The sequence below is a fragment of the Mustela lutreola genome, chromosome 14 (assembly GCF_030435805.1).
Source record: "Mustela lutreola isolate mMusLut2 chromosome 14, mMusLut2.pri, whole genome shotgun sequence".
Taxonomy (NCBI): domain Eukaryota; kingdom Metazoa; phylum Chordata; class Mammalia; order Carnivora; family Mustelidae; genus Mustela; species Mustela lutreola.
In genome coordinates this window covers 38,111,272-38,237,022 of record NC_081303.1, presented here as the reverse complement: position 1 = coordinate 38,237,022, position 125,751 = coordinate 38,111,272, and the positions used below count along the sequence as shown (strand labels likewise).

At 53.2% G+C, this 125,751-nt stretch overlaps 2 protein-coding genes and 1 long non-coding RNA gene across 6 annotated transcripts; 1 reads left to right on the top strand and 2 right to left on the bottom strand.

Moving 5' to 3' along the window:
- Nucleotides 1-7,347: 7,347 nt before the first annotated feature.
- On the bottom strand, nt 7,348-12,261 carry LOC131814740 (uncharacterized). The gene is made up of 3 exons (XR_009347430.1): nt 11,857-12,261; nt 8,033-8,229; nt 7,348-7,925 (listed from the first exon to the last, which is right to left on the bottom strand). It is a non-coding gene; the product is annotated as an uncharacterized LOC131814740 (long non-coding RNA).
- Nucleotides 12,262-12,340: 79 nt separating this feature from the next.
- On the top strand, nt 12,341-53,161 carry CAPN2 (calpain 2). Of its 2 annotated transcripts, XM_059145984.1 has the most exons (21): nt 12,341-12,705; nt 16,969-17,038; nt 34,309-34,427; nt 35,530-35,663; nt 36,563-36,731; nt 37,913-37,996; nt 39,195-39,280; nt 39,830-39,904; nt 40,364-40,524; nt 41,890-42,059; nt 43,336-43,347; nt 43,916-44,127; nt 44,862-44,898; nt 45,629-45,694; nt 46,619-46,676; nt 48,180-48,244; nt 48,874-48,942; nt 49,588-49,666; nt 50,610-50,726; nt 50,957-51,015; nt 52,311-53,161. In XM_059145984.1, the coding sequence occupies exons 1-21, from the start codon at nt 12,469-12,471 to the stop codon at nt 52,332-52,334; spliced, it is 2,103 nt and encodes a 700-aa protein (XP_059001967.1). In that variant the 5' UTR covers nt 12,341-12,468; the 3' UTR covers nt 52,335-53,161. The 2 variants fall into 2 exon arrangements, with proteins under 2 accessions (XP_059001967.1, XP_059001966.1); XM_059145983.1 differs by lacking the exon at nt 43,336-43,347 and having other exon boundaries at nt 12,345-12,705.
- Nucleotides 53,162-56,907: 3,746 nt separating this feature from the next.
- TP53BP2 (tumor protein p53 binding protein 2) lies at nt 56,908-112,374 on the bottom strand. 3 transcript variants are annotated; one of them, XM_059145980.1, is made up of 18 exons: nt 112,155-112,374; nt 89,558-89,705; nt 83,891-84,004; nt 80,424-80,506; nt 77,433-77,534; nt 75,335-75,509; nt 74,363-74,544; nt 73,855-74,019; nt 73,417-73,645; nt 71,901-72,005; nt 71,272-71,420; nt 70,126-70,585; nt 68,039-68,814; nt 65,406-65,543; nt 64,620-64,753; nt 62,707-62,873; nt 59,563-59,762; nt 56,908-57,713 (listed from the first exon to the last, which is right to left on the bottom strand). In XM_059145980.1, exons 1-18 carry the CDS (start codon nt 112,179-112,181, stop codon nt 57,672-57,674), a joined length of 3,396 nt encoding a protein of 1,131 aa, XP_059001963.1. In that variant the 5' UTR covers nt 112,182-112,374; the 3' UTR covers nt 56,908-57,671. The 3 variants fall into 3 exon arrangements, with proteins under 3 accessions (XP_059001963.1, XP_059001962.1, XP_059001964.1); XM_059145979.1 differs by lacking the exon at nt 112,155-112,374 and adding an exon at nt 90,417-90,630; XM_059145981.1 differs by lacking the exon at nt 89,558-89,705.
- Nucleotides 112,375-125,751: the final 13,377 nt, after the last annotated feature.

Below are 125,751 nucleotides of genomic sequence, written 5' to 3'. Positions count from 1 at the left end.
TAAAATGCACTTCCTAGAGTAGCGACTATCATGGGTAATCACGGTTACTGTTTACATACCTAAATCCTCTGTGAGCATTGTCCTGTGCCTGGTTCACCGCTAAAGCCCAGCGCGATTCTTGTCCACAAATTACACTGATGGTGGACGAATGGACAAATCAACTAATTACTAAACAGGTGCTAGGTGTGGGTGGGACAGATAGGAGAGAGAGGGGGGGAGATGGTAGATGGTGGGTGGATGGATGGATGGATGGATGGATGGGTGGATGGATGGATGGGTGGGTAGATGGGTAGATAGATGGATAGATGAGAGAAGAGATAAAGAGATGGGTCAGTATCAACACCGGAGGGCTTTGGAGCCTGGAGCTGTGGCCGCCGGAGAGCCCCCTCAACACACTTTGCCAATTCTAGTTGTTAATGCTGAAAAGCATCAAAGGCCTGTTGAGGCAGAGATTTCCTTTTCCGCAGCCAAGCTGAGGTTTTTCTTGCTTTGAAATAGCAACGCAGTGTTTTGCCGCGTGGTGGAGCCAACACAGCATGGAAGAGGCCTCCGGACGCCAGGGCTCCAAGTCCGGAAGCAGGTCGCACCCTGCTGGTTCACAAAGGAGAGCAGAATGGGGTGGATACTCAGCTCAGGAACACTTGTGGTTTCGGGAAGTCTCCGAAGTCTTTAGAAACCCCACCCCCACCAGACCCCAAGACTCAGACCAATCATCCGGCTCCACAAAAGCCTGGAGAGGGGTGTTTTTGCCCCAGGTGGGCCTATGGCCTGCATTCCACTGGTAGGACAACTGGAGGAACCATGGGGTCTTCCGTGGTCTTCTGTGGTCTTCCGCCAACCTGTTTTTTCCCAGCGGGACCCAAGGAAGAGGGGCTGGGAGGGGTGGGGCAGTCCTGGCCAAGAGTTCTCTGCCAGAAAGAGACCCTCAGTGTGCCATTCCTGCCAGCCCCAGGCCCTCTCGACACAGCCCAGTCAGCCAGGACCCTTGGGTGACTCCCTCACTGCCCTATGAGGCCTTGCAGGACCAAGCCCTCCCTACCTCCTGGCCTCACCACTGCCAACCCCTAACATGACCACCACCAGCCCTACCCCATCCCCAACCCCTCTCACAAATTTTCAAGAGGCCAAGAGGGTTTCCCGGGTACTTTGACAGCTTGGAAATGCCGCTGGGGCGGACATGGGGTGAGGCTGGGCTGTGTGTCCCAAGCAGACTCCCCAGAAATTTCCTGAACTCCTCACCCCTGCCCCAGCACCCATGGAAGCCTGAACAACGGACCCAACCTGCCAGGGTGAGGAAAGAGGAAGGTGGCAGGAAATGCTGGCTCAGCCTTGTCTCACCTTTCTCTGGAGTAAAGGCCATGAGCACCCCACCCTCAGGGAGGGATCTTCTGGTTCTCCTGGAAAGAGAGCTTGTCCACCCTGCCCGCTCTAAACACAGAGCTCTGAAACACTCTCTGTAGTTACTAAACAAGAGCTCCTTCAAACTCCCCATCCTGGGCAGCTGGGGGCCTCAGTCGGTTAAGCATCTGCCTTCAGCTGGGGTCATGATCTCAGGGTCCTGGGAAAGAGTCCTGCATCAGGCTCCTTGCTCAGGGGGCAGGCTGCTTCTCCCTCTGCCTGCTGCTCCCCCTGCTTATGCTCTCTCTTTGACAAATAAATAAAATCTTTAAAAAAAAAAAAAACTCTCTATCAGGAGACCCCTTTAACAGGACACAGGGCCCCCAGCTGCACTCCCCAACCTGTGCTCTCCATTCCAGTGCTCAAGTTCCCAGCAGCCTTTGCCTCGGGTAAGCTTGGAGCCTGTGATCCTTCCATGAATAACCTTTCCCACAGACCCATCATGTGCCAAGTACCATGCCAGCAGGATCGGCAGGCGAATAAGAAAGTCCGTACATTTCCGGCACTGATGGGCCAGCAGGGAATGGGACATGTGAATGTTTGTGTCCTGGCAAAAGTATAGAGTTCTGTGAACTAAGTTACAGCTCTGTTCGGTCATGGCTGTGTTGTTTGATTTATATTCAAATCCACATCACAAAACAGGAAGCAATCCTGTCTTGACGTGACTTGCATTTTTGATAAGTCCCTGGACTGCTGGGGTGGAAAGAAATCCCTCCAGGACACTCCCTGCTGAGTGTGAGTCAGGGGTGTCCCCAGCATAACCGGGTCACAGTCAGAAGGGAGAGGCCAGGCACTGGCTGAGCAGCGGGCGGCAGGTGGACGGCCTAGAACCCGACCTGGTCCCGGGCATCCCCCATGGCTGCTGGACCCCCATCTGCAGCACTCAGACAAGGAGACAGTCCAGCCCTCCTCCTCTGCCTCTGAGCTGCTGCCTTTGCCATTCTCACTCTTGCCTTCCGAGCTGGAGAAGCTCTGAGTCAGACACTGTGTGGCCACGTTGCTCAGCGCTGACTCACATGTAGACTCAGCTCACGGCTCAGACGCCCCTTCGGTGGTATTCCCTTATTTGGCTCCAGGCAGGGGCTTGTATTCTCTCTGGAGAGCTGCCCAGTCAGAGCCTCTCTCTGGGCCCAGGAAGAGCCTCAGTGCCCAAGACTCACACAGACAGCGACAGCCTGGCGTGTCGGCAGCTGAACACGGCTTCCCGGGAACAGAAGGATACAAAGGAACGGCATATGGGGAATGACCTGGGCACTGCTAGCCATGCCTGGAAACCTACCTTAATATGCTAAAAAATAAATCTCTGGGTCTCCCAAGAAGTCTTCTGTGTGTGTGTGTGTATTTAGAGTGTCAGAGGTGGGCGGGGAGATACTCTGTCCCAGAGGCCCGGGGAATCACTGATCTTCTGTCCCAAGCACTGGCTGCGTTTACCCAGGGCCCCTGAGATGGGAGCTGGGAGCAGAGGAGGTGCTGGGCCAGGCAGGTCTTGAGGCAGAAGAAGCCTGCCCCACACACAAGGCTCAGACCGAGAGGAGCCAGTGAAGGGTGGTGAGGAGAACCGCCAAGGAGCTGGCCACAAGGGTTTGCGGCGGGGGGTCAGGGGGTCTAAGAGTCAGAGTGTTCTTTTCCCACTAGGCCGGCAATCCCCACGGCCCCAGGTCCAGGGCCGAGCTTCCCAAAAGCAGCCTTGTTCTCAAGCTGCGGCTCCATTGCTCACCGCCGGCCAGATGACCCCAGCCATGTCACCACAATGCTCGTGCCTCAGTTTCTTCATCAGTAAACGTGGAAAACATAGCAAGACCTATCTCATTGGGTTGTTGTGAGGGTTTATCTGGGGAGGAAAATGAAGACCCTCACTCAAAAAGAACCCTTGTTCGCAACAGTGTCACTTATGACAGCCTCGGGGAGGGAGCGGCTCACGTGTCCATCCGCAGAGAACTGATGACGTGGGGCGTGTCTGTCAGCCAGCCCTCGTGCTCGGCTAAAGACCCCTTGTCACTTAAAACCAGGAAAAGACGAGGGGCACCTGGGTGGCTCAGTTGGCCCGACACTTGATCTCAGCTTGAGACTGATCTTGATCTCAGGGTCATGAGTTCAATCCCAGAGTTGGTTCACGCTGGGTGTGGAGCCTACTTAAAATTTAAAAACAAAAAAAAAATTAGAAATAAAACCCCACACAAGTAGACAAGACTGCTTTAACTCGTGCTTACTTCTTAATCCAACTTTCTGAAGGCATCATGAAGATGTTTTGCAATGACCAGAACATTCCAGAACAGAAAAGCCCTGATAGCAACGGAATGCCTAGAAGACCACACCCGGCACAGCCCCTCACCTGCTGGTGACCCTGGGCTGAACGCACACTCACCCCCACCCATGATCGCACGCTCTCCCCCTGCTCCCCTGCAGGCACCCCCATCCCCAGATCCCCTTATAAAGCTCATGTGAGAGGAGAGGCTGGTTGTTGTATGTATGTGTGTATTTGAGAAGTTTGTTGTCAAGGCTTGACTCTGCCACCTCCCCTATCTGCCAGCACCGGAAATACATTTCTCCCTTTCTTTTCCAAACCCTCATCTCTTGAGTTACTGGCTTCTCCCACCATGAGTTCATCCAAGTTCTCTCAGCAACAGTGTTGGTAAACCCAACCCAGAGCCATGTTTCCGATTTATGCAACCCCCTCGGATGCCTCAGGATTCCCTGGGACAGAGCAGGTGGCTGGAGTCTTACTCACTCATTTCCTGAGTCAGTGGCTAGGATGGACCCGTGGGTACTATACACATGGTGAAATATTACTCAGCCATTAAAAAGAAGGAAATCTTGTCACTAGCAACATCCTGGATGAAACTGGAAGGCATCACACCAAGTGAAAGAAGTGAGAGAAAGACAAATACTGTGTGATCTCACTTACAGGTAGAGTCAAAACAAGTCCTAGATACAGAGACCAGATAGGAGGTTGCCAGAGGTAGGGGTTAGGGGAAGGTGAGCAGAGTGGGTGAAGGGGGGTCAGAAGAGATAAGCTTCCAGTTACAGAATAAATGAGTCACAGAGTGTAACACACAGGGTGGTGCATATTCAGAAGTTGTAAGAGAGTAGATCTGAAAAGATGGCACAAGGAAAAAATGTCTGTGACTATGTATAGCCATGAATGTTAACTATTTGGTGCAGAGATCACTTTGCAATACAAACATTGAATTATGATGCTGTCCACTTGAAATTAACATAATAATATGTCAACTCTACCAGAATTTTAAAAAATGGAAAAAAATGAATAAATATTTGCAGAACACCCAAGATGAGGACAGGCTCTCCTCAGGTGCTCCAGCCGGTGACACAGCAGAGGCCCTGGGACCACTGCTTCTACCCTGTTCAGACCGCTAATGGGCCAGCTCTGCTGAGGACACCCCACAGAGTTGGCTGAGACCTTCTCAGGGCAGCACTGGGGATCCTTCTACCCCATGGGCTTTCTGTCTCTCTTCCCTGGTATCAGACTTGTATGGTGATCTGAAACTTCTGCCACCTCCTCTGCACCCCCTCCCCTTTATCTTCCCCAGGCAGGACCCCCAATAAATCTCTTGCATTCCTAACTTTGTGTTGGCATTTGCTTCCTGGAGGATGCAAAAATGACAGACTAGGTTAAATAGAAACCTTCGCTGCAGGACTTGTCAGAGCCTTTGACATAATAATACACACTAGGATTCATTAAGAGGGAACATACTATGAATTGTGTCCCAAACACACTTTTTAGTTTATTGACTAAACATCCACATGCTCACACCTATATACACAGCACAGAACATCCATTAACATCATGTGGAATTTATAATTTGCTGAATAAAGTTTGGTAAAAACTGAACTAGAAGACTCTAAATTTCCAGCAATGCTGGGATTCTGTCATACAGACCTCAAAATGTGCCTGCAGGGCCTCATGGTACAGAAGGAAAGCCCCAGAGCCTCACCCGGTTTATATCAACAGCCCACTCCGTGTTTATTGTTAGGTCCCCCAATAATGGGTCCGTGATTAAAGGAGCGAGACTGATATAAAGCGAAGGTCAAGCAAAGCTTTATTCCGCGCCAAGCATCAAGAATCAAATCAAACGTTCTGGGCCGTACCTCTTACAGAGAGGGCGACCTCTCTCTGCTTCACAGACTAGCTTTTAAGGGCAAAGGCCATGTGGTTGGGCCTTGCAACACACAGGCGGCCAATGAAATTGTAACACACAGAGAAAGCTGCACAGTCTTGTTAGGTCATACATAAGTGACCAATTGAATTACAATTTATTCTAGAAGATATTTGAACTAGCCTATCACCTTGGTCAGAATTGGTGCCCAAAAGGCTCCCAAAGGGCGGGGCCCATACTCCTTGGTAACTAGGGAGACAGTATGTTGGGGGGGGGCCTCCCTCCCCCCCCCCCCCCCACTAATCAGATGTCTCCACCTGGCCTGACCCACCCTTGTATTTGGGCTTTGTTACCTGGGACTGGTTTCTGGGACTGGTTTCTGAGTAAGTCCCCTGGGGGAAGGGGGGCAGGGGCAGTTTAAGGGTTAAACAACAAGGTTATTGTTTAGCCTGGATGGAAGTGTTCTGGCTAAAATAGGTCCTTACATTCATAAGCCTCCACCCATCAGAATTACAGGGCACATGGGGACACACTGATGTCATTAGCCCTATTTACAGAGGGAAAGACTGAGGCACAGGAAGGTTAAGACACGAGCCCCAGATCCCCCCCTCAGGTTCCTGGTGCTGCCACTGAGTCACGGTCTGTTTGACCTATTCCAACAACAGAGGACTAAGGGGCTGCAACAGTGGCGAGGGAAACCCAGGGGGTCCCTGGGATCTCAGCCCCGGGGAAGGGGGATCCCAGCAATAACAAGATTCCTGGGGGGCTGAGCCCTGTGTCTGGAAGGAGGGAGGGGGTAAAGAGCCACGTAAAAAATACACCTGATCCAGGTGGATACCGCAGCGGACAGAGGCGAGTAAGTACTGAAACGGGTCTAAACTCCCAAGACCCAGTGTAGCAGAGGCCAAGGATGTGTGGAGGCCCAAAGTGACTTGGAGACAGGGCCAGTACCGCAGGGCTGGCAGCTGACTGCCCCTCCCTGCCCCAGCCCCCTTGACTCAGTATGTCTGCTCTGCTCCTCCCCCACCCCAGGAGGCTGTTTCGGCTTTTTGGTGCTCTTTCCAGTCTTCCCCTCTGCAGCCTGCAGCACCTCCCCGTCTTACGACACCAGGAGCAGTGCCCTCGGACCCACTCCTCTCGGGCCCTTGGACACGCACTGGAACACGACCCCCCGACCCCCCCTACCCCACACCCGGTGGCTCCAGCGGGCCTCTCCAACCCCCAGCTGCAGTCACAAGGAAGCAACAAGCCTTTTAGCCGCTCCAAGAGGGAGGGGTAACCACACAGGATTCCTCACGGGCCGGAGAGGGGGAGGGGGAAGGGAATCCACTTTTCTGGGGCCTCCTCCCTGGGGAGAAAACGGCCCCCTGCTGGCCGCACAGCCCTCCTGGGCCAGAGGAGACCTGACAGGCTCCCGTCTGGGGGCTCAGAGCACCCCTTCGTGGCCGCTCCATAAGGCCTCTGTTTCCTCTTCTGTAAAACAAGCCAAGAAACCAAGAAGGTTTTCCTTGACTGACTGTGAAGATTTAGTGTGCATCAAGCATGGACCTCGGGGCCACAGCTGTGTGGTCGGGATGTTTTATTCTCTTTATGACTGTCTCATTTTATTCTCTTTGTGACGCTGTCTCACACACACACACACACACACACAAACACACACAGGCTGGGCCCCACCCACACAGGCTGGGCTCCTGGCTCTGACTCAGCCTCTGAGCTCTGGGCTGGGTGGGGTGACTCACTGCAGGAAGGTTCCCCAGGGCGAGGCCTGGAGTGCAGGGCTGTGGGCGCCTGGGTGAACCCAGCGGAAAAGACTGGCCAGTGGGACAGCATCCTGTGAGAGGCTCCAGAAGTATCAAGAACACTTTATTCAGGTTTTAAAAACCATTCCATGTCCTTGGTAATCACTGCGAGCATTTGAAAACAAATTCGAGTCCTTCGGGACAGCAAAGGTCCTCTGTGAGTGGAGTCCTGTGTGCCCAGGCCCTGGGAGGCTGGTGGGCAGTGGCTGGGGCGGCAGGAAGTTGCCTGTGGGGCTGGTCTGTCCCTTCCTATGTTGCATAGTGGACCTGGGACCAGTGTCAGCCACATGTGGGTGGGCAGGTACAGGGCACGTCCTTCAGGGCCAAGTTGGCCTCCAGGAGACTGGCCAGAGATGTGTGAGCTCCATCACACTGGTCAGGTGGACACATTTTCCCAAAAATACTTAAGGCCCAGAAGAAATCCGGTGGGCGCCATGGACATCAGACAGTGAAACCAGTTAACAGGTCCCAAGAAGAACGGTCTCTTCACTCTGTTCTCAGTTATGGCAGTTTCAGAAAACCCATGAGCTAGAAGCCAATGTCAATGTCTCCCATTTCATCCAAGGCTGCAAAAGCAGAACAGGTGGGCAGGGGTGGTACTTGCAAAGAGGACCTGGAGATTTCAGATGAAAGCACATCCGGACTTAGGTAAGACTCGAATCGGAGAGAAAGACTATTGCAATAGCAAGACGTTTCCAATGTCAGAAACATGCATCTCACCAGCATACAGAGAGGGCTTGTCTCTTACAGGGTACAGGATGAGCAGACAGAGAGAAGCAGAATCTTTGCAGGGGAAGCCAAATGAACAAGATAAATGAGCAGTGGATCTGACCGGAAGTCCCAGGAGACGCTGGTAAAGGGGGGTCACGTTCCACTCCGTGTCTTCTCAGGTTTTCAGGCAAGCAGAGGTCAGACACCTGTAAAAGAGAGACAAAGCTGAATACAGTTTGGGCAAGCAGGACAGAGAATAAGAAATGAACAACTGAGCACTTGGTCAAGGACAAGAATCAATGGTGGAGGGGACAGTATTGGTGACTTCAAACCCAAACCCCAAAGTAGGGTGATTCCATAGAAATGGGGTGCATGGCAACGCTACTCCCGGAGCACGTGGTACAAAGGGATCAGTTCTCTGTTTTTTTAAGTCATCGCCACACCCAACATGGGACTCGAACTCAGGACCCCGAGATCAGGAGTCTCACACCACGGATGGAGCCAGCCGGGTGCCCCAAGGGCTCAGTTTTGTTTTGGTGTGTGTGTGTGTGTGTGTGTGTGTGTTTTAAAGATTTTATTCATTTGACAGAGAGAGGGCGAGAGATCACAAGTAGGCAGAGCATCAGGCAGAGAGAAGGGGGAAGCAGACTCCCTGCTGAGCAGAGAACCCCCCCCCCCGCCCCTTCCCTGCCCAATGGGGAGCTCAATCCCAGGATCCTGAGATCATGACCTGAGCCAAAGGCAGAGGCTTAACCCACTAAGCCACCCAGGTGCCCCAAGGGTTCAGTTCTTGAATCTGAATAAATACTCACAGTGGCAGAATGCAGTTTGTGAATCCTAAGCTCCTTCCTCCTCTTTGGGAAATGTAGAAAAGGGGGAAATCACAGGTTGTCTCCAAGAGATTTTGAGGGGCAGAGAAATAGTGCCTTCAAAATGCAGCCGCCCCTTGCAAAAGTTCCCTCAGGAACAAGGCCAATGCAGACTTTCAAGTTGGTAACTCTTAAGCCGGAGATGCTGGAAGAACACCTCCAGCGTGGGTCCTACCACCGGCCAGGGAGCCCTCAGGTCATGGGGCGTTCAGAGGAAACCAGCCCCCAGCAGCAGGACCCCATCCGGCCGGGAGGGAGAATTCTTCCCCTCTGCCCTCCAGGTCCTCAATAGGACTAAAAATTCAATGGACACTGAGCCGCTTAACAGGACAAAGACCCAAAGCTGTATTCCATGCTCACAGAAGCCTGGTAATGAAATTGGGACCCAAAGAAAGGACCGAGACAGGCAGTTTGTATTCACTTTAGTCAAAGAGATGATATACATTTGTGAGGAATCGACGGGATAAGGAAAACCCATGATTGTGAGCTTGAATCAGTAAGGAATTCTCAGGGGTTCTGGTGCTAGGCCAAGGCCAAGCTGGGGAAGGCCTGAGCTCAGGAGCTCACCGCAGGGCTCTACCCTTCCACGAGGCGCAGCGAGGCTGGCGTGCAAGCATTCTTTGTTAAATTAAACCCAGGACCCATGAAGCCCATAGGTGGTCCCTGTCTCCTCTCTGGAGCAACACAGAACAAAAACACACCCTAGGCTCCATGACAACGCGGAAAACACAGGAAGTTAGTCTCTGGGCCGGTGCATAAAAGTGTGCCAAAAGATAATTCCCCGAAAGAGTATAATAATGACTTTCAAAGAGAAGATGAACCTAGGTCCAAGATTTTACTTCACTCATCAGTGAAGAAGGGAACCAGTAAGTGTTGAAAAAAAAAAAGAAAAAGTTCAAAGAAGAATCTAAAAGAGCAGCGGGTTGGGCACCGCAGAACTGAGATCTGTTCATAGATACAGAACAGCTGTAGGGAGGCTGTGGGGTCGAGCTTCCCTCCAGGAAACCCTATTTGCAGTAACATAGACAAGAGTTATTTGCATTACTGTCAGTTTCCTAAAACTTACAGGGTTGTGAAATAGCCTGCACACGGGGAAAGGCACAGACAGGAGCTCATGGGACTCCCCACAAGTCTGCTTCATGAGAAAGCCTGCGACCGGGAGGTGAGGGGAACACTGTTACGGTTTCTGAACCAGCTGGGTGGGTTCCCACCCAAAGCTCTACTAAAGGTGACTACAGCCACCCCCAGTGGGGACATCCTGGACCCACACAACTCCGCTCAGGCAGTCTGGACCCAAAGCTGGAATTCCCCATGTCCAGGGAGGAGGTCCGGGCCAGAATCCTACAGATCCGCTCGCACAAGATGAACGTCAGTCCTGATGTGAACCCCAAGGAGCTGGCCCACTACGCGGAAGACTTCAGTCGGGCCCTGTGCGAGGCCACGTGCGAAGGCGGGTGTGATCGCACTGCGTAGGCTCCGGATGAACTCACACAGGAGGACTCCACAGAGGGCGTCCTGGAGGTGCCTGCCAAGAAGAAAGCAAACCCCCAGGACTACACCTGCTCCCTGGTCTGGCGCTGGTTAGAGTCATAATAAAAGAAAAGAAAAGGAAAACAAAACAAAACAAACAAACAAACAAAACTAGCATTGCAGAGAACACCCAGAATATCTTTCTTCCTTTTTAATTTCAAAGATTTTTAAGTGTTCCCTGACAGGTTATCGTCTTGCGGACAAATTCTAAATACTCGAATCTCAAACTATGCTTCAAGATGGACTTCCTATTCTTCAAGTCTTCCTGTTCTTCAAGCTGAAAGATAATTTTTTTAAAAGATTTTATTTATTGATTTTACAGAGAGAGAGAGAGTGCAAGCAGGGGGAGCAGCAGCAGGAGAGGGAGAAGCAGGCTCCCCACTGAGCAAAGAGCACGATTTGGGACTCCATCCCACAACCCTGGGATCATGACCTGAGCCGAAGGCAGACACTTCACTGACAGAGCCACCCAGGCGCCCCTAAAAGATAATTTTTTAAAAAAAGTTAAATCATGACTGATTCTCATCTAGCTATAAAATGAACACATGTTAAAGATTTCATTTACCTCATTAATTAATTGAGGCTAGTAAGCAGATGCTACATCTGGTTCAAAGGGAAAGTGCAAGAAGCACTGGTTTATATGAAATGAAGAAAATTGAAATGACTGTGCAACCGGCCTCAGCAGATCCCCGCAGGGTGGGGAGACCCCTACACTGGCAGGATTCATGTGCGTCTCTACACACTGGGTGGCCACCATTATCTACAACTCAAGAGTCAAAATAACTCATGCACACTGAAAGACTACCATCGGGTGGCTGGAAAGAGGTGCTCTAACCAGAGGTTCAGATCACTTTGCCGTGGGGAGCTGTCCTAGGGAAGTGTAAGAAGTTGAGCAGTGTATCCCTGGCTTCTACCCCATAGAAGCCAGTGCCCAGCCCACCCTCAGTCCTGACAATAAAAAATGTCTTCCAGCAAGGCCAAGTGTCCCACTGGGGTAAGGTGGGGAGGCCAAAGTCGCCCCCAGCTTCCCACTGAAACACAAATGCTTGCTCCTTAATGTGGGGAGTGGGAGGACAGCAGAACTGGGTGTACCAATGCCTCCCTGGTTGAGCTGAGAAGCTTGCTCCCCCACAACCCAGTACCCCCCTACGGGGGGGTGGGGGGGAGCAGTCACCCTTTATGGCTCTCCAAACAACCCACCAGTATTGACACCGGCCTCCCGTTCAAGGTAAGCGTCAGATAAACAATACCTGTTTTTGGTAATCACTACACACGGGGCTGGAACTCAGGACCCCAAGATCAAGATCGCATGCTTCACTGACTGAGCCAGCCAGGCGCCCCACGAGTACCTTTTTAGTATAAGTATGCCCCTGCACTGTCTGGGACATACTTACACTGAGGAAATACTGGTGCTAACCTGGAATTCGCATTTACCTGCGAGGATGTATTTTCAATCGCAAGCCCCGACCCCCTGTGTGTGATGTGCAGCGTGCGCGATTACAACCGGTCCTGAGGCCTGGGACTCCCGGAGTTGTCCGCGACCGCTGGTGCGACACTGGGTCACCCAACCTCTCCTTTCCGAGGCCCGCTGTTCGCCTCGGTAGGATGGGAACCCCAGCGGGGGACACCCCTCTCCCGCGGTTGCTGCGAGCCTTGAATGAGACCGTCAGCACAGCCGCCAGCGGTGTTGGGCACAAAGTCGGGGCCCACGTGGGGGCCGCTGATTCAGTCGCGTACCCGCTTCGTACTCTGGGCGGGGAGTTGGTGGCTGTCCTCGCCGCAGGTGGCACCCCGCCCCGCGGCGCCGAGGCCACACCTCCGCCGGGAAGCCACACCTCCTCCCGGCGCCGAGGCCGTAGCCCCCGGACTCCGAGGCCACACCCCGCGGACGCCAAGGCCACACCCCGCCGGGCGGGGGCGCCTGCTGCCGGGGGAGGCGCCGCCTGCAGCGCCGCTGACTGCAGTCCAGCCGCAGCGCGACCGACCAGGCCGCGCCCCTGCCGATACCCGTCGCTGCTCGCCGCGCCCCTGCCGAGACCCCGCGCCATGGCCGGCATCGCAGCCAAGCTGGTGAAGGACCGAGAGACGGCCGAGGGGCTGGGCTCGCACGAGAAGTCCATCAAGTACCTCAACCAGGACTACGAGGCGCTGCGGGACGAGTGCCTGGAGGCCGGGACGCTCTTCCAGGACCCCTCCTTCCCGGCCATCCCTTCTTCCCTGGGCTTCAAGGAACTGGGGCCTTACTCCAGCAAGACGCAGGGCATCGAGTGGAAGCGGCCCACGGTAGGGCGCGGAGCACGGGGCGGCGGGGAGAATGGGCCAGGGTGGGCGGAGAGCGGCAGGGGACGGCGGGGGCGCGGCGCCCGGAGTGGGTGAGGGACGCAGGGTGCGGGGCCTAGGCCTCGCCGCTGGGAGGAGGTGGCCGGCCGCGGCAGCGGGGTCGTGGAGGGCCTGCGCCCGCCGCCGAAAGCGCACCAGGAGCGCACCGCGCGCGCCCCTCCCCGTTACTCGATGCGGGCGCGTCCGCTGCGCGGGCCTGGCTTTTGTCCACCCCGGCACTTCCCGGGCCGGGTCTGGCGCGCCCTGCCCAGCGGTGCAGTTAGCAGGCGACGGGAGCCGCCTTGGACTCTGCCAGATGTCGGGTGACATAGGGAACCTGGGGCAAACTTTGCTTGGACTCCCGCGGGGAGGTGGTGGAAGGAGAGTCTGCGGGCAAAGGAGCGTGGGAGGCAGTATCTCTGACCAGGGAAAGTCAGGCTCTAACTCAGCTTGTGTCTGCGTCGGGGGGGGGGGGGGGGGGGCGGGCAGGGAAATCCGAGCCTGTTCCTTTTTGTGAGTAAGGACTCTCTCATGCAGTCGTGGTTAGATTTATCCAATCAGAGTTTCGTGTTTGTTTTTCCAATTGGGAGCTGGTGAGACCTCCGCATAACATTTACCCTGATGGTTAACGATAGACAGACAGGGATAGACGGGGTAATCCAGCAGGGAGCCAGTGCTCCTCCTCATTGCACAGGCCCAGTCTTTCCCGGGGAACCTCGGGTTGGGGGGGGCGCCCTCTAAGCTCCCTTGTCCCATCCCCACCCTTCCCTGGCAGGTCTTGGGACAGCTTGTCCTCTCCTGTGGTTGTGCTGGGGACCCCAGCACATGGGATGTGCTGGCTCCACCTGCCATGGGACACTGCCTGGCCTTCCCCCACCAAACCTGAACAAGGCTCCTTGGGAACCCAGGCTCTAGATTCCTGACTTGAGAGTAAGGTTGCTGCCCTGCGTCTACTTCTCTGGACCTCCCAGGTTTCTTGTTACCCAAAACCCAGCCTGTAGGCAGCAAGCGCAAGATGCCCTAGATGGGGTCCCTAGGACTCGAGTTCATTTCTTGCTCACCTTCTGGGTGACCCTGCCTGCATCTTTTAGCCTCTTTACTTGCATTTCTTCATCTAGAAGGAGAGGTGTTGCCTAAGTATTTTCCTCTTTATTGATTTATTATTCTTTATCTTTTATTGTTCCTCACAGAGCCCTGCTAACATTGCTCCGGTGTTTTTGTAGTTTACAGATGTAATTATGTATTATCTGCCCTTCACACTAAACTGCAGAGACCCCATGTGTGTTGGTCACCAGTGTGTCCCCAGAAATCTGTGCCTCCTCATCCAGCGGCCTAAGCACCTGTTCCCATGCCAGGCACTGTCTTCGATGCTGGGGATACACCTGTGAAGAGAAAGACAGTGATTCTTCAGGGAGTCAGGGAATGAATGAAGGCAGGATTGTAGAGAGCCTTGACTGAAGTTCCAGTCATGAAAGTGACAAATGAGAGTATGTATTCATCTGACACTAACATAGCACCTCACTCACAGTTTACAGAGTGAATTTGCACATGCCTTCACTTGTTCTTTTGTTCACTAAAGCATTTACGGAGCACCTACTACATGCCAGGGACGGTGCATCTAGTTTCTGCCTCCTTAGACTTCAGGGGCTGGTGAGGGAAGGCAGGTCACCCAGCAGGTAGACATGCCGGTAGTGCTTCCAGATGGGAGAGAGGTCTGGGGCCATCTCAGGACCCCTGCTCAGGATGAGACAGGCTGGGAGCTGCACAAGTTGGGGGCAGGGGAGGCAGGGAGGTTGTTATGTTCCCATTCAGCAGTTGGAGAACTGGAGGCTTGCAGAAGTTAAATATTTGCTCACGCAGGTGTCTGGGCGGGGGCTGGGACGCTGTCCAGCCCATGGGTGTGCAGACCCCACAGCTCACAGCTGCCCTCTGCCTCTGTCCTGCCTTCTGGAACTCTGCTATGGTGGGGGTCAGGCAAGAAAAACAAAATGTCTCCTGGATTTGGACACCAGCGAGTCATTGGTGACTTTGGCAGAGGAGCTGCGGTGGGAAGGTGATGTGGAGCCAGACACCAGGGTGCTGTAGACGGTCAGGGACCCAAAGGGAAAACCATTGTTGGGCTTCTTTCAGAAGGGTGTCTGAAAAGCAGCAGGGGAGTGGTGGGTAGGGCAGGCAGTGGGGTTTTAGAGGCTGTGGGATGTGTCATGTGTTGAGTCACCAAGGGAGGAAGGAGTGAGAGACGGGCAGACAGGAGGAGCTTGTGACACAGGGTCCCAAGGAAGGGAGAGCAGGGAGCAGGCAGGCCTTGCGCTGCCCCTCCCCAGGGAGCGCTTTCCTGACCTCCCACTGACTGTGCAGCCACTGGAGAGGGGTAGTCAGGTGAGAGTTGGGGGGGCCAAGTCCCCTGTGCCCCGAGAGTACACACTTCTGTGGTGACTCGCTTATTCACCCTCCAGCCCGAATCTCCAGCCCCTGGGATAGGGGACTGTCATCCCCTTGTTCTTCACTGGTAATAACAATAGCTGACTTCTGCGGAGGGCTTACCAAGGACACTTGGTGACCCCCGCCAGAACACCCTGTGGGAGGTACACTCGTCAAATAGTTCCCATTCTACAAATGAGGAAACCAAAGCCAAAGGAGGTGGAGGACCTTGCCGGGGACTTAGGACCCATCAAAATGGCAGAGCCAGGGTTCAGACCCCCCCCCCCCCCCGTCTGGACCCAGAGCCCAAGCCCTCAACCCCGTCCCCAGGACTGTTGCATCCATGTTTAATCCAGTACCGCACTTTCCTGTGGCACCTCCAAGGGCCACCCTGAGCTTTGCCTTCTTTGGAGACGCTGCCGAGGTGTGGGAAAGTTTCTGCAACAGTGGAAAAATCCTGCTGGGGGAAGAGCCTGGCGCACAGAAGAATGGCGGTGTGAATCTTGGGTTCTCGGCATCAAGCCCAGTGTGTCCTTCGATGAGCTGCATAAGTGCTGGGCTGGCAGGTTCCGTTCAGCAGAAACACACTCGCATTGTCCTCTCATCCCCCGAGCAGACCGACCGAGCAGGGAGGGGACCATGGCGAGGCGTGAAAGGAATCTGTTCTCCTGTGGACTGAGGTGCTGGGACAGGGGACTGGGGACATTGGGCCGGATCCAGGCCCCACCCAGGAAGGGCTTGTGCTGGACCCAGAGGGACACACCAGGGGCACAGTACGGGGTGTAGGGTGGAGTGCCTGCACACAGAGGTCGTGGAAGCCGACAAAAGCCCAGATTTATGCTGGCTTCCTCTGTGGCTTTGGGGTGGAGCGTTTCAGAATCAGGAAATGGACAGGGTGGCGGAGGGGCTAGAATTGTTCAAAACTGGCCTCCATGCAGCTGAGGGGGAATCATCCTGAGTTGTGTTACTGATCAGTGAGGTTGTAACACCCTCAAGAGCTGTGTTACTAATCAGTTAGAGGGAGTGCCACCCCCTGCCCCAGATCCGGAGCAGGGAGCAGGAAGCGTAGGAGCTCTCTATGGCTGTGGTCGCAAATTCCAGAGCTCTCTGTAACTTAGACACATTGTTTACATGTTCTATCTCCGTGGCCTGTTTCTTCCTGTTTCTTCGCCTGCCCATCTGAGTCCCTGAGGGGCCCCATGACATGAAGCACCAGGCACAGGCCCACTCTGTAGCAGCGTCCCTGACACATGGACGCCACCCATGTCCCGGCCCCATGGGCGAATTCAGGAGACTAGCTCCGATCCCCGGCACACACCCACTGGACGGTGCACAGCTAAATACCAGACCACAGAGTACTAGTGCTCGGGGTCTCAGAGTCCCAGAGATGAGCAAGGGCTGGATTGTGAAGGAGGGCTTCATGGAGGAGGTGGCAGTGAGGCTTGAAATACGGTAGGAGATGAAACAGGAGAGCACAGGGTGGGAAAGGAATCCCATGAAGACCATACAGCTGATGTGCGGGAACAGAGGAGAGAGGCTGGCGGGATGTCCCCATAGTATCAAGGGACCCACAGGTGGTGGAGGGGAAGTAGCGAGATGAAGTGAGTTGCCGGCAGTGCGAGGTGCTGGGCTTCCACGCCTTCCATGGGCAGCAGTACGAGAAGGAGCCCATGGCAGTCTGTTTCTAACTTGCCCTGGGTGGGGAGGGGGAGAAGGTGTCTGGTGCACCCACCAGGAACGGGGATGTCCTGACCCTGGAAGCAGGAGCCTGGTGGCCTGACAGCACTCTGCGGGTCTCGTTTGCAGGAGATCTGCGATGACCCAAAGTTTATTATTGGAGGGGCCACTCGCACAGACATCTGCCAAGGAGCCCTGGGTAAGTGACGGCGTCTGAAGCGGGCTGTGGGGTCTCGTCTGCAAGGCTGTGCCTTCCCTCCCTTGGCAGCCTGGGGTTTCCATTTCCAGAAGCTTCTTGGAATTCTTGCTCCCCTGAGGGGCCCATCCTGAGGCACACATGAGGCCTCCTGGGTCCCCTGCTCTGGGCTGGTTGTTGAGGTTACAGAGATGCTCCCACTGGAGGGTGCAGGGGCTTCTGGATTTCACTGCCTTGTGCTTGGAGCCCCCGTCCCACGGGGGCAGATTGGCTAGCGGCCTATGACGCAGTCAGGCTGTGGGCTGAGGGCCAGGTGGAAGGACTCCCCAGGCCAGTCACAGCCCTGACACCTCTGTTCTCGGGCAGCTGCAGGGCCAGGTATGGTGACTCAGTGTGCGGGAAGAGGAAAGCCTGCACTCACCGCTGAAGGGAAGTCAGAGCACCAGGGCGTTCTTGGGGTTTGTAAGATGGGCTCACCATGGGATCGTAAGAGCAGGAAGCAACGCTTCTCCCTGCAAAGGGGGTGGCAATGTTCATTTAAATGAACACGGGGCAAGGGGGGCTGAACTGGGAGCATCTGAGGGTCCGAGGCCGAGCCCCTGGCCGCAGCGTCTCTGACAAGATTGATCATTCGGAATTGTAGCTCCTTTCCTGGCCCACCTGGCACAGGTTCCAATACTCAGAGTCATACCCACTCGTGTTTATGGAGTGAACGCTCTGCCCCAGACACTAAGCTGTGATGACAGAATCCCGGCAGTGCTGTGATTATTCCTATCGATGAGGACACTGAGGTCCCAGAAGTGACATCGGAACTGGGGGTCAGGCACACAGACATGCACAGCCGGACTCCGGGGCCTGTGTCCTCAGCCCCTGGGCTATGATTGCAGAAGGGGCTGGAGAATCTTGGTCGCCAAGGGACGTCAGGGCAGCTGTGTGACTGTGGGACTCTAGGAGCCCCACAGGAAATGCCTCTCAGGGAACATGACCGCTGGCCTGAGCCCAGCCTCTGTGTGTGGATTCCTGAGATTCTGGAGTACATTCTTACCTGCAGAGAACACCCTCCTGCACACCCTGTTTCCTTCCCTCTACTCCCCAAACAATAGACTAGATGCCCAGGGGTCCTTGGGAACTGACAGAGGCCTGGGCCAGCCCCGGGGACTTGGAGGATCTGTTATACCTGGACTGGACCCTGCACGTGGCCCAAACATCTGCTTCCAAGGGTTATGACATCTCAAGAGTCAGGTAGCATAAGTAGCAAGTGGAGTGTTTAAGCCCTCTTGAGGCCTCTCTGAGAGGAGAGGAGACGGGTGGGCCTTACATTCCAGGGGCACAATTCCCGAGATCTGCCCTGGGTCAGATAGAAACAAGGTCAAGTGTGATCAGCTCTTGTAGAATTAATTCCTCCGTTTTTGGTCTCTAACGCCTAAGGCCGCTTGCCCTCTTTGGCCTTTCCTTTCCGAGTCTCCTGATTCAATGGCCATCTGGGAAACATGATTATCTGAACTCTCACCCTGACTCTGGCCTTTGGGCGTGGGGTGGTGACTGTCGCCAGTCCCAGCAGGCTCAGAAGCATTACAGCGCCTGGCCACAGGAGCAGAGTGGCAACGTGGGCTCAGCTCCTAGACTGTGGGCAAGTCATCGATCAGACGAGGCATTTGGCTGTTCTAGAGTTGTTCCTCCGGCCTGCCATGGAGCCCAGGCCATGTGCTCCAGCATGGAATGTGGCCCGATGGTCTGCAGCGGTGACAGTCCACTGTCACACCCACTTCTGTGTGTCCTGCTGCAGGCGGTCACCCCAGCTCTGCTGTAAACCCCTTCACCCCCACGCAGACCAGAAGACAGCCTCAGCAGTGCGGCTGCGGATATAGAGACCGCCGCACAGCTGAAACGCACTAAGGAGGGAAGTGGATCCAGTTATAGGTCTTTCTGCCCTCCTCCAAGCTGTCCTGATGCTGTGACTCTGTCACGGGGACCGGGAGGTGACGTTCTCAGAGCAGAATTCACTCTTTGCCCAGACACACGCTTGACTCAGCAGGGACCCCGGAGGGTGCCATCCGTGGACTTCTACGTTTCCGGGAGTCTGCCACCCCCATGGGGCTGCCCAGCAGTAGGCCATCCCCAAACCATTCCCCTCTTCCAGGGCTGCAGCCAAAAACCCCAGCAAGGTCGTTCATGCGGGTCTTGCAGAATTGCCCCTACAGTGAGCAGCTAAGTAGGCTCTGGTCTCACTGGCAGTAACCTGCTCTTCCTAGGCACAACCGCCCCCCAGGGGCCCAGGAAGTCCAGGAGCTGAACTCCTCTACCGAGTTTTCTCCAGTGCTCCCAGAGTCCCCACAGCCCCCCCAATGCCCCCCACAGCTCTCTCCCCTCTCCCCTGGCTCTCCGTCTCCCCATCCTAGGCCCCCAGGGAAGGGTTCAAAGCTGCCAGCAGCTGTCATAGCCCTTGAAAGGCACCACCCCATGTCACTGTCATCTGGAGCATGTCCTCGAGGCCCTCTCGTGGGGTCCACCCCCAAAAGGCACCTAGGTTCCCAGAGCACCTAATGGGGGGTGATGGCTATAGGTGTGCTTTCCACAGCCCAGCCCAGTAGAGAAGCACCTGCTCCCTCCACTGCTTACTAGCCTGGGGGACCTTGGGCAGGTTACCCAAGCTGTCTGAGACTCAGTTTCCCCTTCCATAAATGGGAATAATGACAATATAGTTGACCCTGGAGCCGCAAGGGGGTCGGGGGTGCTGATGCCCTGCACAGCTGAAAGTCCGCATGTAAGTTGACTCCCCCAAAACTTAACTACTAATAAGTGTTTTAAATAATTTTTATATATTTTTATATTTTTTTAAAGATTTATTAGAGAGTGCGCACACACACACACAAGCAGGGGAGGGGGCAGAGGGAGAGGGAGAATCCCCAGCAGACTCCGCACTGAGTGTGGAGCCCCCCACGGGGCTCAGTCACGCGACCCTGAGATCACAACGTGAACCAAAACCAAGAGTCAGGGACACTTAGCCAACTGAGCCACATAGGCACCCCTGTGAATAATTTTGGGATGATTTACAGTGTAATTTTTTAAGAGGTCATTTTTATAGTAGGTGCCTTTTGCAAATGTTAACAGCCTTTGTTTTGTGGTACGGTCTCAGATTTATGGAAGGACGGACAGGATGGTTCAGAGACCCCCCAACCACCCCACACCCAGATCTCCCGTCTCGCCGAGCTTGGGGGCTTGTTCCCATTCATGACCCGGCACCCTCGGGGTTTCCTCAGCGGTTACTGGTGTCTTGGCGCTGCTCCAGGACCCCCATCAGGAACCACGTTATGTCTGGCTGTTGCATCTGCCTGGGCCCTGCTGGACTGTGGCAGTTTCCCACGCCCCCTTGCATGTTATGGTTCTTGTAGGATGCCCCTCTGTTCGGGAATATGCGAGTTGTGACTAAAAATGAAGTGTCTGCTGGTTTGGTGGAGAAAGTAAATACATTCTCTTCTCTTGGCAACCGTCGCCTCGCGGCCAGCCCCATCATCAGCGCCCCACCGGGGCCTCTCCGGGTCCTGGAGCAGATGGGTGGTGGCTGTGACTCATTTCCTCCCAGCCTCCCTTCCAGTTCGAAATACTCCTCCACGGCTTTGCTCCCCCAAGGCTGCCACCGCGCTCCCTGCTCCCGTCCTGTTGTCCCTAAGACAGTGGCAGAAGCTGGGACGGCTGGAGCGCTGACGCTGCTGTGTTCCCCCAGGCCCCTGTTCCTGCCCCGGCTGGCCCTGGCCTTGGCCGGTATACAGCAGTGTTCCTGACCTCCCGACCCCAGAGAGCAGAGGCAGCAGGAATTCCCCCCCAAAAGAAGCCCCCCATCATTGCATACATCTGCAGCTGAAGCCCCCGGGGTGCCCAGGAGTTTATGGGGGCCCCCCGCTCCCCACCGGCCTCTGATCCCCTTGTGACTTTCGCTTCTCAGGTGCTCCCTGAGCCAAGAGCCAGGCCTCAACCCTCTGGACTCTGCTGTCTGCCTCTGACATGAGAGTTGGATCAGTTTCCTAAGGTCCCACTACTTCTGACATTTTGTGAGTCCAAAATATGGTTCTCTCTGCTGGCAGACCCCCACAGTCCTCCTGTACCCCCCACCCACCCCCCAAGGGGGTCAACTTATGTCCCTGCTCCAAGGTCTGGGTAGCCCTGCTCAGATTACCCCCCAGCAGTTTCAGCCACAGGGGGGCCTGGCGAGGCACTGGCCTGCAGCAGTGTGGGGGGGTGGAGCCCCGGAAGGAGGGTGGTTCACACCACGAGCCGGGCCAGCAGCTGTGCAGTTAACCAGAACGGAAGTGGTCTGTGCCAGCCACATGCGCATATGGGCACCGCGGGGGTGGCGCTGCAGACCACGGCTCACCGGGCTCCAACCTCCCGTCCCTCACTCTCTGCGGTTAGATGGTCCCTGCAGGCCTGTGTGTCTCCCCCGAAGCCAGGCTGGGCACATGTGTCCATGAGCACCTGTGAACGTCAGGGTCCAGAGTGAGGACGTGGGGGTCCATCAGGCAGAGCGTGGCCATGGCTCTGCAGTGCGTGGCTCTTCGCTTTGGGTGGATCACCGTCCTCCCAAGGCTCTAGTTCCCTCATCCTCGAACTGGGGAGAAGAGGCACCAGGGCTGAGGCTGATTGCACGCACCTGCGCAGCTCCGGGCGCGTGGGAGGGGCTTGGTAGCTGCAGGTTGGCGGCTCCCTTCCTGCGGGCGGGTCAGATGGGTTCTGGGGAGGCCAGTGGCATGGGCGTCGGCGAGGTGCCAGCCTTCATACCTGCCCGGCTGGGCTCTGGGCTTTGCCCTCTGCAGCCCCCAAGGTTGTGGAGAGGTACAGGAGGTGGTGTTCAGAGAAGAGCTCAGGGGGCACCGGCCTGTCTTCCATGCCCCGTCCACGGGGCGCACGCTCTGCCTATAGTGCGCCTTCAGCCGGAGCTCCCCCCTACCCCCCGCTCCTGGGCTGTGGGAGCAAAGGTGAGGCTTGTGTCCTCCCTTTCCCAGTGGGGTGGGGAACTTCATGACTCGATTTGTCTGTCTCTGAGTCTGGATTAGAGTCAAGAACTCATTCTTGTTGGGACACTTTGTCCTGGGGTCTCCTGTACCTGGCTGCCCCCCCGCCCCAATCAGCAGGGTTTTGTCCACAGTTCAACCCTGGGGGTGCCTCCAGGGACTCAGGAGTTTGGGGACTCCTCCTGGAGGGTGGATGAAGGGAGCAGGGGTCGGGGCAGAAAGGATGTGGGTTGGACTAAGCCCCAGTCCCGGAAGCTGAAACCAGCTGAAACCAGCATCAGGTGGCTTCCTCCTGGGTCTGGGCCCCAGGCACCCCAGTCTCAGCAGTGGGACAGGGACTCCCTTCCCAGCATCCATTGTTCCAGGCAAGTTCAGAGTCAGGGCAGGAACCACATGGCTCACATTTTCAGCTCCCTACTTCCTTGTAGGGCCCTCTCCGACAGGGGACAGGGGACGGGAGGGGCAGGGACATGTGATCTGGATTATTCGATGCCGCTGTATCCTGGAAGGAGGCTTGTGTTTGCCAGGGAGGGGTTGGGCCCATCCCACACAGTCAACAATGTAAATGAGCAGTGACTGGGTGTAGGGGCATTCTGGTTTGGGGGTACCCTCCTCTGGGCTGGTGCTACAGGGCATGAAAGGGTCATGGAGGGACACCCACTGGGACTCCCCAGCCACCATCTCCCAGGCCTGGCCCCCTGGCAGGCTGTGCATGTCCTTTGGGGAAGCCCCTCCTCAGCAGCTCCCACGGGTGGCCCCAGGTTGGCCCGTCGGGGCTTCTGTCCCCTCCCTTCCAAAACCAGGGTCAGATGTGGCCAAAACCAGCCTTAGCATCTGGTCTCTTTGGAACTTATGTAGCTTCATGAAGACATAAGACCGGGCCAGCGGGACTGGACATAGGACAGGGCCTCCTACCCTCCGTGCTGTAGAACAGGCTGGGCTTTCCTGGCCCCTGGCCACTACATGCACCAGCTCCACCCAGACCCGACCATCAGAAATGTCTCCAGACACTGCCAGAATGCCCTGGGATGGGGGAATTGGTGGCAAAGTGCCCTAGGTGGGAAACCAGGGACCATCCCATCTGGGTGCCTTGGGGAGGGTGGGGACGTCAGAGGGAGCCTGGAGGAGGGAGCCGTGGTGGTAAATGATGGGCAGGTTGACAAGGCTCCTGACTGCCCCCCACAACAGTTGGGAGGAACCACGACATTGCTGGGATGTTTGAACCTGTGGGAGGGGCTCAGCCCTTCCCCTCCCCCAGAGGTGTTGCAGCCGAAGAGTGGCTGCCCCTGCTTCTTGGAGGGTGCTCCCCTCCTGGGGCTGCCGTGTGGACTGCGTCTGAGGGCCTGAGGTTCCCCAGCGACGGCAGTGTGACTGGGCACCTTGGGCACGGTCCCCACACTGCCATCTCCGTGCTGGCCGCCGTCTTGCTGGCACCTGCTCCCCACAAAAGCGGGTCAGGCCATCACGGTCATCAGGCAGGTATTCCTGGCCAGATCTCAGGACAGCGGATTCCCGGAAGTTCCCTATCTCACTACCCCTTTATCTAGCGTCGTAACCCACCCCCAACATGAGTGACTCGAAACAACAGGATTTTCCTGTTCATTTTCATGGGTTTGAAGGATGACCGGGGTTAGCCCTGTGATTCAGGGCCCCTCCTGCACTTTCAGCCACTGGGCTGGGGTCACCGGAAGACCCCTCGCCCACATGCTTGGCACCTGGGCTGGAGGCTGGGTCAGCGGGGCCTCCGGGGTTCCTGTGCCTCTCACGTGGTCTCTTCCACAGAGGCCTCAAGTAAGCCGACCTTCTGGGCGCTCGTCCCGAGAGAGACCCCAGGAAGCTGCCTCATCTTTTATGACCTAGCTTCAGGGGTCACGCGGCACCCCTTCTGCTGAACCCTATCCACTAAGATGCTCAGAGGCCAGCCCCGGTTTCTGAAGAGCACATGACCCCAGAAATACTGTGGCTGCCATTTCTGGAAGATAATGACTTTGAAATAATGACTTTGTCCTTCACCAGTGCAGATCCAAGGCTTCTCGGACACTAGACTGTCATGGTTAGGTGCCTGGGTTCTCCGGGAACCCCAGTATGCAGGCTAGCCAGGCACTGAGCTGGCCGGGCTCATTGGTGCAGTCTAGGGACAGGGCAGGGGGAAGGCAAAGGGTTAAGAGGGACCCACCCCCCAAAGGCTGGGACTGAGTCCCCGATGCTGACGAAGGAAGGAGGTGGAGGGCAAGTTGCCCAGCCAGGGTTGGCACTTTCCCATGGGAAGTGGCCCCTTCTGGAAAGTGTAAGCATATTATTTGGCCTGGAGGGTCTGGTGCAAAAAGGGAGAGGCTGAGACAGCACCCTCCCTGAACTGGGAGAGTCTGGTCCAATCTACTCTTCACCTCACCTTCCCCTCACTCGGAGCCCTGTCCCACCTGTGTCTGCTCCCTGCTTCTCTGGGACTGAGCCGCCCCTGCACTGCGCAAGTGCCCCCACCCACCCTTCCTTAGCCCTGCAAGGGCGCCTCCCCACCACCTGCTCCTCAGAACCAGTTCAAGCCCACCTCCCCCTAGCCCCCCCTCTCTTACCACCCCACTCCTGCAGCTCCCCTCCCTGTTCAGACTTGAAGCCTAGGACTCACCGCCACCTGTGATCATGGTTCCCTACCTGTCCCCACACTGTCGTACATGTGCCTGAGAGCAAGAGCCAGTTTCATCTGGAGCCCGCGCACCAGGTATGGGGACGGGGGCAGCAAACGAGGCAGGAGAGAGCGGAGGAGAGGAAGAGATGGTGTCCCTGCCCGCCAGAGTCCTGCAAGGAGGGGATGCTCAGAGGCTCTCAGAAATACTGTGGGGGACAGGGGCATGTCAGGCCGAAGGCCCCAAGAGAAGCAACAATGGGGGGTGCCAAAGCTCAGAGGGCTTCCAGGAGGCGGCAGGGCCAGCCTTGGGCAGTGTGTTGTCTGCACTTCTTCAGCGTGTGTGTTTGAAGTGTGTGCACGCTGTGTGTGCCTCGAGTCAGGGACATGTGCTCCGCAGTGACACGGGCCCTGCCCTGACGGATCTTGTGTTCTGGGACCCGCCGCAGGCAGCCGCACTGTCCTTGGGGGAGACGGAAGCCCAGCGTCTCCTGGATTCTCCGCCTCACTTTCCTATTGGTAGAAGGAACCCCTGACGGCGGGAGCAAGCACACAGCAGCTATCACTGTGCTCCCTGTTTGGATAAACCCCAGCGGCCACAAATATTAGGAAACCCGCCCTGTCCCTCTCCCTGCCGTGGCCCCAGGTGACCCCGCCCCCTGCACAGACATGACCTTCAGGGCACACACAGAGGCCAGGAACACAGCCCTGGAAATTTACTGACATGGCTCCGTTGGAATTCGCCTTTTCAGAAGAGGGCTCTGGGCCTTCAAGGAGGCATTCATCAGGTTACCCGGGAGTGCTGTGCGGGGAAGGTGTGTGTGCCCCGTGTGCTCCAGGTCAGCTGGAGCCAAGAGGGGTGAGTCTAGCCGGAGACACTCAAACCTTTGTCAGGGTAGTCCAGAGGGCAAGGTGTCTGTGCCTGATGACCCCAAAATGCAGCCCAATCCCCCTTTTCCCAAACAAGTCAGAAGAGGGGGCAGGTCTGGACTCGGAGTGGATTCCCTGGGGCCCGTGAGCACAAGAGGTGCCTGGCTGGGCAGGTGGGGGCCAAGAGAGTGTCACTCCGTAGTCGTCGGATAAATGAATAAATTAATACGTGAACTCTCTCTGCCTTAGACACAAGATTCATAGGTAAAAATTCCGTGCAGAAACCCACAGTGAGACACACAGGGAGAAGGTGGTCATCCCCCTGCAGGGGGCACGCCGGGTGCTTATGCCCTCAAAGAACCCTCTTGCCTTTGTGTTCTGTGAGGGCCCGCGGCACCCTGCCCTCCCCTGGGCGTCTCCCCTCCTTACATGTCCCCCTTTTCAGCTCTCTTCCCTTTGGGGGACCCCACACTGTGGCCCGAGACCTCACCTGTCCTGGGTCCCAGCTTTGTCCCAACTCCTTCCCTAGAAAAACACATACGTTCACCTTCACGCAGAGTTTGGACAGAAGGTTCCACATCTCTGAAGCCCATCCAGGGAACTAGTTTCCCTTTTGCATCAGATCCTAACAGCCTTCTGATGCGCCCCCCCCCCCCGCCCCCGCCTTCGACAGCTGAGCAAACATGCAGTCAGAGCAGTTCAGAAACCTGTCCACGCTCACACAGCACCAGCAGGATCAGGATCCAAAACCCAGGTCTTAGCACCCGGCCTGTGCTGCTTCCTGTGCTCGCAGCTCCGTGCTGGCAGAGAGGGCGTCTGGGACAGTGTGGCCCCGGGGAGGCAGATGTGCAGGAAGGGCGTCCCTAGGGGCTGGGCTGGAAAGCTGAACCCAGTCAAAGTGGACAAAGTGGGCAGCCAGGAGCCCAGAACCGGACATGAACCAGAGAGGATGGAGTCTCCACAAGTGTGTCCAGGCGTGCGGGAGGGAGAGGGCAGGGCTTCCGAGCAGGCTGTGGGCCCAGGGAGGGCAGTTCTTGGAAGAAACAGGCACGCACATAGCCTCCAGTGGGCACGTCCCTTGCATGGATCCTGAGATCTCCACTCCAGGGGAACGGGGTCTCCATGCCAACCTAAGTGAAAGCTAAGGCCAGTTGGTCTTGGCCCTGGACCCCCACCCCTGGGCAGTGTCTAGAATGCGGGCCTCCTAGCTGCCCCCGACTCCGGGTTCAGGTTCTCAGAAGCTCTCCAGAGTTTCCACTCCATGTCTGGTCTCAGTGTGCAGTGACAACTCTGTGTTCTGCTCTGGGAATTAAGTCAAGATGCAGTGTGGAGTTTCAGAAAAAGGGGGATCCAAGCTCCCCTAGGCAGCTCCTGCTTGACTGAGCATGTGGCTGTTGGGGTACCCGGGTGGGCTTTCAGGATAGGAAGCAGGGCAGAAAATCACCCCCCACCCCACCCCCAGCCTCTCAGGCCTGTACCAGTTGAGTGTCTTCCAGAACAGACTGGAGGGGCAGGAGTTCAGCGGGAGGTGTGGTGGGCAGGAGCCCGGATATGGGACCAGCCAGTCTGGAGCCTGTAGTCAGACATTCAGTGGGTGTTTCAGGAACCCCTGGTCTGCTCCTGTAATGATGGGCATGACCAGCAGCCCAGGCGCTCAAGGACCTATAGTGACCCAGCTCCGACCCTTGTCCCTGCCTGAGTCTGGGGTGCTGGACAGGGGAGTCAGCTTTGGGCAAAGTAGACAGAATGTGCTAAAATTTACTGTGTCTCACCTCAGTGGGGCTGACCCCCCTCCCCCAGTGCATCCAATAAAACCATGTCTTGTAGAGAAAACTATAGGTTCTAAAGAAAACACAATCCAGAAAGAAAAGGGTCTCAGAATTTAGGGACAGGAAGAGGCACAGATGGTGTCAGAAGGCCCTCGGCTGCCAGAGAAGGTCCCTGCATTTAGGGCCAAGGCTAGATGGCCAGAGAGGAGCCTCACTCATCTCCCGGGGAAGATCTGGTTCTGAGCAGCCCAGCTGCAGGAGACCCTGCCCCGGGGGGTGGGGGGGCAGCCCCAGGTGCACCCTCCCCAAGTATGTGGAAGGTTCCAGCGTCCAGTAAGTGGAAAGTGTGCACATTGTGCCGCTCTCCGCACAAAGCAATCACAGATCCTTGCTGGGAAGCCTGCGCTCTTGACCTGCATAGCTTTGCATTCCCGAGGACAATCCCTTGACCAGAGAAACCACTTCTCAAGGAGTAGCTGTTAACTTCTCGAGGAGCTCGTTTCTACAGAACACACGCTGGAAGTCAGAGGAGCGACTGAGTCGATGCGCTGTTCTTACTGGCAATAGACCGATTCTGATGGGCACCGTACGTAAAATAAAGATGTTCACTTAGAATAACTAATATTAAGCTATTTTTCTTACCATAAGTAAGGGCGTAACCAAGGAACCTGGGGAGGCCAGTAATCTAGGGTTGGTGGTAATAAAACCATAGTCAAAAGATAACCACATAAAAAATTATCCATAAGAGCTTCAGTGGATGAAGACAGGAGTCAAAAAAGGGCCACTACCATGCTCCCCCCAAGTTTTCTCCCATTTTTGTTTTCCTTTCGGCATACCCTATGTACTCTTGTGTGCCGTGCTCCGTTTCTCTGAGCACCGCTTGGCAGTCAGGCTGGGTCGGCAGGGAGCATCTTCGCTCCGTTCTTTGGCTGCCGTAGTCTCGTCGGGGAGATGCCCCTGATTTGTTCCCCCGGTTACCTGTGGATGGACACTTAGCTACAACGGGGCTCCAGGAAATAACCATGTCATCCCTCTGTTGCTCTCGTGAATGCATCTGTAGGGCCGACTCCCGGCACCAGCATCTTGGGGGCGCGTGCGCTCCCTGTTGCCTCTCGGTGCTCATGGACAGGCGTGAGAGTGGGTCTCCCACAGCCGCTCTGGGGACCCCACATCTCGTTTTTTGCCATCTGAAAGGTAGAAATGGTGCAGCGTAGTTCCACTTTGTTTTCTCTTATGATGAGTGAGGGTGAGTATCTTTGGAAGTTTGGGGTTTAAAAAAATTTTTTAAGAATTCTCTACCCCCAACTTGGGGCTCAGACTCACAACCCTAAGATTGAAAGCCGTGTGCTCCTGACTGAGCAGGGGCCCCTTAATGTGCTTAAGGCATTGGTTTTTCCCTTTTTCACGAGCTGCTTATATCTTTGTCCGTTTTTCTATGGAGCTGTCATTTATTTACTAGAGAAGTTTATACATGATGTTTAGGATCTGAGTATTTTTCCTTATTATTTTTTGTTTGATTTTGTTAATCGTGATTTTTTTTAGCATATAAACTTTTTTTTCCTTTAATGTAACTAAGTTTATTATTCAAATGTTTATGGCTTCTGGATTACAATTCAATAGCCTGTCTCCAGTCACATTATATTGGAATTCTCCATTGTCTTTTGCAGAATGTCTGTGGGTGTATAAAAATACTGTATTTATAATGTTATCATAATGTTAACATATTAAGATACCATTAAGATATATGGCATAAATAGGCAATCAAAATAAAAATAAAACAAATGGCTAGATTTACCATATTTATGTAAGATTATATAAATAATATATTAGAGTATATACTTAAGGAATATAATGTTAAATGCTTAATTACAAACATTATTCCATTTAGAATTTATCCCTGTGACAAGAGGAGCTAGAACTTGATTTTTTTCTAGATGGCCCTTCCACTGTTCCAATCCTACATATGAATATTGTATCTGCACTAAATTCCTACATTTAGAATGATTCCTGAACTTTCTGTTCTGTGTCACGTATCTGTATTCTTGCGCACAAGTTCTGTACTGTTTTAATTATTGTGGCTTTATGCCTGTTTTAATACCTAATAGAGGTAGACTTCCTTCCCTTCTAGACTTTCTTTTATGCTTGATGTTTAATTTTTCCTTATAAACTTTGCATAAGCTAAGTTCCAAATTTAAAAGATCATTTTACCATTTTTGTTGGGAGTACCTAAAGTTTACAGACTGACTTAAGAGGAAGTGGCAGTTTTACGAGGATGACTTTTTCTAGCCAAGAATCTGAGCCCAGTTTTAAATGGGGTAAATGATTATCCGAGCCTCTCCATGCAGAGTGTTGCCCTTGGAGTTAGCTAAGGGGGCGCAGCTGTTGAGGGATAGACCGCAGTCAGCCAAGCCTCCAACACTGCTGGCCATACACACCGTGTGTTCGAAGCCCTCTGTGACCCAGTGAGGAAGTATCACCCGATCCCTGGTAGGAAAGGCCCTGATTTAGGAGGTGGTGCTGCTGTCAGGACTCAAGAGCTGAGCGTAAATGGGTCATGCCCAGATGCCACCTCGAGGGAGCAGTGCCCGGGGTCAAGGGGCACAGCTCAAGCCAAGTCCAGGAGGAAATACTCTCACCGCACCCTCCTCCCTTCCTGTGCTCCCCAGGGCCCCCGCTGGCCGAACCCCCCAGCAGCCAGAGGCGCTGGGAGCCCACAGTTTGGTCCAGGGAGGCCAGCTCCGGGACAGAGGGCAGGATGAAGATTGTGCACTGCACGTGGGGAGGCATGCAGGTCCCCACGACCGTCGTCTCTGCTCTGAGACAAATGGACTTAAGTGAAGATGAGGTCATCCGCGGTGACTGAGTGTAAGCAGACTCTGCACCCGCAGGGGCTCTGTGGTGTGTCGCTCAGGGACAGTCCCTCGTGGTCTGGATGGCCGCCCACCCTCACCTCTCTCTTGCAGTCAGGTAATTTAAAAACCTATGGAAATACACACCTGCATCTTTCCAAGCCTGTCTGTGTGGCGGCTTTGCCGGACAGTCCTTGTCACTAAAAGACAGACTTATGGGCTTTTCTGAGGCTTAACCAGTAGAGCGGCGGCCGGGTGCGTTGCTGTCTCCCCTGTCCCGAACCAGTCAGCTGGTTGTACACAGATCCTGATGCCGCTGACCCAAACAGCCTCTGCTGGGGGAGGCTCCACCCATGTCCCTTTGGAACCGTCCAGAGGAGAAGGGCGGTTGTGAGTCATTTGGGGGAAGGGAGAGGCTGACCATGATGGGGAGGACGGAGGATCCAAGACTGCAGCAGGAGGTTGTGGGACGGGTTTCCGGGAGGTGTCGGGGCAGTGGCATGCAGACATGGCATCCAGGCGGCAAGCAGGGTGCTCGTGAGCCACCGTGCAGTCAGACACAGAAACAATCAGGTCCCCTCCCAAGGACAGAAGTCCCCCCAACAACATCCTGTGAATTAGGTGCCTTGGAAATGGGCACCTGTTTGCAAAGGAGACCATGTAGGTCACACATGAAAAGCTTTGCTCAGACCCCATGATGGTGGCTCGTTACAGGGACTTCGGGAGGCCACCAGCCTCCCTAGGCCCCCTGTGCTCTGCTGTGACCACGGCCGACAGCACCTGGCTGCTCTGTGACGAAACGGGAGGATGACGTGGGGGGCCTGACACATCATGAATCCCCACGATGTCACTGTTCTAGTCCCTGATACCAAGAAAACTCCCGTGCGCGGGGAAGTAAGGAAAAGAGATGTACCCTCGGAGGCAGACAGTTAGGAATTTGAGCATAAAACAGGGTTCCCGACACTTTCAGCTTATCAGACAACTGCACACTCTTCCAGAGGCCTCTAAGCCTTCAGGTAGGACTTCAGCAAGCTGCCGGCACATCACCGCTCACTTTTAAACTTGGATTGCACTAGGTTAGTCCTAGTGGGGTCTCTGCTTTGTCGAAGGAATCAGACGCTCCTTGACCAAAAGAAATCTCTAGCAAGGTTCGGTTTTTAAACAAAGCCCAGGCTTTGATTTAGAGGATTTGCTTGTGAGACCGGGTCACCACTGGTCTGCGTGCTCTCCGAGCTTCCATTTCTTCCCCACAGAAAGGTAATGACAGCAAGGGTGATCATGTCGTAAGGTTTGCAGAGAACCGGGCAGCGTGCTCTTTGCACACTGCTGAGCGGTATCCCGCACGCTGGCTGCCTGCTGCCACCGAGGGCAGACCCAGGTTCTGCCCCTGCGCAGCTCCTCACAGGACACGTGACCTCAAGCAGGTGACTCGACCTCTTAAAGCCACCGTGCTGTCACCTAGAAGGCACTCTAGGATGACGTGCCCTTTTGGAGGACACCTGTTAGGTTGGGATAGCTCTGCATGAGGCAGGAGGTGCAGGGGCCTTGTTCCCCCCAGCTGGCCAGGGGGTACTGGAAGAAAGAAAACCAGGAGGCATGGAACACGGCCCCTGATTGCCAGGCGAGACCCTCCGGGCCTGGTGGGGAGCAGTCATCTGAGCTTGGTGTGGAGCCAGCGCTGACCTAGATGGATGGCCCAGGATAAACAAGAAGCCGGTCCCTCCTGCACTTGGGCCCATCCAGGAACTTCCGTAATGTCTGAGGCCACAGAGCCAGACACACGTGTGTCATGTCAAAGCATGGGCTCCTGGGACCCGGGGAGACCAAACTAGGAGGAGTTGGAGGGACCTGCTGCAGCCGCTCTTCCCAGGGGCTGCATGACAGGGGTGGGGTTCTGGCTTCAGGACTCTGCCTCTGGGGTCCTATGCTTGACCCACTCTGTCCGCAAGCCTGTCGTCCTCCACTTGTTGACAGGCCCAAAGGGCCCAGAAAAATCTCAAGTCTACTCAAGAAGAGTAAGAATCACAAACACCTCCAGGCTTCCGGAGAAGGACTGAAGCCATGGGAGGAGCTGAGGTCAGGGGACAAGGAGAGGACTGGAAAAGGGATCTCATGAGCCCAGAACAGTGGACACATGGTGGGTTTGTGCTTCAGGTGGGGACAGTGTGACACGGTCCACATGGGAGAGCACAATGCTCAGAAATGGCCAAAGCTTGCTTTACTGACCAGGCAGCAGTGTGGGCTCAGCACGGGGAAGCCCCTCTGGGAAGACTTCCATGCCCCCAGTGGGGGCTGCTTGCCTCCTGCCCCGTGAGAACTAAAGACTCCCACCACCAGATTTCTCTGCAAGCTCCATACTCTGAACACGCCAGGGGTCTCCAGTTTGGTTCATGTCAAGGCCTACTTGACCCAAAAGGTTGTCTCCGAGATCTGACGGACTGAAACACCACACCTTTTAAAGTCTCAGTTATAATTCTTTAATCGTTGGCAGCACATTTAACCTCCCCAGCCATGTCCTGCTCCACTCTGACGCAGACACGTTCATGTTCCTCACGGAGCACTGGGAGGAAGAGATGAGGTAATGACTGGAAGCTCCCAGGAGAGTAGCCCGCACATCTGAGGGTCTCCGCCAGTGAGGACTACTGCCCATGTGCCCTGGACCTCAGGAAGACTGAGGTCATTGCATCACATGGCCAAGAGTCCAAGGCAGATCAGGCTGCAGGTGTGGCTTGATTCAAGGTCTCCAGCGATGCCTGCAAGACCTGGTTTCTAAACCCCTTCCATCTCCCAGCCCCTCTTCCTCCGAGGTGTGCCCTTTCCCAGGCAGGTTGCCCCTCCCCAGCAGTAGAGCACCTGTTCACTCCTGCCAAAGCCCCCATATAGCTCTCGTGGCACCTCACGTTCTGTGGCCACAGAACCTTCTCCAGGCTGACCACAACAGGCTGGGAAATGTGATACTTGGGAAACCACAGGCCCACGTCTGAAACTGGGGCAGAGTCTGCGCCACTGAAGCCTCATGGACGGAGCGTTCAGAGCGGCGAGAGTCTCAGAGCCACACGGGGGTTCCCGGAGGCGAGCCGGAAAGCCACACCTGCATGCACAGCACCATTGCGCCCACCCGATGAGGGAGCCAGGGAATTGGTTTGCCTGTGTTGGGTTCCAGATTGGGAGAGCAGAGCTGCCCGGCCCAGGCCTCCGAGAGCCGCACACACACCACCCGTCAGGACACAAAGTAGTCGACCGGAATCCAGAAGAGCTCAGTGACCTTCAGTAGCACCTTCCCGAGCCCCGTCCTTAGGAAGCACGAAGCCAGTGATGTACATTAGCTCCTCCAAGGCCACATCCTGTTACTGCGGTGGGAAGTGACAGGAACGCGCACACTTGTTCAGACCGAACTCAAGGTCCTCAGCTTGCCCAGGGGTCCTGCGGTGGGCCTCGGCCTTTGGAGGTGAACATGAGCCCCTGCGATGTGCCGTTGCTGCCCACGGTTCACTGCCGAGCACTGAAGACAGTCACGGTGCTTGCGTGCAGAGCACCTCCCGTGGGCGTGTGAGTGCTTTACCCACTTCACACACGTGCTCCCGCGACAGCTGGGCCGTCCCTGAGCCGCAGGGGGCACGGCGGCTCGAGGAGGGGCCTATCCGACTGTCCTGGTCCTTGTGCCCCAGCACGGTGCCCTCCCACCCCCTAGAAGTGACTGTCCACGTGCCCTCGCCCCTGGAGGGCAGTCTGGCCATGAGCCTTTTCTGACCCATGCGGGATGCTCAGGACAGCCTGTGTGGGACCTGCTGGTGGTGGCCTCTGTGCCCTCCTGCCCACCAACCATGTCCCATCCGCGCCACTGCATGTCCCGCCTCCAGCTCACCTGAGCTCACCTGTATGCCCTGTGCCCCCAGAAGTGTGGGTACCCCATCATTCCACGGCTCCTGCTGTGTCCTCCGTGGGCCAGGCAGGTGGCTGGCTCGTGTCTTCCCACGAGTGAGTCCTCTGCCTCCGTCCAGGTCACCTCCGCACTAAGGATGTCACCCAGCCCTACAACCTGCCCATCACGCAGGGGCTCTGGGTTCACCTGCGTTCACCCCCTCCTCAGCTTCAAGCTCCCAGGGCTGGACAGGGTGAGGCCCCTGCTTGGAGCTGTGTGCTGTGTTCACAGGTGACTGCTGGCTCCTGGCAGCCATTGCCTCCCTCACCTTGAATGAAGAGGTCCTGGCTCGCGTTGTGCCTCTAAACCAGAGCTTCCAGGAGAGCTATGCGGGGATTTTCCACTTCCAGGTGACTTGATTTTCGTGCAGGCTTCTCCCCAGTGGGTCCTGGGGGGCTACAGACAGGTCCTGGGGGGCCAGGGGTAGGACCGGGCGTGGGGGAAGGACAGGTCTTAGGGGACAAGGGCAGGACCTGGAGGGCTGTGGACGGCTCTTGGGGGTAAGGACAGCACCTGGGAACCCGAGGACAGGACCAGAGGGCTAGAGGAGTTCCTAGGGGGTGGGAAGGACAGGTCCTAAGTGGGAGTGCTAAGGGCAGTTCCTGGAGACTAGAACAGGTCCTGGGAGCTAGGACATATCCTGGGGGCTAAGGACAGGATCTGGGGGGTAAAAACAGGCCCTAAAGACCAGAACAGGTCCTGGGAGTAAAGACAGGTCCTGGAGACCAAGGACAGGTCCTCAGGGGTAAGAACAGGACCTGGGGACTAGAAGAGTTCCTTGGGGATGGGGGGTAAGGACAGGTCTTGGGGGGTGGCTAAGGGCAGTTCCTGGGAGCTAGAACAGGTCCTGGTGGGCTAAGGACAGCACCCGGGAGGGTAAGGACAGGTCCTCGGGGGTAAGGACCTGGGGGCTAGAAGAGTTCCTTCTTCCTCCCTCTGGGGGCTAGAGCAGGTCCCAGAGGCTGGAATAGGTTCCCTTGCTCAGCCAAGTGCATCAGACCCTTAGGACCGTGCTGTTCTGTAGAAGGACTTGGAGAGGCTGCCTCAGGCTCCCTGGCCTGCTCCTGACAGGGGGCCCTGCCAGGATAGCAGTAGGAAGCCTCTCAGAACAGGCAAGGAGGTAGAGCAGGCACTCGGGAGGTCATTCCCAAGTTTAGAAAAGCCTGTTTTGGGACATCTGAGACAAAATAGTGAGCTATTGCTCGCTGCCTCCTTTTATGCTGGTAAATGAGAAGTAGCATCCTTGAGAGAGCAGGAGACTCGGGGCACAGTCCGAGACGTGGGTCTGGGCTTGGAGGGAAGGACAGGTGCCTTTGCCCTCAGCTGCTCAGTGAGGCTGTGCCAGGCGGAGGAAGGGCAGCATCTCCTCCCAGGACGGGCTTGCGGAGGCCAGGGGTCCCCATGTGGCTGCTGGCTCCTCCCCCAGCCCGTCCCGTGTGCCCTGCCCCCTAGTTCTGGCAGTACGGCGAGTGGGTGGACGTGGTCGTGGACGACAGGCTGCCCACCAAGAACGGGGAGCTGCTGTTCGTGCACTCGGCAGAGGGCAGTGAATTCTGGAGCGCGCTGCTGGAGAAGGCCTACGCCAAGTGAGTGATGCGGCCCCCCCTCGGACAGAGTGATGCGGCACCCCCTCGGACAGCCTGGTCCTAGAAGTGGCAGGTGGGAGTCAAGGGCGACTTTGGCCAGAGGTGGGGTCTCAGTGCAAGGAGTGCTTGCCTGGCCACGTCGCGCCTGATCAGTGACCGTGCTCACCACGTCGCGGCCACGCTAGCCACCCTTCCCACACAGGAATGGGTGTGGCACAGACTGCTGACCTTGAGGATGACCTCCACCTCCCAGACAGGTTGGGGACGTCTTTGTCAGATAAAGACAGTGGAGTTTTGCCAGTGGCTGTTCCTGGCCCCTGCAGAGGGATGGAAAGCTCGGGAACTGGTGCAGAACGTATGGTGTGCCATTAGCAGTGGTTTGACCCGCCCCCAGCCCGCAGCCTGTCCTCCGCCAGCCCCGTGGCAGCGCCCCCCGCAGGCGCCTCCCACCCTGGCCGCCCGGGCTCTCCGGTGTCCAGAGATGGCTGTCCCTGGCAGCTGCTGCCAGGGAGGAGGGCCAGGCTCCCCGTGGCCGGGGGTCAGCGTCTGGGGTCTGGGAGCCACGTCTCTGTCACGCGCCCCGTCGCACAGCTAGAAGCCACAGGTTGTGCTGTGCGTAGACCCTTTTTCATTAGCGAGTTGGTGTGTTCTAAGCAGCCAAGGAGCCGGTTGGCCCTTCTGGGGACACAGAACAGTCAGTACGGGAGGTCAGACCTGATGACTGCCGGGATCTCCCCCCATCGAGCTGCAGATTTGCTGGAGCCCAAGTCCCGGGGAACCTGAGCGGAGGGTCTCTGGAGCCCCCAGCCAGGAAGGCATGGGGTTGGGGTCGGGGTCAGGGCGGGAGGTCGGATGGGGGGGCACTTTGAGAAGCAGCAGCGGCATCTGTCCCCCCTCAGGGTCAACGGCTGTTATGAAGCACTGTCGGGGGGCGCCACCACTGAGGGCTTCGAGGACTTCACGGGGGGCATTGCCGAGTGGTACGAGCTCAGGAAGGCCCCTCCCAACCTGTTCAGGATCATCCAGAAGGCCCTGCAGAAGGGCTCCCTCCTTGGCTGCTCCATCGATGTGAGTGCAGGCCCCTCTCCCAGCTCTGGTGGGCAAGAGCCCATCCCTGTCCACCAGGAGGGGTGTCATCTGGAACCCAGGGGTGGCCAGCAGCAGCCAGGCCATGTGGGGGACAGCTGGTGGGGCAAGGGCACCTCTGGGCACCGCCAGCTTGGACCACGGGTTCTGCAAGTCCCCTACCCTCTGCTGGTCCCTGGGGAAGGACCCAGTGCAGACACCTGCCCCTGGGGAGAGGCCCTGCATGGCCTGGAGCCTGGCACCCTTGCCCTTCCCAACTGCAGGGTCTACAGGCCTGTGGGAGGCTCGGGAGGGGCTGTTTCCTCATGGTGGCCTGCCTGGCTAGGCCTCACAAGGTGGTGAGCACCCCCTCATGTCCCCAGGCATCCTCTGGATAGGGGCTGAGTCCACTCTCCACCCCTGTGCCACTGGGAACACGTTCCCCATGGGGATAGAAAGAGAAACCCCTGCTCTTGGGGCCAGAGTCTCTGTCTGATGTGCTAAAAAACCAAATTCAACCTAGTAAACTTGAAGAAATAATTGACTTTATTAAGTGTTCCCTGGGGGAGAGTCTTAGACTGCAGATGACCCCGTCTCCGGGGGTGGAGACTGGCAGTCAAGACTGCGTTTCTGGGGGTGCTGAAACTGTATCGGGATTGCGTGGCTGGCCCCGGCTGGGGCTCCGCCCATCGTCTTCTCTCTGCCAGACTGCAGGCAGGGATTCTGGCTTGTTCTGCAGACCCTGCTCTCAGCCCTTCTTCCCATTGACCGAGACAGACACACCAGCCTCCCTTCCTCCCCATAGTTGGGGGGAACGGGGGGCCCCAAGAAAGTTCCGATAGAACAGGAGCAAACCCCACAGATAGCCACATACACAGAAGTGTCCTCGGGGAACTCCGCAGTGGGGCCAGGCCAGACCACAGGATTCGGGGCCACCTGATCCCGTCTTGGGTCTGTCCCGAGCCCGGGGCCACCGGCCCCACTCCAGGGTCCTGCGAAGGCTCATGAATGCCTATCCACTCACCGGTGCAGTGCTCTCCCCCCGGCTGCCCCTGCTGTCCCCACCGTCTGAGAGCTGCCATGGGAGGCTGGCACTGAGGGCCTCGATGGACCCGGGGGAACAGAAGGCAGAGTGGGGCAGAACAAGGCTGTGCCCAGTGGCCTGACCCCTCCCATGTTTCCAGATCACCAGCATAGCGGACTCAGAAGCCATCACGTTCCAGAAGCTGGTGAAGGGGCATGCGTACTCAGTCACCGGGGCCGAGGAGGTAAGGTGGACAGAGGTTTGCAGGGGGGCACCCAGAAGCGCATCTGGTGGGGGACTGCCTGCGTGGGGCTCGTGGTCTCACAGCCCCGCCGCCAAGCCTCCAACTCATGAGGCCCGGGGAGCTGGGCCGACGGTCCTGGAGCTGCTGCCGGCCAGCATCTGCCCTCTGCGGGCCACAGGCCGGCTCGGGCGCTCTCCTTGTGATCCACGATTGGTCCACGACCAATCCACAATCAGGTCTGACTGCCTCTCGCCACCCCGGGGGCCTGGGTGCATTTCTCCAGCTCTCTGGAGAGTTCTCTCTCCGGGAGCATTCTCAGGTCAGAGAGATGGTGACAGTGTCCCCATGGGGCCAGTGTGGCGAGCCCAGCCGCCCCCTAGCAGGTGTGCACAAGCTCATAGCAGTGGCTGTCACTGGATACTGCACATGCTGGTGCGCAGCTGGCCTCGCGTCCCACTGGGGACCCCGCATCCTCTGACCCTCCTGGGACTCCTTACCTTAAAGTTTGGTTTTACTCTCCGCCCACCCCGACACACATGCATCTTTCTCTTCGGAAAAAGCTCAAGTCTATGGAAAAGCTGAAATGGCAGCATAATAGGAAACACCCGAACACTTTCCCTAGGCTTGACAGGATTTTCCATGTCTGTTTTGTGTCCCCGTGCTGTTTTCTGAGCCATTTGGAAGTGAGTCACAGATGTCAAACTTGGCTCCTGAATGCGTCTCCCAGGAAAGAGCCATCTCACACGGTGCCAGTGCTGTTTTACTGCCGAGGGAAATAAACATGAATCCCATTACAGCATCGAGAGCAGAGTCCGTAGTTACTCCTCCAACTGCTGCCCGCCCTTCATAGCAGCGCCTGCCGGGACTCAGATCCAGGCTGGGCGTCCCCTTCTGCTCGGCCCTCTTCCTGTGGCGGGGGGTGACAGCAGCACGTCCTCTGCTAGTCAGGAGGCTCGGGGGCACTGTGCACTGGAGCCCCAGGCTCACAGCTTCTGCCAGGGGCTGGACTCCCAGAATGGTCCACACCCAGCAGCAGCGAGTGGCCAGGGGTCCAGCCCTTCCCCCTCTCATGACCCCCCCCTCCATAACACAGACCTGACACCTCCTGGCTCATGGAGGGGGTGCTTTGGGACTGAGTGCCTCCAGGCCTGACTTGAACTCCACATCCTCCCCTCTGCTCCCCATAACCCGTCTTCAGGTCGAAAGTGCGGGAAGCCTGCAGAAGCTGATCCGTATCCGCAACCCCTGGGGAGAAGTGGAGTGGACTGGGAAGTGGAACGATAAGTGAGCCGGGTGCCCTCCCTGGGAGGTGCGGGGGGTCCAGGAAGGGAGATCGCAAGGCTGGCGGCTGGGCCGGGGCCAGGGGGTTGCCCTTGGGGCCAGGCCCAGAGGCCACGGGTCCCCACTCCCAGGGGCCGCTCAGGGCATGTGCCCCTCTAGCCAGTCTGCCTGCCTTCCTGCACGCCCTGGGCTCCTTCCATCACCTTGTGGTGCACACCTTTCCTGGCGCAGTCACCCGCTGGCAGGCCTTCCCGGGGTGGGGGAGGGCGGGCAGGTGGCCGGTGCCTCCAGCTCAGCCGCTCGTGGGGTTTTTCGTTCCCCTTATGAGAGCTGCCACTTGTGGGCCACCCGCGCTCTCCCCTTCTCCCGACGATGGCTCGTGTTCTGTCTGCCCTCACTGCCCTGCCCAAGGCTATGAGCCTCACCCAGCCGGGGGTGGTCTGGGCCCTCAGATGTGCTCGAGCGTGTTCCTGGGCCTGAATTCTGAGGTCCTGGGGACAAGGCCTCTATAGCACTGGCTTCTAACACCCATCCTGTCCCGTGGTTCTCCAGCTGCCCCAACTGGAACACTGTGGACCCAGAGGTGAGGGAGCAGCTGACTCAACGGCAGGAGGACGGGGAGTTCTGGTAAGGCTGCAGGGAGGGGGGTCTGCCCAGGGGGCTCTGGGGAGCTGAGCCAGGTGATGTCGTTGGGGCACGGAGGCATGGGAGCGGCTTTTGTCATCATCCTTTGTTCCCTAGAAGACCCTGAATGAAACCCTTTTTCCTCCTCCCGGATTTGTCCCTCTCAACAGTGGGGTCTCAGAGCTGAAGAGCTTCATAGAGAAGCCCGTTCAGATCCTGTGGGAGAGACACGGCCTTTCTTCCCTGCAGGGTCATCCCAGCACCTTAGGAAATGGGCCCTTGGAGAGCTGGGCTGGGCCTGTGAGTGGGCCCCACCACCACCGCTGCCTCCACAAGGCCTGGCTCAGTGCTCAGAGCAGCCCAACCTCTGCCGGCTCTCTGTCTGGCCTCGGGCAGAAAATCAAGGTGTGTGTCCACGGATTGTCTTGTAACCTGGGTGCCTGTGTCCCCCGCCTCTGCCAGGATGTCTTTCAGCGACTTCCTGAGGCACTACTCCCGTCTGGAGATTTGCAACCTGACCCCTGACACCCTCACCAGTGAGTCCTATAAGAAGTGGAAACTCACCAAGATGGACGGGAACTGGAGACGGGGCTCCACGGCGGGCGGCTGCCGGAACTACCCCAGTAAGACCCCACTGTGCCCAGTCCCAGCTCATGCCCTCAGCCCCTCTGTCCACGGGCAGCCAGGCCCCCAGGGAGGGACCTCACCCACGGGCTCTAACACATAACACAGCCCACAGTCCAGACCCCGCCCTTGGGGATCCCGGGACCTGCTGCCACACGGGCCAGGGCCCCTGTCCTCGCACCACAGACACTGAGTCTGCAAGACCTCCAGGTTGGGCCTGAGGGACTGTCCCAAGGGGCTGATCAGGCCGTTCCTCAGGTCTCTCAGTGACCAGTTCCTGCGGCTCCATCTTGGGAGATGAGGCTGCCTGGGCCCGCAGAGGTTTAGGGACCTGCCCTGGGCTGGGAGCTCCCAGGGACTTGAGCACACCTGGTCTGGCGGTGGGGCTGGCATGGTGGGCCTCTCTGGGGTGGCAGGTCTGGGTCCTGTGCTGCGGACGAGGGACCCAAGGGCCTCAGGGGCATCCTAGGCCGCAGAGCAGCTCATCCGGCAAGCAGACGGGTCGCTCCAGCCCGGAGCCTCTCATCCTTCACCTCAAGTTTGTGGCCTCCAAGTGGCAGTTCCAGAGGTGCTGGGAAGACACTGTGCCCCAGCCGCTAGGTCAGGGGTCGGCAAACTCTCTCAAGGGCCAGATGGCAAAAATGTAGGGCTTCGTAAGCCATCAGGTTCTATCACACTCCCAGCTCTATAGCTGTAGCCCGAAGGCCATCAAATGAAGGGATACGGCTGTGTTCTAATAAAACTTTATCAGTAAAAACAGGCAGCCGGTGTGCACAGGGCTGGGATCAGCCAAGCCCGGCCCTGGATGGAGCCTTTCTTTCCCCAAAAAAGAGCTTTATTCTATTAGTGGGGAAGGCAGTCAGCACAATTATTCCGAATGTGAATGAACCGCAGGTCCTTCCCGTAAATAGATTTTGAAAGTGGGGACGGCAGAGACACCATGGGGACAACAGGACAGGCCCGGGAGGACAAGGGACACAGAAAAAGAGGCTTAAGTTGTGCACAGGATGTTCTTGGCTTCTGGGTTCACTGGAGGTGCCGGGGTGCGTGCCCCCGCCTGCCCAGCCAAGCCAGCTGGGCAACCTCTGACTTTCCAATCCAGCATGGGGAGGGAGAGGTACCGCGAGGGGACCGCCCAGCTCTAATGGCCTCTTCCAGAATGATGACCATCAGTCCCTGAGACCAGCCTGCCGGTGGGTGGGAGGGAACAGTACAGAAAAGTCCCCACCATGTTTAGGCGAGCGCCACCGCGCCCCCTGCCAAAGCCCCCTGCCATGCCCACTGCCCACCTCTGCTGCACCCCTGCACCCCCGCCTGGGGCTCCCGCCTCCTGAGTGATGCAGCCCGGCCCCCTCTGGCCACAGACACCTTCTGGATGAACCCTCAGTACCTGATCAAGCTGGAGGAGGAAGACGAGGACCAGGAGGATGGGGAGCGTGGCTGCACCTTCCTGGTGGGCCTCATCCAGAAGCACCGGAGACGCCAGAGGAAGATGGGCGAGGACATGCACACCATCGGCTTCGGCATCTATGAGGTGCGGGCAGCATCGCGGTGGGGCTGTCCCCTCCCCTCCTGCCCACATCTCAGCCCTGGGACCCAGGCGGGACCCAGGCAGGGAGCTGGGCCGGGGCAAAGCGAATCTTCCACGAGAGCCGGCATCTGGGCCCGGCCAGTCTCGGGAGAAGGCTTAAGGTCCCTTCAGGTGCTGAGCTGCTGCCTGGGCCCCCACAGGCAGCTTCCTGGGTAGTCCACTTTATTTATAGGGGCCTTCTGCCTCTTCTGAGACCCTACCCCCAGGCCTGGCACCACTCTCCTTGGAACAAAGGAGACTTAAGAACAGAGCTTCCTGAACCCCCATCTGAGAATACGGCAAGGGCAAGAACTGCTCCAGTGCCCAGCTGGTGGGAGCCCAGCCCGGTGCAGGGCCTGGGAGCAGCTCTGGACAGGGAACACTGGCTTTCATGCTATCTCCCGCACGTCCTTGCATTCGAACCATGTTCAAGAGAAGCCCAGCTCAGCCATCTGGGGCTAGACCCCGGCACCCTCTCCACCCCTCCCTGCAGCACTGACCAGATCCGTTCCACTGGTGGGTAGAGTCCCCAGTGGGTCCCCCCGTTCCGTGAGGTCACCAGCGAGGTCACAGGGATACCCCGAGCCACCTGAGAGGGTGGTGGGGAGAGGAGCCCACACCTGGTAGAAGTCAGCAGCCAGGAGACATGGCCCTGCTCGCTCCTCACGGGAAACATGGCCCGGAGACACCTGCCCGTTTGCTTACCAGGCAGAGTTGGTTAGACGCCATAATTTCAAACAAGGCCTATAACTCCGAGCCCCTTCGTCTCTGCAGTGGGAGCTGAAGGCTTCAGATCTGAGACGGCGTGACCAGGAAAACCAGACTGACACACTACCCTCCCTTTACCTCCACCTCACGGGGCTGGGATGCCCCTGGGGGCTCTGGCAGCAGCCAGGAGCAGATGCCCGCTGCCCCCGAGCCCGGCGGTGCCCTCTTCACTGCCCTGTCTGCCCGAGGGCACAGTACTGCTTCTGCGAGCCAGAGGCGGGGTGAGCCAGACCCGTTCCTGTGAGGCTCCGGGCCTCGGGTTTGGGCTCTGTGAGTCAGGAACAGTGCGAAGGGCTCATCCATGAGGGGTCAGATCAGGGCTTTGTTTTCAGGGTGGGAATGCTTGGGTCGCGTGGAAAACAACCACCTTGTGGACACAGTTGTGAAGGAGCTGCTGCGGGCCGATGACGCAGTCAGGCCTTCCTGCAGCTGCCCTGCAGGCCGAGTGACTTGTTTCCCTCTCTCCCTGCAGGTCCCAGAGGAGGTACGCCTGGCAGACGTTGGCACGGGGTCACCAATGGGCACAAGGCTTAGACCACCGGCTCAGGGGTCCTGTGAAGCCTGGGCAGGGGCAGGCGGCTGCAAAGGATGAGGCCCCATGCCCTCCCGGCCCTGGTGAGGTGGCTCAGGTCCCAGAACCTGCTGGTCGGAGCTCAGGGCCAGGCCTCCTGGGCAGCCCCACGGGACCTGTGCATGGTTTAGTTGTGTGGTCCTGGGACAGCAGGAGGCTCTTCAGAGTCCCCCAGTTCTCCTAAAACAAGCCCAAGGGGAACGAGGCATCCCACAGACTGTGAGATAGTGTGGGAACACAGAGGGAGGCCCGGATCCCCAGGCGGGCCCTGTCCTCACTTCCATCTGTGTGGCGCACCATGCACATCCCCGAGCCCCTGTGAGGAGCCCGAGGACCTCCACATGCAGGTGGGGCCTCTCTGCAGAGCTGGGCACACGGGGGCCCCTGCTGCACGCGCCTCCAGGTTTCCCCGGGCCACTCCTTCTCTGGATGTGGAACGACCCAGACACTGTGCATCTGACTACCCCCACCTCCATTTCAGATGTACGGACAGACCAACATCCACCTCAGCAGAAACTTCTTCCTGACGCACCGAGCGAGGGAGCGGTCAGACACCTTCATCAACCTGCGCGAGGTGCTCAACCGCTTCAAGCTGCCCCCGGGAGAGTACGTCCTGGTGCCCTCCACCTTCGAGCCCAACAAGGATGGGGACTTCTGTGTCCGCGTCTTCTCCGAGAAGAAAGCCGACTACCAGTAGGTGGCCTGACTGCCCCGCCCTCCAGATTCCTGTGGCTGGTCCCAACCCTCCAAGTGTGGCTCCCAATGTCTTGGTCTGGGACACCTGCCGCTGCCCGGGTTAGCAGGGGAGGTGAGGTCAAGGAGGACTTGAGTGTTGTTGTCACTTGACGCCTCTGCGGTTCCAGCATCGTGGTGTGTGGTCAGGTTCACCACCACCACACGTAACCACACGGACCGACTGGCAAGCGCAGACCCCGTGGCCACACAGGGGTAGTAACCCTATCCTGCCCAGGGTGGGCGCCAGTGGGCCCTGTCCACCTGATGCTGCCGTCAGGATGGCCTCACCTCATAGCAGCCACCGCCAGGACCATGTCTCTTCAGTTGGGTGCCTGATTGCAAGAGACGTAATCCACCTCGGGCAGCTTAACCAAAAGGGGATTTACTGAAAGACCACGGGGGCTTTGAGCAGATGGGAAGCAGACATGGCAAACAGCCACCTGCTCCCTGTCCAAGACCCAGGACCATGTGTGCGAACTGCCAGGTCATGCCAGCCATGGGCCTAATGGCTTCTGCCAGATGCAGGCATGGCAAACCAGACTCTCAGCGGCCTGGCATGGGATCCTTGGGCCCAAGAAGGACCTTCTGACTCTTAAGTCCCTTCATTGTGGAGAGGGACTCAGCCCTGCAGGCAGCACTGGGCGCGCAAACTACACCCCGGCCTCAGTGACACAGTTTCCTTCTGTCTCCAGGGTCGTTGACGACGAGATTGAGGCCAACCTTGACGAGGTACGTGCAGCCCCGAGACTCCCACCCCTGTTCTGCCGCGGACGACCCAGGGCCCAGAGCAACAACACAGGATCGCCAGGGTTTAGGAGGACTTGATGCCCACAGCTCCCAACTAGGCTCTGCCTCCCACACCCACGCTGACCACCGTGCGGTGCGGGACTCAGGTTTCCAATGACTCCCTGGCCTCAGTTTCCTTAATCATAAAACAAAAACTCTGGGCGACAAGGTTCCCATGGCCCCAAGGGCTCCAAGAGGTTCTGTTGAAATACTGGTGACTCAGGCTCAGGGTCTCTGAGACCCACCCACAAGAAATCCAGAGTCGAGGGAGGACACTGCCACCCACAGGATGGGAGGCTCCCCTGCTGTCCCCAGGCCTGATAACCCTTGGCTCAGTGGCTTGTCCTGGGTCCCCAGGGAGAGACTGAACAGTCCCAGAGGGCCATTGTCACAGGCCTTCTGGAACATTCCAGCTAGGCTCTGCTTCTGAATCCCCACTAGTATAGATCAGAGAGGGCCATTCTGGTCGCAGGTCAGAGAAGACACTGTGAGGAGCTCACTAATCCCTCCCAGAGAGTCGCCAACCCTCTCCTGTCTTCACTAGAAAAAATCGTTCCTTCAATCTTTACCATCCTTCCCGTCAAGCCCATAACTTGGCCCGTAGGCCCACGGGAGGCGGGGGAGGCCCCCTCCTGGCTCTGACCCGCTTCCAGCCATGTGCCCCTCCTTCCAGATAGAGGCCAGCGAGGACGACATCGACGACGGCTTCAGGAGGCTGTTTGCCCAGCTGGCAGGCGAGGTGGGTGTCCCTGTGGGCTCTGCCATGTGCTCTGGTCGCTGCCAAGGGAGGGACAGTCTCATCCTCGAGGAGACTGCAGTTCAGAGGGACAGAGGAAACCACAGAAGCAGAGAGGAAACACGGATGGAACTCGGGCTCCAGCCCACGTCCTGCCCACGCAGTGGGGCTGCCAGTTCAGAGTCCGCTCTGGCCCCATGTTCCTCGTGGTAGGGTTCCTGCTCTCATCTCTCCCACTCCAGCTGGGATGTGGGGCTCAGACCTTATCCTTGATTTTCACAAAGATACCTGGGGCGGGGGTAGGGTGGGAACAAGTGTTTCAAATCCCTACTGTGTTGATTACGGGAGCCATGTGGGCCTCGCGCTGCTGTCAGCTGCTCCCACTGGTCCAGAACCTGGCGCCTTCCTCCGTCCTGCAGAGGAAGCCGGCCCACCCCTTCGGAGTGCAGCAGGTGCCCCCCCCATCCCGGTCTCTTACGGACAGAGACATTTCCCTGCTGGTCCAGTCATACACAGACCCCACCCCCAGCCCCAGGAGGCAGAAGGGACCACAGCCAATCTTGGGGCTTGGTACCCCCCCCTTACCCAGTATATGTGCGTGCACAGAGGCACCTGAACCCCCAAGGAGTCCTAGCCACAGAAAGAGTGCTGGTTCTAACCAGCTTAATAGGAAGTCAGGCCCAAGTTTCATAGGGGAGGACAGCCTGTGGGGCCACACGTGCGCGTGGAGTGGAGGGCTTACCCCTATACCCTCCAGAGCTCAGAACTGGTGCTGAAGTCCGCCTGGAGCAGGTGTACCGTGCGGCCTGGGGGCGTTCGAAATGCACATCACAGACCCTGCCCTGACCCACCTAGTGCACCTGCCCCAGAGCAGGCCTTCAGGGTCCTGTGCCCCCCATGTAACCACGCTCTGCTTCATGTCCACAGGACGCGGAGATTTCTGCCTTTGAGCTGCAGACCATCCTGAGGAGAGTGTTGGCCAGGCGTAAGTGCCCTGCTGGGGCTCCCTGCGCCCTTCCACCCCCCTCTCCCGCAGCAACATCTGTGCCCACCCCCACCCCGCACTGGGTAGAGGAGTCTCTGAGTGCCCCGATGAAACAAAGTATAGAGGGTCCAGGTGGAGGTCAGAGGCCACACCCCAGTTCTCACCACCGGCGGGCTGTTGCTTGAAGCCGGGCGCGTGACCCCGGGCTCTTTCCTCACCCGTGAAGTGGGTGGGTGGCTACCTACCTTCCCGGAGGGGTGCCGTGGGGCGGCCCCTCGGAGGAGCAGCTGGCAAGGAGGGCTGAGTCAGCCCCACCCACCGGCCCGAAAGTCCCCAAGCTGTGAACCCCGGCTGTATGTAGCGGGGTTGTGGATGGAGTCCACATCTCCCTGTGTAGCTGGGGTGCAAGGGCAGAGACCATCAGAGACTCAGACCACCAGAACAGTCCGTGAAGCATGTCCCCAGTGTGCGGGCCCAGGAGCCTCATCGGACTTACTGTTTGAGCCCATGAGCCAGACTGGCGTCTCCAAGGCTGCGGTGGTGGCAGTCGGGTCTCCTGGAAGAAAAGGGAGGGGGAGGAGAGAGGCCTGGGGCAGAGCCGGAACACCTCCCACGGACCTTGAGGCTCATTCACCCCAACTGTGGTCCAGCCTCAGGGGACACGTTTCTTCCCCATTGATTCACCCCGAGAAACGCGGCCGCCCCAGAGCCCCTGAGAGCCTGGATGTCGCTGTGTTCTCGGCAGCAGCCCCGTGCTCCACCCAGAAGCTGGCCTAACCCCCCACAGGAGCAACCTCTCTAGAAGTACCTGGGCTGGTGGGGTCGCCCACCCCAGAGCACATGGGCAGTGTGCCCAGCTCAGGAGCCGCACGTAGCTGGTTCCTCCCAGGCTGGCCGGGTGAGGACAAGAGGCTGGTGTTTGGCCTGGAGGCTGCCAGGCACGAGTGAAATCACAGAGCTGCTGAGGCATGTGGCCCTCAAAGCTGCCTTGTTCCCACACACACGGAGACTGGGCGGGCAGGGAAGAGCCAGGCCGTGCCAGGACTCAGCCTCCCGGGCCGCCCACTGATCCAGGCCTCCGCCCGGGCCCGTGGAGGGGTCTGTGCGCACAAGGGCAGCTCGGAGACAAGCTACGTTGCAACATTTGCAAGGATGTGACAAAGGACAAGTCTCTCATAGTCTGTGACAAGGGTCTTGTGACAGGGGTCTCTGGCCAGCCCCAGCCACTGCTGTACCCCACTCTCCTAGTGGGCCACAGTGGCTCTGGAGAGTGTCTGGCCCCTGGGCTTCTCAGTCTACAGGGACACAGGCTGACATAGCAAATACACATTTCTCTCTGTCCCCTCTGACCCCGCAAGCCCCCGTGCCACTAGAAGAGGGTGAAGTGGCCCCTGTCCTAGAGGCACACACAAGCGTTTCTGCCCCGGGGGTGGGGGTGGTCCTCTGGACAGCACAGCCCCCCCCCCCCACCCAGGGATTTCCCCATCATCCTTTGTCTTCTAGGCCAGGACATCAAGTCAGATGGCTTCAGCATCGAAACCTGCAAAATCATGGTGGATATGCTGGACGTATCCTTTCGTACTGCAGAGCACAGTCGGGGCGTTGAGCCCCTGCCCGTCCTGCTCAGAAACCCCCATAGGGAGCGCCAGAAGCCCCAGCCCCCTGCGCAGGCAGCGGGAGATGCCCACCCGCTGGGCCCAAGCAGATCAGGCTGGTTTCCTGAGGGGCCCTGGAAAACCTCCCCTGACTGTCCTGTTTCTGACGTGAATCTGTTTTTCTCTGGTCGTGGGTTTTTTTCTCTAGTTAAAGGCACAGGGAGGCCCGCTGTGGGCATCTCTTTCCCAGAGCCACCTGCCCACCTGCCTCACCGCATTCAGGGCAGGGATTGGGCTGAGCTGCCAGAAGTTTGGTCTCCTGGGCTCCCAGCACCTCCTATCCCAGTGCCCCCCATGAGGCCCTAGAAATAGTCTCAGAATCAGCGAAGCACCCCTGCATGTCACCTGACAGAGCCTTCTCAGCAGGCTTAGGCCCCCGCCGGGCCCTCCACCAGCCCGTGGATGCAGCTCTGGCCCCTTAGTGCCGCGTGAGGTGCTTCAGCTGGTGCTCCCCATAACTGCGGAGGGCGCCACGCCATCCAGTGACACGCCCGCACGATGACCCCCAGGGGCATTCCTTAACCTTCCTTAACGGCGCACAGTCAGATGGCAGCGGGAAGCTGGGGCTGAAGGAATTCTACGTTCTATGGACGAAGATCCAGAAGTACCAGGTGTGCCCCTGGGATGGAAGGCAGGGCGTGCGGCTGCATATCTGGGACGTGTCTGGGAGCACACCCTCTGTGGGGGCAGAGGACAGGGCGCCGGGTCCGTGTCAGGCCGTGGGTGCTCGTGCACCCTCCATGGGGACGGAAGGCGGGGCACCAGGCCTGTGACTGGCCGTGAAGACGGGTGCACCCTCTGTGGGGGCAGAGGGACATCCCCAGGAGTGGGGAGTTGACCCCCAGAGGCATGATGGGCAGCAGGAACAGCAAGGGCCAGCCTCTGCCATGGACCTAGTCTGCTCCCACCCTCCCGTGCTAGTGGCCGGTAACAGAGTCACCTTCCAGCTGCCCTGAAAGTGTCCTCAAGAGGCTGTGCAGCCTCTTGTCCTTTGGACTTTTGACACCCCAGGCACAAAAGTGACTTCACAACACGGGTCCACCATGGCTGGCTAGTGGACCGACACACATGTGTACAAGCCTGCTCACGGAGACAGGTGGACACTATTAGCTATTTAAGGCAGAAACGGGGTGACTTTCCGAGGCCAGAGGCGAGGCAGAGCTGGCAAGCTTCATGCCACGCGGCACACAGCACACGCTAACTCGTCACCTGCTGGCTTTGCATAATGGTCTTTGTAACTACTTTGCTCATTCCAGAAAATTTACCGGGAAATTGACGTGGACGGGTCGGGTACCATGAACTCTTATGAGATGAGGAAAGCCTTAGAGGAAGCCGGTAAGGACTTGGTTTTGTTTAGAACATGTGAGCACTTACTCTGCATTGAGGCAGGTGCTGGCTCGTCCTTTCTGTCCATCCCCCTTTTAAAAACTAATTGGTAAAATAAAATGCCCTCGTGCCCTCGCAAGTCCAAGTTTCCTTCCGAGGGCCTGGCAGGTCAAGCGGGCAGAGCCAGTTTTCAGCATACCGGGCCCCCCACCCCCGGTAAGTCCCTCATACCCAATGGGCATCTCTACTCTATTGGTTGGGATGTAATCCTTCCACAGAGACCCAAACAGCCATCTTTCTCTCCCAAACGGTCCAAGTGCAGTACCTCCCTTTCTTGCCTGACCACGCTGGCTTGCCGCCACGACATTCCGGCAATAGGTGGGCAGGGCAGGGAGACAGGCTCCTTGCCTTTCAGGGCACATGTTCCCTCAGTGGGCTGCAAGGCAGGTGGGGAACATGGGATCACTTTCACATAGCCGTGGCTCATGAGAAATCCTGCTGCTGTGGAAAGGGTGGGAATTCACACTACTTTGCAATGAACAGTTTCTGCCCCGTGCATCGAGAAGAGTCTAGTCTCCAAGGTGATTCTGAGCTAACCAGACAGTAGATGAGGCATGGGGAGCCTCGTGTCAGCCAGTGAGGAGACAGACAGGGTCGGCGAGCAGACTGCAATCCGGAGCAAGGGCAGGAGGCACCCCTGCCTGAGAGTCCCCCCAGAAGAGTGCCTAGGAACAAAAGCAGTTGTTGCGATCTGAAGGGTCACTTCCATGGGAGAGCAGGTACAGGCGCCAGAGCAGGTGCAGGCATGAGAACAGGTGCAGGTACAGGCACAGGTGCGGGAGCAGGTGCGGGAGCAGGAGCAGGTGCAGGAGCAGGCGCAGGTGCAGGCATAGGCACGGGAGCAGCTTCGGGCACCGTCTGATGCTCAATTCGAGGCTTCCTCCCACCGCAGGCTTCAAGCTGCCCTGTCAGCTCCACCAGGTCATCGTGGCTCGCTTTGCGGATGACGAGCTCATCATCGACTTCGACAATTTTGTCCGGTGTCTGGTTCGACTGGAAACGCTATTCAGTAAGTGGCCCTTCAGGGGAAGGCCCTTCTCAGCCCTGCCGGGGTGAAGGCAGCCCGCCCTTTGTCTCAGGCGAGATCGCTTGAACCAGGACGTATCTGCAGTTGACGAGGAAGATCCTTTGCCACGGGGACAGAGGGCAGGAGCAATGGCTTGGGACAAACGCGGAAGAGGACAGACAGTACGGTCTGTTCCGCCTCGCTCACGGGGGATGACCCTTCTTCCTCCGCAGGGGTTTTTCAGCAGCTGGACCCCGAGCACACTGGGACCATACAGTTGGACCTCATCTCTGTAAGTCCGTGGTTCACACGCCCCTCCCTTAGGGGGACGGAATGCTGGCACCGGGGCACAGGGACCTGTGGCTTAGTGGCTGCTTACTTCAAGCTACACCTTACAGGTCTTTGGCTCTGCGGGAGACAGCCCAAAAGTGGCTGTAAGGTCCCACCACGCACTCTCACTGGCAGCCCCGTCCACGTCTCCTGTTGACCCTCCTCGCCCCTCCTCCCACTGGCTTTGCCTCGAGCAGGCAGTGTTAGAGGGGGCCACAGGATGCCTCTTAGGAGAATGAACCGCTGACCAGCACACACAGGAGGCAGTGTTCATGTAACAAAACCCTTTGGAGGAAATTCAAGCGGGTTTGGGAAGATCTGTCATGCTTAGATCAGATCCCCCTTTAAAAACACTCCCAATAGTAACTAAGCTTGGGGGATGTGTCTGGAGCCCCCACAATGCCCACCTGGGAGATGATCCTCAAGCCAGACAGAGGGGGGACACTGGCTCCCTGGAAAGTGAAGTACGTACGAGGTGTTCTCTCTGGCCACCCTGATGCCAGAACATTCTCTCACCCCCAGGAGAAAGGTTACACCTGTGCTCCCAGGCTGTACATTTCCTCTGCTCTCAGGGGAATGGAGCTTGGGGCAGCCCCAGGGCTGGGTGGGGGGCTGGAGCCCCCCAAGAATGACCAGGTCCCACGTACTAGTGAGGAGTGAAGTCACAAGTGGGATGGGTGTCGGCACCTGGCCACTCCTTTCCTTGCACTTTGAACTCTGGAGGAAGCCAGCAGCTTAGCTTAGTAGCTGTTCACCTGCTGTGAGGCACTGGGAAGGGCTTCAGCCATCTGAAAATCTGTTTGAGCTGGTTACAAAGAACATTAAGTTGCTTTTCCAACCATACATCCCTGGGGAATACACCAGCCCTGAGGTCACAGCCCACAGCCGAGGCTCTCATGTTTGCTAGGACAAGCTTCCGTGCCATGGGGAGCCTGGCAGAAGCTGGGGGTCCAGGCCCATCCCAGACCAGCTCGATCAGAATCGGACCCAGATTGCCCACTTTACTCCAACAGAGAACAAGGGCCAAAGGCACTGGTTTCGGGGATAGCCACAGGCCAGACGCACATGAGCCTAATGTTGCGTGTCCCGAGTTCCAGGTCATGGTCCCCTGGCCTGTGGCATCAAGAAGCCACAAGCCTGTACATGGAGGCCCCCACCCTGGCTCAGCTTTGTGGGCGGCAGTTGGGTCTCTCAGAATAAATAGCCTTTCGTTTTGCCCCTGGTCTCTGAGCTGATGGCTGTTTCCTTCCTCAACAGTGGCTCTGCTTTTCTGTCCTCTGAAGTCCTAACCAAGCTGCCTGAAGACAATCAGCCGAGCACTAGACCTCCGCAGAGAAACTTTTTATCTGGACCTTGCAATTACGGGAACATTTACTTAAACGGATAATCGTAGCTGAAAATAAAGATGCTTTTTGAGGTAGCAGAACGTTCAAACTTCAAAGTCGAAGATTTGCATATCATGATATTAAATGCCAGCGAGTCACTTAACCCTCAGTAAACTGAAAGAAACCCTGGAATCTGCGTACTGTACACACTCCCGTCTGCAGCGACAGCCGACCAGGGAGAGGGCGCAGGGAGGTGTTTTAACAGCTGACCGCACGTGGAGTCTGTCTCCGAGAACAGAAGGTTCCTGCTGGGAATATTGAGCAACTTCAGGTTTAAAAATGCAGCAGTCTGTGCCCCCAGAGTAAAAGGGAAACCAGGAGGCACCCCGGAGCGACCGAGAAGGCACCCCTGTGTCTTGTGGGTCACTCCAGATACCAGCCTTACGTCAACTCGACCGGTGAGCTGTGTGTCTGAGCCCAAACCCTGAGCAGTCTGGTGTCACATGGGGGGTGTCCCAGGTGCTGAAGGGGATCAGCTCTGGCTCAGCTACCTAAAGCGTGCACCAGCACAGGGGCCTGGGGTCATGGTCAAGGACAGAACCAATGGTTCTGCCACCAGGATGTCACCCCTGCCCTGCTTGCGCGTGGAGCCAGGAGGGAAGTGGCGTGGGAGCTGGACCCCCGACTCCACCCTGGGACAACGCTAGGAGCTTTGTGCAAGTATTGCCTTGTTGCCTTACCTTCTCCCACACCTGCTGTTAATAAAGAGTGGCCCAGACCGTCCCGCTCAGTGCTGTCCTTCCTGGAGGGCCTGCCAGGGCTTTGTGCCCACGCTGGTCCTGGCCTGCTACATCTGAACTCCCCTCGTGACAGGAATGGGCAGTTGAACTCCCCTTTCCTGCACGACTGTACAATCCGGAAGCTCATAAGTGGTCTCCAAGTAGGTGGGACTCTAACCCGCTTCTGGTCTCCCCTGAGGAGGCCCCGGCAGGCCTTGGGGCTTTGGGATGTGCCAGGGGCTGTCAGAACAGGCACGAAGTCCCAGGGGGATGCCAGAGGAGTGGGATGTGATGGGATTGGGAGGGGCATCTCCCAGACTTGGCAAGGAGGTGCCCAGGCCCTACATGCGGGCTGAGCGGAGGCAGGGAGGGTTGGCGAGTGTCGTCGGCGAGCAGCACAGGCCAGGGTGCAGGATGGAGGCCTCTGAGGCCCGGGCACGTGGGAAGAGGAGAGGCCCAGGCAAAACCACGTCCGTGCTGCGGACTCCAGCCCTCTGCGCCTGCCCAGCTGCCCCAGCTCACCCACTCCCTTGGCACTGTCCAGTCCCAGCACACGGGGAAGGTCTATGCATGGTAGGATGAAGAGGGGAGAATTAACCAAGTTTCTGGGGTTCTGCCACACAGTGCAGCCCTCGCCAACGCCTACTTCACAGGGAGAAGTTAGCCGGTGCATCAACACCCCACATCTTCGGACCCTGGGGCCAAAAGTGGCCCCAGGCCCAGGCCTCCAAGTGTCTGTGCTGGGCACACGGCCTCTGTCCTCTCCTGCACGCAGTATCCCAGCACCCTGAGAGCGGCACCTGCTTCCCACCATGGGACACGCCCTCCTCCCAACCAGCCAGCAGCCCCTCCCTCCTCCCCCATTCTTCCCTCTTTCTCCTCCTCCTCCTCCTCCTCCTCCGTTCCCCCCGCCCCCCTCCTTCCCTCCTCTTCTTTCTCCCCGCCCCCCCCCTCCTCTCCCCCACTCCTTCCTCCTCCTCCTCCACTTTCTCCTCTCTCTTCTCTCTCTTCCTCTCCCATCTCCTGGCCTCCCACAACCACCCGGGCCCTGTTGCTTCCCGTGACCACCACCTACCTCCCAGTGCCCAGTCCTATGAAGGAGAACCAGTGGCATCTTCCCAACTTTCTGTGCCTTTGACACCGTGAGCTCTGCCCTCTGCCCTGTCCTCCATGGGCCCCCATCCCCACTAGAAGCCCCTCTTCAGCAGGGCCCACCCTCCAGCTACCCTACTCTCCCCTCAGAAATCTAAAAACTGCCACCATGAAGATGGCTCAGGGGCGTCACTCTAGAAACTGGGGACCAGCATGTGCCTGGGTCAGACCTGGATCTCTCACGTGACGGGGAATTGCACAGCCATTGGAAAGCGTGTTCACGAGCAACGTCACAGGCACGAGGCCACAACTGCTGAAGCCACGTGCTCTCAACCCCTGTGCAGAAACCTGGAGCGTGACCGGATGTGCTGACCGGACACAGTGATCAGACACAGTGACTGGACGTGGTAACCGGATGTGCTGACCAGACACAGAGACCAGATGCACTGATGGGAAACCTTGACCGGAAACCCTGACTGGACATGGTGACCGGATGTGCTGACCGGACCCAGTGATCAGACACAGTGGACGTGGTGACTGGATGTGCTGACCAGACACAGAGACCAGATGCACTGATGGGAAACCTTGACCGGAAACCCTGACCGGACATGATGACCGGATGTACTGACCGGACACAGTGATCAGACATAGTGACCGGATGTGGTGACCGGATATGCTAACTGGATACAGAGACCAGATGCACTGATAGGAAACCTTGACTGGACACAGTGACCATTAACGTTGGCCGGACACAGTAACTGGAAACCCCAAACAGATGCGGTGACCGGATGGATATGCTGACTGGACATGGTGACCAAACGCACTGACAGAAAACCCTGACCGGACACGCTGACCAGACGCAATGACCATTAACTGACCAGAAACCCCAAACAGACATGATGACCAGGAACACTACACTAGCCACACATGCTGACCTCATAGGCTGACTAGAAACCCTGACTGGACACAGTAACCGGCAAGTCCCGCTAGTGCCCTCAGCTACCCCCAAGCACTGTGACCCCAGGTCCGGGACCCTTCCCTATACTTATTTCCACGAGGACCTCTGATACAAGGATACTCAAGCTGAGGATAAGGGAAAAACAAAAAGAAAATAAAAGTGAATTTTCTTAGTTTAGGACGAAGGAAACATGATCACGCTCTCCTACTAATTTTCACGTCTTCCCTTCCCATACACCTGAGCGATTCTTTACAATTTCCCAGCACCTCTATGTGCAGTACCCGCGTGGGTCTCTCCCCGTGCCAAGGTGTGCAGAAGTGATGCTGAACTGTGCGCCCCGGGCAAGGCCGCACAGACAGTTAGGAAGTGCCAGACCAGTCCCAGAGGCCCTGTTGTACTTGCTGCCTCTCGCTGAGCAGCTTAAACACCCACCCTCCAGCACCTGGAGGGCTCAGTAGAAGGAACGTGTGACTGTTGATCTCAGGGTGGCAAGTTCGAGCCCCACGCTGGGAAAAAAGAGATTACTTAAAAATTAAATCTTAAACAAAGCAAAACACAGAACACTCATCACCTCACAGTCCTGTAGCAGGAGTCCCAGCCCGCCCCATGGGACTGGCCGGTCCCAGCACAGACCCTAGGAGGGGCTCCCCAGTTGGGGACAGCGATTTTCTGCATTCCCTGGCACATGACCCCTTCCTCCTTGTGGCCGCCAGTGGTGGGCTGAGTCCCTCACACCTCTCCTGCACCCACCCAGCAGCCCAGGGTGACGTCCCTGTCCCCACATCTGCTGATTGGAAAAGTCCCTCACAGAAGCACCTAGATCAGCCTCTGGCTGGTAACTAGGACCCCTAGACTGCTCTGCTCCAGAACAAAACCCCATGGCCTAGAGGCTCACACAACAGACATCTACCTCTCAGTTTTGGTGGGTCCAAGATCAGGATGCAACTGACTTGCCAGCTGGTGAGGACCCGTCCCAGAATGCAGATGGCCACCTTCTTGCAGTGTCCACACATGGCAGAGGGGAGGGCTGCGGCCTCATCTCCTTTCAAGCACAAACACCCTTCGTGGGGTGTGTGGGGTCTCTACCTGGTGGTGGTGTGCGTGCCTCCTTGGCTCCCGAAGGCCCCACCTCCAAACACTGTCACTCACCCCAGAGGGTGTCCTCAGAATTCTGTCCACCACACACATCTTCCGACTGCTAGCTCAAGGTGTCTATACTGTTTCTCCATTACCCTGATGAGCGTGGGATGTTCTGTGTTTCACTCACCTTTCTTGCTAGAATTTAGGTGCTCGGAAAAATGTACAACAAAAAGTGAGCACTTGTTTTCTCATTTGTGGTTTCTATTAACTGAAGAGTTCCACTAAGCAGCATGGGTTCCAAAGCCATTCACAAACTCAGTAACATACTAAAAACCAATGTAGAGACCCTATGTACATATTCAACCCATGAATGAGTGTAGACCGTGTAGACAAGGACAAGACCATCTCAAAGACACCTTCTGTGCCCAGGGTTCTCTATCGAAACCCAATGCAGAACTGACCAACTGCAAAACCAAGTTCTCTGTAAGCAAAACACCACTTCTTCCATGTAATCACAAGGCTGGTAAAGAAATATTATTTTCCCCCTGGGTGAGCCACCCAATGGCTTGTAAACTTTAAAAAAGGCTTTTAATGACACAAAAAAAAGTAAGGCTAGTAAATAGCTTTAGAGTCAAAAAGTTTAATTTTATTATAATTGTTTTTAAAGTCAGCTATGATCTTGACAAATATCACGGGTAAGTCTATACAGCCACGTTTCCAATTTCCAAGATACAAAAGACAATAAATATAGATTCAAATTCATCCTAAAAACAAGGTTCTAAATCTAATTAGCTGTGGTACAGCTTGGATCCAGTATCACAAACATATGTGTAGTCCTGAAGAACTCCTATCAAACAGGGATTGTGGACACCCGACCAACGGTTAGTTCTCCACCAGCAACATCCACTCGAGGAAACGGAGTCCCCTGGGGGCCTACTTGGGGGAGAGGCAGAGAGGGCAGAGGAGTCCCCTGGGGGTCTACTAGGGACCTCGATGGCACTGGTCCATTCTGGTGGGGGCAGGAGAGGTACAGACAAACACCAATGAGGTGGGAAAGGAAGCCGACCCCTCAGGAGCCCAAACGAGGCCCTATTTCTCAAGAAAACCAGGACAGTCACTGTTCATCTTCCCGAGTGCTCCACGAACGCCGTTCCCCAACAGTGTGGTCAGCTTACTTTTAAGCTGCTGCAGTCCATCGTGCTGAACGTCCCCAGAGACAGCAAATTCTCCAATCCTTCATTTTCTTCCAGAGGACATTCTACATTGCTTTCAAGTTATGTTGTCATTAAAGTCAGTCTTGTGAAATTTTTGCCAAAAACAATCACATTACTTTTTCTTAGTGATAACAAAGATTAATTCTTCAGAAACTAAAATCTGTGAAGTTTCAGGCCAAGCTCCTTTGTCTTGGTTTAATTCTTGGGTACAGCTGCAAGAGAACAGAGACATGCTTTACACGCTGTAGAGACAGTCACGCAGGAGTGTAATGGGGGCAACAGCGCTAAGCCCTGGCCCCCAGGCTGGGCCTGTATTGGCTGGAGCTGGTCTGTGACGCACCGCGCGCAAGGGGGACAGGAGAGATCGGGGTCGGTCAGCTTCACTCACAACAGCCTGACACTCTCATGGTACCTGAGACTCCGCCGCAAAATGCCACAGACTGAAAGACTACCGATTTAAGGGAGGGTAAGTGGAGTTTTTTGTTGGTGGATTTCTGTGGCTTTCTGTTTTCCACAGTAAGAGCAAGAGAGGAGCCTGTGAAGTTCAAAGATCTGCAGTCTGCAAGCCAAGAACAAGTCAAACTAGCAATTCAACTGGCAAACTACACAGAGCCCCCTCCCCCTCCTTCCACCCAGACAAAAGGAACAAGGTTCCCTGTAAGAAAGGAGAGTCGGACTTCTAGCCAAAACTGAAAAACTAACTGGCAGATCAACACTATACAAAAGACCATCTTCGTGAGAAAAGATCGTTAGTCGATACGATCTTCCAGACTCCCATCTGAGCCTCTGATTAAAAACTTTTTTATGTGATTTCCATTTTTTCAGCCTCCAACGAAACCAAAAAAAGTTACTTAGAGGCCACTTCTACCCCAAAGAGATTTCCAAAAGGCTAAGAATATTTCAATGTCAAATTAACATGAAAATCTTGGGTCTGGTCTGCAGATGTCAGAGCTCCCTGAGGTCACCCCTCACCGGGACAAGTGAGGCTTCCCAGTTCCCAGTTCCCAGACTGCTCTGTTAGAGGAGTAAAATGAAGGGCTCAGACCCGCAGGCAGTTCACAGAGTTCTTCCCAGGGAAGGAACGGTGACAAGTGCTGCTGGTGTTCAGGGGGATATGGCTGCAGGCCAAGCTGCTTCTCTGCGGCGGGGAAGCTTCAGGGGCTCACGGCTCAGGGTTCCTTAGCTCTCATCTGTGCTTCGTGATTTTCATTATGGTCCTACCAGTGGACACTGTCTAAGCCCCAAAGGCTGACTTAACAAGAAACCACGGACCAGAGGGCAGAGGACACACAGGAACGGGCAAGGAGGATCAGCAGATGCCAGGTCCCGACACCACAGTCACGCCACGCAGGTCATGCACCGCCGCAGCGCGTTCGCACAGAGCCCAGGTTCGCAGCCTCAACAGCAGAGCAGGTCCACACGAGGAGAACAACACCCTCCCACTGTCCTTCAGACACCCCGGCAGTCTCTAGAGGCAGCGTTCTCTGTGCCCGTGTGCCACACCCTATTGCCCAACAGTGAGCGTGTAGGGGTGAAGCAGGGATAGAGGCGGGGTGGAGCACGGGTGGAGGGGGGAGCCATGCTGCCGACTCTCCCCCACTCACCCCCGCCAGGCTCTTCTGGTTTGGACTCTCCTCTCAGCCTCTCCATCACCCCTCCCACTCTGCCACCCCCAGCCCCTGCACACACAGGACAGTACTCCTACTCCCTGCCCTCGGCCCTCAGCTCCATAGATGCTGGCGAGGGCAAACGCAGCATTTGTAGCCAACGTTACCCATGTCCCGCAAGCTGCTGGGAAGCAGCAGGACCCCAGCCCTCAAGGGCTAGCAGATATGGACGTGGGACACCCACCAAGTGTAAACCTCACACTGTCCAAACTCTAAAATTCCATGTGGTGCGAGCAAAGGGCAGTCAGCTGCACAGAGCCCCTGACACAGGGTAGCTCCCGCATACCTGGGCCCCACACACCACTAGGGCCCACGCACGCACACCCGCGCCCCCTGCACACCCGACCCCCGCACACCCGGCCTGCACAGCAACCCGTCCGCATGGCTCGCTCACCCCCAGCAGGTTGCGCGGAACGTAGCCCTCCTTGTCATGCAGACGTGCCCACCACCACTCCGTCTCTTCCTCGTCCTCCCGGCGGATGACGGTCATGCAGTCCCCGTCTCGCAGGGGCAGCTCGTCACCATTCTGAGGCTCATAATCCCACAGCGCATAAAGGACTCCTTTGTTCATGATGCCCATTTTCTCCTGAACTCCTGAAATGACAGGAAGAAACCACACAGGACGCATGACTCGGCCCGCCTGCTCTTCAAACCCTCGGCTCCATGAAGCCACATGAGGAGAGCTGGTCAAATGCCGAACCGGAAATAGCGCAGAAGCCCCCCATGAACAAAAGCCCTGGGGGCGGGGAGGGACGCCCACCAGACACATTAGCCTCCGCGATCTTCTCTAAGGCAGCTCAGAAACTAGTCTTACTCGGAGTACAGAGAGCCCTGCAGGCCCAGGAATATACTGAACCGCTGGCATCTAGGCTGTCAGAGGAACGCGTGCCGCCTGCCGAACTCCAGCACGGCTGAGCAAGGGGACGAGGAGCCCTGGAGAAACTGCGTCATGCTTGACCTGGAACCTAGAGCAACCACGACCACAGCTCACAATGGCAATGTCTACTGAGCAGTTCCTGCCCATTTCCAAGTGGGGAAAGGGAGAGGAAGAAAACTGTAAGACACAAAGAATGCACAAATATTTCAGACACAAAAAATCTACACAGAGTCAAGTATAAAGTCATGAGGATAAGGAAACTCACAAATGTCCACTTTCATTGTAATAACAGGACAGGCAGTAGGCAGGAGCAGGGCGGGCACAGGGCAGACACGGGGAGGGCACGGGATGGCACAGGCTGGGCACAGGCCCAGGGGGCACAGGCACAGGCCCATGGGGCAGGTACGGGTGAGCACGGGGCACAGCAAGCAAGGCAAGTCAGTCAGGTCAGGAAGCCCAAGCACTGCAGAGCTCATTACTGGTTTCACCTTTACAGGTTTAAAAGAAGGCAGGGAAGTGTCTGCTTGCCCTCGAACAGTCAGATTTTTCAGCTTCCGTGGACACGGAACTTAATCACAAACTTAATCATCTATCAGTTAAGACGACAGAGCACTGGGTACCTTGCCGTGGCTCTGGGAAAACTGACACAGGACAAGGAGCTGCACTTCAGCAGAGGTTCCAACGACTAAGGGTCAGGCTCCTACTTATGGGGACGGTTATGCTCCCAACTTTCCTGTTTCAATGAGACGGGACCATGAGATTCACAAGGCTGACACCCTGAGTGAACCTGGCCCCCACCAGGCTGGAGTGGGAGCAGGATGGGGCGGGAAAGAAATCCAGGGCACTGTGGTTTGCTCAAATGACAGCTCTCCAAAGTGTCAGTGAGATTATCCTGGGAAAATCTGAATGACTGTAAAATACTAATTAAAAGACATTTGGTCAGAATTAGAAAATCATAGTCTAATAAAAAAATAACAACTTCAGTCTCACATCCAAGAAATCACTAAGAATGGGAGAAAATTTCTCCTTACTTTGCTATTCACCGAACTAAGAAGGGGACACAGCAGGAAAGGCACTAGGAGTGCATCCCTGGGACTGGCAGGTGTACTCCGCGAGGACCGTTTGTGACTACGAATGAATGCGCATCCCAATGCTCCAAGGTAGAGAGGAAGGACAGATATGGAGACGTAGCCATAAGAAGGACAGACAGCAGGAGCCAGGGCCACCACACAGAGGAGACTCCAGAACAACCGTGAATGGAAAGGCAAGCCAGAGAATCACAGCGTGACTTAGTTCACAGAAAGGGCAAACCCAGGCACAACCTGACAGCCCGAATTACAGGATTCATTCACGGGTGACAGAGGGATTTTTTAAAAAGCAAGGAATGATCAACATGAGGAACAAAATGGTCAGGGTCGCAGCTGCCATAGGTGTGAGGGGCTACGAGAGGGCAGGCGCCCAGGCCCAAGCAGGGAGAAGCCAGGCCATGGTCATTTCAACATCTAAGGCAAAAACACGTTTTCATGGTGTTCATGGTATGTTCCATAAAGTAAAGCCTCCGATTAGAAGTCCCTACGTGTCTTTAAAGATCAGATTCCAGGGCACCTGGGTAGCTCAGTCATTAAACGTCTGCCTTTGGCTCAGGATGGAGCCCCCCACCAGGCTCCCTACCCAGCGGGAAAGCCTGCTTTTCCCTCTCCCACTACCCCTGCTCATGTTCCCTTTCTGACTGTCTCTATCAAAAAAATAAATAGAATCTTTTTTAAAAAATTTAAAAATTTAAAAAATTAAGATCAGATTCTATAATTAAGTAAAGCTCAGGACGGCCACTGCATTTCATATAACAAAGTATATAGTAATATCTTAAGAGTAAAATCTCAATCTATCAAAATCATTCTTAATCCAGAGATGGGAAAACAGGAATGCAAGGTCACCCTCTGTGCCCACAACTGACAGGAAGAGCTGCGAGGCCACCTCTCCACCCCTCCTGAGCCTGAGAGCAGCCCGTGAGCCGGGAATGCAGCCTCACAGAGGGACAGGCTCACCAGCTCTGCGGCCCTTCCAGTGACAGGCGGAGCAGCTTCCTGGAGCACGTACAGCACAGACCCCCAGCACTGCTCACCTCCTCTCCCCGCTTTGCTCCAGCCCAGCTGAGAAGAGAACCTCAGCTCGTAAGAGTCGTGAACAGAAATGCCACCTGAGAGAGGCCTGTCTTGTTCTCGAGGGTCAGAGCTGATGTTCTCCCTCAGGATCAGAAACGCAAAACCACGACAGAAGAGCCAGAACTCGGCTCTCAAACAGGTGCCGCCTTTCCTTCACTTCACGACCGGTCTGATCTTGTGGGAAATCCCAGCTCCGCGGGCTCGCTCATGGCCCCTGCCGTAGCCTCGGGGCCGTCGTGGAAGGCGGCTCCACTCACGGGGGGTCCAGTGTCTGGCCCGCATGGGGTCAGGGACCGCGTGGCGTGTGGGCAGCTCAGAGGCACACGCACAAAAGCCGCATTCATCACGGGCATCAAGGCCGCCCTGTTTCCAGCGCCCAGGACTAGGCACGACATAAAAATGCTTTCCCTGATAATAAACATACTTGGCAAACGGTACCCCAGAAGCAGAGGACAGATCAGCACAGTCACGAACACGTGGGAACGCGCTCATCACAAACCGTAGAGGAACTGCGAGCACTGGGTGTAGCCCTCCTCCGTCTCCTCGCACTTGTCCGCGGCGGTCTGCAGGTCACTGTAGGTCGTGGCGAACACGGCGGCTCCGGACTCCACCAGGAACTTACACACCTGCACGTTGTTGCAGGAGGCCGCGCAGTGCAGCGGGGTCCTGTGGGGCGACACACAGCAGGCTGCAGGGTCTCCCTCGGCACACGACACCGGCAGGCCCGGCGTCTGTGCAGAGCGCTCAGAGTCTACCGTCTGGGCCCTTCTTCTGGAAACCTCCTACACGGTTTTCTAAAAATCAGTTACACACAGATATTTGAGCCCACGAGAGAGGACAGGGAGGAACGGTTGAGGACGGGCCACACTGGGCACTGCTATGTGGGGCAGCACAAAGAGCAACAGAAACCACAAGCAAGACGTGCAAGGCCAAGGCATGTGAGTGACGGTCTAAACCAGGGCGAGATGCTCCACAGCACCCACCCCTGCGTCCCGGGCAGCTCAAGGGGCACAGCCTGCTTCACACCAGAGGCCTTCTCCCCCGACACAGGCACCTGTCCATACTTGCTTCCCACTCCCACTGACGAGGGATCCGGGCTGCTCACGGAGAACTGCCTTCACCTAACAGCTTGTGAAGTCCAAACTGAACTTGGAGTAGAGGTTTGTTTATTCAATGTAGAGGAGAAAAGCAACTGTGAAATACACCCATTCCGTCTGAAAGGCCGCTGGCCGGCAGGAACTTACAGCCACCCCTATGGAGAGCCCCTCCAGCCTCTCACACATTCACGGCGGGCTCCAGGCGACCCCCGACAAGGGAAGGGGGGAGAAGCCTGTGCCGCCACCTAGCTCAAAGGCAGACAGCAGCGTGCGACCCGGGGCCAGACTGCACGCATCCACCCTTCTCTTCCTGCCCCTCTCCGTTCTGTTCCTCTCAGGTGCACGGTCTCCAAAACCACAGATCCCCCACCCTGCATCCCAGAACACAGTAGGTCAAAGTCTGGTGAATATTACTACAGAATTTTTAACTGCATGCTTTTTTAGTAGTGAAAAATTATATATGCTAGTAACGGAAACAAAAACATATGACACACTAAGAATTTGTTTTGGGGGTGTCGACTGGCTCTGTCAGGGAAACGATTATCTCTTGATCTTGGGGTCATGAGTTCAAGCCCCACGCTGGGTGTAGAGCTTACTTTTTAAAAAAAGAAAAAAAAAGGAATTTGTTTTGCTTAAGTTATAAACATAAACCAAAAACTTAGGCTACAAAATATATATTTATGTAAATTTGAAGGGAAAAGATTAAAAAATGACTGGTGTTTACCTTTAAATAACTGTATATAAAAAAGTTTTTTGTATTCTTCCAAAAGAAAAAGCTTATTCTAATTCATGCTTTCTTTAAAAAGGAGAATTACAGAATCTGCTCTCTGTTCTATTACAGTCATCGGAGGTGAAAGCACCTATCAGGACCCCTTATTTTGGTGTGCAAAAAATAACCCATGATCCTACGAAGGATACTCATCATCTCTAACAATGCCCTCTAGGTTCCACGCACATGACCATTCCGCAGAGGGCTCCGTGAAACAAATTTCCACAGTCCCATACACTTGGGAAATGCTACAAACTCTGCTTCCCTCTTGCAGATGCACAGTGGACATCCGTGGACAGAAGATGGGCATCGCTGGGCTCGGGGGACTGGGCTGGGACCAATATCTCTCAAACTCACACAACTCAGCCACATCTGTGCCACTCAGGGACATCTTCTTATCACTCAACTACAATATTTCATAAAAACTGCACACGCTTCCAAAACAGGAGCAAGAGGACTGTCACACAAGGACACCTGTGGGCGCTCCTAGCGTCCAGCAGTGCTGGCGTCACCCCGCGGCCAGGGTGGCGGTCACTGGGGACTTACCATCCATCACTGTCTGCAGCATTGACATTCACACCAAACTGCACCAGGAACTTCACAATTTCCGTGTGGCCCGCACACACAGCATTGTGCAGAGCTGTGATGCCCTCATCATTGGGCAGGCTCGGGTCGTCAACCTGCGACATCAAGACCAAGGGGAGCCATCACCCAAACTTCCTGTCACCGTTCAGGTCACTATCACCTGGCTCTTCAGGATCAAGGGAACAGAAATAGGCTCTGCGGGGTTGTTTTTTTTTTTTTTAGTTATAATTAAAACCTCCAGGAGCCAAGACGACTACACCAACCTCAGGTCTAGAAATAAGACCACTAGAAGAGCCACATTAAGTAGGCACTCACTGTAAAAAGGTCTAAAAAATGAACAGGTGCCAGGAACCTCAGTCATTTTTGCTTATTTACCCTCAGACTCCCCACCACAAATTAGAGTCTGAGGAGAAGGTGCATTTCCCATGTTAAGGAAAAAAGGTCAACTAAAAATATTTTAAATAGTAGGCTTCTGAAAATAGGGACCACATGTGCAACTTAACAGCACAAGTCCGTGTCCACCCCGGAGCAACTATAAACAGAGGGGAACCATCTCCCCAGACAGAAAAGTACTCTGGAGAGTGCTGGGGACACCGCACTTCAACTCACAATCAAAACTGAAGCCTGCTCCGCATCCCTCCCACCGCATCCGTCCCTACCTCGGCCCCTCCCCCCCAGAGGAGCTTCTTAAGCAGAAGTCAGAAACAAAATGTAACATATTTAAGAAATCTACAAATCCAGTCATACCTCATAAATAATTCTCTGTACAAGGTCAAATTCTCCCTCCAAAGATGAATCTAGGAGTAAAGCCAGGGGGTTGAACTTCACCCGCATTCCATGCGCGATCCTTTCCGAACCAGTTTTACGCAAGTTTGTCCTTTTGCCCTGCGGGAGAGAGGTACGAAGTAAGGACCCCGGTCTCCGAGAGCAGACCAAGGGAAGGGGCGGAGGAATGTCTCAGCTGAGAAAGTAAAAGGACATTTAAAAAATCCATATCAGCGCATTTTATGGACATGAAACGTTATCTAGAAACGTATATAAATCACAATACATAGCTTACTGAGTAACACCTGTGTAACAAAGCCCGCAAGGCCTAACAGGCGATGAGAGCAGGCTGGCTTTCTGTGGGGCACAAAATCAGTCAAGACTGGCCTTCAAGTTCCCTCTCTGAGTTAGGCTGGTAAACCCCACACAATTAAACCAGGCGACAGCACAATTAGACTTATCATGGCTAATGTTAATGAATGGCTACTGGTGGACTCCCCACCAAACCCTGTGACCCCATCTTACAGATAAGGAAGTTAAGGCACACAGCCAGGAACACCAGAGCTGCGATTTAAATCCAAGTCATCTGGCTTCAAATCCCTTCCCTGCAACCATCTTATAACGAAATGCTTCCTCAGGGGAAAGCATATAACCAAGGAAATAAGGAGTATTATCAGCCTGTCTTACGTATACTAACAAGAAATCTTTCCAGTCTTAAAATGCTATCCCTGGGGCGCCTGGGTGGCTCAGTGGGTTAAAGCCTCTGCCTTCAGCTCGGGTCATGATCCCAGAGTCCTGCACGGGGCTCCCTGCTCAGAGGTGGGCCTGCTTCCCCCTCTCTCTGTCTGCCTCTCTGCCTACTAGTGATCTCTGTCAAATAAATAAATAAAAATATTTAAAAAAAAAAAATGCTATCCCTATTTTACATTCAGAATTTGACTACACTCCAAGATACACGAGCCAATTAGTCAAGCCTTTTGACTATGAATACAATACAGCAAAACAATAGAGCAAAAGTGTTAAGACTGATTTAACAAGCCATTCAATAAGTTTCCTACACACGCCCAGCAAAGTGGCAACGTTTCCTGAGGCTCACTGTGCTATGCAGCTTGGTCCTTTCTCTATTTCGGATGCAGAAAACCACCGAGGTTTAGAAAACATCAAGCAGCCATCGCTCCACTTCACAAACATGCTACAACTGTTGCTGTTTCTGAGAAACAAGAAGTGTAGATGTCACATGACCATGAGATGCAGCCACGAGTGGGATGGGCAGGACCGCACGCACACTCCGAATAAGCCTGACACACAGTTCAGTCTCTCGCAAAGTCAGACAGTTCGGTCTCCCGCAAAGCCAGACAAGAAGGAAATTGCTCCCCCGGGATGACAGGAACAGATAGTGACACTGTGACCCTCCGGTCTCCTCTGCCCCGGGTACGTGAATCATTTTGACTTTACGACTAAAGAGGGGTGGGTGGGGAGGTGGGGACACAGCAAAAAGAGGTGTGAAGTCGTCTCTCCTTCCCACAAGTTTAACGCCAGCTGCAGGGAGCCATGAGCCCTGACAGACAGGGCACAGCGCTGTTTTAAGGCCTAATCCCTACTTAAACCCTGTCCCCTAGAATCCACAATGTGCTGTATAAAACTTGGAAGCAAACAGCCACAGTAACCAGCAGTTAGAGCAAATCAAGACAATAACCATCTCTGAATACCATTACATCTCAAAGACGCAATGAGGGATCAAAAATATAAAACACTTTAAAAAAATCCCTACAATATGCAATTTTGCTTCGATCTCTTTAAGACTCCCGGTTTCGCATCCTACGGAAACAGCGCAATGCCAGCTATACCTGAAAGGTCAACTTTATTTAAGGACACCCTGGGATTTTTGATCCTCTCTCGAAGACTTCAAAGGGACACAACAGACTTGCAAACACAGGCATGACAATTGGAAGGCTTGTGCACCATGTGCCCAAGTCAACACACGCACAGCCTGGGAGGAAGGGACGCTGGGGCTCAGGGGCACGCCAGGGGTCCCCTACCTGGGAGGAGAGGAACAGGCTTGTCCCACCCCCATCTGTCCCACACACGCCCAAGTTTACCAATGTTGGAAGTCTGAGGATCCCCTGAAACAGTTCCTTAAAGATACACATCACTGAGAAGAAGAACAGTGTAAAAGAGTGATGTCACTGTGGAGGAAAGGGGCACCATCTGCCTGATTTCACAAAGCTGGTCAAGGGAGGGAGCTTCCGAGCCTGGTCTCCTCCCTCAGAGCCTCGCCAGCCTCCCAAGAGGGACTGCCACAGCGGCGTGGGGTTTGTATCGTAAAGAACCCAATTCTGCCTCTTCCCAAAGAGAAGGGTTCTTCCTAAAAAACAGAGATGTTCTTTACCCTAAATACACCAAATCTTACTCATACTTCTGAGCTCTCCTGAGCGCTAAAAGGGGTGTAAAATAAAGAGGCAACTGTTGGCAACCATAGGCAATTCACACACAGACCATCCTCTGCAAGTGGCCCTGAGCAGTTGTATGTTTCTCCAGGTCTTTGAGAGTCAACCACCTGGAAATCTGTGACAAGGGGGTCTCCTGAAAGGACTGTGAGACACCACACTACTTACAGGAGGCAGAGACACCTGCCCCGTGACTTCGGGTGGACGCATGCTGCCCGAGTCTTCTCCCGGCCCCTCCGGCTCCCCAGACGGGTATGGTGGGGGCGGGTATGGGGGATACTCCTCCAGGTACACTTCCAGTGGATGGGGGGCCTCTGCACTTGGTTCTTCCGCACTGTTCTGGAAACTGGGGCTGCTGTCCAGAACTCCTTCAGGCATGTAATCAAGGCCCGGGGAAAGAGCTGCCATGTCACTGTTCTCGGAACTGGCGCTTCCCACGTCCTCTGGGGACACTGGTTCAGGAATGAGAGAGACTGTCTCCTTCTCGGGCTCCACGTGTAAATATGGATTCTGGGTTTCAATTGGGCTATCAGAATCAGCCACCACAGACGTTGGCTTGGATGGATATGAGGGAACAGAGATGGTCTCCATGGCAGCGATGGTGGTCCTCTGGTACAGAAGCTTCTGGATGTTCGGCCCATTTGGACCTTCCGGCTCTGTGATCGAGCTCCGTTTCTTGAGCGGCCTCGGCGCGTTGGAAAGTTTCTTGCGCAGGGCTTCCAGGTCAGCATCGCTCTGGTTTCGGTAGGGGTTGGACAAGAAGGGCAGCAGTTTGGTCGGGCTGAGTGGCCGAGGAATTCGTTCATTCTCATGGCTCTCCTGGCCCGAGGCCACAGGCTCCACATCAGGCTCGGGACTGCCAGGCTGGCTCTGGCTGCTGGAGTACACGTTCTCCAGGTGCAGCTGCTGGTTCTGGGCGGCAGCGATCACAGGCTTGCCGTAGACTGATCAGAAACGGAAACAAAGCCCCGATGAGGATTAAATCAAACCAGCAGGTAATAGACACAGGGCACAAGATTGAAAGCCTCCTTCAATTTCACAGTTACTACACGGCACTCTTCAACACAGTGATTTTTTAAAAACAACAAAAGACCACGCAAGGCTTCCATGTGAAAACCCTCACTGATGAGAACACGTGCCATTATTTCATGTACCATGAAGAAAAATGCTGCCGTTGTAACTCTAAGAAAACACCGGCTGGGGTGCTGAGGGGGCTTAGAGAGTTAAGCCTCTGCCTTCAGATCAGGTCACAATCTCAGGATCCTAGGATCGCGCCCCACAGCAGTCTCCCTGCTCAGCGGAAAGCCTGCTTCTCCCCCTCCCTCTGCCTGCCTCTCTGCCTACTCCTGCTATCTTCCTGTCAAATAAATAAATAAAATCTTTTTTAAAAAGCAAGAAAAAAAGAAACTACTGCTTGTAGCAAACTTAAAATGTCAAAATATGAAAACAACATAAAAAAGCAATCCTTTCCGGCGTCTGGGTTAAAACTAAACATAACTACCCTCTCTTTCATATGTCTTAAAAGTAAATCAAGGAGGGGGGATTGTATTTGGCTGACAACATTAAGAACCACGTATATTTAATAAAACCATTCCCCTTATCATTCTGATTCTAGCAAAACTATCCAATTTCCAAATTACTGCATCGGCAGTTCTCAATGAAGCTGAATCGGCCACAGCACATGTATAAATTCTTTGTTGTCTGGTTACTTGAGGTACATTTCAGGGTACAATCACGTGATTTCGTGACCAGAAAGCCACCATTATTCAACTAAAACAGGATGAACTCGATTTTAGTTTTATAAACAAATGACCCTTAGAAAGAACCCACCAGATCACCAGACTGTCAGCCTTCCCATGTTTCTGTATCTTACTAGCAGCTGTGTCCTCATGAGAGCAACGTAAGACACAGTGGGGAGCGCGACTTGGGGCAGCTATCCCACCGTCCACCCCAGGAGCACCTGGCGTGAACCCTATAGGGAGGATATTGCATGGGCCTCACTCTCGTGGTGGGCCCAGCAAGCGGGGACAGAGATGGCTGTCTCTGCACCACGGGTTTCTTCAGCTACGGCACCCACTCATCCCTCCGTGATGTGGAGTGAAAACCCAGCTCAGCACCCAGGCAAGAAGACAAGCCGCGACCCCACAGAGCCCTCAGGACACAAGCGTGCGTCAACTCAGCCAGTCACGGACAGATGACAACTCCAGGTGGGACTGGGCCGCCCCTGCTCCAGTGCAAACGGGACCAGAGCTTACCGGTGGAGAAGGGCGGCCCTCTGGAATGGGTCTTGGTTAGCGCACTCTGCACTGCCTGCTGAAAGTTCTTCCCGGGAGCCTGACGCTGCGTGTACATGGAGTATATGGAGCTGGCAGCCACGGTCTGGGGCTTCCGCAAGGGTGGGGGAGGGGTGTCCTTGGAAGGCTGTGGGGTGAAGGGCCGGACGGCCGCGGCTGGAGGACTCTCTTGCTTCCCAGCTGCAGATAAGGCCTGGCTCTGGCTGGCCGAGGGCGCGCCGGGGGACACCACGACCCTCTGTGGCTGCCCCGATTTCAGTTTGCTTCCCACGGATGCCACACCTGCTGACAACTGTGGAGGGTTTCCATCTGGCTTCAGGTCTGACGCTGACTGAGGATTTTGCCCAAAATAAGGCAAGTTAATCTGTTTTGGTTTTGACGGAACAGGAGGGGGCACTTTAGCCACATTTTTACTTGCAGCCTGAAACACACACACACACAAGGCAGTTAAAACACTGTCCAAATGGGTATACAGCATGTGCTAGATAACCGAATTTCGCGAATACTGGCTCTATGTTTTCAAGTCAGTGAAAAACTCATAGGTCTCTTCACTGAACTATGTTTAATAAGGAACCAGAGAACTGCGCTATGGTTCCTGCCTGCACGCCTCTTCCTCATCATCACCCCCGACTCGGAGACTCCTACTCCACATATTCACAGATGACCCCAATAACCCAAAGTCCTCCTCGCTCATCACACCACTGTGGTGAAAACACCCAACTGGGAGCACACCACCATCACCCGTTGTAGTCAAAGGCTAGGATCCTAACAGTCACACAAGATTCATGCCAAATCATTCCTGACAATACCTCGGCTCCAGATTCTGAAGCCAGAGGGTCGCTGAGTAGTGCACACACGATGTGCTTCAGCACGCTCCCCAGTTTTCAGAGAATCACACGAAATGGGAGCCAGCAGCAAGGATGGCAGCCTTTCTCCAATTACCGCAAACACACTTAAAGCTGCAGAATTCAAAATGACAGAATTCTGTGTTCTCATCTTCCAGAAATATTTTGGTTTTTCTTGCTCTCCCTCAACAGGATAGTCCCTCTCTTCTAAAGAGCATATACAGAATTACCACTGAATGTTAACCTGAGCCATTCTTCACACCTGAGCATCCCGCAGGATGTCCTCACTGCTCTGGTTCTTCCTCAGAGCCCCAAAGGGGGGTGGGGCGGCACACTGATCCACTGTGTCAAACATCGAAAAGGGACGCACTTTCTTTTCCTTCTCCCTCAGGGGAACCTCTCCATCATCACCTAAAGATGGAAAAAAATCACAAGGAGATTCAAGCCATTTGTAGTAATACCTCTTTTTCACATGTAAGTTTCCCTTTCCTCAATCTCCTTGAAACCACACCCCCAAGACATGCTTCCCTATTTTTAATTGAGTTAACTGGAGAACTGCCCAGACGCTACGCCAGTACCTGAACTCCGTAGCTAAATGAAGGTGTTCCGGAAGTGAACTCTGTCCCCAGGTTTGACACACCAGAAAACAAACTAAAGAAGACTGTGGTGACACAGACAGTGGAGTGTCTGACCCTTGGTTTTGGCTCAGGTCACAATCTTATGGTTGTGCAGTAGAGCCCCACACTGGACTCAGCACAGAGTCTGTCTGAAATTCTCTCTCTCCCTCTGCCCCTCCCACTCATACTCTCTCTCTCTCTCTCTCAAATAAATCTTTAAAAAAAGTAGAAAAAGATCGTGCAGTGCCTCTCAGACATCAGAACAGAACCTCACCTTGGTCCGGGGCATCCCCCGAGCTCGCAGGCACGGAGGCTTGGCTGGCGGAAATGTCTGCACTTGGGGAGCTCCAGTCAGGGCCGAGCAGATGGATTTTAGAGCCTACAATGCAGAAAGCAACCACAGTAACCAAGCATTCCAAACAGATCTCTAATGGTTCCTTTTGCTCCGAAAACAGCTTGAAATTTCAGACCCCCAACCATCCCTTAAACTTATTTAGAAAATATGAGAATTCAGATTCCTAATTTAAACTTACTGAAACAAATTTAAGATTAACTGTAGTCAACAGAAAATCTGCCTGAACCAGTGAGGACACCCTGCTTCTCACTGGTACGAAACTGTCACTGTCCTAGTCAGAAAACAACTTTCAACTTCGCAGACCAAGGGTTCCAAGGCATATCTGACATACCAGTTACGCACACACAACAAAGAGGCAAAACTGTGGACATGGACCAGTCTTCCACAGATCTGTGTGCTCTGTGCAGGTTTTCTCTACACAGATGTAGAAGCATCAAGGCCACAGCTCTGTCCTAATAGCAGCAAAACAGAGCCAGTTCCTTCTGCAGGGAAACCCAGACCAGGGGCTCTATGGCCTCACCCTGGTAATTATGGCAACATAATCGCAACTGTAACATTAGCCATATTCTACACGTGACAGGGGCTGGGGAAAAGAAACAATACTGGCCACTATTTCTTCTCCCAGGGGTCTGAATGAGGATGTTTTCATCCCGCTTTCCTACAAGCCTCCCTTCATCTAGGACTCTAGTCACACTACTCCGGCTCACACCTCCCCACGCACTGAGAACTACACAGATGCAAAGACCACTAACACAAGATGCCTCTGTTATTGTCACTGTGAGCTTCCAGAAGGTTTATCTTTATTCTACAAAGAGCTAGCAAGCAAAGGCTCCTGTGTGAGCACATACACACAGAAAGCACCACCTGATTGGTGCTTACGTACTCGCGGTGCAGAACAGTGCAGAATGTACTGGCCACCTCACCTTCCATAATGATGAGACCTCTACCACATATGCAGTGTTTTTACACAAAAGAAAAAGCGGTCGAGTTATAAATATCAAATCAAAATGTCCTCATTAACAAGAAGGAATTCAAAACAATCTTCATTGCAGAAATATTATATTCCATCTCATTCCCAAACAGAATTGCATTATTTAGGGTTAAAAAATATATCATGGTGACGCCTGGGTGGTTGGTGAAGCATCTGCTTTGGCTCAGGTCATGGTCCCCGAGGCCTGTGATCAAGTCCTACATCAATTAATCTCCCTCTTCCTCTGTTTGTGCTCTTTCTAGCTCTCACTTTCTAATAAATAAAATCTTTAAAAAAGAAAAGAAAAGAAATGCATCACAGTGCTAGCAAAAACCACACACAGATTCTCAGGACTTAAACGTGAATAAGGAATAGAAAGACATTTTTTTTAAAACCCCAGGGAGTAAATGACAGTGAGGACAGGAAGAAGACGCTGTGGGAGGGACTGGAAGTGAACCCTTTTACCTTGACCCTGGAAGGCAGGCCCAGAGCGCATGTTGGGCAGTGTGTGTACTTTAAGCGGCCCTTCCGGAGCCTGCATGGCCAAGGAGCCGTCCGGCAGAGCTGGCTTCACCAGAAGTTCAGGCCTCGAGGGGACGCGGGGCATCGTGGACGACTGGATGTAGGGCCCCACTGCGGCCACACGACTGGGCGCCGGCAGCCCTTGCGGGGGCAGGTTTCCATCCGATGAGACCTTAGGGAGAGGCACGGGAGCATGATGAGTCCCACCACATCCAACTCAGAGAGGCTGTGGCACTGACTAACCTATAAATATCAGCGCTTCCAGGGTCTCACCCCACAGCGTCCTGGAGCCGCCCCACTGCAGCCCCGCAGCAGGAGCAGCCAGGCGCGGCTCCAGAGGCGGCTGCCCACGTGACCCGCGGGGCAGCGGCGGCCACTTACCGGGAGGCTCTCCTTCTGCTGCAAGGCTGCCTTCTTCTTCCACAGCCGGTCCCGCAGCTCATTAACACGCTTGTCCATGACCGCCACCTCTGAATTGCGCTTATTCAGACACTCACGCTGTTGCTGCAGCTTGGCATTCTGCTCCTGATTCAGTTTGTTTCGTAACTGAATAAAATGGGGGGGGGGGGGGGTGTAGCCAAGGAGTAGGAAGAAAAATTTCTCAAACAGATAATCACATGATTGACTATTACATAATTTCTAAAAACGTAAGGTCCCTCCACCTCTCCCCACTTCCATCTTATGGTTTAAACTGTCAGCCCACCCACTGTGGTTGTAAGGAATGCCTCCAATTTTCTGTGTCAGGTAACCTTAAGTTTATTCTAGACTCTCTGGGGTTTGGGTGTTTCCCCCCCCACACCCCGTTCCACCCCCAGTTTGAGGAAAAGAAATCAAAATCCCGCACTTAAAGCCACTTCTGTGGCAACTGTGCCCCTGGAGCAGGCCACACCTGCAGCTCCTTGTAGAGTCGGTCGAGCTCAGCCGCGGCAGACCGGCTGTCGTGACGTCCGTCTATCCTGCCGTTCTTGAGCATCTCCAACTGTCTGGTCAGCTCCTCCACTTTGGACACGGCCAGAACGAGCTCCCTCTGCTTTTGCTGGAACAAACTATTCATTTGCTCAATCTCCTCCACTAGAATGAGAACAAGAAAAGCCACAACAGTTGAAAAGAAAAATAAGAATGGAGTACTCCCAGGCAACCGGGCTTTACAACAAACTTCCTAACAAAAAGTACAGACATTTTTCAGAAATGTCCTCCAACCAACCTATTTCTTTTACAAAAAACTGAAATCAACATAGACATTTCTAAATGTCCGTGCCTCCCTCTGAATAGATCCCTACCAGAATTTGTGTTATGAATATTATTAAGCTCCAAATTTTAGAAACAATGAAATTTATTGAGAACTTTTCATCTGTTTTATAGTGGTAGAGGAAGGTATTACATCATGAAAATTTTAATTAAAATAGCATTGTAATAGAGGGACCTATTATATGAATAAAAATCCTTGCCTTCATCATATTTTCAGTCAAAAAGTATTTAGAAAGAGAAAAACAAAATCCCATTAGTACATTTTTAAAAAGCTTGTCTAAAAAACCCAGCAACTAAGGGCAACCCTCCTGGGTCCCGTCCCTGTGTGGGAGGCTCTGTACTAGATCACTCAATAAACTCTCCTTTGCTGCCCACCAAAATAATAAAAATAAAAATAAAAAATAATGAAACACCCAACACCTAAATTCAGTTCACGCGAACCAAAAGCATCAAAACTGCAGGGAATTGTACTTTGAAAAGCCTTGATTTTAAAGCTGCCTACACACACAGCCATGGCTTACCATCACTCACGCAGGGCCCCACACCCATGTCCCTGTTTCCCCGTCCCCATGGAGCCACATGCACTGGCCAGGCCCCTCCACGAGTGACTCACCGAGTCGGCCGTTGCTCAGCCTCTTTTGCTCCACATGGCCTTTCAGGGCGCGCACCTTCTTTAGCTTAGCTTCCTGGTTCTCAGCCATCTCCTTCAGCCTCTTGAGCTTCTCCTGCTCAGCAGCTTGTTGCTGCTGACGCTGATCTTGCTGTTTCAAAAACTTCAAGCGCTGCTCCTAAAAGGTAGAAACCATCATCGGGCAAATCCTTTTCAAAGGTGTATCGGCCCCAAAGGAAGCTGAGCGTAGCCGGAGGCAGTGGTGACCAGCCATGCTGCACGCTGCTGGATCCACCTCCGCCAGGAGTGAAGGACACAGCTCCTGGCCCCAACCCGACACTCTCTTGGGGTAAGACCCAAGCACGAGCATTCTTACTCCCGAGGGTTCTTGCACAGCTGGGGAACAGTGATCCCACAGGGGGTGCTCGTGCTTGGAGAGGAGCACACAGAGAAACATAAGGCGCTCACTACAAAGGTGGCCTTGGAGTCCAGTTCGGACTCATAACCCAAGCTCTGCCACTTATGGGCTTGGAGACAGCAAACCACATACCCTCACCGAGACAGGGGTCTCCTTCTTCAGCCAAAAACAGGGTGATCAAGAGCCTCATGGGGCCATGGTGAGGAATAAATGAAATGTGAGTGTGCACCTCATTGCACAGAACCTCACATAGCTAATGTACACTCAGCACACATACTTAGCAAAAAGCTTAAAAGCCACCCTGGCTTCAAAACCCACAATGTAACACTTTGTTTCTAGTATATTACACTAGTTACTTCACTAAAAGTGAGTAACAGTGGGGGCCTGGGGTGTCTGCCTTCAGCTCAGGTCATGATCTCAGGGTCCTGGGCTCAGGCTCCCTGCTCCACCAGGAGTCTGTTTCTCCCTCCCCTTCATGCACGTGCTCTCTCTCTCTCTCTCTCTAATAAATAAAATCTTTTTAAAAAGTAAAAGAGCCACACAATTTATAATAAAACTTCTCAGAGTAATATCACTGAAATATATATAACACAAAAATAGTTTCAAGAGAAGACCCTGAGGTCAAAGATGCATTCTACTACTCGGTCTTTTTATTTGAATTCACGTCCCTGACATTCAAGAAACGGTGCCTCAGCGCCACATGGGAGCCTAGTGGGAAATGCACTCTCAGACCCCGAACCGTCCCCACTGTACCAGGATATGCATTTTCAACACAACCCTCTGGGGACTCCTTCACAACCTCAAGTTTGAGAAGCCACACTATCCCTGATTTTGAAAACACCAGCAGCCGGTGTCAGAGACAGAAGCAGACCCACAGGAACCCCAGTGAGCGCTACCCACGCCACAGGGCATGCTGCCGGGGACCCTGCACCAATGGTCTACCCCACTCCGGCAACCATACAGTCCCCGTGGGCATGGCCAGCTGCAGACATGGAGTGTTCAGACCGGGGCAACAAGTGAAAGCCAGCCCACCATCTGTGTTTCCCCCGTCACACAGCCAGTCACGAGTTTGTCCATGGCTGCTTTTCTGCCATGACCACAATGCTGAGAAGCCCACAGAGCCCACAGCACTGACCACGAGCCTTTATGGAGGAAGCGTGGTGCCATCTGGGTCAGACGAGAGTTCAGGCTGGCGGGAGAAACAACAGGGAGACTGGTGGGGATGATAACAGAGAAGCTTCTGTTTCACCTGTTCGAGGCCAGGATGAGGACCAGTCTGTGGGGGCAGCATATCCCAAATAAAGGCAAGCAGCCTATTATCAGCACCATACAGCAGAAGGGGACAGGGTTAGCACTGATTGACTTTACAAGTCCCTCTTGCTGCAGTAATGATTCAGGACGGATCAGCCCAGAGCAGTTCCCTCTAGCAAAGTCGAAGGGCTCTTTATGCCTTTGCTGTTTTCCTGATCCACAACATAATGTGGTTAATTTTGATCAGAACTAGGGTTCTGGAGATCTTAAGCAACTTGGATGATCTAAGAATTTCCACAAAATGCTGTGGTAAAGAGAAGACAGTGCCACAAAGCAGGTAACCTATGGGCTGACAGGATCAACTTGTATCTTGGGGTCACTGGCATAACAGCATCCACAGAGGGGCCTGTCCAGTCTTTACAGGACCTTTACCTTTGTAGCCAGCATTTGTTGCTGGGCCTCGATCTGCTGCTGCTGGCGAGACGCCATTTCCTGAAGCTCAGCAAGAGTCAGATCCATCCTGGGGCTGTTAACCTACACATGAGAACACAAAGAAGCCAGCTGCAAGACCAGCACGGAGACTCTTCCCTTGGAGGCCTATGGAAGCTTCCCCTGAGCCCCACCGGACACAGTTTGCCATTTTCTTCCGTGACATGAAAGGGATCACTAATTTTTATATTAATATTCCCACAGTGACTTGTTTCAATGGAAGACCCACTAATATACAAACCAACACTCTTTTAAGTTATAAATGAAAATTAAACAGTCTCAGTAGTCTGTGACAGAAATGGAACAATTTAGAATTACCTTGTTCTGGACTGAATTTATATTAGAAAAACAATGTTGGATCACACTAAACATGCTATTGGGGCCCTGGCAGCTAACCTAAAACGACCTTTACAAATACTGCACTAGCATCAGAAAATTCAGGAGTTATCAGGAACAAATAAGACGTCTACTCTATAGAACATGGTCCTAGGCATTCTAGCCAGTGTGTGCAGCAGAGTGAGAAGACAACATGAGCTGTATCCAGCTGTATCCAGTCGCCCATGAGGAAAATGGTGTGGAATCCACAGAGGAGCTACCTGAACTAGGAAGCTGTTTAGCAAGATTGCAGGATAAATTATTGCTATGCAAAAAATCCATTGTATTTCTTATATTAACAACCAGAAATATAAAAAAAATTTTAAATACCATTTATAGTAGCATACAAACCACAGAGTACCGAGGAATCAATTTAACAGATGCCCAAGACCCGTGCCCTGGAAACCCATAACCCCGGTATACTGAATGACGGTATACTGAGGGGCACAGTCCCACCAGGTTTCTCATACTACCTGACCGCACGACTTAGCTCGCTTTGGGGGCCAACATGGTAGTGCTGATGGCAAAACAGAGAAGAAGAGAACACAAACACAGATCTGCACATATACCAGGCAAACTGACTTTCGACAGAAGTGCAAAGGCACTGGAGTAACAAACAGTCCTTTCAACAAACATGGCTCAGTCAACTGAGTATCCACCTATCCATGGACAAAACTTAAATTCTCACACAACATACAAATGTCCACCCAAAATGGATCATAAAATGTAATGTAGAGTAACAGCACAAAACTTCTAAGTTGAGCAATTATATTTAACCAAAATTTAGAACAAGACACAGATTGGGGAAAATATTTGCAAATCATATTACCTAATAAAGGACCTGGATCCAGAGTAAGGAAGAATTCTCAAACCCAATACTAAGAAAGCAAACAAACCAACAAAGAAAAATATGAACAAAAGACCTGAACAAATACTTCACACCAAAAAAGATATACAAATGACACATCAGTGCACGGAAAGACACCAATGTCATCAGGTATTAGAGAAATACACACTAAAGCCTACTAGCCAAAACTGAAAGGACTGACCACACCAAATGTTGGCAAGGATGTGGAAAAACTGGAACTCTGATGAGACTATAAACTAAAACAATCACTTTGGAAAATGGTCTTGCAGCTTCTTAAAAAGTGAACACACACCTGCCACATGACTCTGTCCTCCCACTCCTAGTATGTACTCAAGACAAATAAAAGAATAGACCCATACGAAGACTTCCACCCAAATATTCATTACCACTTAATACAGAGTAACCCAAAGCTGGAAACAACCCCAATATCCATCAAGAGAGAAATGGATGAACAAGCCACATCCGGACAAGGCAAGACCTCTCAGCAATAAAAAGGAACCAACTACTGATGAGATGGATCAAAATAATGATGCTGAGCAAATTCAGACAAAAAGACTTGAGACAGCATGACTCCATTTATGTACAAGTCCAGAAAATAAAACTAACTTGTAGTGACAGAAAGTGGACCCACCAGGGGGTCCTGGAGGATGGGGAGAGAGGCAAGAAGGGAAGGGTTGCAAAAGGACAAGAGGAAATTCTGGGGATGAAAGATAGTGTCACTACCGGGCTGAGGGGGACAGTTTCACACGGGTACAGGCATGTGAAAACTTACCACTTTGTGTACTCAAACTGTGAGCCGTTTATGATACTTCCATAAAACCCATTGAGGGGGAAAGATACCCTGTGTCGAGATGCATTCGAACCCTGTTAATGGCTAAAACAGTTTTTGGTCATCCTTATATGAGCTTTTCATCTCTGTAAGAGAACTATATGATCTCACAAGAGAAACGAGAATTTGGGGAAAAGCAAGGCGGGAACAAATGGCCTGCATTCTCCCATAAATTTACCCTACATTGGAGAAAGATGATATAGCTAATTCCTTACAGTATTAAAAATTCTGAGCCCTGAAAAGAAAACATCCGTAAGGTGCCCCCAAAGATACTTGCTAAAATTCACATGCAACAGCAAGGGCATTAACATGTACTTTGTCATTTTACTAAAGCAATTACAGCAAAAAACAAAATCATACCCACAAAAAAATCCTCCCTTCTGAATTTGCAGTATATCCAGCATCTAACTGCTCTCAAAAGTCAGCCATGCAGAGAGCATTAAAATTAATCCTTTCTATGAAATACATTTGAAACAACCCTTTAAAAAGCAGGCCTTGTTGGGGCACCTCAGGGGTATGGGTTGGCTGAGTCAGTGAAGCACCTGCCTTTGGCTCAGTTCATGATCTCAGGGTCCTGGGATCGAGTGCCGCTCAGTGGAGAGTGCTCCTCCCTCTCCCTCTGCTCCCACCACTACTGTGTATGCTCTCTCTCCTCCCCCCTCTCTCAAATAAAGAAATAAATCTTTAAAAAAAAAAAACCAACTAAAAAACTAAAAAGCAGCCATCCTTCATAACCCGCTGAGCAACAAAGTAGCAAAAACCGTCCTTCCTAAGTGGTGAGTGACAAAGTGGCTATGAAGTAGCAATGAGCGAGAGCGAACAGTTACAAGAGCAGCCAGCAAGCACATAAACCATCACTTACCCCGTTCTCCTTCCTTCGATGTTCAGCAGGGACTTTCACACCATTTCTCTTTAAACTTGGATCCTGAGTCCGTGGTCCACTCACTAAGGAGAAAATTCAAAACTGATGCGTTACCCACCACAAGAGCTGGCAGATGCTATTAAGGACTGGCTCATTTCTGAGCTCTGTGATTCTTGCTCCTAAATATCAAGTAGAAAGTAGACGGTAAACAAAATATTTTCTCATAACAACAGAGTGAAGGTCTCATAGTTCTGCCTGTTTTGGAAAACCTTACTTGGAAAGGTGCACACTCAGCAGCAGACAGTACCGTGTGCTGACTGCTCCCGGGAGAGCTGCACCATCCTGGCAGCAGAAGACAGAAAACCAACAACAGTAACATACTTCTGACGGCGGGTCATGCGCCTCATCCGCTCCTCACTGCTCCTCCTAGTACCCCAGCTACTCAGCGGCGAAACCAAGAGCTCCCACTGGAAGGAACAAGGGCAAGTTAAATCAATCCATCCTTGTGCCCATTAACCATGCTTGGAACTTACTCGGAAAAAAGTAACCTTCCAGGGGTTCTGAATAGTTGGTTTACTGAGGGCATTTTATGGTAATCCGTGAGTACCGTGAAGTGTGTCTCCATTTATTTCAGTGAAAAATGTCCGTTTTTCTTAGCTTGGAAAAGTACTAACTGGAACACTATATATTGGTGGGGTTTTTTGGCTAAAAAGAATTTTTTGAGTCAAAATACAGGTCTCGCAGTACCATGCACTGCATCATAAAAGGAAAATAGTCTTAATTTAAAGTGATACATTGTTAGAAATTAACATCAAAACATTTTTTAAGTATGTGGAATCAAACTTACACCTGTAATTCCCAGAGATTGGCAAACACATGATCGCCCAAGAAAAGTTTCAGATTAAAATTTCCTCTGAGGGACGCCTGGGTGGCTCAGTTGGTTAAGTAGCTGCCTTCGGCTCAGGTCATGATCCCGGCGTCCTGGGATCGAGTCCCACATCGGGCTACTTGCTCCGCAGGGAGCCTGCTTCTCCCTCTGACTCTGCCTTCCACTCTGTCTGCCTGTGCTCGCTCTCACTCTCTCTCTCTCTTACAAATAAATAAATAAAATCTTTTTTAAAAAAATAAATAAATAAAATAAAATAAAATAAAATTTCCTCTGAATTGGGGCACCTGGGTGGCTCAGTGTGTTAAGCCTCTGCCTTTAGCTCAGGTCATGATCTCAGGGGTCCTGGGATTGAGTCCCGTCTCGGGCTCTCTGCTCAGCGGAGAGCCTGCTTCCCTCTCTCTCTGCATGCCTCTCTGCCTACTAGTGGTCTCCCTCTGTCAAATAAATAAAAGCTTTAAAAATAAAAAAAAATTTAAATATCTCCTCTGAATTAAACGTCTACTATATCTACTTAGCACAGAATCCCATGCCAATAAAGGTCTGTCCTCAGAGCCAGGTATGACATGTACACCTAACTTGAATGCATTAGTTTTATTTTTAAAATACTGTTCAAATTCTCTGACAACACAATCTGTCACAATATTTCTGTAAGAAAAAAAATCTACCATTTAGGAATTACTGCTTTCTTTGCTGCCTCAAAGACAGGGCACTGAACCAGCAGGAGCACGTTCAGCACAGGACACTTTCAGGGCCCCGGGAGCTTGAGAAAGAGCTCACATCCACGCTCAGCACAGGTCCCAGGTGAGCAGCTCCCAGGTCACGGAGTGGAGACTGTGGCAGCCCTGCCCCCAGCCACAGTCCAGAGGAATGCGCAGAAAGGTTCCCACCCTGTGGGGCAGTGACGCTGCTGTGTCCCCGCTCGAGCACTGGGGGGCGCTGGTGTGTGGGACGCTGTGAACACAGCTGCAATACTGGATGGTGTTTCTCACCTTACAGACAGAGAGCCCGCCACTGAGGCTCCTGAATAATTTAGCCACTACATACACAGAAGATCCGCCAACAGTCAGCCAACAGGTACAAGTCAGCTTCCTCCACGAGGATGTGTGCGGTAATGTCAACAAAGGACAAAATAAAAATGTGCTGTCGATGCCCATGTAAAACTACAAAGGAAATGCGTGTGCTGATGGGAAGTGAACGCACAGAATGGCACATGGCCTCGGAGAGGGGGCCAAAGTGCTAGCGCCCCTCACCTGCAAAGCGCGGGCGTCCACATGCCACAGCGGCCCCCACAGTCCAGTCACTAATTTCTAACCACCAGACACCAAAAGGACATAGTTATTAAAGCAGTAATACAGAGAATTAACATCTGCTACCTACTTAACTGCTCCCAGGCATTATGTACTGAGGTCACAAATCCTCAACTTTCCATTTTAAAAGTTCTCCCATCTTTAGAAACACCTAGTAATCCTGCACAGATCTGACTGGAAACAAGGCCGCCAGGGTCCTGGGATGGCTGCACCCTCAGGGTCCAGCAGCTTTCAGCCCACTGTTCCTCTACTGGCACAGCGCCCATCATCACCTTCCCCCTCCTTACCTTGTCTCCACACTCCACTGCGAACCCTCGGTTCCCACAGGTGCGAGCACCTGACCCCCGAGTCCTCCGTCCCACGTGACTTCCATCCAAAGCTAACCTCTTGACCTCTAATTCCCGCTCATTTCATGGCCCAAATGGGGCCCTCATCACCTAGAAGCTCGCTCCCTTTGGAATCTTAAATTCAGACATTCTCCTTTTTGACCCTAAGTTCCTCTCACCACACCTGCTCATGAGCCCAAAACCAAGGCCGCAGTCTCTTCCCCTGCCCAGCATCTCCCCGCAGCCCTCTCCTCCATCCCTTCCCACCAGCTGAAGTTGTCCTGACCATGGCCTCCTCTCCCCATCCACCCTCTGAGCTGGACCAGCAAAACCCCAAGCCCGGTCAATCCAACCATCTTCTTAGAGCCGCCCAGACTGCTAAAGCATGCCTGGAAGGAATGCCCCTGGTCTCAGAGTCTGTGATCTCACCTGGGCCCCAGCAGCCTGCCCCTTGCCCCAGGCAGACGCTCACCTATTCCCCACAACAGTTCACGCTGGCCTCTATACCTTCCCAACCCCGAGAAAACGTTCAGACAAGAAGCCCCTCCACCTGATCCCACAAAGCACATGCCTGCCACCATCCCCGCCGGCTCCCTCTCCCTCCGCTACAGCGGACACCGGCTCCCTCCTGCGCCCAGGACCTCGTCCCCACTGAGGGAGTACCTTCTCAGGTGCACACCCCCTCTCCTGCACTTTAGCCTCCTGAGCTGGGGACTTTTTTCTACCCGCTCCTCCCCTCTTCAAAGAAAACAAATGAAAGGAAACCACACCCTTTCCTCCCCGACAGTCAGGTCTCCGAAGGTCTCGGAAGCTGGCCTCTTCTCTAGCTTCCATGTCCCTTCCTGTCCCGTACCCCTCACGTCACCTGGCTCCTGATCTCCCCGTTTCTCTGACGTGTGGAGTCCAAGTCCACAGCTTTGCTCGGATTCACACAATGTTACCTACCTGTGTCCCTGCCGGGGGGCCGTTCATGACGGAGGAAGAAACGAACTTCATTCCTCTGACTGCCAAACCTCTGCAGAACATCAAACATCCGCTCATTATCAGCAACTGGACGTTCTAAAGGAAACAAACAGAAGTCACATGACTTGCAGGTACAGAAAAGAGCGTTTACTACCCATCCTTCATGCAAATTATGCCTGTAGGAAAACTGAGCATCCTTGATGCTTTCTTCTCATTAAAAGGCTCTTAGAAATAAAGCACCACAGATTTTCCACACACACAGTCGGTGTCGACGCTGTGGGTGCTGGAAGGGGGAATGGGTCTGGGCTGGCTGCTATGAGCACAGGAGTGATCTCAGTGCTCCTGACTGGCCATAGGCTCGCCGAGGGTTCAGAACTTTTGGCCTCTGAGGTCCCTTCTAACCCAAACGTTCTAGGGTTCTTCAAATTTAAATAAGAAATTAGAAATAACTTTCTACATAAACAGCGTAGGGGCACCTGGGTGGCTCAGCTGGCTGAGTGTCAGAGACCTTGGATTTCAGCTCAGGTCATGACGTCAGGGTCATGAGTTCAAGCTCCACGCAGGGCTCACTCAGCAGAGCATCAGCTTGGGATTCGCTCTTCGTTTAGTCCTTCTCCCTGCTCATGCACAGGTACTCTCTAAATCCGATCTTTAAATAAAGGCTAATTCTACTGTTAGCATATTTTTAAGCTATAATTCTATAAACTATGTTTAAAAAATCAGACATACCCACTTCTAAACAAAAGGCTATTTTACAGCACTGAAAACAGAGTTGACCCATGAATGACATGGGTATGACCACCTAGGTCCACTTATAGGAGAATTGTTTTTGATAAATACAGTTCAGTCCTGAAATGTATTTTCTGTTCCTTACGATTTTCTCTTTTTTTTAAACATTTATTTGAGAAAGAGCGAGCGCATGCACACATGCATGTGTGGTGGGGGGAGGAGCAGAAGGAGAGGGGAGAAAATCTTAAGCAGACTCTTCACAGAGCACAGAGCCCAGGATGGGGCTCGATCTCACAACCTGAGCAGAAACCAAGACTCAGATGCCTGCCTGACTGAACCACCCAAGTGCCCCACAATCTTCTTAATAGTACTTTCTTCCCTCTAGCAAACTTGATTGAAGAACACATAGTATATAATATTTAACATCCAGAATATGTATTCATGGACTGCTGATGTGGTCAGCGGAGCTTTCAGGCAACACTAAGACGTAAGGAGTGCAGTTTGGGGGAGTCAAAAGTCCCATGCAGATTTTTGACTGCACGAGAGGGTCGGTGCTCTGAACCCCCACATTGTTGAAGGGCCAACTGTGTATCTTTCCAGCCCCTCTTCCAGTGAGACTGCCAGTTGTCAAAACTTCTCTAGAGACAAAAAGGACACAGAATACTCTAATAGATGGAAACTTCAGGAGAAATCATGTATCTTAAGCTACCCTCAAAATATCCTCCAACCTCAAGGACCTGGATATAAAAACCAAACCTATTGTTCGAGGACCCAACTGCTTAAAACCAGAAATACTGGGGCACCTGGGTGGCTCAGACGGTTAAAGCCTCTGCCTTCAGCTCAGGTCATGATCCCGGGGTCCTGGGATCAAGCCCCACATCCGGCTCTCTGCTCAGCAGGGAGCCTGCTTCCTCCTCTCTCTCTGCCTGCCCTCTGCCTACTTGTGATCTCTGTCAAATAAATAAACAAAATCTTTAAAAACAAAACAAAACCCAGAGATACTTAAGTGTCTGCCTTCAGGTCTGGTCATGCTCTCAGGGTCCTGGGATCAAGTTCCACGTCAGGCTCCTTGCTCAGCGGGGAGTCTATTTCTTCCTCTGCCTCTCCCTGCTTGTGCTCTCTCTCTCTCTCTCTCTCTAGCACTCTTTCTCTTACTCTCTCAAATAAATAGAAAAATCTTTAAAAAAAAAAAAAAAAAAAAGCAGAGCTACTCCAGCACTAAGTTTTAATAGAGGAATGCTCAAAGAGCCTCAGAAAGCACTGTGCACCTGCCCTTCGTCACAGCCACCAGGTTTGTGGACGCACCCCAAGCCCAGTCCACTCAGCCACAACAAAGTGCCACTCTGCTTGCAGCCCTGGAAGTGACAGAGGTGCCCCTCCTCACCCCTAAGCCCCAGAAATCCCAAGTGACCCCCCAAAAGGAAACACCCCAGCAGATACCCCCCCAACAGAGCTTCTGAGTAACCTGCCACCTCCTGACCAAACACACGCATGCTCGTGCACGCACACTGGTGCAAGCGCACACATACTCCCTCGAAACGCCGAAGGGAACCCTGCGCGCTCTGGGAGCCCCAAGGAGGCAGAGCAGGCTGCGCACGCACACACACACCTCACAGTCCTGCCTGTGCCCCGTGCCCACCACCTGCTCCACCCACAGCCATCCCTGCTGCAGGGTCACAGGCAAGGCTGGCCAGGAGCTTCAGTTACAAAGCCACTAAGTGAAAAAGACAGGAACCTGAGACCCAAGGCCTTGCTCTGAATCACAGCATCATGCAGACAGCCCACACATGAATCATGAATTCACTCCAACCAATCTAAGTCCTAACACGACCTTCCACGGAACCTTTCAAGGCCATCCTCAAATTTATCTGAAAAAGGAAAAATGGAAGAATGGCTCATTTATTTTTTTTGAAAAAGTACAACAATGAAATGAAAGCACTTGCCTTACAGACACTTAACGTACTCTTAAACTATAGTAATCAGAACCGCTTGATCCTTTCATAAACAAGACAAAAGCAACAGAATGAGGCTTCCAGAAACAGGACTGTGCACGAGATCTAACCTGGCCTGCGGGGATGTTTCACGTCAGTGAGAAAGAAACCACCGTTGGGTAAGGCATCTCAGACAATTCACTCCCTATTCAGGAAACAAGGAATTCCCTCCCTAACTCACACAAATCACAAAAGTTAATGGGGGAGGAAGGAAAATTCTTTCAAACTTAGAGCATTACGTAAGAGGAGAGTAGGTTTACAGCCTTGCGGGAAGGATCCTTTTAAATCACACAAACAGGCCTAGGATCCAGAAGAGTTTCTGTTTTTGAATGCCTACAAATCAAGAGACAAGTGCCAAGGGAAACGTGAGCAAAGACTGTGGAGAAACAATATTTTAAAAATGGAAATCCAGGGGTGCTGGGTGGGCTCAGGCAGAGGAGCATGAGACTTGAGCTCCAGGCTGACTCTGGGTGTGGAACTAACTTAAAATGTAAATAAATAAATAAATAAATATGGAAACCCTAATGGCCAACAAACAAATAAAAGAACAGGCAACCTCAGCTATCAGCTTAGCAAAAATTAAAATATTATCCTATCAACTGTTGACGAAAGATTCTTTCAGAAATAAGTGGTATGGGTGTGAGTGGCCAGCCTCTATGGAAGGCAATCCAGCACCACATGTTAAATTTTCAAGTGTGTGAACCTTTAAGCAATTCCACTTCGTGGTATGTACTCCAGAGAAAAACAGTTGCCCAGATCAAGAGGCTCCTGAAAGGAATCTCACCACAGCATTTATATAAACAAAGGCAGAGGGGTACCTGGAGGTAGGGGGCCTCAGTCAGTTCAGGGTCCAACTCTTGGTTTCACCTCAGGTCATGATCTCAGGGTTATGAGATTGAGTCTACATTAGGCTCCACATGAGCTATGGGATCTGCCTAAGAGTCTCTCTCCCCATCCTCCCCTCCCTCTCCCTGAGTACGCTCTCTCTCAAAAAAATTTTTAAAAAAAGTAAAAATCATGATATGGATTTACACATACTGGTCTGAAACACTAAGTTGCAGGATATTGACATGTATGACACTACTTACAGAAAGGGAAAAAAAAAACCAAAACAGAAAAAGAGACAACACACAGAATTACTCCTATAGTACTACAATTACAAATGTAGAGACAAGAGTATGAAAAGTTCCCTGCTACGTTGAGCAGTTACACTGAGAGCAGGGGACGGGCATGGGGGAGAGGTTTCCATTCTGTCCACATTATTTCCTCTTTTGCAAAACAAAAACAAAAACAAAACAAAACAAAAAACCCACATTCAGGTGCGGTCATTTCTTTTTCTTTCTTTCTTCTTTTTTTTTTTTAACCAAAAGAGTGAGAAGAAAGGAACTTTTCTAAACATCATCCCATAGTAAGGGTTACGGGCCTCAAGTGAGCAAGACACAGAGAGGAAAAAGAACAGGTGGAATCAGGAGTTCCCAGGAGACACCGAGCCTTTCCCAAGAGAAGGACACTGCTTCCTCGCTCCCAACAGGGGCTTTCCATCATCTCAGTAAAGGGCATAGCACGATGATCTGTGGAATGCAAGGAGGCAGCCAGAAGCGGCCAGCAGTGCATTCATTCAGTCATTCAAGAAGCACTGACAGAGCAGCGTCGGACGCCAGGCCCTCTCCCTGAGCCAGGAACACTGACGCACAACACACGCAAGCCTCTCCTCTTAGGAAGTCTACATTCTAACGCATGTGTTTGGGCTACAGGAAGTCAAGTGGCAAAAAAATAATGAACACACAAAACCTGGAGGATAAAATCAGGGTGGCTTCATGGCCACAGTAGCAGGATGCTCCAGGAGAGTCTCTGGGAGGACAGAACACTCCGGCTGAGCTGCAGGCAATAGCACCTGGAAAGCGACACAGGCAATGGGACAGGCTGGCACCAAGGGCCCTAAAGTGGGAAGGAGATTAGTTTCCTCGGGAACAGAAGGGAAGCTGCAGGCCAAGGAGAATGGTGCCCAATGACAGTGACACAAACTTCACAACCCAAGGTCAGAAATTTAGATTTTTTTCTCAGAAGAGAAAGCCACAGAGGAGTGGAAAGTTGGACTATCTCATTTTCATTTGAAAAGGATCATCTGGGTTTCTTTATGTGAATAGTCTAATCTAGTTCCTTTGTGAAGGGAAAAGAAGCAAGCAATTCAGGGAGTGAGCACAGGACCTTCCAGGATACCCAACTGTAAGAAAGCTGGCTGAAGATGACAAAGAGGCCTGGGAGGGAGGGAGTTTGGCTACAGGCAGGTATTACGAATGGTGTGGACCCAATTAACCCGGTATAACGGGTGCTGGGACCCTTGGCCCCCTGGGAGAGAAAGAAGCAGTGGGACATCACCCAGGCCGTACAGGAACAAGGCAGAAATTATGGAAAATTACTCACACGTCTACAAACTCCTGAGGGGCCAGAAAAAGACCAGGCTCTTCCATTTGAGAGCTCCAAAGAAATAGAGTGAGGGACTGATTTCAAAGCCTAAAATAATGCCTATGATTTCACCACTGCCTTTTGCCACCATGGTAACTCAACACTGAAGAGCTTTCCCTAAAAACCTACAAAAACCGGGAGAGGGCAAAGCAATCAGGACGCCTTACGTTTCTAATTCAGTTGAGTCACAGCACAGAGGAACCATACCTCAAGCATTTCCCGCGTCCAGCCCAGAAGCCCACCCTGCTGGGCCACCTGCCTGTCCTTGACCTTGTGTACTGGGTGCGGCGTCTTCACCATACTGCACAGAAGGACAAGAGCGGAAAGGCTGCCTACGTCACAGCGAAGCCAGTGAGAGAATGTCACACCCTGATGCACATGCAAGTCCCCGGCTTCCCCGCAGAGACAACACGCATGCCGCCCACAGCCACATCTACACAGCAGCACCATCCGGGTCTCATACCAGAGCCACACCACACTTCGGCCAGATGGCACTCGCTCTCGCCGGGCTCTTTGCACAGATCCACCACATCTCTGCACATCGTCTCGGGGGTCACGGGGACCTCGGTGAAGTGCTGCTCGCTGTCACTGAGGTACACGGTGAGAAACATCTGCCAACAGAGAGAGACAGCTTCTGTCAGTGTCCATACTGTGCCTTTCACTCTTCAGTCCCCTTGGGTCCCCTTCCCTAGCCCCTGTGCAGAGCGGCACAGCAGTCCGGCCCCTCAGCGAGCAGTGCCCGCAGAGCCTCCAGGATCCTTGGGGTTCAGGCAAACAAGTTCACACAAAAGACCCAACAAAGACAGGCTCTGAGGCTGTATTTGTTATTCGTCTGCCAAATACTTACATGGTTCCTCATAGGTGCCAGACCCATGCTCGAAACAGACCCTCCTACCAACACTGGGAGATTCGGGGTAGCTGCGGGTACCCTTCCTCCGCCAAAGAGGCTGGAGACCTAAGAGTGTGCTGCTCTGAGATGGTGGATCTGGGAAACAGGACACACAGCCTGGAGGGAAATCTAGCATTCATACCACGTGCTTCAACCACCTACTGAAAAAATCGTACTTATAAGGCTAAAATGTTTTAATCAAATACCTACATTACAGTCTAAGTCTTCATCAACAAGGTGTTAGCCGAGCAACGGGCTGTCAGGCTAACACTCACCCAGCCTCGCAGAGAAAATAAATCAGACAGCAGAAGATCTCCACCTCCAACCCACCTGCCACCTTTCTCCTAGTAAACACTGAGAGTAAAGAAAGCAAACTTTCACGCAGATAAACTATCCCCTGAAAATGTGAATTCCCAGTGCTGAAGAAACTGACCCAGCAAATAAACCGCAGATGGCAACCCATGAGCACCTCCTCCACGCAGGTCCGCGCGTATCTGGATAAAACACACACAGCCTGAAAGCAATCCCCCTGAGAGCACTGATCCTGCGAGAATAATTCTTCCCACGAAAGGAGAAGGCCAAGGCTTTGGTGGGTCCGCTCTGGACCAGCACACGTTCTATAACTGATTAATGGGCCACCAACATTGGGAAAAGTTGGGGGTTTAAGGCCACAAAAGAGCAGAATGAGTAGGACCCGCACTGGGCTCAGGCGGACACGGGCCACCCACAGCCTCCCCCTGAGGCTCAGCCTTCCTCGCCCACCTCCAGAAAGCAGCACGAGGCTCTTCTCTGCAAAAACGCAGGGCCTGCTTGTGGAGTGATGGACACCAGCCAAGTGGTCAGGTCGGGTGCCGCAGGAGTGCGGTCAGGTGAGAGGAGGAGCCGGCAGGGGAGAACACCGCCCCACCCCAGGGTGAGCAGGCTCAGCACCAGGCACCTTGCAGGTCCTCCTTCACCTTCCACCACGTTTCCTTAAGGTCACCGCGTCCTTCCTTTTTCCAGCCAAAGCTCTCAACTCACAGGAACCCATGCAATGCACTGAGTCACCTGGCCCATGAGAGCACGCAGCAGGGAACCCAGAAAAATTAATACAGTGAATACAGGTGAACAGCAAATAAAACATGGGAAAAAAACATACGGCTTCCCAGGATGAACTGAGCAGCTTTCAAGCTAATCCTATGCGGTCCTTCCCCTCCCGACAAACTGTATTAATAAAGACACATCGTTCCAGGCTTCAACCAGAGAAGAAACCACACAGAAAGCCTAAAGCCTTGTCAAAAATCACCTGGAAAAACATAAAAAAGATTGCCTATGCTCACAGACTTCCAGCCTGCCGGAGCTCCGACAAATCATAGGGCACATTTCATGACACTCCGGAATTGCACAGCGGCTCTCTGAGCTCCCCACCCACCCAACACTGTCTGCGAAGTTGAACACTTCAAAACCAGGAAGTGTCTGCGCTGTACACAGCAGACAAGTGTTTGTGGAACTGCAGGGATACCGAGTGCAGCCCCACGGATCCTAGTACCCCACCCCCACCCCACCCCACCCCACCCCACCTCCTGGGGGGAACATGGAGGGGGGAGGGGTACTAGGACCCGTGCGGGCTGCACAGGCAGCTCAGAAACTCACACCAACCCCAGGCGAGAGAGCCAGCACAACTCTCTCTTTACCTATGAAGAAATCGACTTGCTACTAAAATGACAGGGTTAATTCTGCTCTTTGGATCCATTCTTTACTCTTCGGGCTGTTCCTTACAGCAGGAAAATATTAGGAAATGCTCTATGTAACCCAAACTTTAACAGGGATCTGGTCTTTTACTTTCTGGAAAACAACAGCTTCGTTTACTTAAAGGTATGATTACGAATAAGAACGATGAGAGATGTGTTCTGTTTAAGGTTACCTTTCCCCACAAGCCCACAGCATTACATGAATGGCAGGTACATGAGCTGACCCATTACCACCTCCCACGTGTGAGGACTCACTCAGTGCTGACTGCAGGACCCGTGCTCACGTGCTTGGGCTGGTGGCTGGTATGTGGGTGGTGTGACATTGCTCAGGACTCCTGGGCAAGAGGTCTGGGCTCTGCCTCCAAATCTGTTAATTATTAGCTAGACCTCCTTGGGGAAACCACGTCACCTCTCGGAGCCTCAGTTCCCATCTTCAAAGTTAAGAGTCTTGTGCTCCCAGCACTGCCACCAACTTCGGGGGTCAGCGTCAAAGTGCACCTTCCTACAACAGCCGGCACGCTACAGCCAGCAATTGGGCCAGAGCAAGGGCCTGAACAAAGGCTGTGAGGAAGGATGGGTTTCGTAGGAAAGAGGGGCCTGGTGACAAAATGGGGAAGAGAGCAGCGCTGTGAGCGGCGCAACTCGGGAGACAGTAAACTCGGGAGGAAAGGAGGCTGCTCTGCTTTGTGGCTGCGTCAGGCAGGGAGACGGGGAGGGAGGGGGCGCTGGTCTGGCTTAGAGGACTCGTGACATGCCCGAGCCAACACCTGCCACCACTGCCTCCCCAGGCCTCCTCTCCTAATCCCCTCCATCTCAGCCATCCTGCCCACCAAGCCTGTACACCTGCCCTGCTCTGTCTGCAGCTGGCCTGCCTGCTCCCCAGACCTGGAGGTCTGCACCGCCGTCCCAGCGAGGGTCTCCCCACTATCGCTGCCTAGATCCCGACACATGTGTGCACACACACGCATGCATGCCTACCTCCCTGCTTTGGGCTCTCTTTGGCACGGTCCCTCAGGTACCACACTTCGTATTCGGTTAATTTGGCTTTACCCTCCATCGGCCCTTCTGGAATATCCGCAGTACAAAAGCTGGAGGTCTGTCTCTTTAGCACCACATCCTCGGCCCCGCGGACCACTCAGCCCAGCACACGGCACGCACATGGTAGGTGCTTGTTTGCAGACAAGCGGGTCCTGCATGTTACAGACTCCCCTCGGACTTGCTCTCACCCCGAGTCCGCCTCCATCTGTGCAGAGGTGCAGCAGAGCACACAGCTGCCACCGGCCACTCCGATGGAACAGAGCTAGTGTCCTCTTGGTCCTCCCGCTGGCCCTAGCCAGCCATCGTCCTGCTTCCACACTTTCCCTTCATCTGGTACTGACAGGCCAGTGGCTCTACAGACTCGGTCCCATTGTGCAGGTTACCTTTACTGAACAGCTAACACAGCACACGGCCCAAAATTCAAAACAGGGGGAGCCGTGTGGAGAGGGGACATGGGTGCCACAGGCTTCTGCACAGGGCAAGGAGGGGAAGGCGGGCAGAGTACATCTGCAGGGGCAGCAAGGGGAAAGGATTATAGGGGTGTCAGGTCACTGCTCCTCAAACTGGGGTGCAGACGGCTGGGCTCCATCCTCAGTCTCTGACTGAGTGGATCCGGGAAGAGGGCCAAGATGCTCCATTTCTAAAAAGTTCCCATCGAAGAGCCCACTGGAGGCAAATGGTCAAGAGACAGAGACACTGGTGACTGCCAGGGAGCTGGGGGAGTGACTGCTAACAGCTACAGGGTTTCATCTGGGGCAATGAAAATGCTGGAGTGAGTGTGAGGGTTGCACAACCTTGTGGAAAGTCTAAAAACCACTGAACTGCATACTTCAGAATGCTCTTTTAAAAAAAGAGGTCCTTGGAGGATTCCAAGCAGGGTAGCGAAGTGATGTCATCTACAACACTGTGGCCGCTGTGGGAGCAGATCCAGGGGACGACGCACATGCCATCTGAGAGGACATGCAGCGCCCGAGCTGTAGGGTGATGGCAGACACGGGGAAACGGCTGGATATGGATCTTTTACGAAGGCAGAGCCAGAGACATGCTTAAGGACAGCAGGCAGATATGAAAGGCAGGGAGAGACTGGTATGAACCTGATATGCTGTCTGGGTGCCCCCCCCCACCCCACTCCCCACCCCCCACCCTCTGGTAAGTGACACAGGGAGGTGAGGAGGGGGCTGGCCGGGGGAGCCTCCAGGGCAAATCGGAGGCATCCACCAGCCACCAGAAGGGATACGTTACACCAGGCAACCACAGAGGTGCCTCCCCCACCCACGCCACTGCTGGGTGGACGCCACTACCGCTGCTGGCCACAGTATTTATAACTGCTACTTCTCCCTCCTAGAAAAATATGAGTAAAACAAAGCAAAGGCATCCCAACTTTGAAATACACTTCTAAACCCATTTCAACCACTTTTATTTTTTTAAGATTTTATTTATTTATTTGACAGAGAGAGATCATAAGTAGGCAGAGAGGCAGGCCGGGGTGGGAGGAGCAGGCTACCCCCTGAGCAGAGAGCCCGATGTGGGGCTCGATCCCAGGACCCTGAGATGACCTGAACTGAAGGCAGAGGTTTTAACCCGCTGGGCCACCCAGGGGCCCTGATTTCATCCACTTTTAAATGTATTCATAAGTATGTCCCCAAGTTATGAAAGTTAAATATTATTTACATTAATATATCACTTATAATTTAAAATCTTTTAAGTTATAATCTGGCCACAATTATGGGCTTTAATGTGATAATTTATACCTATTTAAAATTTTATAGAAGAAGTGAATCAGGGAGTTTCTTAATAAATATCACTTCTCTTCTTCTTACTTGAAAGAGTAGCAAAAAAACAAAAACAAAAGAGAATCAAAAGAGAGGGCCAGCTAAACTAATCATCCTATTAACCTGAGAAAAAGCAGGTACATACATTCCTCACGTAGCCACCTTCCTTTTATCTCTGTTCAGAAATCTGCTATGCTCTGAAAGGATAAAGAAAGTCTTAAAAAATGTAATTTAAGGGGCACCTGGGTGGCTCAGTGGGTTAAAGCCTCTGCCTTCGGCTCAGGTCATGATCCTAGGGTCCTGGGATCGAGTCCCGCATCGGGCTTTCTGCTCACCAGGGAGCCTGCTTCCCTTCCTCTCTCTCTGCCTGCCTCTCTGCCTACTTGTGATCTCTGTCAAATAAATAAATAAAAATCTTTAAAAAAAAAATGTAATTTAAGGGGCGCCTGGGTGGCTCAGTGGGTTAAAGCCTCTGCCTTCAGCTCAGGTCATGATCTCAGGGTCTGGGGATTGAGCCCCGCATCGGGCTCACTGCTCGGCAGGGGGCCTGCTTCCTCCTCCTTCTCTGCCTGTTTGTGATCTATGTCTGTCAAATAAATAAATAAAATCTTTTTAAAAATGTAATTTAATTCCCTAAAAAGTTAAAATAAAAACAAGCTGAAGCTGTTTTTGCTTTGCTTTATTTTGTTCTGTTTAAAGTTTTATTAGCATGTTGAAAAAATTTTTTTAAAAAGAGATTTTAGCGGACTCTACCAACTAAGCCCGGCAGAGAACAATTTTAGCCTATAATTCACGAATTTTTTTAAGATATAAAATAAAACTGTTAAATCTTGGGAATTTCCATCATCTGCTACCAAAACATCATAGAAGGAAAAAGCACACATTTTTGAAAATAGTGTTGGTTACCCACTGTTTAGTTACAGGGCTGTTCACCACATCCTTTTCCACAAATGGGAAGATGGCACACACACACACAGGCAGGCAGGCAATTCACACACAGAAAAAAGCCTGGAATTGTATACACCAAGTTAACAGTAGTGATGCCAGGGTGAGAAGATTATGAAGGGACTTTCTGGGAGCTCAGCCATGCTTAAGTTTTCTAGAATGATTATGTACCACACACACAAGAAAACTGATATTTTAAGGAGCCGATGATGAAATCAGTAAGATGAACACAGGTCGCCACCGCCTCCCGGGGCCTTGTTGTGACACATACTGGAAGCATGTGCCCCATCGTGCTTTTCTGGGGCACAAGTGCTGCCTCAACTTTAGTCAGGGGCCACAAGAAACAAGTAGTCCAGAAACAGATCTTGGAAATCCAACACATTAGAACAGAACAGTGTTTGGCAATCAAAAGGGCTGCAGTGCGGAGACACTATGACATGGATGAACCTTGACAGCATTGTACTGAGTGACAAAAGCCTGACACACATAGGACGCGTCCCAAGGATTCAAGGGCATGGAGACAAAACGCCCATGAGCAGCTGCTAGGAGCTGGGGCTGGGGCGTGGGGTAACTGCTCAAGAGTTCGGGGTTTCCATCTGGGGTGATGGAAACCTTCTGGAATTGGTGGTGATGGTTACATAACCCCATGAAGTACTAAAACCACTGCATCACACACTGCACAGGGTGAATTTCATGGAGCGTGAACTGTATCACTATTTAAAGGGCCTACTGCATGCTTTGTATAAGATACAAAAGCTCTCTTTTTTTCTTTTAAAGATTTTATTTTATTAATTTATTTGACAGAGAGTGAGAGAGCACAAGCCCGGAGACAGAGGGAGAGGGAGAAGCAGGCTCCCCGCTGAGCAGGGAGCCCAATGGGGGACGCGATCCCAGGACTCTGAGATCATGACCAGAGCCCAAGGCAGATGCTTAACTAACTGAGCCACTCAGGCGCCCCAGTTAAAAATCTCTTAAGGGAGATGAAATGTGCTTATGGAAAAATGAGATAATTTACTAAATAAAGTAAAGGAATGAGACTGAAGGTAAAATGGAAATTCAGGGGTGCCTGGGTGGCTCAGTAGCTTAAGCCTCTGCCTTCGGCTCAGGTCATGATCTCAGGGTCCTGGGATCAAGCCCCATCGGGCTCTCTGCTCAGTGGGGAGCCTGCTTCTCCCTCTGTCTCTCTGCCTGCCCCTCTGCCTACTTGTGATCTCTGTCAAATAAATAAAATATTAAAAAAAAAAAAAAAAAAACAGAAATTCAGGGTGCCTGGATGGCTCAGTGGGTTAAGCCGCTGCCTTCGGCTCAGGTCATGATCTCAGGGTCCTGGGATCGAGTCCCACATCGGGCTCTCTGCTCAGCAGGGAGCCTGCTTCCCTCTCTCTCTCTGCCTGCCTCTCCATCTACTTGTGATTTCTCTCTGTCAAATAAATAAATAAAATCTTTAAAAAAAAAAAAATTCAGAAATGAAAAAAACGAACATGATCAGAGACAGGCTGAGGTTTCAGCCCGGAGGCACAAATTAATGGAAAGCATAATAAAACAATAAAATAAAAGTAACCTTACTTCCAAATACATCATCTTTTCCTGGCATGTGTATTTTAAAATACCATATTCCCAAGAATGCAGAGACGACTTCATCAGCACCCTGGCCCAAAGGGAAGCACCCAAAAATGGGGCTACCAAGGAGGCTGTCATGAGAGTCGTGCCTGTTCTCATGGATTCAAGCTCCGGCTATTTCCTGAGAACCTCGGAGGTGAATTATTGTCACCAGGAAGAACGCAGCAACCATCAGGCCGAAGCCGCACGGCAGCCCTCATAGCCAGGACCAGGAACTGTGGAGGCACCTGAAAACGCATGCCATGGTGACAGGGTGACAGAGCAACGGAGTGACAGACCAGATGGCTCTTCTTCCCTTGGTACAGGTGAACACCCGCAACCCCTCCCAGGACCAGAGACATGCTAACTTCCTGCCAACTTGTAAACCAGGAACTTCATTTTTTTATAGCATGAGCCACAAAGAGAAGAGATTCCTTAAAACACGATCAACTCTAAAGTACCCTTCAGAGCAGAGAAGTAACAGGCGGCTCACAGGAGATAAAACACCGCAAAACCCACGAGGAAGTGATTGTTTTAACTAAACTGAAACGAGGCACCACTTACAGCTCTTATATCAGCAATTTGATTAAAAGATCCAACAGAGATGAGACTGTAGGACACTGACTCATTCGGACACGACTGCACCACATAAACTGTAAAAATCCATTTGGAAAGTAAAACGGGTTGTGTCAAAAGCCACAGAATTAGGTCTACCTCATGACCTTACTTGTAGGGATTTATCCCAGAGAAATAGCTGAAAGGAAGAAACATTCTATATGCCACAAGATTTTCCCTACAGGCTTAGATCTCCAAAGAGTAACATGGAAAACAAAATATCTGGCAACATGGCAAAGTTGGAAAACCTCCACTGGAAGGGTTAGAACCCAGCCGCCAACTCCCACAAATAATCTGATGTTGGGCAAGTGATGAGAGCAAGCCACGAAACAGCATCATGTGACATCGTAGATCAGAACCACCTATTTTTTTTTAAGATTTTATTTATTTATTTGACAGACAGAGATCACAAGTAGGCAGAGAGACAGGCCTAGAGAGACAGGCTCGCCACGGAGCAGAGAGCCCAATGCAGGGCTCGAACCCAGGACCCTGAGACCATGACCTGAGCCGAAGGCAGAGGCTTTAACCCACTGAGCCACCCAGGCGCCCCGATCAGAACCATCTAAAACCACAAACAGGAAAACTGGCTTGGAAAGAACATACGGGAGAGCGGGTACAGACGTCACTTTAAAACGTTCTCGATGTTAACATACTTTCAGGATAATCTCAATTTCAAAGTACACTGACTACAGACCATGATCAAAGAATGTGGAAATACTCTACTGAACGTGGCAGCCAGGACAAGGACTTCTGTCTGCTTCTTAAGCTGCTCGATGGGGGAAAAAAGGCTCGGAGAAGACAACATTCTGTCAGGGCCCGGCTCCCCACCCCAATCACCAGTGAGTCATGACATGCCCAAGTCACGGCCCTTTCAGAATCCCCAAGTCACAGACAACCTTCATTTAAAAACAATGGGTCACAGATTTATTTTTAAGAGCTCTGTTTTAGGGGTGCCTGGGTGGCTCAGTGGGTTAAGCCTCTGCTTTTGGCTTAGGTCATGATCTCAGGGTCCTGGGATTGGGCTCTCTGCTCAGCAGGGAGCCTGCTTTCCCCCTCTCTCTTGCCTGCCTCTCTGCCTACTTGTGATCTGTCTGTCAAATAAATAAATAAAATCTTTAAAAAAAAGAGAGAGAGAGAGCTCCGTTTTGGAGGACATGTATTCAGTGTGACTATGATGTTATGGTCTTAACACAAGAGTGACTCATCTTCACGGAGGCATTATCTCAGATTAAAAGTGGGAAGAGTCTTCCAGGAGGAAATACAAAAAAAAAAAAAAAAAAAAAAAAATCCCACAAAAACTGGTTAGGGCATTTATGAGAAATTTACTTTGTATCAGAGGCTACAGTTTATTCCTTTGATCTACAAAACCATGTAAAGCTCCACAGAAAGGAAAAAGAACCGAGAGTCTAAGATCTCCTCGTCATAGAAAGGAAACAAGGCTTTGTGATAGCAGCTTCAGGGTTCTGACTCAGAAAACCTTCAATCGCTCAGGTTTACCGAGGAGAGAAAAGAACACAAGAGGGGAAAACATGTCCCTTAGAGGAAAAGGAACAATCTGTGAGAAGGGTGACACAAATCCTCCCCAAACCTTAAAACTCTCAGGAACTCGGTGTCGGGAAGAAGCAACAAGACCGAGACAGGGGGGTGAGACCAGGGAGGAGTCTGCATGGTTTGGGGTTCAGCACTCGCCAGTGCGGGGAGATATGCAAGCCAACACCTCCTTTTTTCCTGGGCTTCACCCCACCCACCCAGAGCAACCCCTCCTTCAACACGATCCCAGTGAACAGGAAAAGAAGGAACAAACAAGGAACATCAGCCAAAGCTTCGTTGCACTGCTCAGGGGCACACAGCCCTTTGACCCAGCCGCGGCTGCCGGCTGCCGAGTGCAGAAGGGCTAGAAACGACCAAAGGGTTAGAAACGACAAGCCAGTCATCCCCACCTCCTGGGATCTTCCGCCAAGCCTCCTCACAGGTGGGCCTCTCCATGGGCCAGTGCTCTCCCCGGCTCCCTCCCCAGCCTGCATGCCCTTCCCCGCTCCCCAGTGTACCCATGGGTAGCCACAGGGGTCTCAGGGGAACCTGGGGGGGAGGGGGCACACACCTCCCAGTGCTGCATCCTGGCCCTCAGAGACCAGCCAGGGCCTCGTGTCAGCTGTCAGGGCACCCTGGCTTCCCAGCCACGAGGACTCTGGCCTGGAGTTTCCTTTCAAGGCCACAGGAGACCGTGAGTCACGCCTACCAGCGCTCTGGTCAGATTCTGCGACATTTAAACCCACCCAGACGCTAAGTGCGCTGCTTTTTATTACAGCACTGTTTACAATCAGTCCATCAGTTTCCATCGGCCACATCTGAGTTAAAGCAAAAGCATAAAAATCATCACCAATGGATTTTTTTTTTACTCTTTTGGTCAGGACAGCAAGTTAGTGGAAGTTGGAAATCAACACCCCAGAAGTGTCAACAGCGAGCTGGACAACACTGAAGAGGGAGTCCCCCAGGCACCCAGTGTCATGCAGAGAACATGGTTATCCTCCAAGACCACCTCCATTCCAGAAAAAAAATTATATAGCAAATACAAAGTGGTGACTTGGAGAGAAAAATCCTCTATGGAAAAATCGTGTTGTCTCAGAAAGCTGCCCGCTGCTCTCAGATGTCTGATCACATCCACACTAGGTGCCCGTGAGCCGACAGCACGGTCACCTCTGGGCCTCAGAGGACTGGTGTCCTCCTGACATCTGTCCCTCGGGAGAAGCTCCTGGCTCTGTCCCCTCCCAGCCCCAACTGCTTGTTGACCTAGATGCGTGTCCCACCTGCACCCATTAGGATTTCCTAAGCACCTACTAGGCCAGCCAGGTGCGGCCCAGAAAGGCAAGGGAGGAAACTAAGACATGGGGTGGTTCCCAGAGACACATCTGGACAGAGGCTGAAGGAGCCACCTGGAAACTCTGGGGGAATACGCCCCACATGAAGGCCACACATGGGAACGACCAGAAAGGGGCAGTATCCCAGGAACGGAGGCAGGCACAAATAAGGGCCGGTTGACCAGGGCCCCGCAGGTGAAAAGCAAGCAGGCTTTCCAGTTTCTAGTACAGCAGAGCTCACTAGAGGGCGGGTCTCAGAATCTGGTTGCCAGACCAGTGGCATCAGCATTATTGATAGGGGACCTGTCAAAGCAGAACTGTTGCTGCAACTGTCTCAGTTGCAGCAACCCCCCCTGGCAGAACTCCTGAATAGGAAGCCCTTGGGGTGGGCCCGCCACCCCACTACCCCACTAGTGAGAAGCGCGAGCTTTGTTATGTGCAAGGGTGGGAGGACCCTGCTGTCAATACTGTCCAGGTGACCAAGGCGCATGATGACCCGCCCTGCACACCTTAACTGTCACCGCACCAGGAGGCACCCCAGAAACAGAAACCGTGTGGGAACACCACACACTCGCTGGCACTCGCATTTATCTTTGCATAATTCAACTTTCAGGGAACTTCATTTACATCATGTGTTGCACAATCATGACCTCAAATCACCAAATAAGAAACCTAAAAACGCACACTTTTCCTCACTCATCTCCCTGGTTTAGCTCACCTGTTGCCTACACCCTGTCCCTTAGTGTCCACATCATCCCCATGCTTCTAGAATGATTCAGAGACCCTCCAGCTGCCTCCAACCCCTCCTACATGTAGGAGGGTCTCCAGCCACAAGGAAACTTTCTCTTGGCTTCTCTAAACCCACCCCCCTACCCCCTCCCACCCCCGACACACACAGTTGTTTACAGCCCTGTCTCATCTGCCTCGCTGTGTATAAATTCCTTGAGGACAGAGGTGTTGACCCTGAAAGGCTTCCTCCACCCCACAGGCTCTCAGACTTCACACACACAGCAAGTTGACAGCACTTGCCCCAAGAGGTGACAGGCGGGGACAGCTGCAGGGCCCGGGGGTCCAAGCTCCGTGGCCCAGGACAGTCAGCAAGAACAAGAGCAGGGGCAAGAGCAGGGGCTGAAGCTAATGTGCCGTGAAACTTCGAAGGGAGCCTTCCCAAACCAGACCGGGCTCAAAACGGGAAACAAGGCATTCTGCTCAGAGTAACTGAAGAAATCTGTTCTCTCCTGTTCAACCACGCCCCTAAGCCCAACTTGGATCTCAAATTCCAATCACACGCAGCAGAGCAACTCCCGTTAGGCCATCTGCTTTCAGTATCTGCCGTAAACAAACACAGAGAGCAAAAAGGTAAGTAGGTCAGTGCCAGCCCGAACCCCGCTCTCCGATCTTACTTCCTCCGCACTGAGCATGGCTGCTTCATGGGTGCAAGAACCGCTGCACGGAAAGGCACTTTTTCATCCTACGTCTTGCTTTCCTCCACTAAACACATTATGTCTCAGACCCGCCCATGAGGCCATGAGATCAACCAATCCACTGCCCCCAGGTCTCCCCCTTCTGCCTTTGCATTTTGTAATCAAAGTGTTCCTCCATTCTCAAAGAGTCTAGTTCTGGGAACTCTCTAAGAAAGCCCAAAAGCCAATCATGGACATAACTATAGGTGGGCGAGAACTACCCTCACCAAAGACACTCGAAAGAAAGAACACTCAGGGGCACCTGGGTGACTCAGTCGGTTGAGCAGACGTCTGCCCTCAGTTCACGTCATGATCCCAAGGTCTTAGGATCAAGTCCCACATGGGGTTCCCTGCTCAGCGGGGAGTCTGCTTCTACCTCTGCCCCTGCTTATGTTCTCACTCTCTCTCTCTCAAATAAATAAATATAATTTTTAAAAAAAAATGAAGACCATTCATGCACTCCAGCAATATCAGGTCCCCACTAAGTGTCAAACAGTGTGCCAAGCCTCCCAGAGCTGGAGGGGCACCGCGGGGTGGCAAACAGACGGGCCACACATGGGAGCCACCTCGGGTAGGCACACACAAGGTCCGGGGAAAGCAGGAAGCAACCATTCCCTTTCAAGGAGCGCCATGGAACTGGAAACTGAAGGCTGAGTGAGACAAGCAGGAAGAGGAACATCCAGACCGGAAAACCTCATCCCGGGCAGAGGCCAGCAGCGCACGAACACAACGTCACTGCGGTCCCAGAGCTGGTACAGCCGGAGGGCAGGAGCAAGACTGGACAAATACACAGGGACCAGTCAGTGCTCAACCCGTGGGGCACAGACGTGCTGCAGAAACTGTCAGTGTGCACACTTGGCGTCACCCTCCCCCCTCACACACACACACAGTTACCGCGAGGTCAGAGGGCACAGGGCATGTCATGAACAGAAGCATGGAATAGAGGACAACCTGCCGTGAGCAGAAGGAACGCAGACGTCCGACCCCACCAGCAGTCCTCACACAGATCCCCTGGGGGGCACCAACAAGGCAGGAAGCGCATCTTCTGGAACAGGTACACAATTCCAACAGCAGGCCAGAGAGTGGTGGCACAAGCAGATGCTGACTTGTTGGGTGTTTTGTGTCTTTCTATCACTTGCACTGAGAGGCTCAGTATTTGGATGGTGAGGCTCGGAAAAACATGAGCAGGTACTCTTTAGAGTTGAGGCAGCTCTAACCCTTATCTCCCAGATGGCTGGCTACTATGTATTTGTCAATAAAAGGAAGATATCTCTGATTTTAAAAAAACAATCGGTAAAGGGACTTAGAGGTGAGCCTGTCAGAAGCTGCCAAGGCCATAGAGTCATGGGGTCAAAAGGACAGTTGTTGTCCAACATTTTTAAGGTTAGGGCTTCCTTCAGAAACTGGACTTGCCCAACTTGGTTTTAAAGAACCACAGTAACTGTGTGCTCCTCTCGAGCTCTTCAGAGCTCTAGGATTCTAGACAAAGTCTGGTTTCTCTCTAGACCCACAGGAAGGAGCCTGTGCAAGGGTGGCAGTCCTCCCTGCTCCTGCCTGGTCTTACTCCCCACCCTGGGGAGGCACTGCTGCTTCTCTCACCCCAGGCCTTCCCCAGGGCACAAGCGCAGAGCACTGAAGCAGGTGACACACATGTCCATGGAGTTAGTGGAAATCAGTGAAGGGAAACCCCACCAGAGTGGATTCTGGATGCAGATGGGGAGGAGGAGCCGCACCACTCAAGGTAATCATGGACCCACCAGAAGAACCCTCCCCAGAGAAGGATCCCAAATTCCAGGACCCCATAGGGAAAGGCTGGCACCACATCTCCTACAAGAAGTGAGCTCCCCAGGAGTGCGGTCGGGGATAAACCACCATCACCCCAAACTCCAATGTTTTTCCAGTGGACTTTGCTTCAGAACCCTCCCAACTTCCTCCTTCTTATCCACAAAACCACATTCCTCTCCCTCGTGTGTTGGACTTGCCTGTGGTCTTGCCATAGCTTGCGTGTTCCAAACTGCAATTCTCTGCTATTCCCAAATAAACCACTCTCAGGGGGAAAGTGACTATTTTATTTAAGGTTAACAAGCTCACAACTAGTCACACTACCAGCTGGGCCCTCGCTGTGCTAAGGTATGGCTCTTCCTCCTTTTAGAGGCTGGCTGTGGACCTTCCTCAGGGGGCCTCAAGAGGCCTTTCTTCTCCCCGAAGCCCCGGGCCGATTCCCTCGGGCACCTGCACAGCCCACCGCCCACACCAACGCAGGAGTCTTCCCTAGTCAATGAGATGTGGTCCCTTCTCCTGCTGCCACTCCCCCGGGGGACTACTGCACCCCACCTCAGTGCCACCTGAGCCCATTTCCCCTCTCAGCACCCTCTCCGCTGTCCACGAAGCACCAGCCTCCCGGGCTGCACTGTGTCCTCCAGGCCTGCGCCCCCGGCCCAGCGTCTGCCCACATGACGTACAGGACCAGCTCCTCTTGAGCACTTGGGTCCCAGCTGAACTGTCACTTCCCCGGTCCCCCAGTATAAAGCTGCCATCCCAGCGGCAGGATCCTACTGGAATCCCACTCCCCTTGTGTTTCTTTCTTATTCTCCCCGTCCTCCCCCACCACCACTACCCCCCACTCACCTCCACGGGAGGTAAGCTCCCTGGACCCGGTCTTATCCTCTCCTGTATCCGGGTTCTCAGAACAGTGCCCAGAACATGGCGGCAGGGCCCCATGTATCTGCAGAGCAGATGCTGGCCCGAACAGCCACCAAACACAACCCACAGATTAATACAGAAAGACAAAGAACAATGATCTAAGGTGATTTCATCCAAAATCAGTCTCTGGGGGGTGTCTGGGTGGCTCAGTTGGTCATTAGCATGGGGTTCCCCATTCAGCAGGAGTGTACTTCTCCTTCTGCCCCTCTCCCCAACAACCCCACCCCCAGCTCATGCTCTAGTGCGCTCTTGCGTGCTCTCTCTCTCAAATAAAATCTTTAAAAACCAAACCAAACCAAACCAAATCAGGCCCTAGTTTACACGTGACAAATTCATCTCAATAAGCTGGATCACTACTCCTCACTACAGAGCCAGCACGGTCCCTCAGCGTCCTCCCCTACTTCCCAGCAGCAGTGGCGCGCATCAGGTCACTGCTGTACCACTCCGCCCCTGGAGCCGGCTGAAGGCTGGGGACGGCACTGTCCCCACAGACGCTGTACGTCCCCCCATCCTCCGCATCTCCCAGTGCATCCATCCACTTCTGTTCCTTCTCCCTGTTTACAAACATCTTCCAGAGAATGAGGACTCCACATGTCTCCTTCAAACGGTGGCTCCTACCCCCAACCCCACCAATGCTGTGCAGGGGCTGAGATCTCCATGGAGTGTTAGAGGCACAAAGACAACACGTACTGAGGTGTTTCTGTGGCACGGGGACAAGGTGGTCACCTCCCTCTCATTCGAAACTTTCTCATCTCACCCAGTTTAGGTTTAAATGTGGAAAGATATCTATTCTCCTTTTGCAACTTCAAAAACAATTGTAATTATGTTCTGAACACTAATGTTTGAGGCTATCACTCACTAAAAGAACACCATGGCCACTGCATCCCATACAGCATATACAGAAATAGTCTAATGTAGGCACCGCCACCTACCTCAAGGAATATCTGTCACAGGCAGACCTGGTTTATATCTCATGTCTGCTGAGTAATCAGGAGCAAATTCCTAAAAACCTTTGAGCTTCAAATTCCTCATCTGTGAAATGAGGAGGAGAAGACACACTTCACAAGGTCACCAGGAAATTCAATGGGATGACTGACCTAAAGCAGGGGGTACAGTGTGGGGCACAGACAGGGTCTCAGGGGAAGCTCCTTCCCCTTCCCTGGGAGGGACGCCAGAGCACAGGGCCTCCAAGCCCCCGCTCTGCTCACAGAATCACTCATTCCACGGGGTGGGGGTGAGGGTGGGGGGTATCGGTGAGCTGTGATATCCCTCTTCCGTTATTACCACCAGCACGTACAACTGGAATTCCAGACTCCTGATTCCTGACGGTGTTCCTTTACTTTCCTCAACTTGTGTCTCAGACACTTCTATTTCAAGTGTTGAAATGTAATTGAAGTACTAAGCTAAAAATTAGTTTCTACAGAGATCACTTAAGTTTGTACTGCAGAATTAATAGTTATGTATTACTGGCCAAATGAGTATTTTCAAAGAAAATCTAGTTCTCTTACCATCCCAATAAACTATGTGGTTTGGTATAAATTTTATGCAGAAAAAACTAGAAAATGACCACAAGTTGCTGAGTCTGGACAACTACTTTTCCTACACAAGATCTATTTAGAATGTGCACTTCTTTGCTGAAATGACTTTCATTTGCTGGGACAATATGCAAAATGTTTTGGGGGCCCTGCCTCCGCGTCACCCAGTGCTCCTAAAGGGCCCTCTATGGACTACAGCTCCTCTTGGCTCTCCGCAACAGAATGTAAAACGTTAACATCTCACTCAGTACTCCAAAATAAGTATACATTTCAAACACAATCTGTCATCTGTGTTTTCTTTTCTCAATTACATCTGATTAGTGAAAAAAATGCTCTCTTCAGAACATAGCAACCATCGAAAAGCAAGTATTTCCATCCTGTTTAACTTGGTTAAGTGGCAAGAGCAGAAAAGAACACTCTGGATTCCTCAACTCTCCCACCCCACTCTCCTTATCACTTCATACTTAGTAGAGGTTGGGGAGAGGTTCACAATCCGGGACGGCATATCCCACCAACAGGCCCTCGTATGCTGTCCCCACAGAGCTGGACAGAGGCCGCACAACACAGGAGCGCCAAAAACGGCATGGAGTTAGCTTCAGACAGAGTTTTTAACCAGTGCCACAAACTATCACAGATTACCAAGAGATAAAGGTCTATAGTATTCCTTAAAAGCTTCAGGGAAAAAAAACAACAACAGGTTTTGTACTACTGTTTCTACAGTTGGGGGAGAGGGGACAGGAACTGGAGAGAAAATAGTTCTTCCTAGAAACAGTATATGAGTAAATGACCCTCCCTCCTCATGCCTTCCAGATAAATAAATTCCCTTTAAGTTAACTGTTAAAATACAAGCACCTGTAAGCTTGTGCTAATGTTCTTTAGAAAGTCTAAACCACTTCCCTGAAACAGGGAAACATACAGAAAATCTTAATGCATTTCAGCTTTTAATGAATATAGAAGTCACAAGGCAACAAATCTCACTACAGCATACAAAATGTGAGGTATTTGCCACATTTTTTTTTTAAAGAGATGATTTAACAGCCTTTGAGAATTACAATTCTATAAAGCTAAAGAACTTACCTTAAACTTTATCCTAGAGTCAAACCAAGCTAAGTTGCTACATTACTACTCAACAAGGAGAAATTCTTTCACCTTGTGGTATAATCCTATGAATACAAAGTTCTAAAGCTGTAACCCAAAAGCTTTTTAATTTCAACACATAATTTCAGTTTGAAAGATATATGCAAATAAGACCACCCTTTCACAGGAAAATAATACAAGTATTTAAGCAGAAGTCCTGCCTCTGGTCTGTAAGTTGCACAAGGTGGTTTCCTCTAGAAACACAGATCCTACCAACCAGCCCTCAGACTGCCAAAGAAGATGCGGCGAGAACCCAATTTTTTTGTCCTAGACTCCCCTAACTAGAAGCTCACCCAATTGGGTATTATCTTACAGCATCACAGAATAACTAGAAATAATTAGGACACTCTGCAGCCCTAGAAAATGCCACAAACTTAAAACTTAAATCATGCTCAGGTCAACTGAGCTTTTGAAAATGATCTGTCCTTTTCTTAGAGTCATGATCTGTATCAGGGCCACACGATGAGACTCGATCAAAGAGAACACTAAACTAAGGCCCTGGGAAACTCATTTCCCAAGTCATTAAGGTTAAACAGGACATCATGATTTCATTTGAAAGTATTAATGCAGGGGCACCTGGGGGGGCTCAGCCGGTGTGACGCGTCTGTCTGCTTTGGGCTCAGGTCGTGCTAGGGGGTCCTGGGACCTGCCTCTCCCTCTGCCTCTTCCCCCACCCCCACTTGTGCTTTCTTGCCTTCTCTCTCCCTCTCTGTCCAATAAATTAATTAAAAAAATTTTTAGTTAAGTGCGAATGTAAACAGGAAGCTGCAAATATGTGATTGCAACGTAAAGTTACTCTTTGGGCTACTTTGCCAAACTGCCCGCCATGTCAGTGCTGTGGCCACTAGGCCCATGTGGCTACTTAGATATAATTCACACTAAATAATTGTTTGAAGACCAGTTGTTCATCCCACCAGCCATATCTCAAATGCTGTACCTGCAGGTAGCTGGTGGCCACCACAGGGGAAGGCTGGTGGCCACCACAGGGGACAAGACGGACACAGCACAGTTCTGTAACAGCCAGAAATGTGTGTAACACATAGTATCTACCATAGAGACAGGCAAATTCAAGTCCTCCAACCTTCCGTGGGGCACGACACAATACCTCGTGATTTTATGGACAGTTTTGTTTGTTTTTATCCACCATTTCGATAGCAGGCACAAACAGGAATTTTTGTAAAGCTACATCTAAAAGAAGCAGTGAACAATGCTTTGAGAGTTGGCTAACTCATAAAGACATTTTTGAATACAGGCTCTGCTTACATACAATGGCTTTGCAAAATAAAAGTAATGAAAAAACATAGCTGGTATCATTTGAATAGTTGAGAAATTTTGTTTGCAATAATTATCTCCCTCTATCTGATAATCAAATAGAGTGAGGAAGGCTCAACTAAAGAGCCATACTCAGCCTGCAAACGATGCTTTCTGCAATGAGGAAAATACGGTGTCAAGTAGGAGAAGTTAATCAGTTTCTTCTTACCAAGTGGTAGAAATATCAGAGAATCAGAGATGCTTTGGTGGGTATCTGAAAATGGGTGTTAATTATCACTCCCGTTCCGCCGCACCCTATCATTACCTCTGCCCTGATACTCAGCTGTTTGCCTACTTATTTTTAGTTAGCCTACTAAAATGCACCTTCCCCCTATGGTTTTGGGTCCAATTATCACTTCATGTCCCACATGAAAATCACTTACTTCTCTACCATTTGGTGAGAAAATACACAGACACCATTTATTTGCACATTTTTAATATAATGCTGTCTAAACAGCAAGCTGTTATCTTTAGAATGCCTAGAAGAGCAAATCAAGGAATGTGCTTAGTGCCAGAGAACCACACAAGCAAAAATGGTTAAAATGGAAACTTTTGTTATGTACATTTAACCACTACAACGAGAAAAAAAAAAGCACAAGACAACTATCTACATGCTGAGACAATCCATTTTTTCAGAGGAAGCACACAGCTTTTACCAATAAATTGGTTAGAATTTTTCAAAGTAAGAAAATATGAAACTTCCCTCAACGTTAAAATTAAAATCCAAGTATACTGAGGTGCCTAGGTGGCTCAGTGGGTCAAAGCCTCTGCCTTCAGCTCAGGTCATGATCCCAGGGTCCTGGGATCGAGCCCCACATCAGGCTCTCTGCTCTGCAGGGAGGCTGTTTCTTCCTCTCTCTCTCTCTGCCTGCCTCTCTGCCTACTTGTGATCTCTATCTGTCAAATAAATAAATAAAATCTTTAAAAAAAATCCAAGTATATTAAAAGCCAAAGATGAGAAATATATTTAAGAAAATGGGTTTATTTTCCAGTACCCAAGAAGCGACAGGATAAAGACACACCTAACACAATGGCACTAAATGAAAACTTGCCTCCCGTTTGTAGGGAGATTGCAAATCCCACATAAACTGGACACGGTACTGAGTGCTTCAAGACTAGCAACCCTAATCCTCCAACCCCCTCTAAGACCTCCGTAGGATCATAATCCCCATTTTACAGATGCTGAACCTGAGACAAATCACTTTTTAAAAGAAGATAGTTCTTGGGGCGCCTGGGTGGCTCAGTGGGTTAAAGCCTCTGCCTTCAGCTTGGGTCGTGATCCCAGGGTCCTGGGATCAAACCCCCACTGGGCTCTCTGCTCAGCCGGGAGTCTGCTTCCTCCTATCTGCCTGCCTCTCTGCCTACTTGTGATCTCCGTCTGTCAAATAAATAAATAAAATCTTTTTTAAAAAATAAAAGACGATGGTTCTGGTCACAAAGGTCGTAGCTGAAGTAGTGAGGTCCTGGCTGCTCCTGGCTTCGGCGCTGCCCCCACACTGGGAGTCTGGGCTGAGGGCGATCTGAGGAACACAGAGTCTCCAGAGCAACATAACCTTTCATAGATTCTGGTCATCTGGTATACAGCAGGGACAAGGAAAACTCTGCTAAGTTTTAAGAAAGCCCAAAGAATATCTTGACATGAAACCATCCTTAAGATATCCCATTGCAAAAACCAACACTTATCTTGCTCCTATTTTTAGGAAAATTCAGAGACAACCTGCAAAAGCCATTTCAAGAGAAATATTAAAAAGGGGGGGAGGGAAGAATTGTAAACCGAAGGGATAAATATTTCAATAGCAAACTCCTTCACCCTCTTCCATGGTCCATATTTTAATATGTGGCATTTGCATCACAAACCTGACTTTGTAACCAGGTATTAAACTAAAACAGGATGCAGAACGCTCAACACTTTCCAATTCCTTGAATCCTGGCAGGACAAAATACCCCAAACCATTGAAAATCAATGAATCCGGATAAACTAAGTTTGCCCAGACTGTGAACATTTAGGATGCCCTCCCATGACTTTGCGGGAGGGGTGAGGGTGAGGGTGGTGAACCCGGACGACGACGACTACCTGTAACTGCAAGTGAACACGATTGTCCTCGCTCCATTCTACAGATGGGGTAATGCGGTAAAAGTTGCCAGCTTCTTTGTCTCAGCACACGAAGCCATAAGGAAACAGCAAGGGCCACAAAATGACCCCTGGTCCGGGGGAGAGGCGCGAGCACAACTTCGCGGGGCGCAGGGGACACAGGCACGAGCCCCCAGCCCAGCACCCCCTCCCACTCCCACCGCGGGCGCAGAAGAAAAGCACCACTTCACTCCAGCGTCAGCCCTGGGGGGCCAGAGCGGGGGAGGGGGGGTAGCCTTCAGGAGCGGGGACTCAGAAGGTTGGTTGGGGGAGACCGGAGGTTCTAGGACTGGAGGCCAGGTTCGGAGGATTCAGCGGGTTGGGGAGTCGGGGGTCTCGTGGGGCCAGAGGCTGGGGGCCAGGAGGTCCAGGGGCTCGTAGGGGGGCGACTCGGGGGTGCCGGAGATCAGAGTCGGGGGGGTGCTGGAGGATTCGGGGGTTTCAGGGGGCCGGGTACTCCGAGGGGTGGGTGGACAAGGGGTACGGGGAAGGCCGGCGGTTCGTGGGGGTTTGGGGGGTTCAGGGGACTCATGGGGCCGGGGAGTCGAGGAGGAACAAGGGGAGACCAGGGGTTCGTGGGGGTTGGGGGGATTCAGGGATTCATGGATCCGGGGACTCGGGAGGGGGAACGGGTGGGCCAGGGGTTCGTGGAGGGCTGGGGGTTTCGGGGGATTCATGGGGCCGGGGACTCGGGGGATGGGAGTGGAGGTTCGTGGGGGGATGGGGGCTCCGTGGGTTCGCGGGGATTTTGAGGGCGGGGCAGCGGGGTGGGGGGCTAGGGAGGCTTCGCGGGATTCTGGGGCCGGGGACTCGGTGGGGGGGGGGGGGGGGGTGACGACGGGGTGTTCATGGAGGGATGGGGGCTCAATAGGACTTGGGGCATTCGCGGGGCTCGGGTAAGGGGGCCGTGGACCGAAGGCGCCGCGGGCACTCAGGTCTCCCGCGATCCGACTCTCGGGCTGCCACCGCACACCGAGAGCGAAACCCAACCAAAACTAAGGCAAGGGCAAGTTTGATGCCTGTTTCACAAAAAGTTTTTTAAAAAGACAAAGCAACCGAGACTCCGGGTCCCTGTTCTCGACGCTCAAGGAGCGCACCAAGTGAGGACCCCGGCGGAGACCGGAGTAAACTTTCGGCGGCTGCCTGCCCGCGGCTCACCCCGGCTGGGGGCCGAGGGCTGGGGGCTGCGCCGCGGGGTGAAGGGGGCCGAGGGTAGGGGCTGGGCCGGGGACCGCGGCCTGGGGACCCGGAGTCGGGCCGCGCCGCCCGCAGCCCGGCTTGGCTCCCGCGCCCGCCCGCGCCCCGCGCACTTCCGCGCCCGCCCGCACGCTTACCGGCATCATCTTGGACCCGAACCGCATGGGAGCCGCGCCCCGGGCCGAGCGGGGGGCCCGGGTCTCGGGAGCCGGGGGCGGCAGTGCAGGGCGAGGCTCCCGGAAGGCCGCCGACCTGTTGCGAGGCGGCCGCGGCGTGGGCGGTCCGCCGAGCCCTCCCCGCAGGCGGGGGCGCCACCGAGCCCCGGGCCCACCCCCAGCGGCCCCGACGCGGCTTTGTCTCCTCCGCGCCCGCGACGGCCCGCGCGCCCTCTGCGCTCCGCCCCCCGCGCGCGGCGGTGGGGGCGGGGCGGTCCGGGAGCGCGCCTGCGCGGGCGGGGCCGGGAGCGCGCCTGCGCGGGCCAGGCTGGGGTGGCTGGCCCGGCGGCCCGCTGGGCGCGGGTTCGCGGCCTCCGCCTACAGCCCTTTGCCCGTAGCCCAGGTTCCATGGGAAAACTCTTGTCTGACTCGCTTTCACTAAGTAAAGGAATACACTAAAAATGACTTCAATGGAAGAGCGTACATATTTTTGCTATAGTCAATAAACAAGCCTCCAAAACGGTTTAAAGTGTGCCGAGCAGCCTTGCAAGGAACCGCTTTTCTGCGGCTCTAGCCGGTCCGGCCCTCCGCCTGTAGGGGGGCGCGCTTCCCCAGCCCTGCGGCGGGCGCGCGCTGGGGGAGGGGCGGCGCGGCCTCGCCGCAGCCTGGGTCCGCGTGGCAGCCCTAGAGGAGGATGGGCGCTCCAGTGGGGGAACAGCTCCGGTGCGGGGCAGTCCCCGAAGGGGGGCTCCGGGGGAGAGCTGGGGGCAGCCCCCGTGGTGGGGGCTCCGGGGAAGAGCTGTGGAGCAGCCCCCGTGGTGGGGGCTCCGGGGGAGAGCTGGGGGGGCAGCCCCGTGGTGGGGACTCCGGGGGAGAGCTGGGGGGGGGGGCAGCCCCGTGGTGGGGACTCCGGGGGAGAGCTGGGGGGGGGGGGCAGCCCCGTGGTGGGGACTCCGGGGAAGAGCTGGGGGCAGCCCCCGAGTTGCGGGCGCTCCAGTGGGGGGCCCTCCCGAAGTGCCTCCTCCGCAGCGAGGCTGAGAAGTGAGGCCAGCGAGGAGAGCACCTGCCAGTGCCCAGCACCAGGACGGGCAACTCTTTTTGGGTCCGGCAACCCCTTCCCAGGTACCCCTAAACCCTGTGTTGCGCACCAACCCCCTTCATACCGGAAATAGTGAAGAGCGCCTGATTCCATTTGAATGCAAACGTCTCCAAACCTGCTGTGTGAGGTCTAGGTAGGTTGGGCGGACCGTAGTCCAGAGTTAAGCAAAGCGGCTCTGTCGCTGCGTTGGTTCAGTTCTCATCCATCGCCTGCCGTCTGTTCTGAGCGCTGCCGTACGCCGATGCACAGAACAAACATTGGATGAGCGGTGAAACCAATAGCGAAGTGTATTAATAATCAATGATTACACAAATTACCAGGACGGTCCTAAGGACAAGACTGAAGGAGGTCGGGGGAGGAGCCTGTAGGTACAACTCTTAAGAGGGTGGTCCAGCAGCACCCCCCAGGACAGAAGGCTTCCAGGAGGAGGCACTGGCCAGTGCTAAGGCCTCCGGACAGCCTGTCTGCGTCGGGCGGGGGGGGGGGGGGTGCTAGACAGCTGCAGAGACCGTAAGGGGCCCGCGTAGTGACACCCCCACCCCCCAACCGGGACTTGAGGGCTCAGTGGAGAGCCCTGGGAAGGTCTGTAGCACACGATCTGACTCTATCTCCCTGGGATCACGCTGGTGGCTGTGCGGAACCGTTGGACTTCGCAGAAAATGTAGGAAGCTCTTGCAGTCGTCCAGGCCAAACATGAGAGTGGCTTGGGCAGTGGCCTGGCTGTAGTGCGGGCACTTGGCTTTGGGATGCATTGTGAAGAATTCCCTGACAGGTTAGCTCTGGATATGAGAGAAAGAAGTCAAGGGTAAGTCCAAGATGTTTGTCGCAGAGGATGAAGCTGCCAGCAGCTGGGGCAGAAGACAGCAAGCGAGACATCCCATCCCACAAGGATCCTTGTGGGCAACTGGCAGCTCATAAATGGACCCTTGAGCACTTAAAAAAAAAAAAAAAAAACTGGCCTCATAATACATGGGTTTTCATTCTTTCTTTGCACAGAAAGAAATCTTAGCAGCAACCTAAGATATCACGATCCACCTTCATCTAGAAAAAGAATTCTGGGCATCAGTCACTAAACTTCCCGTTCTCAATAGAGAACACATCTCTTTACCACCCAGAAGCTGGTCACATGCTAGAGTACCTTACATTTCATAGGAGCACCGGCAGCCCCCGCTTATTCATAAAACGGTCACATGGAAATAGAAGCAAGGACAGAAGACCTGGAGTAAAATGGCCCGGTTCTGTTCCTTCACTGCCTGTGGGACAGATAAGCCACATAACCGCAAGCTGGGTGGAGTGTCCCAAGGGGAGCTTGTGCCTGGGGCACAGTACCTCTCCTCATCTGTTGGGCAGGAGTCCAGTGTTTGAGTTCCCAACAGCTTCCTCCCAGTTACCCCCTTTCCCATTTCCCTCAGCGGTCCGACCCCAGCCAGCCTCTCCGCTATCCCCTCCCCAAAGGTGAACCCCCATCTCCCTTTTCCCCCTTACCCTACTTCTACTCATGTGTCAAGTGCCCACCTCAGTGGAAGGCTCTGGAAGTCAGGTTGAATGAATACCTCATCCCTATCCTGTAGCCCTTTAAGGATGTACAGAAATGTATGAATATACATATATATATGTTCATTATATGCTTTATGTATTTATTTATTTATTTGAGAGAGAGAGCGTGAGCACAAGCCAGGGAAGGGGCAGAGGCGGAGGGAAAAGAGAGAATCCTAAACCAACTCCCTGCTGCATGCAGAGCCCAACATGGGGCTCCATCCCACCACCTTGAGATCATGACCTGAGCTCAAACCAAGAGGCGAAAGCTCAACAGAGTGAGGCCCCCAGATCCCCCATTTGCTTTATTTATTTATTTGTTTATTTGTCAATCATAATACACCATGTGATATAGAAAAAAAACACAGTTTTCACCCCACTGGACAAAGTGGCAAAAACCAATTGTTATTCATTTATTCACTTATTTGTCTACGTTCAGCCCCAATGTTGTCCTTTGGGCATAGAATGGATGGAACTTAATAATAATCGTAAGTTTACCATTCTCTCTCGTCTCTGCAGGTTTGGTAAAGTCTCATCCCCGACTCCTGCTGCAGCCTCAGGGGGGTCTCCCTGAGCATCCTTGGGGACTGTCAACACGAGTCCTCTTGTGCCCTCCGGTCCACATTCCATCCTTGTGGTTGACAAACCATAGGCCAAACCTGGCTCTCCGCCTGATTGTGTATTGCCTATGAGCAAAAATGGTTTTGACATTCTTTAACAGCTGGGGGGAGGGGAGGAGTCCCAGAGAGAAGAGGAAGATTTTTTTTTTTAAAGATTTTATTTATTTATTTGTTAGAGAGAGAGAGAGCAGGAGCACAGGCAGACAGAGTGGTAGGCAGAGGGAGAAGCAGGCTCCCCGCCAAGCAAGGAGCCCGATGTGGGACTCGATTCCAGGACGCTGGGATCATGACCTGAGCCGAAGGCAGCCGCTCAACCAACTGAGCCACCCAGGCATCCCGAGAAGAGGAAGATTTTGTGACACATGAAAATCACATGAAATTCAAATCTCAGCATGGGGCCACGTAGTCAGTTAGAGGACGTGGGGGCAGGTGGTGAGTAGCACATAGATGGTTATTATACTTCTCTGTCTTCTTGGGTCTGCTCTACATTCTAGATAATACCACGTTTCTAAAAAAGAAACATGAAAGCCATGGGTGGCTTTCCATCACTATGGGAATCACCTGCGGTGAGCATGGCCCCTTGCCCCCTACCCCAGGCCCAGCTCACCCCTGTTCTCTGAGAGAAGGGGGGGGGGCAGCCCATGTGCACCTGTGTTCGTGATAAAAGACTCAGAATTGGTGACTTTACGGGACAAACTCAGGGCTCTGAAGACATCTGTCTGTGCTGTGGGCTGTACCTCCATGTGGTTTGAGGAACTCCCTGCATCCCTGATAATGCGAGGTGTGCTTACCTCCTGTTGGCTGCTCTGTCCCCACCCTGGGCCTCCCCTCACTCACCCTGCCTGCCTTCTGGTCCCACCCTCGTCTGAAACTTGCCAGAGTCACTTTTATTTCACGGATGCCTAAACATTTTCTCTCGTGGGAGCGATGCTTGTCCCCTCCCTCTCCCAATGCAATTGTCACTGGGCTTCAGGATGGGGCTCTCGGGGTTTCCCCCTCCTCCCCTCCCTGCCTCTTCTCCGTGTCCTTGAGCCTTATTTTCCCCACCAGCCCTGACTCGAGGCTCAGGTCTTACCCTTTCCTGCTTTCCTCATACATCCACAGTCCTAACTGTCACCAGCATACGGGGCCAAGGTCCACATTTCGGTCTGGTCTGCTCCTCTGGGCTCTAGAACCTCATTGCCAAATGCGGAAGCCGTGGGCCAAGTGTAGTGATGGAATGTGGCCAGAGCAAGTGAGAAGCTGAAGTTGTGATTTTTTATTAATTTGAATTCCAGTATAACTAACACATAGTATTGCATTCGTTTCAGTTGGATTGGACAGTCCTGGGGACCCTGTCCGGTCCCATCCAATGGCAAGCTTGACATCGCCGCACAGCTGCCTCGAAGTGTGGCTGCCACAGCTCATCGAAAAGCAAATGTATGGCCTTTCTCCCCAGTCCAGTCATCTTCCAGTACTTTCTGTCTCCGAGGATGGCACAGGTGCTCACTCACTCTCTCAAACCAGAGCACGAGGCATCAAGCTGGACCTTCTCTCCGTCCCCTCTAACCTGGGCTCAGTCCTCTCTGGTTCCCAAATATATCTTCAGACTCCCGGTGTTTTATCCCCACAAGTGCCCATCCAAAGTCCCACACGTGCTAATGGACACCCCTGCTTCAAATCACCTTTACCACCACCCCCAGTCCCTGCCCCACACCCTCTGAGACTCCGCCTCACTGTCTGTGCCCTCTTTGCTCTCCCCAGTACATGCTCCAGCCAAGCCCCAAAACCCTCCCCTCTGTGCCCCACGCCACCTCCACATGTTCACGCTGGCCTGCGTTCCTGGTGTTCCTGGTGTTACTCTGCAAACCACAGAGCAGGGACTTCTACCCATCCCTACTTTCCGTTGATTGTTGGCGGCCTACCACGGGGCCCAGGACATGGTAGCCGGGTGCACACGTGAATGATCACGGGAGGGAATTAAATGAACGACTTGTTCCTTTGTCTCTAACGCATGTAGTTCAAGCCAGTGTCTCTGTCAGCTTACGGCCATACTAAATAGCACAGTCTAGGGGCGCCTGGACGGCTGAGTTCGTGAAGCAGCTGCCTTCAGCTCAGGTCGTGATCCCAGAGTCCTGAGATCGAGTTCTGCGTGGGACTCCCTGCTCAACGAGGTGTCTGCTTCTCCTTCTGCCTCTGTCCACACCCCCCACCATGCTCTCTTTCTCTCTCTCAAATAAATAAAATCTTAAAATATATATATATATATATATATATATATATATATATATATACATACATCATAGTCTAGGTGGCTGAAACTACAGGAATTTCTTTTTTCACTGGTCTGGAGGCTGGGAAGTCTGAGATCAAGGTGCCTGCCAGCCCTGTTCCCTGGTGAGGGCTCTCTCCCTCGCTGGCAGACTGGCATCTCAGGAGTGTATCCACATACGCTGGGGCAGAAGGAAAGTGAGCTCCCCGGTGTCTCTTCTTACAAAGGATTCATACAGGATCTCAATATGGGCCCGCCCCTCGTGACCGCATGAATGTGATTCTCTCAATGGCCCCACCTCCGAATACCACCACATTGAAGGGTAAGGCTTCAGCCTGTGAATTTTGGGGGGATACCGCAAGGTCCATGGCACCCAGAGAGTTATCCTATCTTATGGCCTACTTATCACCCCAAAGAGCCGTCCCTTATATGCCTACAAGAGGCTCAGGTTGAACGAGGGTAAAAGGACCTAGGGAACCCAAACCCATTGCTGATGGTTGGCCCCGGGCGTGAGCGCGTGTGAAGAATTGTACAATTCTAGCATAACCTGAAAATAAAGAAAATCTGTTGAATGAGTTGGATTTCAGAAGCCTGAATTGAGGCTTCGCTATGGGCAAGCAAGAAAAGTCTGGCCCAGCAGATCGCGATAGACACTATCAAGTGCCTAGACATCACAAAGGCCACTGGCCGTCATCACGGGCTATCATGCCGTGGCCTCTGTGGTCCCCGGCACAGAAAGGTGTTAATTCCATGGAGAGGAATGTGCACGCATGCCTTCCCGGTCTCTAGTAACATATTAGGTTGGAATGAATTACGTTCTCGTCGCTTAAAAACCATCTTAAACCATTTGTAAATGGGCTTTATTCAAATATTTTCAAGTGCCTGTGAACAACACACTGGTTCTGTAGATAAATGGCACGGCTCCTTTGGGGAAAGGACCAGTTCTTGGAGTTCTTGACATTCCCTTTAACCAGCACACACTTTTACCAGCAGTTAATTATTAAACGAAGGCAATCATGTTGCTACTTTTAAATTTTTTTTCCCAGTAGCCAAAGATAAACAATTAGAAAGGAAAAAAATCTCATCAGAAGGTTTTCTATACCAACACTTAAACCCCATCATTATCCAGTAACAATTAGGCATGAGCTCACATTCATTATCCTTCGGCAGGTCCGTATCCCGCTGCACCCCTAGCGTTGCCCAATGTAACGCTGGGGAGTCTTTCTAGAAGTCCTGTCTGAGCTCGTGTGTACTGCCCTAGTTGAGGCCCAGAGAAATTTTTTTTAAAAAGATCCACAGAGAAGGCAAACTTGGAAGAACTACAGAATTTGAAGCAGGAGGGGTGCCTGGGGGGCTCAGTCAGTGGAATGTCTGACTCTTGGTCTCAGCTCAGGTCTTGATCTCAGGGTCGTGTGTTCAAAACCCACATGGGGCTCCCTGCTGGGCATGGAGCCTACTTTTAAAAAAAGGGTGGGGGGGGCGCCCAGGTGACTCAGATGGTTGGGCAGCTGCCTTCAGCTCAGGTCATGATCTCAGGGTTGTGGGATGGAGCTCAAGCTGTCAGGCTCAGTGCTCCGCGCAGAGTCTGCTCGTCCCTCTCCCTTCCCTGCTTGCTCGCTCGTACTCTCACTCAAACAAATAAATCTTTAAACAAATAAAAAATAAAAAATAAATCTTTAAACAAATAAAAATAAAAAACAAATAAAAAAATAAAAAATGAACCAACTTTCCTGAAGTTGGGTTTTTTCTATTCCGTATACTTGAGGCCTTGATTTACTGGGAGGAAATTTTATTTCATTTAAGCGTCTACTACATGCGTAGTGATATGAAGCATATGGATAAGACACGATCCGTGCCCTAGATGGCAGACGCTCAACTGACTGAGCCCCCCAGGGCCCCCGAAGTTAGATTTAAATTTTAACATTATTGTTTTTGCAGGTGTGAATACAGTTTTTAACCACATGCCAAAGTGCTTTCCTAGGGAGCCTTGTTCACACTTATCACGTGCACAGATTTGTCCCGTGTGCAATTTACAGGTGAAACTATACCCCCCTCTTCTGAATGTCTGATTTTTTTTTAAAGGTCTTTTTATGTGAATCATCTCCCCCAAACAAACAAACAAAAACAAAAACAGGCCCGGGGCTCCTGGGTGGCTCAGCGGTTAAGCATCTGCCTTCAGCTCAGGTCATGATCCCAGCTCCTGGGATCAAGCCCCGCATGGGGCTCCCTGCTCAGTGGGGAGCCTGTTTCTCCCTCTCCAGATCCCCTGTGCTTGTGGTCCCTCTCTCGCTATTTCTTTCTCTGTCATAAATAAATAAAGTCTTTAAAAAACAAAACAAAACAAAACAAAACAGAACAGGTCCTGTGACCAAACTGCCACTTGAGGATAAGTTTATTGCTCCTCTTCCCACAACTGGCCAGATGTGATCTCTGAAAACACCACAAAATCACGCAAATCAGGAAGTTCTGGTCCTTGTGGTCACTTTGAGGACACTCATGACATCACCTGGGCGGCCGAGGGTATGCACGTCAGAGAGCCAGCCAGATCCGGGAGGTGTCGCTGTGTGAGGTGGCCGGCACCATCCATCCCCACGATGCCGCAGCTGGGATGGGCGTCTGGCCATGGATCCTCCCTCTTCCATAGAACCTCATTTATTTCACGGCTCTGTGCTTTTCCTTTCGCCTTTTAAGCTCTTGACCCTGATGTGTCTTTCCATATTTAAATATAGTACATTACCCAGATACGTCCTGGCACAAGAGTAACTCAGAGACATTGAGGAACCAGTACTGGGGATGACACATGGCAGGTCCGCAAGGCCGGTGACCCCTCTTCTGGGGGGACCGGAGGCGCTCCCTGTAGGAAGGAGAGAGCTGGCTGGAAGGCGCCGAGGAAGGCCGTCTGGGAGAAGCGGTGCGGTGGGCCAAATTCTGGGAATGACCCCAGTGCCCCCCAGCCTTATGTGAGCTCATCCCCCCAGAGCGTGAGTGGAATGAGTCCACGTGATGGCTTTGCCTTCTCTAAAACAAGGGAGTTGTCCCGGTGGGCCCGGGCAAAACACCGAGTCTCCTGCAGCAAGAAACAGACTTGAAATGTGGGGGGATCTCACTGAGGTGGTCCTGCTGCTTCTGAAATGGGGGTCATGCATAGGGGCCAGAGAGTGGCCTCCAGTAGCTGAGAGCCACCCTCACCAAGACAAGGGACAACAGCAAGGAAGTGAGGTTGGCAGGGAATCCAGATGAGCTGGGGAGCAGAGTGACCCCACAGCCTCCAGGGGAAAGCCCCTCAGCGGCCCCCTGGGGCTCCCGCCTGCTCAGCCAGTCTCCTGTGTGGTGTATGGTAACTTGTATGCAGCAGTGGAAGGCTGACACCGGTGACACATGAGCTGCGCCCGGAGGGACAGGTAGGCTTTCAGATGGTGAGAAGCAAGGGGAGAGCAGGACCACATGGGGGAGTGGGAAGGTCTGGGTGCCAGCAAGGGCAGCTCGAGGGGTCCGGAGAGCCCCCTGAGCTGCTAACCGCTTCTCAGGGATGTCAGAGGCTTTCGAGCACAGGAGTCTGTGCAAAGAGCTGTTCCTTTGGAGGCCACACTGACCATATCGTCGTGGTAGATGGGGGGACAGGATGTGGAGCCAGACACAGAGGCAGGAAGACAATTGGGAACCTGTCAGCACTGCCCAGGGGACAGGCAGGGTCTTTCAGCACTCACCAGGCCCCGGGCAAGGGCAGGGTCCCCCTCAGTCACGGGGGACAGAAACACTGAGTAAAGTTCTCTCTTCTGGAGAATCTTTAGGCTTCCTGAAAGGTCCCGGTGGGATGACGCTGCATTGCTCAAAGTCGTGGGGACCCTCGGTAATGCTTTTCCTCCTCCGCCATCCCTCTGACCCCTCCCAGCAGGTCCTTATTCAGGCTCTGCTTCAGGGAAACCCCATGTTGATAATCCAAGCAAAGCACTCCCAACCCAGGCTGGTGGTACGGATGAAAGAGGGACACGGACACGCGTGTGCTGCGGAGAGAAGCTTTGGGATGTGAAGGGCAGGGAAGGAAGAGCCCAGGAGTGTGCCAGGGTTCCGCGAGTCATGGCAGGAAGAGGCAAGCATGGGGTGGAAATGTGTAACGTGTGAGTTCCTTGCACCAACCTCAACAACACTGTCATCAACACCATCAATAACTTCACATTCTCTGTCCTATACCCATTGTCCTTTGTCATAAAACAGAAGTCAGAAATGCAGGTTGTTACATCTGTAAAGGGGTGGCAGCTGCAGACAAACCCCGTTGCTACCAGCAGCTCCTGAAATGTCACACATCTGCACGTGCCCCATTGGTGGCTTTGCCTGTGGCCATCACACCACCTCCTGGGCCTCAGCCCTGTGGGATTCTGCCTGACTGATGTTCCCGGCACCTGACCGTTCACAACTTTCTAGAACCTATACAACCTTCTAGAACCTACACACAGCTCACCTCCCTGGGCAGAAGGCGACAAGATCTTGTCTCATGCTCTCCCGCAAACAAACAATAAGAACAAGCAGTGTGTCGATTCTGAGCTTCCAGCAAAGCTGTGGTTTTATAACTTAACCTCAAATATGCGGAAAGAGAAATGACACCTGGGACCCCAGATGCCAAGAGGACCGAAGAAGGAGCCCTGAGTCTCGTCAGGTGTCTTTCTTCTCAGCTGTCTCAAGAAACAAAGTGACATTTTAGGTCGAATACTGAGGACCGTCTCCTTTTTTGAGTGCTTACAATTGTTGAGCCCTCGAACCACATTATTTTATTAAATTCTCGCAACGACTCTGTCTACTAGTTGTTAGAACTTCATTCTGCAGAGGGAAACACTGACTCCTCGACAAGGGACAGCTGTCTGTCCCAGTAACCCAGAGTGTCATTGAAACCCTGGCATCCTCGCTTCCCAACCCCACTTTTCCTATTCATCATCTAGACTCCCTGTGGTCCTGCTAGCGGAGGAGTGGCATACCACAAAGGAGAGAACAGGCCGGCATTATCTCCCCTGGGTCAATGACCCTTAACCTCATCCTGTGATCACATGGGGTGTCCCCTGTTTATCTTTCAGAAGAACAGAAGTAAACGTTTTGCTAAATCCCTGTGGGTCGTTACCCATAAGTCAACCCTAACATGAGTGTGTGCAGTATTCCATTTCCCAAGATGACTCACCCTATCTGGTCCTCACCCACGTAGCGGCCCACCAGCCACCTGTTCCCCTGAGCTGTGCCTCCTTCCAGCCTCCAGGATGATCCCCAGTGCCCCCTGTGGACTCCCTCCCTGCTGCCTGGGAGGTGACCCCCACCACGTGATTTCTAATGTTCTCTTGGGGAAGACATTCACACATTTGCACAGACCTGCAACAGGGCGGGCCAGAGGTCGTTCAAGGTTAGGGGTTCATCCGGAGCTAAAGATTCACAGTGGGAGCCGTGCTCCAGAGAAGCGTCCAGGCCCACACTTCCTGACAGATAAAGACATCGCACATCAGTGGAGGGGCACACGGGTGTGCTGTAGGAGTTTGGGTAGCCTCTAGAATGCTCCATCTGTCTGGCTTGTGCCCTCTTACTGGAGCTGCAGAGAGGGAACAGCCAAAGCTGCTGGAAAGCAGGTCATGTTAATTTCCCAACACAAATAACACATTCGTCAGCGTGGGAAAAATTCAGAGAAGCTGAAATCCTTCCCAAACTCCTGGTTTAATCAACACTGTGGGCTGAAACAGGAGTCCAGTCCTCTAATTCTGGGAAGTGGGACCTGCGTCGTCCGGCAGCCAACGGAAAAAGCCCTTGACTATGGCTTGTGTTGGCGATACTAAAGTCATTGAAAGATCCAAGTGTCAGAGAGGAGGGGGGTTGGGAAGAACTCATGGGTCCAGGGAGACAATGAAGCCAATAGCATCTACCTCCATCCAAGACCCCGCATGTCCGTGGAGAAGTAGCCTCTGTTGAGAAGGGACTGTTCCTCAGGCTTCCAGAACATGGGACACATGCCCACCGCCATGTTTTCTTGTTTGTGTTCTATGCTCTGGAAACAGCCTTCTGGCACACAATGCCATCACCGAGAGCCCTTCTAGCATGGGTCACAGTAGCTTCCCTCCCACAGGCATAGATCAGAGACTCAGGCATTCTGTCACTGGAAAGGTAAACAAACCCCTCTTACAAATCATTCTGCTGGAATTCTAATGAACATGCATCTGTCCCCATGAGGACAGAGAAAATCCAGGTGCTGGACCAAAAAATCCAAGGACTGAGCTGAGCCCGGAGCTTAAGGACCCCTCGGTCCCTAAGGTCCCTAAGTGGCAGAGGTGCCACTGGGCTGTGTGTGACCCACTGGATTCCCATCAGTGACAACCCTTGCCCCCCACTAAAAAAAACCCTTTACATATCAGGATGCTTTGAAGTCACAGCTATGTCATAAGGAACAGTTTATGAAGGCCTTGCTAAGAACTCATTTTTTTACATATTTATTTGACAGAGAGCAAGAGAACACAAGCAGGGGGAGCAGCAGCAGGAGAAGGAGAAGCAAGCTCCCCACTAAGCAGGGGGCCCAATGTTGGACACAATCCCAGGACTTCAGGATCATGACCTGAACCAAAGACTCAGGAAATCCAGGCCCTAGGAAATCATGTTTATGTATTTGTCTGCCTACAAAAATAATCCGATTGTTTCCCTCCCGCCCACCATGGACTAGGTACATAGCGTATACTTACACTGTGCGTATAACGACGTGTGCGTATGTGACATGTATGTCCGTGATCATTCTGTCTTCCTCCTCCTTTACCGCCTTATTTACATATCTCTGCCTCACGAGCCAAAATCAGGTGCTCTAAACATCACCCACAGTCTCGACCACCACTCCCACCCGCAGGCAGAAGTTGCAGACGCGTCTCTGGATGATTCGAGGCAGACCTGATTACCTGGTTCTCCCCTGCTCTCAACCCTTGAGGCAGTGCATGTCCAGCTGTCCTATCCCATCTCCGCTCCCTCATAAGTGACAGTCCTCCTAGCTCGGTTGTGTCCTCCAGCCCATGGACTCCTCCTGATGCCTTCTGCTCAGCCGGGATGTGGCTCCAACCCCCTCGCCTGCCCCCCTGGAAAGCACCCAGCCAGTTGGTCCTCCTCCCCAGTTGGGCCCTGGGCTGGGGTCACAGACAGGAACCACGAAGCAGGACTGTGTCCCTCCCAGGGGATGACGGCAGAAAGAGACAGCTAAGGAGCACTTCTGGCTGCAAGGACCTTCCGAACAGCCACAGGCGGGGCCAGGAACAGTCTTCCCAGCACATGCCAGATTTGCCTTTCAAGGAATCTAGTGCCTTCAGAAAAAAAAAAATGTCTTAAGTCCTCTTCTTGGTGATCAAGGTCCTGCGGGGTCTCACCCTACAACACTATCCACGTGGCTGCCTCCTGGTTCCCTCCCCATCGTTGCTAGTGCATGGAGGTGCTCACGATCTCCCACTAGGTCCCAAGCAGCCCCCTTTCAGACCCTGGCTCATATGCTGGGACATGAAAGCCCCAACATCCTCCTGTCTCGCAGGCAGGTGGTCATGTCTAGGACCCTGCAACCTTGTCACCTTTGGACACATACACCTTACTGTCTCCTGGTTCACGGTCGTCCTCTTGCTTCCCATTTCTGCAAGTTTTGATTCTCAGACTTCTCCATCTCAGCTGAGGCTGAAAGACACCTCCAGCTCCCTCTGATGCCAGGAGCCCCTTCCCCCCCATCCTACATGTCGAAGCCCCCCCCCACTACTGTTGCACACTCCACTTCCTCCAGGAATGCTTTCAAGCAAGAAGAAGCCCCCACCTGGACCCCACACCCTTGAATCATCTCCCTGCCACTGCCCAAGACATCTGCCACTATAATTTTACAGGTGTCCATGGACTTGGCTTAAAGCCTTTCCACATATGAGAAGTGAAGTCTGCTAGCCTAGGTTTTATTTTAAATTTATCTTTGGGTCCCTCCCAGCCTGGAGGCATGGTCCACTGGCCACAATATTCTAAGCGTTTTGTGAAATAGATGAATGATCTCACTCCAGAGGTGGTTTCTGAGTCTGAGTGTCCTGCTGGTCAGAGAAGGAAGGG

What these genes read in the sequence shown, in the direction of transcription:
- CAPN2 (XM_059145984.1), top strand. Translation starts at nt 12,469, where the DNA reads ATGGCCGGCATCGCAGCCAAGCTGGTGAAGGACCGAGAGACGGCCGAG. An exon ending in TCCTTGGCTGCTCCATCGAT is followed by an intron (nt 36,732 to 37,912) that starts GTGAGTGCAGGC and finishes CCATGTTTCCAG; the next exon opens with ATCACCAGCATAGCGGACTC. An exon ending in ACTGGGAAGTGGAACGATAA is followed by an intron (nt 39,281 to 39,829) that starts GTGAGCCGGGTG and finishes GTGGTTCTCCAG; the next exon opens with CTGCCCCAACTGGAACACTG.
- TP53BP2 (XM_059145979.1), bottom strand. Translation starts at nt 90,446, where the DNA reads ATGGGTTGCCATCTGCGGTTTATTTGCTGG. An exon ending in AACAAATGCTGGCTACAAAG is followed by an intron (nt 75,510 to 77,432) that starts GTAAAGGTCCTG and finishes TCTACCTTTTAG; the next exon opens with GAGCAGCGCTTGAAGTTTTT. An exon ending in TACAGAGAATTATTTATGAG is followed by an intron (nt 64,754 to 65,405) that starts GTATGACTGGAT and finishes TTGATGTCGCAG; the next exon opens with GTTGACGACCCGAGCCTGCC.